At 41.5% G+C, this 116741-nt stretch overlaps 1 protein-coding gene across 1 annotated transcript; it reads right to left on the bottom strand.

Moving 5' to 3' along the window:
• Window positions 1-4212: 4212 nt before the first annotated feature.
• Window positions 4213-93761, bottom strand: TOP1 (DNA topoisomerase I). The gene is made up of 21 exons (XM_036121381.2): window positions 93626-93761; window positions 93273-93297; window positions 62247-62349; window positions 49275-49398; window positions 47793-47848; window positions 44712-44807; window positions 43643-43718; window positions 39916-40028; window positions 33173-33288; window positions 29062-29183; window positions 28040-28162; window positions 26009-26196; window positions 25597-25741; window positions 14123-14266; window positions 13084-13269; window positions 11955-12023; window positions 11309-11423; window positions 9990-10117; window positions 6928-7022; window positions 6553-6702; window positions 4213-5506 (listed from the first exon to the last, which is right to left on the bottom strand). The coding sequence occupies exons 1-21, from the start codon at window positions 93656-93658 to the stop codon at window positions 5404-5406; spliced, it is 2310 nt and encodes a 769-aa protein (XP_035977274.1). The 5' UTR covers window positions 93659-93761; the 3' UTR covers window positions 4213-5403.
• Between the last annotated feature and the right edge of the window lie 22980 nt (window positions 93762-116741).

Genomic DNA, 116741 nt, shown 5'->3' with positions numbered 1-116741 from the left:
GAGATAATGTGTATGCCTGGAGATATGGCAACTCCCAGTATAAGGTGATCACTTGTTTTTGCAATAGGGCACTCCAGATGTTTTGTGGCTTCTTTGCAACTAAAATAGAAACATTTTTAGAGACACATGATTCAAATGGCCAATATAAGTTTATTTAGTTAAACATATTCTAAATCACATATTATTTAGAACAGTATATTAATTTATGAATATTTATTTTTCCCACTTTCACCTTTGCAGTAATAAACTTATGTTCAAACTCTCTATGAATCTTTGATTTCTATGTAGTTGTCACCAGGAGAGCTACTTTGAGTCATCTAATATAATTTCTGAAAGCACATCACCTTCACTGCTAAGTTGTTTCAGAGTACTTTTGAAAAATCTGCTTGATTGAGGAATAACTTACACATAAAAAAAAGTGGACCCCTTTTTAAGTGTAAAGTTTGGTGAGCTTTGACGAATGTATGCCCTCATGTAACCTCCACCCAATCAAGGTACAGGACATTTCCATCACCCTGTAGTTTCTCAGTGCCCCTTTGTAGTCAGTCTCCCCTGTCCTCCCGTCCAGCAATCACTAACATACTTCCCATCACTACAGAGTAGTTTTGCCTATTCTAGAATTTAACATAAATGGAATCAAGGGGTACGTAACCGTGGTCTACGTTCAGCAAGTTTTTGAGACTCATTCATGTTGTTGAAGAGAATACTTTTCAAGTCAGTATGTGATGCCATTACTAGAAATGTTAATCTAAGCATAATTACCTTTTGTGTAACATCAAAACAGCTTTCATTTCTCCCATAGGTATATATTAATGATCTGCCTAATAACTACTTACTGTATTGCACTAAAAATTTTATGGAAAATTTCAAATGTATGTAAGTGTAGACAGTATAGATAGTATAGTGTAGATAGTATAGTGAACTTCCTTGTACCCATCAGCCAGCTTCAATTATGAACTGATGGCCACTTTTTTTTTTTTTAAAGATTTTATTTATTTATTTGACAGAGAGACAGAGAGGGAACACAACTAGGGGTAGTGGGAGAGGGAGAAGCAGGCTTCCCGTGGAGCAGGGAGCCCAATGCAGGGCTCGATCCCAGGACCCTGGGATCATGACCTGAGCCAAAGGCAGATGCTTAACAACTGAGCCACCCAGGTGCCCCTGGCCATTCTTGTTTCATGTCAAACTCCACCCACTAACCCCTTCCATATTATTTTGACACAAATCTTAAGTCTGTAGTAAGTATGTGTTTTGCTGAAACTGTTAAAATACACACACACACATATATATATGTATAGATCTATCATACCATTGCCACGCCTAAAAAAAAATCAATGCTGTCTTGCTGTTAAAGTGACCTTTAAGAGGCTTGTTTATATGTAATACTTGGGATTGTGAGAAATAATTACGAAGTCTGTGGTAAATTTCTTTGCCTCCTTGTTTACTGATTTTGTCAGGGGACTACTTATAATCGTCCAAAACTAGCTTGACTGAGGTCATTTCAGGGTAATGTCTTTTCTCCAAAAAGTGCTTTTTGGTTCAAAACAAGTTGAGAGAGCATCCCATTATATGAGGGATTTTGTAAAGACTGAAATATAAGTAAACTCTTTTCTGAGTAAAAAAAAAAAATTATAAAGCTTTTTGCAGGAGAAATACCTGTATTTGGTGTATATGGCATTTAGGAGGTGATTTCAGAGTTGGTAATTTACTGGATGTGGAGGTAAGAGAAAGAAAGGAGTGAAGGATGGTGGTGGCCCTAGACTCTGGTTGAGGGGCAGAGTGGATGGTGGTGTCTTTCCCTGAGATGTGACACAGCCAAATGGCCGTGGAGTAGTTGGTACTGAGCTCAGCTCCAGAGATTTGAGATTGAGTAGCTTGGGGACCTGTCCTGCAGCTCCAGCATGGGTCTGGAGCTCAGGAAAGGGGTCTAGGCTGGAGATGGGAGGTCTGGGAGTTGTTGCCCTCCTGTGCGAATGAAATCCACTAGCCTCTTTCTTCTGTGCAGAGGAGAGAGCCACAGAGCCAGGACCCGAGAGGGGAGATGACCAAGATGCGGCAGCCTGAGGGAGACAGGAGTAAAACCAGGAGAGGGAAGGGCTCACATGTTGTACCATCCCATTTGTATGTATGTCCACCAGAAAAGACAAATTTATAGAAAGTAGATTAGTGGAGGCTGGAGGTGGGAGTGGGGATTAACTTTAAGTGGGCACGGGATATTACTGGGGAGGATGATATACTAAAACTGGTTTATGGTCATGGCCACAGCCCTCAGTAGTTACTAAAAATACACTTGGAATGGGTGGATTTTATGATACGTAAAATGTTTTCAATAGAGCTATTAAATGGAAGAGTGGTTAAGTGTCCAGTGCCACAAAGAACTTGCAGAGCCCATTTGTTAGTTTGGTCATTCATTCGTTGGTGACTGTGGTCAGAATGGAGGGGGGATTCAGAGTCAAGGTGGGACAGAAGCTGGTTGCAGTGGGTGGAGGAATGACCCGACAGGGCGGATGACTCACTCCAGGCACTTGTATGTGAAATGGGAGACGGAGGGGGTGGTGGCTGGAAACAGCTGGAAGTTATGAGACTTTTTTCATTTTTTAAATATGACATAGGCCCAAGGTGGATTTGACAGAAAATGGACAGGAGCTGCTGAGCAAAAATGCAGGGGGTTAAGGGAAAGAGGAACCAAGCAAGCACCCAGATAACCTGGCACATGGAAACCATCCCACTTTGCCCACAGCTGGACTTGAGCATCACAGAAGAGCCTGTTAGGAGGGAGGTTTTCAGACTACACATCAGGCTTCTGCTTCTGGACAAGGCTGAAGTGGGAGGAGGGAACCAACCTACTGGAGGAATAAGCAAGGGGGTGGGTCTTCTCCCAACTCCGTTCTCAAGCATCTTTCAGGGCCTGTCCTATCTGGCCCTCCCCTACCTGTCCCACCTCTTCCCTCATCCCCACTGGCCAGGTCAGCTTCCTGTGCTCTGGTTTGCTCTCCCAGGCCTGCCACCACCAAGGGTGACCTTCACAATTTTTCTTGACCAGGATCTAGTTGCTGTGCACCTGCCCTCAGAGGACTTATAGGAAGATCCCTGCTGGGAAAGTTAGGCAGGAGTTTCTCATCAAATCTTATGCCTGCAAGGTCTCCTGTCCCTAATTTCTAGTTCTGGACCAAGGTTTGTCACCTGGTTGTGGACAGTCCTGCTCAAGTCCCAAACCTCAGGTCCAAATTCTCATCACCTACCCCCCAGCCATGAAGTGTTTCGATTATTTCAGGAGCCTCTGTGTTGCCATTCTTTATGTTCAATGGTTTAGCTACCTCGACACCACAGAATTTAGAAAACTTGGCTGTAACTGCTCCAAAGCACTGATGGCTACATAACCTCCTTTATTTCTGGTGTGAGTGTTCCCTCCCTCACTGGCCAGTGAAGTGCAGGCTTGCCAAGAAGGACCTTCCAGGGTTCTCTTCTGTGGGCCAACACCAGCCCAGCCCCAGGGAGTTAAGAGACCATCAAGGAGATGGTTCTCCTCCCGAATATACCTGTGCTTGCTAGCAAGCCAGAGGGCCTAGGGCTAAGTGACCTTCCTGCTTTGTTTGGCCAGGATAACTCACCCTTCACCCTGAACCATTTTTGTAGGAACCCTGCCAACATGGGTACAGGAGCCCTGGGGAGTAGTGACCACTCCCTTTTTCAATTAACCAATCAACACAGGGTTGATTCTACATTTGGGCCTCTGGGATCCAGTGAGTGCTGGATTAGAAATTGGCTTAGTACCCTTAATTCCTGCCATCCTGACTGTAAGCTTAGCCACACAAGCAAACCCAAACAAGCTCCCTACTGCTTCTGGCCAGCACACACGGAAAAGTGGAAAATCTGCCTCCCAAATACGTTCACTCCATCTTGCTCAATAAACATTACCTACCCTAGGCTCCAAATAGTTATTGTACCCCACCTGTTCTTACCGATTTTCTATACCCTCTCTCACTTCCTGGGCCTGCTTGTATCCAAGGATGTGGACTTTGGCTCCCCTCTGACCCACATCCACAGCAGCGGGACAGGTACAGCCCCTTCCAGGCCCAGCCTAGCCCCAGCTCCTGGGGAGGGAGCCACCCTTGCTGAGCTGAGCAGTGAGACCACATCCCACACGGGAGTCCCAGCCCTGTAGCCCCAGTCAGGCCAGGGACCCTGGGTAACAAAGAGGCAGACACTAGGTTTCCGTTAAGTTGTAGGAATTTATTTTAAATAACCTACAGTTGATTAAAAGGGAATTCATGATAAAAATAGAAGATACTTGAGGAAAGATGTGGGAAATGGACTCTGCACACACGCTAAACTAACAATGCCTCTAAAACTAATGATTATAGCAAAAAATGTCTTCACATTAAAATTCTGCTTTTTATGTTTTTTTTTTCCATTTTTTACACAATTACAAAAGAAAAAATAAAAGCCCTAAATTCTTGATTATTTTTCCTTTTTTGGACCAAATACTCATTTTCCTCTAAATTATTGACTTGTGGAACTTTTTACACAATAAAATCTTTCAAGTGAAAGACTAGGTTTAAAATGAAAAAGATGGATATCTGAAGGGTACAGAGAATGCTCAGAACAAAGAATGATGGGAAAATGGTTTCAGTCACTGATTATTTCATTATCCTTAGACTCACTCAACCCCTCATCCCTCCCCAACCCCAATCTACACGATCTTTAAGATCAAGAAAAAGGTTTAAATATTTTAAAATAATTAAAAAGAAATAAAAATTCACATTTAAAAAGGAACACTCAAGTCAGGAAATATTTTCCCATCATGCTTTTCTGTGAACAGGTGTCTGAACCAAAACACTGCCGATGTCACGACTGCTTCAAGTTTAATGACAATTGATTCCCATGACAACAGTGACAACTCTCACTAACAGGTGCGCTGGGTTTTTGTTCTACTTAATTTTAAATTCCTGAAATGGGGGAAAGGGGAGGGAGTTTAGGAATTCATTTCTATTAAAATATAGAAGTTATTGCAAAACCCTAACTGTAAAAACGCACCAATATAATCGGACTTCGTATACAGTAGCTAAGAGAATCCAAATGCTTCAGTGAAACAGTGAATTTGCCTGGCAGAACTCTGACAAATTCCCATCCACTTGCTCTCTCGAAAATAAAAACAAAATTCAAAACAAATCATACAGCTAGAATTTTGATATCTGAAATATTTTTAAATAAGTTGTCCATAGGACAACTGGCTCAGCTCTCCCTTATAATATCTCCAGGTTTATCTTTTCTCAAAGATGTTGGTTTGTTAAGACTTGCCGCCTCTCTCCCTCAGGTGTGAGGGTTAGCAAGGCTCACAGTTTATCCATCTTCCCCAAACCACACTGTTCCTTTTCACAGAACCCTGCCCCTCAAGACTGGCTAGAACTCGTAGTCCTCATCAGCCATGTCGATAGCCCAGGCAAACTTCTCCCGCTGGGTTTTGTTGTAAATTTTCTCAATTGGGACCCCCCACTTCTTGCACCTGCACACAAAGGAGAAAGAAGGGGATTAGTGCCTCAGGGAGCAACAGCTCGAACCCAGGGTAGGGTGCTTGAATGTGCCTCCTTCATGTCCATCTGGTGAGAATGAATTTTAAGAGTGTGCAGGACATACTCTAAGAGCATCATGTGTCATTTAAATCATGAGAGTGACCTCTAAAGTAGATGCTAATACAGATGTACTAATGAAAAAGGTACATGTGAAAATAACTTGAGAGAGTTGATTAATTTGCTTACATTCTCATGCAGCTAGAGAGCATGGAGCTGAAAACTGTACCCAAGCTGTCTGGTTTGAGTCCATGCTCTTAACCACTGTGCATACTGCCCCTCAAGCTAACCCAACCTCTAGCACCCAACAGAAAGGGCAGAAAGGGTGCAAGCGCTGAGTGGAACCCCTGACACACAGAGAAGCAGGTGCCAGAGAGATGGATTCTTCCACCTAAGCTTAGAACAACTCAATTAATAAGCATCTTCAAAAAAATAAAAGCTGCTTATTTTGGATGTCATTTAAGGACTGTGTGGGGCAAAAGGGGACACAAATAATAGAGAATTTATCGTCTTTGTTGTAAGCTTTCTCAAACTCTTTCTGTAGGTTGCTGAGATCTATATTCTCATTTTTTTCTGCTTGTTCCTTTCCTCCTTTACTTGTAAAAAAAATTTTTTTAAAGTTTTGTTCAAGCGCAGACAGACCGGCTCTTTTATGTAAGTTTTCCTTTAATAAGGGCTAAGAATTCCCATTCTTGTCCTCAAGTTCCACAGAGGTAGGGGCTGCAACTGCCTTTTAAAAACAGACATAAATACATTCCAAGGCAGTATAACATTATTGACCATTTAGGGCCATTCAGCATTAGTTCTACTGCATTTGTAGTACACATAGTAGAAAGGCAGAGGTTTCCCAAAGGACTTTAAGTGTGAAGTGCAGGAATGGCATGTGAAGGCCAACAGTGCTCTTCAACTCCCTCCCTCCCTCCCCCTCCCCCCTCCCCTTTTCAAGCCAGTAGCAGGAACTCAAGAAGGGCTCAGTGCTTACCAAGCCACTGTGATCCTCGGATCCAGATAATTGAGTTTGGAGGTTCCCAAAGCAATTTGTTTATTCTCTTCTCGGTCTGTGGCCTGAACTTCGAGCTTCATTAACTGCTCCTCCAGTCTCTGCACAGCCTTCTTCTTTGACTCTACCACCCTGGAAGAATGGAAGTCATTCAAGAACCAGGCCTAGCGTCTGGACAAGAACACTGCAATTCCACCCTGCCATGCAGGGGCAGCGAAAACAGGAAAGCCCTAAATACAGAGATTTCCAAAAGACACCACTCAGAAACCCCAGAAAGGCTGGGGCCCCGGGGCCTCTGCTACTGTCCCCACTTTTCTGTCAACCAAGCCCCAGCTTTGCACAACACCAGGTACATACTTCTTGGTCTTTGCATCCTTTAGGACCTTGGCATCAGCCTTAGCACTTTTCAGGTCTCTCCGAGCATCTGCTAACTGTTCCTTCTTGGCATCAATCTAGGTGAGGAAGAACAGTAAGATTTAAGAAAATCAGCCCAGAGAGAAAAAAGACAAGCTCCACCAGAGATGAAACCTCGAAGCTGTCTCCACAGGCAGGCAGGCTGTCAGCGGTGTGCCAGGTAAAACCCCCCAGCAGTGGCTTCTTGAAGGCACAGAGTAGATGGGCTGTGATTGCTGCATTCAACTGCTATTTGGACATTTATGTTCTTCGATGGCCCTTCAAGAAATAAGTGATCCTTCTATAGGCAGTGACCCAGGGCCCCCTTAATGCAGAAGCTCGGGTTAAAAGAACCTGCCAGGACTGGGAATGTGCTAATCTTTCAATCAGAGGACATGTTGGCTTTAGACACCTGGGAGGAGGGCCACAAATGAAAACTGTTTGTCACATGGATCCTGTGCCAGGGTGTAGCTTCATTCTAAGAATACTACAGGAGAGAACTCTTTGTGAAGCTGAGACAGGATCCTTGCATCTACTGAACCCAGCTCATTCCTCAGATTCTGCCAGTATTCTGGGAAGGAGCTGCCAGCTTCTCAAGAAAAAAGTATGCGCTGAAGAGAGTACCTAAGGGACTTAAAAATGGCAACTAAAATACCCAGGAAGCAAACAGCTCAGCCAGTCTGTTTCAAACCTATGCATGGCTTGGCTTTGGCATTCTGTTTTTAAAAGAGAGAGCTGAGATGGCAAGGAAACTGAAGTAGTTATCACTCAAAAACAGAGGTCTGAAAACATTTTTAGCTATGGAACGCTTTCTATAAAGGAAGAAAACAAGGGCAATTCCAGCCTTTCTTGCTTATAGAACCCTTGAAATACCTCCAGAAAACCTAAGTTTTCGTTTCTGCTTAAGGACAGCAGCAGGCAACACCACGAGACCAGAGCCTGAACTGGTCAGCTCATGCTGCTGGGGCAGAACCTCAGGCGTGCTACGGCCTTGCTAACCTGCGAGGTCAAGGGAACCTTGCGGCGTAAATAAATGCTTGCCTGATTCAACACACATGGGGCTGTTACTCTCAGCCTAGAACTGTCTGTTAGGTATACACAGCCCAAGACCAGAAACAGAGGCCACCATTGTGAGAGAATCATTAAATGCATTTTACTATAAATGGCTTACTTCCAACATCTATGTTGTCCAAAGTCAAGCTGAAGGAACGGATTCTATACACAAAAGTATCACAGACACCACTAGCCAGATTCTTCTCAGGCTAGAAATGTAACAAACCACAATCTTTTAACCATTTCTGTGGATGCTAAATTGGCAGGCTGTTTCAAATTCTCTCAAAGCATCAAAGACTCCATTGATTCACTTGGCAAACAGGGGCATGTGTTTGCTTTGTGGGCATACAGGAGTGGGTTCCTGGGCTTGGAGGGCTCGTCTGGCAGGCAGCCTGGGCTGCCCAAACAGTGGTTCCAGAGTAAGATCAACAAAATAACTCCTCATGCTCCAGGGAGGGGTAGCCTGAATTGGGTAAACAGCACCTGAATATTCAAGCTTTCAATTTCTGGCTTGGAATAATGACATGGGGAGAGTAAATGATACCAGAAGACCATTTAACAGAGTGGCAGCAAATGGGAGCTGCTAGGAAGGGTGGTCTGTAGGGTTCTTTGCCTGCCAACCATATGGTCTAAGGATCTGAGAGGCCTAGGGATGTATATTCATTTACTATGCACATGTGCATCCCTTCAGGAAAACCAGGTGGCTCCTGTAGCATGAACTGTAGGTTGTGGATATTTTTTGACTGAGATGTACTACTACTGGGTATTTATCTTAAAGAAATTTCAATAGAAGGAAAACATGGTGGACCTGGAAATGTATGTAGCCTTACTGTATAGTAGCCATTTTTAACTCCATATGTCCTAGTACAGAATTCTGTGAATGTGGATAGAAAAGAATTGCATCTGTAAGTTCACTACCCTCTATTTGAAATTCACCATTTCTTCTTCAATTATGACTGTGGGCAACAAACCATAGTAACACCTGTACTACCTAGGACTTCACCACCAATATAGGTACAGATATTTCCATACCACTGTAATTGTGGTAGAAACCTTGAAGTATCATTTACATATCCATTACTATGCTTGAGATTTACAGTCATTATCAGACCCATCTTAAGATCTTACTTAATAAGGAAGCACATCACAGACTTTAAAATTTATTTGATAAGTATATTTCAAGATAATTGGTCCTTTGTGACCCTGTGTGTCTGCTCTAAAGTGAAATATTGCAAATTCTATTTCGAGTTAGTGCACTGGAATAGGTGATGTAGCCATTACTAACACAGAAATGCCAGCCACCCAATGTTTCGTGCCTTGTGGCTTACAAGCGCAGTACCAGGCAGAGTCACAGGAGGAGAGGCACATGGAGGAGGAACAGCGTCTACTTGTTTGCATGTCAGTCTCTCCCTCTAGGGCAGCAACTCTGGCACAAAGCCAGTATTCAACAGATGTTTGATGATGAGCTACATAAAAATATGATTCATGTGGAATGTGTAAAAATAAAAATAGTTGTGCTAGGATAAGGGGGCAATTAAAGATCATTGTTTCACCATCTTTTCAATTTGAAACAATCTAATTTGGAAATCGTTGTATTTCTGGGCTATGGCAAGGAATTGTAAAGACTCTCTTTATAGCCATTATCCTCATTTATAATAAGGACAATAGTTAGCAATATTTCAAAGAAGGTACATCAACTTAGTTTTTCAAAACAGGAAGTGGCCAGTGCAGGACTTCTGTTCACAGAATGGAGACTTTCTAAACAATGGGTACCTGATACTCAGTATCTTGATCAGGGATAACTCCTGGTATATTTCCATTTGTTTATCTTTAGCATGGACCTGTCTTCCAGAACAGACCTAGAACTGGCCTCCTCATATCACAGCCCAGAACGCCTCTTGTTTGCAGATTATCTATCCACAGTATATGGGGTTCCCTGAATTTTGCTACCCCTCCATCCAGACCCACAATACCTTAGACTGCAAGTTCATCATGGACTTCTCAAAGGTTTTGGGTGGTGCCCTCTGATGGTTACAAAGAATTGCAACAGCTCGGTTGGCACGGTTGTAAGATAGGATCTTTGCTGGGATGTTCTCATCGGCTGTGAAGAAAGAAACAAGAGGGTAAAACAGTCAGTATGTATCCATGAGGAGAATATGCAACATGCTTCCCCAGCTCTTCTTCCTCATGACTTTGCCAGGCCTCATCTCACTCTGTTGATCAAGTTCTCCCAAGACACAAGGTCAAAACCTAAGAGTCAAGAGTCACCTTCTGCTTGTCTCAAAGGCTGCCTCCCCTACCTAGCCACCCAATGTAGCCTGAAGAAAACGTGGAATTGGGACAGAAAAGGTCTGCAGAGGAGGGTAAGACAAAAGGATCACAAGCTTTACCTTTTAAGACCACAAGGCAGTTATCTGTTTTACAAAGAAAACTTCAACTCATGTGGCCCTTTATCCCACCCTAAAATACCAGCCCTCAAAATATCCTCTTTGGATTTTCCAGCTCATATTCTAAGGCCATTTGACACACTTACAGAGGACAGGGGGAATTTAGCAGTGACTGGGCTCTAGGAAAAAAAGCTTGTGGATCTTGATTTTACTTCTGCACCTAGTTTTTAGGAGAATATTACCTACTACCTTAAGGGAGAAAAAATGACAGAAACCTCAGGGGAAGGATGTGCTATTTTTTTTTTTTTTTTTTTTGTGCTCCTATTTTTAAAAATTAACCATGACAACCTTATTCTTTCGAATTTAACCGAACATCATAGCACTATGTCTTCACCCTGTGAGTTTTCAAATAACATACATATAAAACATCAATTGTAGGCATTTTCAGAGCAGATAGAAAGCTCCTGTCAGCATTCCATGAAAATTAATCTTTTTTTTTTTTTTTTAAAGATTTTTTATTTATTTATTTGACAGAGACACAGCGAGAGAGGGAACACAAGCAGGGGGAGTGGGAGAGGGAGAAGCAGGCTTCCCGCCGAGCAGGGAGCCCGATGCGGGGCTCGATCCCAGGACCCTGGGATCATGACCTGAGCCGAAGGCAGACACTTAACGACTGAGCCACCCAGGCGCCCCCATGAAAATTAATCTTGAAGTTGGGATAGGAAGGGGGAAACTGCACTGATTTTATGTTTATACACCTAAGCCTTGGCTCTCTATTAGAGCTATAGAAGAAAAAGTTTCTAGTCATAAAGTTAAGGAGAAAAAGCAGAATGGATCTAGGACTTAGCTGAGTAAGGACAATGTACACACCAGGAAGGGTACAGGCACATCTGACCAGTACTTACGGGCTGTGAGTTCTTTTAGCTGTTGCTGTAGCGTGATGGAGGCATTGTATGTACGGAATACCTTGGCCGTCAAGCCCTCCATGAGATCCTGAAGATGCTTATTTAGAATACCAGTCTGGAGGAGACAAAGCACAGAGAAGATACTGGGATTTAGGCAAAAGCCATACCACTCTGCCCCTTCTGGCAAGCTCTAGGACATTTATGCCAGTGTAATCTCAATTTTGCCAAGTTTATGGTCCTGCCAGTGGGGAGTTAAAAAAAAAAAAGAGAGAGAGAGAGTGAAAAGAATTCCAAAACATAGGTTTGCATAATACCTCCCTATGAAGTACTTTAATCTTAAGCAGGCCAATAAAGCAAAGTTGTCCTTCCCTATTAAGATCTTCCCTGATAAGATATCAGGGAAAGGCCTTCAGTCTCCAGCAGAGGTGGCTGGGCATCCAGCCAAGAGAAGACTCTGCAAGAGCCAGAAGAGAATAAAAGGCAGGGTCTGTCCACCTGTCTCAGGGCTTTGGGCATGGATTCACTGTGTGCCTACAGGAGGAAGCGTGTGTAGTCCAAGTCACCCCCGGCAAACCTCTCCTTTAGGAGCTTGTGAGGAGGCTCTGGCTGGGCCCCTCCTTCAACACAGTGCACTCTGTCCACTCACATTGAGTCTATCAAAAAGATCATCCTCAGGCTGTTTGTTCTCCATAAATAGCTGTAAGTTCTTAAAAACCTAAAAGAAGTAAGTAGAACCTATTATTTAAAAAGCCTTTACTTTGGAAATAATTGCAAGCTTACAAAAACTTGGAAAATAAAAAAGCCCAAGGCATACTCACATCCTTTACCAGATTCACCAACCATTAACATTTTATACATCATTCACCATTTGCACAGTACATGTCTGCCTCATTTCTCTCTACATACATGTGTGTATACACCTATTTGTGTCCTGAACCATTTATGTGTACTTGTATCATATATAGCCCCCAAATATCTCCGTGTATTTCCTAAGAATTTCTAAGGATAGAGATACTCCCTTAACATATGCACAGTACTTACCAGCTTCATAAATTTACATGCATATATATTTCAATCTACTGTTCATATTCCAATTTGGGCAGCTGACCTAATGATGTCCTGTACCTCCCCAGGATGGAACCCAATCTAAGGTATTACATTATCATGTCTCTTTAGCTTTGTTTAGTATGGATCACTGCCAGAGCCAGCAAAGCCTTAATAACTGATTAAACATCAGACCGTTAAAGGGCTGGATTATGGAGGCCCGGCACCCTGTAGGTCTCTGGTTCAAGCCCAACACTTGGGGGAAAACATGGAGTTGCAGTGCTCTCTTTGGCATGGACTCAGAGATTTGGGGACTAAAGGGCTACTGTTCTGCTCAGTCAAGAGTTGGGGAGAAGTTGAAGCAAAGCTACAAACTTGACAGATGTGCAACATGACCGGGGGTACTGAAACGTGGTTGAATCATTACAATAAGGTGAGTTAAATCTTATATTGAAGTTTGCCATGAGGGCCAACTCTCTACAGCATGCTCTGTTGAATATTACTATAGGACATATCCCCCCATCCCCAGGAAGGTGTAGCATGGGGTGAGGGGTGAGCGAGAGGGACTAAAAAGAGGTACCACAAGACACCCAACAACACCTCTCCCCTCTCTTTCAAACCATTTTCCTAATGTCCAGCGAAGTGAAGAGCATACAAAAAGCACTCGATAAATGCTTGCTGAATGAATGAAAGGAAAAAAAGGCCAGAGAGCACAGGCCACAGTAACTTACTCGTTTCTCAACAGGGACTTTGTTATAGTATCTGATTGAGTCCTTCCCAAGGAAGTCAAACTCTACTACGTATTCCTGACCATCCAACTCTGGGTGCAGATTGATATGCTCCACACGAAGCGAGCAGCAACCCACGGTGTCCGCTGTTTCTCCTTCCTCCTTCTCATTGCCTGCTCTCAGAGCAAGCTGTCCAGGAAGAGAGGGAAAAATGAGAACAAATGAAAAAACTTGAATCTCACAGGATCTCTAAGGAAACCCAAATCAGAAGTCTCCCAACTCTCTTTGGAGACAGAGCATCAGTCTGCAAGGCTTGGGAATTCTGGATTCTACACCGTTGCTTCTAAATGAAGTATGGGGAATCATAGTGATATTATCCTTTCTCAGAAAACCAACCCTCTCTTTACTCTGTTCTCTCAAATGGGGATGGAGGAAAGGAATAATTTTTTTTTTTTTTAATAAAGTAGCAAATGAAGGAGTATTCCTATTCTGGGTAATCAAACTCAGTAGTCTCTTAATTTTGCTCCATTTTTGAGACAATTCAGAATTTGTGCTAGGCAGAGTAAAACTGGGGGGAAAAAACCAGAATCTTCAAAAAGGTACTGACAAACTGATCTCTAGAGCATGGTCCTTCAAACTGTAGTTGTGATACATTAATGGACTATTTAACCATATTTTAAGGGTTATAACCATCCTTTATAAAAAAACAAGAAACAAATTAAAATGTCAGAATTCACCGCTCATAGAAAGGTTAAACATTGTTGTGTGCAACTTTTGTTTCAGCTACACACAAATACAAATATATTTATGTGTGTTGGGTTGTGATGTAAAATAAAATTTTTTTGGTGGCTTATAGTCAAAAAGAGTTTGAAAATGTCACGGTATTTCCCGCAGATTCAGATTCAGAGAGCAGTACACTCTGAACGCCTCTGGACCAGAGATCGGTACTTCTCCAGTTCTAACACAAGGCCTGGAGGAGTAAACAATACCCACATCTGGGATAAGCTGAACACACTAGGTAATGTGACAGGAAGATGCTCACCTTGTCTATGAAGTACAGAGCTACAGCTCTCTGCCGGACTTTCATCTCTTTGGACTTCCAGTCTTCTCGATACTGGTTCCGGATCTTGTCCACACACTTCTTCAGTCGCCGAGCAGTCTCATATTTCTGCCAGTCTTTCTCACCCTGCAAAGACCCGGCCCCAAATGTGGATTGCTTAGGGATGGTAGAGGAAAAATAGACTTTGAATATCCAAGTTCAGAGCTCTGAACCAAAGAGAAGGAACCTGAGCTTAAGCAAGGCAGAAAAAGAGTACTGAAGAGAAGTTTTAGAGCATCTAACCTGACGAGAACTCATGCTGTCCCGTTTCATTGTCAAGCCCAACTGGCTCCTCATTGCTAAGAAAGCCTCTGGCTTTCAGTCTGTAAAAAAAGCCCACATGGCATGTACCAAAAACTGACTTCTGTCAATACAAAGGGTTTAAATATCCCCAATTCCCACATTAGCATCACCACTCTGCTGCAGAGTCTGTGACCCAACAGCAGTTTTCTGCTAGGACTGAATTTCATTAAATCCAAGACAACCATTCAGTTTGACGGACTATCAAGGAAAGCAGAACCAAAGATGACAACACATAATTACTAAGGAACACAAAGACTTCCAGGAACAGTGGTAATTATTCACCATTTTCTAACTTCTGCATTTAAAAGTATTCTTGATTAGATCGAGGGAAACAATGTTACTGGGAAGACTTTTTTTTTAATCATTAGAGTTTTCGGTACAAGTTTTAAAAATTGATTCTAATGCCAATGAAATGTTTTTAGAAGGGTGTGAAAAGACTGAATCTAATCAACAGTGACAGAAGATTATTTCTGCTACCATGTTGAATGGAAACAGATTCACAAGCAAGGACTGATACTAATGTCAAGTGTGAAAGGTAAGAAAGGAAAAAACAAAAACAAAAAAAAACCCCATGAAATCCCAAGGGGGGCAGGGAGTATTCTAAGGCCTAAAACAGATTATATGACATCAATAGAGGGATGGAATTCAAGAACCCAAGAATCTCGGCTCTTAATTCCCCCAACCACAACAAGAGAAAGGGGTAGTGATTAATACTGACATATGCCTACTTCCCACCTGACATGGGACGTGTGGTCCTCGAAGCATAAGAACTGTGGTCAAGGTAACTAGCCTTCTGAGCATGCAGGAAAGTGGGCTATGTGAAAGCAAGAAATATCTTCTACATCTAGCACTAACAATGCTCAGAAATGCAAGCTTACCCGGGTATGCTAAGGATTCATCAGCACTCTCCCACAACTGTGTGTGGCCAAGTTGTATATACTTGTTTGGCTACAAAAAAAGAGGTTCAGTAACTACTTGTTGTGGGTGGGTGATTTAGCAGTTGGTGATACAATATCTAAGAAGAAATATCTAAGTTCTATTTCCTAACAATGGGAAGCTGAAAATTTCTCACTGATTTTTCTAAGTACATATTGACATTTAAGAGGGTGAAGAAAAAGGTGTGATACCAGCTGTCCCCATACAAGTCAATAATAAATTTCCATGACAATCATGTCTCTCTGTCTCTCTGTCTCTCTCTCACACACACACACACACACACACACACAACTACACAAGAAAGACTAATCTTCAATAGTACGTCTCCAGGTCAGGAGCGGGCTCTTGGCCATCACTTTAAAGCACACAGGCCTACCAAAGCCTGACTCCAAGTCTTCAAAGTCCCGTAGATTTACATTTGGGCAATTCCTTACTCATGCCACTGAAACAAAGTTTAGAAAAACCCAACAAATAAATCATTCACAGAGGATACCACAAGACCAACTTTTCTTCACAGGTTGGCTGGGCTCTTGACACAAGGATCCAGGATTCTCTCAAATAAGGACATAGAGATGGGGGCAGGGGCAGAAGCCACCTTGTCTAGGTCTAGGGGAAGGCTGGCCTCCAGGAAGTATGCTTATCCCTCCTGCCTTCAGTTTCTCTAAACAGAATCCAGACAGTTAAATGCACTTGAACAAGCTTTCTCAGACTACTAGAAGGTAAAATACCCATTTCAGTCTTCCAGACAAGGTTTTCATCAAAACCATCTCAGTAAAACAAGGTGACTACTATAGGGGGACTGCCTTATTTAAGCCTTTCCCATCTTCCCCTACCCATTCAAACCTCTGTTTGGATAAGAATCTAATTTGATTTAGTTATACAGGACATTCTTTGGGTGATTTTTTTTTCTTTTAACTAGTGGGCTTACCATATTTTGTTTCTAATATAATTGCTTACTCATTAAGCAGAGTGGGTAAATGGGGTTAGGATCTGGATTCAGGATACAAAGTGGGAGATGAGCTAAATCCTATTCTCTAATCCTCTCTCAGAGATTTGTCTTGGGGAATGATGACATTTGCCAATATTCTTAAGTAGCTCTTATTTCTTTAAGATTTTTTTTTTTTTTTAAAGATTTTATTTATTTGACAGAGAGAGACACAGCGAGAGAGGGAACACAAGCAGGGGGAGTGGGAGAGGGAGAAGCAGGCCTCCCGCCAAGCAGGGAACCCAACGCGGGGCTCGATCCTAGGACCCCGGGATCATGACCTGAGCCGAAGGCAGACGCCTAACAACTGAGCCACCCAGGTGCCCCCCCCCTTTTTAAAGTAATCTCTACACCCAATGCTGGGCTCGAACTTATAACCCTGAGATCAAGAGTCACATGCTCCACTGACTGAGTCAGTGCCCCTTAAGTGGTTCTTTTCACATAGTTGGTGATCCCGATGTGAGTTTGCCATTGTGTAGAACACGAAAGAAGGGGCAACTGGCATTCTGAACTCCAAACATCTACCACTTAAACAAAAGATACAACAAACTGGCCCTATATATTAATACCATGTTTAAAGAGAAAATCCAACTAGCTTTTCATACATGCCCACTTTTAAAAAGTTTGTCTTTCTATTGCTGATATATAGAGGTCTTTATCTATTTAAATTCTTTTCCAGATATAAGTAGTGCATTTTATTCCACTACTTCCTATTCATCTTCCATTCTGAATACATCTTTTGTCATACAGATTTAAACTGTAAACTGTCATACAGATATAAAGTGACAATTTATAACCCATGTAACCCACACCCCATAAAGACAGAGAATATTCTCTATCATTCGAGAAAGTTCCCTCATGCCCCTTCCCGGTTAATCACCATCTAAACAACCACCATTCCTTTAATCTGATTTCTATCATCATAGATTGATTTTGCCTAATTTAGAGTATTATATAAGTGGAATCATACAGCATAGACTCATGTGTCTGGGCTTCTCAACATGTTTTTAAGATTCATGTTGGGGTGCCTGGGTGGCTCAATTGGTTGAGCGTCCAACTCTTGATTTAGGCTCAGGTCATGATCTCAGGGTTGTGAGATCAAGCCCTGTGTCAGGCTCCACACTCAGCGCAGAGTCTGCTTGAGATTCTTGCTCTCCCTCTGCCCCTCCCCCAGCACTCTCTCTCTCAAAGAAAATCTTAAAAAAAAAAAAAAATTCATCCATGTTGCTGCATTTATCAGTCGTTCACTCCTTTCAACTGCTGGTATTTTTGGTGTAATCTAGAACTATCCCTAATGTCTCTGACGAGACCATGTGTTTATTCTGTTCATGTACCCCTACAACGTTTCCAGTTTGAGACTTGCACAAATATAGTGCTGCTATAAGCATTCTTGTACATGTTTTTTTGTGGACATTAAGTTTTCAATTTGATTTGGGGCAAAAATACCTAGAACCGGAATTAGTATCTCATTGTGGTTTAAATCTGCATTCCACTGATAATTAGTGATGTTGAGAACTCTTTCACATGCTTGTTTATTGGCCATTCCTCTATCTTGTAAACATCTGTTCGAGTCTTTCACTTTTTTATGGGGGACGTTTGTCTTTTATTATTGAGTTATAGAATCCTTTGGATATTCTGGATACAAGTTTTCTGTCAGATAAACATGCTGCCAATATTCTCTGCCAGCCTGTATTTAACAGTGTCCTCCCTGTTGAACCTAAGTTTTTAATTTTAATGAAGTCCACTTTGTCAATTTTTTTTAATCATTAGTGTTTGTGTCCTGGGAAATCTACACTAAGGTCATGAAAATGTTCTACCACGATATCATCTAGACATTCTAGTGTTTTATTTCTTATACTTCAGAATTTTGCAAAAGTCAGGCTCAGGATTTTTTATTTTTTGTTTTTTTTTTATTTTTATTTTTTTTAAGATTTTATTTATTTATTTGAGAGAGAGAGAATGAGAGAGAGCGAGTACATGAGAGGGGGGAGGGTCAGAGGGAGAAGCAGACTCCCTGCCGAGCAGGGAGCCCAATGCGGGACTCGATCCAGGGACTCCAGGATCATGACCTGAGCCGAAGGCAGTCGCTTAACCAACTGAGCCACCCAGGCGCCCAGGCTCAGGATTTTTTAAAACTAAGCATATGTCTTATTTTCTCTTTCTAATAAAGCACCAAAATCAAGAGCTTCCTAAGCATATAAAGTTTTATTAAGGATATTTTCCTTCAATCCAGCCCTTCAACACACAGATGGTTACATTTAAAAGGTCTGAAACCTCACAGAATTATAAGCTCTAAAGAGAGAAAAGGCTGAAATGGGTATTTCACCCTAAGAATATTTTAATAGGATTGAATGCAATGTAATATCAACAACTGATTCTGAAGTTTGCTGTACTTCATTTAAAGAAAAAATGACAAATTTTGTTCATAAAGTTAAGACTGGTTGAAGAACCTCACTTTTACTAAGGGTTACACTTTACAGGTTATGAGACTAGATAATGTTTCCAACCTTGGCAGTGGGCTGGACTTAGCAGTGAGTACCTTTAACAAGCAGTCCTTCTGTAACCTCTGGATCTATGGTTTATCTGGAATCAGAGAGCTTCACTGGAACTACTGGTTCCAGAAGGCTGGCTGCCATTGTCCTGCTATTTCAGATTCTGTGGGCACAAGTACAGAGTGGAAGAGGAAGGGAATGGAAACACGTGCAAGATGTCTGAATAAAGCAGAACAAACCAGGATGACCACAGAAAAATGTGAATGAGCTCAGGATAGTCTTTACCTGGAGCACATGTTCCTGTGGCTCTCAAAAGTCCTGATCCTTTCAATAACCTGTGAGGCTATTTATACTATAACCCTGGCTCTGACTGCAAGTAGACCAATCCAAGTTTCAGAAAGGGGGACATTAAAGGGACACACTTCAGCTGTGCTCTTTTTAACTACCCAATTTTTTTTAAGTTGTCAAAAATCTCTAAATCACATCATACTTGAGCTAAATTTCTCAATGGGGGTACAATGGTACAATAATATTACATGGGGCAAGTGAGTAAGTAAAATATAGACAGAAAAGCAAGCAAAGAATCTTAGGATAGGAGAAATCTCTGGAGGCTGAGCAGAAAGGTACATAGAAAGAAGCCCCATGATGGTAGTCTCCCATGTTCTGGATCTAAAGTCCACCAGGAAGTAAAACTACCAATTACCACCCTTCACTCTGTACTACAAAAAACTTTTTTTTTTTTTTTAAAGATTCTATTTATTTATTTGAGAGAGAGAGACACAGCGAGAGAGGGAACACAAGCAGGGGGAATGGGAGCGGGAGAAGCAGGCTTCCCGCCGAGCAGGGAGCCCGATGCAGGGCTCGATCCCAGGACCCTGGGACCATGATCTGAGTCGAAGGCAGATGCTTAACAACTGAGCCACCCAGGCGCCCCTATAAAACTTTATCTTTATAGACTTTTGGGTCAGATCAGTGAGTGAAATCATGCTTTAATCCTTACACTGTTCCAAACATATAGCAATGAAAGTGCTCCAAACAAAATGGGGAGAGCTAAAGCCAGTGTGCCTGTGTTAGCGTGGGCTGAACTGGGCTAGAAGACTCCTAGGAGGAAGGAACAGAGAAGTAGAGAGCAAAGAGCAAAAGAGAATGATACATGGACAAAAACTACCTCCCAGGGCGCCTGGGTGGCTCAGATGGTTAAGTGTCTGCCTTCGGCTCAGGTCATGATTCCAGGGTCCTGGGATCGAGTCCCGCATCAGGCTCCCTGCTCCTTGGGAGCCTGCTTCTCCCTCTGCCTCTCTCTCTCTCTCTCTCTCTCTGTCTCTCATGAATAAATAAAAATAAAAAAAACAAAAACAAAAAAAAATACCTCCCAGTCAAAAGTTTACAGGTTAAAATACATTAGTTGTCTCACTCATAGTCTAAGTATCTATACAAATATATCCACACTGAGATACAGAATAATAAAGATACACTCTTTATTGGAGAAAAGATACATTATAAGGATGAAAATGAAATTTTCAGTGAAGAATTTGCCACCTATAGATCCTCACTAAACAAACAGTGAATGGGTGTGTTTCAACAAGAGAAGTAAACCTAGAGGGAAGGTATTGAGTACAGAAATTAATCAAATATCTCATTCTGACAACTGCTAACTGGAGAGAGGATTAGGGTTTTATGGGATGATTGTGGGTTCTTTTAAAATAAAAAGGAAAACTTTAAGCAAAAGATGTATGAGGTAGGGACGCCTGGGTGGCTCAGTTGGTTGAGCATCCAATTCCTGTGTCAGGCTCTTCGCTCAGCGAGAGGAGTCTCCTTGAGATTTTTCTCTCTCCCTCTCCCTCTGCCCCTCCCCCCACCTATCTCCCTCCCTCCCTCTCTTAAAAAAAAGAAGTATGCGGTGTAAAAGTGGAAATGATTTATAGGTAATTTACTTGTCTACACAGAAAATCCAAAAGACACAGACATTTCTAGAGTAAGAGTTCAGCAATGTTGTCAGATACAAAATCAGTATTAAAAAATCAATAGCATTACCACTCTAGTAGTAACAGAAATGTAGTGGGGAAAAAAAAGTCACATTCAATATAAGCCTAAAAACTATAAGGGTTCTAAGAAAAAAATGTTTTAAGAATATGTAAAACTATGGAGAAAATTATAAAGCAATACTAGAGGGTGTACTCAAAGACATAAATTAATAGAGAGGTAGAACACGTTCATAGACTGGAAGACTCAATAATGTCAATTTTTCCCCTATTAACCTATAAATTCAATACAATAAAAATCTCAATAGTTTTCATTAGACCATGACAAATTTATCTCAAAATGAATGCAAAATAGCAGAAAGCCAAGAATAGCCAAGACAATTTTGAAGAATGAGGTGAAGGAAACCTGTCCTAGTCAGTAAAGCTCAACAGTTAGGACAGTATGCTAATTAATGAAGAAATAGACAGACAAACAGGACAGACAGCCCATAAACAGACTGACATATATGCAGAGATTTGATATATAAACAGAGAGGTGATATAACTAAATAGTTCTGGGACAACTGGTTATTCATTTGAAAAAATATATTAGAGCTCAACCTCCTACTATACACAAAAATACATTCTAATAGATCAAAGATCCAAATGCAAAAAGCAAAACTTTAGAAACGTTGGCAAGGATATGGAAGACAGAAATGTGCACATGGTTGGGGGAATGGTGGTGATGTAAACTGGTTAGGCACTTTAGAGAAAAATTTAAAAATATCTAATGAAGAATCCTTAAGGCAAATTTTCATCCATATATACAAGGAAGATGTATTGATCCAGCACTGTTTGTAACAGCAAAATACTATGAACAACCTTAAATGTCTCTTGACAAGAGAGTAATTTTTTTTATAAAACAGAACACCATCTAGCAAATAAAATGGATAAATTAGAAGTATACGTCAAGATAAAAATATCAAAACCAAAGCCGAGTGAAATAAATAAGTTGCAGAACGATCTCAATAACATACCTAAAATTATACCTTGTAAAAACAATGCTACATTATTGTTTATTCACAGAGAAACATATTGTAAAAATACAAAAATATATACGAGAATGAAAACATTAAGTTCATTATAGTAACCTCTAGGGAAGGAGGTGAATAGTACACAGGGGCTTCAGCTTTGTTTATCAGAATATTCTTACAAAATGAGTAATTGAACAAACAGGACATGATGTTAAAGTTTGACACAGCCAGATGGTGGGCATGAGCTTTCACCATATTGTTATCTATTCTTGTATATCTGAAATATTTCATAAAAAATAAAACCCCTAATGCTTGTAACTCCCTATTTTTATCGGGAGAATGCTTCTCCTGCTGGCAGTGCATTTAAAGACTATTCAAAGCGCTGTCAAATCCGGACCTCTGAAGTTCTTACTGCTCTGCTGAGTGAGAAACAGCCAACAAGTACCGGCAAAAGCTAAAGAAATCACATTTCTTTTTCTCTTAACAGGAAGTATGACTTCCCAAGCCTTTAACCATCTTCATGACTCTTAGGATCCCAACCCAGCTGAGTAGATTCTCTGTCTTGGGTATAAAATTCTAGGCAGGGCCTACATGTGGGTGACTTCTAGGTTCACTACCATAACCATCATTCAGAAACCTGCACAAATCCCTACAGTATATGGGGGTTATCTGGATATTGTCAGGAATAAATTGGTGACTCTCAGCCCTGGAGGTCCTCCACCTGCCCTATCAACAACAAAGAGGTCAACCCTTGGAGGCTCTCCTAGAATCAGCTAGAATCCCAGGTGTAAGAGAATGCAGTATACATGTATTTGGGAATCCGTTCACCTCTCTTCACCCACACCGGCATCATGTTGTCCAAGCCATCACCATTCATTGCCTGGAATATTACAACAACATCCTATTGGTAACCCTACTTCTGGTGTGTGTCCGATCCAATCTCCACAGAATTTAGCACTCAGAATGATGAGTTACGTCAAGTTTCTAAAACACAAACCTGGTACTGTTCCCCTTGTTAGAACCCAGTACCTTCCTATTGGATTTAGAATAATATAAACAATTTTAGGAAGAGTCTGAAGATCTGGGCTGCATCCCCCTCTAAACTCTTCCTCATGCCCCTTTCTTACTCACTGTACCTCAACTAGGCTGCCCTTCATTCAGTCAAGACCACCAAACTCTTTCTCACCTCAGGGATTTCAAAAGGTTATCTTCTTTGGAACACCCATTCCCCTCTCTTTTCCATGGATAAATCCTATTCATCTTGTAAGTCTTATCTTAAATGTTATTTCCTCAGAAAGGCCTTCCCTGAACCCAAGGCCAAATCAGATGCCCTGGTATACTCTCAAATGGTACCCTGCACTTTTCCCTTTGCATCATTTACAAGAGTTTATGTTTACTGGTATGACTGCATATAAAGCCTGTGAATCTTGCGGAAGTGGGGTTATGTTCAAGACACTCCTCTGTTCAAAGCCCTTCAAAGGTTCTCCACCAGATGCAGAATATGGGCCAGTCTTTTTAGCAAGACGCTTAAGGCTGGCCACAATTTAGCAGTAGGGTATAACACGAAAGCAACAGGAGGCTAAAGATCTAAGTCAGAGTTACTAACTATTGGATTGTAGGCAAGTTTTCTGGCTTCCCAGAGACCAAATTTATCTAATAAAACAGTGGTATTAGTACATCTGGTATGGTTGCTAAGATAATTGAATGTCAACATATGTGAAAACACTTCTAAGTAACCTAATATCCATTATTTTGTTTTTTGTGTGTGTAAAATACATGTAAAATTTACCATTAGTGACATTTATAGCACATTCACAATGTTGTGCAAACATCACCATTTACTAATTCTTTTTGTTACTCCTTCTTACACTTCTCCCTCTCAGCCCATGACACAGTGCTGTTTGGAATACCTCTCTAAGACCTAAATGTAATCTAATTTCCTTCATAAATTTATTCCTGATCTGTAAGTGCTGGGAATAACTGCTGTATTTATCTAAAAACACTTAAGGCTTACCTTTCTTCTAATACAGTTGAATTCTTACCCAATTGGCCCACTAGCCTAGGAGTTCTTTGAGAACTAAAACCATTATTCATCCACCTTTGTTTATTTCTGAAGAAGAATGTTTCTTTAGATGACTTCTGCTCATAAGGGTTTTCTTTCTGATTCTATACTTAAACTAGAAAAAGTGATTTTTTTTTTAAGATTTTATTTATTTATTTGATAGAGAAAGAGACAGCGAGAGAGGGAACACAAGCAGGGGGAGTGGGAGAGGGAGAAGCAGGCTTCCCGCTGAGCAGAGAGCCTGACGTGGGGTTTGATCCTGGACCCTGGGATCATGACCTGAGCCTAAGGCAGACGCTTAACGACTGAGCCACCCAGGCGCCCCGAAAAAGTGACATTTCTAACTGAATGACAGAAAATATAGAGATGGTCTTTTTCATATTAGAACAACAAACTCTAAGTTAAGAGGGTGTGTAGTTAGTGTCGACAAGACACAGCCTTTTGAGGTGCAGCTTTCATGTCTTAACAGATGTTTAAAAACCTAGAAACCAAGATTAAGGTCTTTAAGTCCCAGTCCCCTGCATGTTAACAGTCATAGTCTACAAAGAACTAATTCCTTTGCTGTTTTCTTTCGAGCTCATTTCTCTTTTAGGTTGCTATGCACATTTCCATAGTACATCTGAGGTAGGAAGTTCATGGGACTCTCCCAAGCAGGCTATGCCTAGCAGGCTACTAAGAACTTGACTGCCCTTCCAAGACAGCTTTCCCCTTTCAGTAATAGGATTAACAAATAACAACACATGGGTATACAACAGTTTACAATGTGCTTTCACATACATCATCCCATTTAGTCCTCCTGGTAGAACCTACCCATATAAACCCTAGGAAGCCAGAAGTATGTAAGACTCTAGATTTTACAACTTTCTGGATTCAGAGCAATCATGTTCCTTTCCTCAGGGCCAAGAAAGGTGAGGAAGAAAGCTATAGAAGTAAATTTACATTTATTGCATTCTTAAAAAAAAAAAAAAAAAAAGGGCGCCTGGATGGCTCTGTCGGTTAAGCGGCTGCCTTCGGCTCAGGTCATGATCCTGGAGTCCTGGGATCGAGTCCTCCTGCATCGGGAGTCTGCTTCTCCTTCTGACCCCCCCCCATGCTCTGTCTCATTCTTTCTCTCTCAAATAAATAAAATCTTTAAAAAAAAAAAAAAAAAAAATGGGGGGGAGATCCCAAGCAGATTCCGCACTGAGCGCAGAGCTGGACACGGTGCTTGATCCCAGGACCCCAAGACCATGAACCAAGCCGAAACCAAGAGTTGGACACTCAACTGACTGTGCCACCCAGGTGCCCCACATTTATTGTATTCTTTATCACATTCCAACCACCAGACAGTAAGCACCATGAAGGAAGGGACTGCATCTGTTTTGTTTACCAACACAATTCCTAACATCATGCATACACACTGTGCCAGGCACATACTGGAATTTCAGTAAATATTTGTGAATTAATAAATGAATCAGATTATAATGTGATGCAGAAAATGGGTATTTCTTAGGAAGGTCACCAAATAATGCTAAGCATGAGGATATTTGCCTTATTTTGTGGAGAGTTTGTCATTTGTCACAGTGATTCTAGAGACCAAGAACACTACATTTCAACAAAAGAGATCAGCCCCACTAACCGGTATAGCTCTTAGCTACCCCTTACCTTGATTCGTGAACTGGGGTTCAGCATGATGTATTTAATGGAACCTTGGATATTCTCTGTCCAGGAGACCAGCCAAGTAACCTTGTTATCATGCCGGACCTCTTTCCATTTGTGTCCTGTAGGAGGAGAAGGAACCTTGGCATCTCTGTGGAAATAACAAAGCAGGAGGGCAGTGAAATGAGAAGCGAGGGACAGTTTCACCTTTCATGACCTAAAGTGGATAAATCTGCTGAGCATGTATTTCCATGTTTCCTCCTCATCACCAGTCAGTAATTGGAAAGTACTTGGAGATACCATGTTGTTCCCAACAGTTCTGCGTAGCCTGGGAAAAGATCCCAGCAACAGTACTCCCAAGAACAAAGGGACCCCCCTGCCCCCTTGATTTCTGGCCCAAACAAAGAACTGCACTCACTTGCTACAGTTGATGATGATATCCTCAGGCATGATCCGTCTCTTCAGCATGCCCATCTTGGGGTGGTTACCACGGCCACGGAAAAGCCCAGGAGGTTCTATCTTGAAGTTGGCAATCCTCTCTCTGTGGTTATCCATAATACAGAAGCCATATTCTTTCAGTAATTTTTCATTCTCCTCTTTGATTTTCTGGAACACAGCAAGGAAGTACTCAAAATGGGCTCAAATTGCTGTTCCCTATTCATATTTTCTCTCTTATTCAAGAACAGCTCAAGGTACAGAAAAGTCTAAAAATCGCTAACAAATAAATGCAAATGTGGGTGCCTGGCTGGCTCAGTTGGAAGAGCATATACGACTTTTCATCCCAGGGTCATGAGTTTGAGCCCCACATTGGGTGCAGAGATTACTTAAATAAATACGACTTTTTAAAAAACTTTTTTAAAAAGAGAGGAATGCAAATAGGGATAACCTCTCATAGAGTTGTCAAACTTTAAGTACAATAAAATTCCCCAAAATATCTACCTTTGAGGACTGACTCCAACTACAGATTCAAAACTGATTTTCTTAAAGGATTTATGTGTGAGAACATGTTACCTAGATATTTTTAAATTTAACTTTAAAAATTAACATCATTTTGTTGAGTAGTGTCAAAATGGCAGATGGGGAAGAGTCTATGATGAGCCTCATAAAGAACATCTCCACGTTTTCTAGTAGATTCCAGATACATTTAGTTGAACAGCATTTCAGATGGTTTTTCAAGCTCACTACCTGTCACAGATTCCGTCCTAGGTATATGGATACATACATTGTATACTTTGCAATCCTTGCTCCAAAAAAGGAGTGGGAGTGGAACATGGAGCCTCCTTACCCTCTGCTGACTCTATCTTCATATTATACTTAGAAATTCAACTTAACTAAGTCCCCTTGCCTTGTGGGTGGGAACAGATTCAGAACTTGCTGGCAAGAGGTGTCCTTGGCCAGGGCTCTGACAAGGTGATACTTGTGAAACCTCCCTATCTTTGGATCGCTATTTACAAGAACAAAGTGGTTTTTAAGTTTTAAAACACCCCTGAAGTAAAGAATAAACCAGGTTTCACTAATTTGGAATATTGAGAAGACTCAACTGAGACTGAAAAGTCTGACGCAATTATCATTCTTATAGTAACTCATAATTTTTAAACTACAGGTCAAATAGGCACCATCAAACAATGAATTACATAATAAATTCAAAGGCCTAAATTGTATAAACATGCAAGTCCCTTAAAATACTGAAACTATAGAGTTTTGAAATTCCTTAAAATTCGTAACTACTGGACCTCCAGCTTGGAGAAAAAAAAAAAAGACAGACAAGACAAACTCTAGCCTGGATTTCTCTAGATCAAGGGCTGGCAAACCTTTTCTAAATAGAAAATATTTTAGGCTTGAGGACTACAGTCTCTGTTGGAACTACTCAACTCTGCCACTGTCACATGAAAGCAGCCATAGATGATATGTAAACAAGTAGATGTGATTGTGTTCCAATAAAACTTTTTAATAAAAATAAGCAGCCTATAGTTTGCCTACGGGTACTCCAGAAGAAAACGACATCCCCCTGGATACTGGAAAGATCCTTCTGGAGTGGAGATGGAGATCGATGAGCATGGCTAGATTCCAGGGTAAAATAGATCAAGAACAAGGAGGTATACAGAGGCAGTATTACTGTAGCTGTCTTAAAACCCTAAAATCCAGGAGCCACTGTGCAGGTCTGCCCATCCTCAAATACTCTATTACTGGAGTTACTGACTGGATTTTACGTCACAAGAGAACCAGGTTCTTACATTGAGCCATTAAATAAAGTGCTTATTATTCACAATATTCAGTCTATGTAAAACCCTTAAGAAAATTTAAACTTTACTAGGCCAAGAATCCTAAATCTTTAGTATAGAGCCATGTGAAATTACTAAAGTCAAATCTGTATTTTAAGAACCAAGAAAATTAGATGAACTAAACACTATTCCAAAGTTCTCCAGAGGTTTATGAAATTCTGTAGTACCAGTTTCTCTTCCTTGCTCATCTGTTTCCGAGCTTCTGACTGCGCTTTGAAATACTGGCTCATCTGGGTAAAATCACATTTGCTTAGGTTGGTGATAATATTCTTCTCTTCATTAGTCATCTCCTAGTCAAAAAAAAAAAAGGCGGGGGGAACAGAAGAAGGTAAATACACTATTTACCCCATAGGTTTCTTTGTGATTACAGCAAAGCACCATTTTTTTCAACTAAAGGTGTCTAGAGAGGTAGTCTAAATTCATGAGTTTTGAAAAAAAAGAAACATAACTTTATTACTTTGTTCTATTATAAGATATTTAATAGAAAAATGCTTTACATGATTTTTCCTTGAAAAAGGTTATGGAACTCTTATGTAATTTCTTGGGCTCCTTACACCCTGCCACATCCGCAAGCATATGTATCCCACAGTTGGAGAAACATGAATATATATCATTTGCTTTAGTAATGAGAGAAATATTTCCATACTCATTCTCTCTTAGAAACATTATCCCTGCTCTACTCACTTATTAAATGTTATTTCCAGAGCTATTCAGAAAGTAAGCTTCAGCTCAGCCTCTGTCCACATAATCCAAATTGAGAATGAGATTGTTTAAAATCACCTAGACAGATGTAGGAAATGTGATTTCAAGAGCAGAAAAGTACCAAAAGCAAGTAAGACAGAATCAGAATGGAACATCACATTAACATCTCTCTTTGCAATAGCAGATAGAGAACAGGCAGTCCTGCAGAGAGAAACTTTCCTCTGCTTAGCTAAAGCTGAGGTTTTTTTGTGTGGCCTAATAAACTCCCTCCTGCAACCATATGAGAGTGTGAGAGGAAAGAAATATAAGTATTGTTGGAAAGAAACCCTATATAATATAGTGAATAGAGAAAAAAGAAAAACTTTTAAAAATTCATAAAGCTCAAATTTTACACCACAGAATTTTTTGTAAAGTTACAGTTTATTAATTTAGTCCTTGATTAATATTTCTGCAAGGTGCTAGGATATTAATACATAGGCTACAATACCTTTCTCCAGTCTTTAAAGAAATTTTTCCTAAATATTTCCTTAGTAGTATATTCATGGTCGAGCATTTTTGCAAAGAAGGTAGCTACTTCTTCTGCTTTGGGGCTCAGCTTCATGACTTTACCTAGAGGAAAAAGCGGTTCCAAAAATTGAGGTGTATAATTCATGTTTTGAGTATAAATACTAAGCTCTGGAGAAGTCTTCTAACGGATGGTTTACCTTCCCAAGGTATACAAAGGTCTGATGACACATGGTAACAACAACAACAAAGACAATACAGTGATTTATATCTAGTTGTATAAATTCTCCTTCTCTTTAGCAGATATTTACCTGGGTCATTCTCTGGAGACTATGCCAGTAAACTGTTCCCAGGTGCCTGCTCAGGACAGGGATGAGCTGGGGGAGGCCCAGCCACTCTTCCTTTTCCTTTCAGCAAGCAGGGTCCTTTACACCTCTTCAATGGTTTTTAAAAATCAAATCCTCAGAGGGACTCCTGCCACTGCTAAGCTAAGCAGCCTCTGTTCAAGAAGGGGAGGAAGGGATAGGGCAGGGAGTGGAAGAAAGGAATTGTGGGGAAAAGAAATAGGCATCTTTCTTCTTTAAAGTTAGGTGGGTGGAATATGAATAAAATAATATATATCCATAGCAGGCAAGCCCAGATATCCCACATGAAAAATCTAAATAAGACCTTCCTCTAGAACTTTTGTACTCAAAGTGTGGTTCACAGACCAGCAGCATTGGCATCACGTGGGAGTTCTGTTAGAAATGCAGAATCTCTGGGGCACCTGAGTGGCGCAGTCGACTGGGCATCTGACTCTCGGTTTCGGCTCAGGTCGTGATCTCAGGGTCTTGAGATCAGGCCCTGCCTTGGGCTCCATGTTCAGTGGGAAGTCTGCTTAAGACTCTGCTGCTGCCTCTCACCACCCATGCTCTCAATCTCTCAAATCAATCAATCAATCTTAAAAAAAAAAAAAAATGCAGAATCTCAGGCCCCACCCCAGATCTACAGGTTCAGCAAGTGCATTTTAAGAGACCTTCAGCTGGCACGTGTGCATAGTAGAGTTTGAGATGACTGTTCCGGAACACAGGCACTTTGAGGTTGCCTCTTTCAAGGAAATAAGACTTCCAGAGCACAAGGGATGACTGGGGTTCTTGGTAGTGTGGACATGTTAGTAAAAGCTGTTCTAAAGGAATCCTGATGTTACACAATGAAAACTGCTAACTTGTAAAGTAAATCTGAATGAGGCCCAGGGGTTTTGTGTATACCTAATTAGTAATAAAGGGAAGTACTTGGGAGTTTAATCTACTTTTCAAATAGAGTATTTTTAACAGTACTCTTAGGGCCAATTTCCACTTTTTCTTGACTATCCAACTTTACAACACCATCTGGAACTAATCCATGGCATAATAATTTGAATATACCTAAAATGAGGTTAAACACCATTCCACTGCCTTACTGTTACACAGGTACTAGTAATTCACCAAGGATTTTCACTTTCATTATAGAAAACTAAAACTTAACCAGAAACCCATTCATTTCAAAACTCAGAAGACATCTCATTTCATGATGGTTGGAAGTTATCATCCCTAATTGCAGGGATGAAGGGAATTGTGGCACAAAACTGAAATTGCCAGGGTAGACAGGAAGAACCCGCTTGAAATCCGTAACTCAAATGGCCAACAGGTGGCGCCACTTTCCCCTTTCAACCCCCCCCTTAACTGCCTTTGCAAGAAGACACTTTGGGGAGGATAGGGTTATTAGCTTTCAAGGGTTTCCTGTACTTCTTTGGATCTCCCCAACTCAGGTCTGAACTAGAGTTGCCAGTAAAGTTGTAACATGCTTCTAATACAAAGGAAAACATTTAAGTCATTAAAAATGAATGAAATAAAAGGCAAGAAAGAATTTAACTGTTCTTGGGTCTGTTTGGCATAAACTGGTATCAAAAAATATTTGAAAAACAAAAAAATGGAGACTCTTTGGTCAATTTTACTGAATTCTGTACCAATAGAGGAAGCAATTTTGATGCCTCCTGTTTTAGATGAGCCATAAAAAGAGGAAATGACAGCTCCCCCAGCAGTAGAGTGGTGGGAGGATGACTTGAAGGTTCCTGGCAATGGGAGCACTTTGTGGAAAAGGCTGAGCTCCAGGAAGAACAAACTGCTGAGTCAGAGCTGAAAAGGGGAGGTTCTCAGCAGAGGCAAGTCACTGCTTCAGCCAGCCTGTGCCCCACCTCCCTGGCAGGTCCAAAGGACTCTGGAGAACTCTCTTCCCTAGAGAGTAGGCAGGACTTACAGTATCAATTTGGACTTCAAATACACCATCCTGACTTACTACAGAGTGGGAGTTTACACAATCAAAGGGAAGAAATCCCAGCAAGAAACAACTGAGAAAATGATACAGCTGGAATTCCTATAATGGAGGACTGGGTAAGAATGGAGGAAGGGACCATAGTGACCAGTGATGCCTGGCTCAGGCCTTGGCTTCTCATCTTGAAAAGAGAAACCCAGGGGCGCCTGGGTGGCTCAGCTGGTTAGTGTCCAACTCTTGGTTTCCGCCCAGGTCGTGGTCTCAGAGTCATGAGATTTGAGCCTTGTGTCAGGCTCTGCGCTCAGTGTGGAGTTTGCTAGGGACTCTCTCTCCCACTCTCCTTTTGCCCCTCCCCCTCCTCTCCCTCACTGTAAAATAAAAATCTTTAAAAATAAATAAATAAATAAATGAGAGAGAGAGAGAACCCAGAGACTAGAGAACCTAGCTTTCCTTTAAATCATTTTGAACCTCAAAGTGGGGCTTTCCTAGTTGAGCTTTCTAAAGCTCTTGGTAAGCCCAGACTTGAGCTACAGAATACATGGACTTCCAGGATTGTCTTCTTCAAGGTTCTAGGCTCTTTTTCCTCATTGGAGTTTGGCTTTGGAGTCATATCTGAGCATCTCCAGGAATGACCAACTATGTGTGCTCTGGTCAACACTAGTCAGAATGTTTATCTGATGCAAGCATTTGTCATTGAGGACATGCATGCAATCAGGGTATTGTCCACTGCTGGGTCTTGATGTTTAACACAGGTACACTGAATAAACAGTGTTTTAAAAAATGAATTCCAGCTGGCCAAGTTTAACATGTCCATTTGCAAGACCCAGCCTTTCAGTATAAACTATTACCCTTTATCTGTAAGTATCTGTGGCCCTAAGGTCACTGCTGGTGGACAAAGAGATGCACCAGAACTCACCACTGATGCCTTTCAGCAGTTTTCCTGCCCAGTATTTCTCAAAGTTTGGTGAGCAGACCACTTGGTTTAAAAGCACCCAATACTATTATTCTACCTCTATTAAATGAGCCCAGATCTACCCAGTGAATCTTAAGCACATAGGGTTTGAGGGAAAATGCTCTAGCCCTTTCTGGGTAGAACTCTTGGAATGAGCGAGGTCATCTGAGCGTTCCCATCTGCATAGTGCTACACTGCAAACAGGAAGAGTGTCAAAGACAGACTCTTAAATTCTTCTACTCAAGGACAGAAATACCAATGGTAGTTAATGGACAATTCTGAGTGTTCTAAGAGAACCAGGCAGGGCACTTCTTCACGGCAGCTCCTAAAATCTGACTGCACATACAGGTATAGTGTTGTGCTACAATATATACTTAGTGATAGACACTTACCAGCCCTACCTAGAGGTTGATGGTTAATTAATCTTCAACCAAATACTAGTACTATTTCTCATCATGAACAGCTTGTCAGCTTACACTGTATCGCTAAAGTAAAATACTACCATTTAAGTAAGGCTTTTCTAATAAATCTTACAAAGAGTAGCTCCTCAGAAATGAAGTTCAGATAAAAACATTTAACTTGGGGACCAATGCTGTGACCTACGTAGATGGACATTTTTGGGACCATGTAGTTAAGACATTAACAGCCTCCTTCTCAAGGCACTTCATCACCAAATGGGCCTTTAAGAGTTAAGTAAACACCTGATGACCCTTCCCCCAAACCACACAAGGACAAAACAAAATGAAATAAACAAAAAGGATTATATAGCACAAGATCCTTCCTCATTTTCTATTCCTAAATAGAAGCAGACTCTTTTCTTGGCCAAGAATTAGACAGCCTTGGAACAACTCACCATCATAGTAAAACTTGACACTCTCTGGAAGAGGCTCATATGGTGGAGCAAATACAGGGCCTTTATGTTCTAGGAATTTCCACTTGATGCCTTCAGGATAGCGCTCTTCTTCCCACCTTTAAAAGACAAAGTATAACCTCATTTAGTGATCACCTAATACAGAAATTAGCACCTAGTAAGTGCCCAAATAATTAATCTGCTCAATTGACTGGTGCTCTAGAATAACTCTGGGCCCCACATTCAAAGCCTGGATCAAAATAGCCATTATTCTTCACTTTGAAAAAGCCAACACTCATAACAAATAGAATGGAATACTCAGGTGAACACAGGAAAATACAGTTGAACAGTTCAGTTCTAAGACTGGATACAAGGGATCCCCACTCAAGGAGCTTGGCAACAACTGGGGGATATGGAAATGGAAACAGTTGTTTTACTGCCATGGTATACAAGGCAGAGGTATTACTTAGCTGTTGATACACAGAAAAAGGCCTCCTGGGAATGGAGATGGCAGGTGAAGGTAGAGGGGAAAACAACCCTACAAGAAAGTACATAATACAACAGAAGACTGGGAAATAATAGTTTGGTTGGGGTATACTGATTTTAAGGTACTTATGGGTTAGCTAGAGCTATCTAATAGCAGACCCTGATAAGTGACTGTAAAGTTTAGTGGAAACAGCTTTTAAAAAACCTTTTTACTTTGGGTGGGGGGATCGGTTAGCCCGGTGATGGGTATTAAGGAGGGCAGGTGCTGCATGGAGCACTGGGTGTTGTACAGAAAACAATGGATCGTGGATCACTGCATCGAAAACTGGTGATGTATTGTATGGTGATTAACATAATAAAATAAAATTTAAAAAACAACAACAAAAAAACGTTTTTACTTTAAAAATTAGACATACAGAAAAACAAAGACAAATAAAAGGAACACCATATACCCATCACTTACATTCAACAACTATTATTATTACGCTAAGTTTCCTATCTTTTGCTGAACCATTTCAGCAATGCACCCTGCAGATATGATACCTCACCTCTAAACAGTTCAGGAAATATCTCTATAAAAATAAGGATATTCGGTCACATAACTACAATACTATCACATCTAATAAAATTAGTACTCTAATACCTAGACCATACTAAAAACTTCCCAATTATATTCAAAATATGTTTTATAGGCCAGGATCCAATTAAGGATCATGCACTGCCATTGGCTGATACGTCTTTCTTTTTCTGGAATTAGACCTTCTCACCATCGCCACCATTTTGCTTTTTTGAGTCCGTCAGTTGTCTTACAGACGGAATATTTTAAAACTTCACAGATTTTAATCTTCACTATTTCTACTTTAAAAGTCATAAAGTTCTACAGAATCCTTCTAAAGCCTAACTATGCATATTCTATTACTTCCTATCATCTTCTAACTCCAATATTTTTCTAACTCCAACATTTTAAACAAAGTTCAGAAACATTAAATAAAAATTATACATATCAGACTGCTATAATAAGAGCATCGCTATAAAACCAAAGTCAACATAGATGGTCAAATGATTTTTGACAAGGGCGCCAAGACCATTCAATGGAGCAAGGAATCTCTTCAACAAATGGTGTTGGGAAAACTAGATATTCACATGCAGAAGAATGAAGATGGGCCCTTACCTTATACTATATAGAAAAATAAACTCAAAATGGATCAGAGACCCAAACATAAAGGCTAAAACTATAAAACTCTTAAAAGAAAAGACAGGGCAAAAGCTTCATGACTTTGCATTTAGCCATGATTTCTTAGATAAGACACCCAAAGCACAGGAAACAAAAGAAAAAGATCAACTGGACTACAAAGTTAAAAATTGTACATCAAAGGACACAAGAGTGATGAGGCAACCCACGAATGAGAGAAAAGATTTGCAAAGCATATATCTGATAAAGGACTAACATCTAGAATAAAGAACTACAACTCAACCACAAAAGACCAACCAACCCAATTTTAAAAACCAGCGAAGGACTCAAATACACATTTCTCCAAAGATACACAAGTGGCCAGTTAGCATCTGAAAAAAATGTTCAACATCACCAATCATTAAGAAATATAAAGTCAAAGCTATGAGATACTGCTCACACCTATTAGGATGACTATTATAAAAGCAAAAACAAACCAGGAAATAACAAGTGTTGACAACCATGTGGAGAATTAGAACCCTTATGCACCGTTGGTGAGAATGTAAACTGTGCAGCCACTGTGGAAATCAGTACAGTGAACAATTGCTTGAAAATGCAACACAGAAGTACCACATGATCCAGCAATTTCACTCCTAGGAATATAACCAAAACAACTGAAAGCAGGTATTAAACAAATACCTGTTCTCCAATGTTCACAGCAGCACTCTTCACAATTGCTAAAAGGTTGAAACAACCTAAGTATCCATCAACAGATGAATGGATAAACAAAATGTGGTCTCTCCATACAATGAAATATTATTCAGCCTTAGAAAAGGAGGAAATTCTGACACATGCCACAACATGAATGAACCTGTAGGACATTTTCTTAAGTGAAATAAGCCAGTCACAGAAGGCCACATATTGCATATTTCCACTTACATGAGGTATGTAAAGTAATCAAATTCATAGAGACAAAACGCAGAAGGGTAGTTACCAGGGTCCAGGGGAAAGGGGGAATGAGGGAGAGTTGCTGTTTAACAGTTTGTTTTGTAAGATGAAGAGAGGTCTGGAGATGGATGGTAGTGGTAAGGGTTACACAACAATGCAAATGCACTTAATACACTTAATTGCACGCTTAAAGATGGTTAATATAGTAAATTTTATGTTATTATGTTTTACAACAATTAAAAATAATTAAAAAAAAAAACCCTCCAAGTCAAGATTTAACAAAATCCTAAACCTAGAAGGAGCATTATCCTCAGTAACCAACCTACCACTCTCCATATGAAACTGGCAGGATCTCCCAACTAGACACTGGCACAGAAAGGCCTGGATGCAGGTACCCATCCAAATCCCAGAATCTATTACTCTCTAAATCAGAGAAAATTCACATGTATGTATGTATGTATGTATGTACGATGTGTGCAGGCACGTATGTACTACAAGAAGCCTGCATAAAACAGTCACAGAGTAACTGAGCAGATGCAGAGCACCCTGTTTTCCCTTGGTTCCATTCTTCTCATCAACTCCAGTGGTTTTTTAATTAAGACTCCAAGCTGTTTTTATCATTCTTCCTATTCCAACATGTTCATCCTGAGGACTCACAGTAACTTACCATTTAAGCAAAATAAGAGATTCAATCACTCAACACTAAACCTCAGTTTAAACCGAAAGAGAAAGTATCCTTCAAGAGGCTGATATCATTGTATCGACAACTATTACTGTACCAATAAAAACAGCAGTGTCGCCCTTCTAGGCCTGCATCAGTGGCTCACCAACAAAATTAAGAAGAACACATACTTAGACACCGAAATGACTTCTCTATGGCAGGCTTATGAATTCAAGGCACTTATCAATTTGACAGTAAAATATGCTTGAAAAGGGGAAGGTGGAAAAGTGCTAGAAACGTGTTTAAGACAGGAAGGTAAACATCCATAAGCTGTTTGAAATCAAGTTCCTTTGCAGTTAACAAGCACCTCACAGTACACTGTAAAATGCATATTTAATTTTTAAAATTCAGAAATAAAGCTCACATACTATAGCTTTCCTGAAGCTAATCTCTAGAATCAAGGACAGTTTCTCTGGTTTGAGAAGAGTATCAATCCATATCCCATAAATTTCTTATCACTATTACTGACTGTATTTGTGAGTCCTGGTATAACCCCAACTCCTTATAGCATTTTGCCTTTGCTAAAAGAGATTGAAACCTCCATTTAAAAGTCACCTAACACCAGCAACGAATTCCCCAGTTTCTAGGTCTTTTTGTGAAGAATAAACATGGGACTTCTGTTCCAACAGGTCAGGCCTGACACAAGTGTATTTAACTCAAGGCAGACCTGAAACCCCACACACCTACAATGGGTAACCCTTAAAAACAGGGGGATCCCGGTTAATTAAGTTTTCCCAAGCCTGAGCATACCAACACCACTTATAACATTGTTTCTATAGGGAAAATGTGATACAATAAAGAAACCCGGAGGGGATCTGAACCATTTTCCCTTCTCCACAATTACCAAAGGAGTCTCAAGATCGAAGCTTTGCTGGTTTCTTTTTGGCAACATTAACAATCTGCAGACTTTGGGGGGAAGCAAACGGTCTGCACCCTTGCCAAACTGATTAAGTTATGTCTCTTTTAGTGGGAGAGCAAGAGGAATAATAAAAAAAAAAAAAGAGAATATCTGCCACTTAACTCCCTGACTAGGCTGTCAGTGGAAGTCACTGAGAACTGGACCACTGACTTCAGAATATAGCAGGCAGCCTACCACGACAGGAAGAAAGGGCAAGCTATCAGCCAAGAGGTCCATCATTCTTGTTCTCTACTTATAAAAACTTAGAGCGTGCCATCAAGCAACGTGCTTAAGAAAGCACAAAATTTAACAATCACACTTGAGGACAGCATGCATTGGAGGCTATAGAAAAGACTGCTGACCCCCAAACCAATCATCTTCAGTTAAAGACTAACCAATCCTACTTAAACCAAAATAAGAATAAAAATCAAAGGTTACGGTCTCTCAGAATTAATACGTGGCAACACTGATAAGGATTTCAACCACAGAAGCAAAATTAGGTTATTAGACCCTTCCAGGGTATCTAATTCCACACAAGGCTGGACCAGGATAAGAGTATATCTGCTTCAGGGTCCAACAACAGCCAAGGCTACAAAGGAAGGGGGAAGACAGCAGGGAGCTAGTGATAAGGAAATGATCTTTGTTCATTCAACAAACACTTACTGAGCACCCACCATAGAACCCTGACAGACATAAAAGACTGATGAATTACTAACCCACCATTCTCAGGACTCCTAATAACCCCTAATTTACATAATCATTTCATTTTATTTTGGGGTGCCTGCGTGGCTCAGTTAAGCATTTGATTTTTGGCTCAAGGTCATGATCTCAGGGTCATGAGATGGAACCCCACGACAGGCTCCTTGCTGGGCATGGAACCTGCTTAAGATTCTCTCTCTCTAAAAAAAAAAAAAAAAAGGCATTTCATTTTATCTTCAAAAATTGTTTTAGGGGTGCCTGGGTGGCTCAGTTGGTTGAGCGTCCGACTCTTGATTTCAGCTCAGGCTATGACCTCGGGGTCACGAGATGGAGCCTTCTGTCAGGCTCTGCACTCAGTGGGGAGCCTGCTTCAGATTCTCTTTCTCCCTCCTCTCTCTCTAAAAATAAATAAAACTCTAAAAAATTGTTTTATTAAAGGTGAATATTCTATCTCTGAAAAACTTTGATTAGTTCCAAAGAAAACAATGGAAAAAAAAAAAGAGAGAAGAAAATAAAAACACGTATCCTTTTGTTTCCTGATTCTGACTTTGGAAAGGCCCAGAATTCCTTTGCTCTGTGATTTTCCTTTTCCACACTTTCATTTTAACCCCATATGTGTTCACACCAACAATACCAATTACATAGCTGTGTTGAGCATTTCTGCCATTGCAGCTCTGCTCCTCTCAGACACCTCCCTGGTCACTGATCTCTCCCTTTTCCTGAGGCATGCTGTGCTGGGGAGATTACTGTTCTAAATTATAAGAGCCACAGAGTAACTACATACAAATGGGTCTGGAACTCTACATAACCAAACTATGAACAGTGGTTACCTCAAAGCTGTAGTAGTCTAACAATACACCTCTGGATCATTGGACTCTTTTCAACACAAGTACAAATCACGTATAATTTAAATCATACAAAGTTTCAAGAAGTACCAGTATTAAAAATACTTAATTTCAAAATTCCAAACACCAAAATTCATTAAATAAAAAATAAAATTTCCCACCTAAACACACACATCTCAAAAGTAACCTGCTATTGCTATTCTCCTCCATAAAGATTGAATCTTCACTCCCAGTGAGGACACCTGTTTTCTCAGTCACAACCCTAGATATCCTGATATTCATTAATGTTTTCCTAATCTGAGAGACATTACACAAAAAGATTTATTATTCATTATTTTCTTAGCATTTTTCTTTGCCCATATTTTGTTTACTGATCACTTTTCTAAGACTGTTCATTTTTAAAAGACCTTTTTTCACATTAAGAATCTTAGCCCTTTGTAGTGCAAAAATTTCCCCCTTTTTTTTTAATGGCATGAATTTGTTTGCCATACAACATTTTAATTTTGATATATCAACTTTGTAAATATTTTCCTATGGCTCTGGTCATATGTCCTGCCTCAAAAGGTCTTCATTATTCTACAATTTTAAAATATTCATCCAGATTTCCTTGTGGAGGTTATTTTTTTAAACAAACAGGCAGTTTCCTGAACATGATTTATGAAATAATCCATCTTTTCCCTACCATTTTAAATGCAACTTTCTTCATATGCCAAATTCCTACACACACACAGAGTCCACTTCCATAGTTTATTCTGTTCAACAGGGTGGGACCTAGTTTTTAGATCCAATGGGCTTAGAGCTAGTTAGCCTTCTCACTAGCACCTGGAAAACTTATTTCAGAATGTTGTTATTGGAGAGATTTTTTAAAGTACTTCCCTCCTCCTCTAAAGATCAGGCTATTAAATTTTAATAACACTCTTGCTTAATTAGGCTGTGGAATCCGAGAGCTGACATTGTAACCCAGTGCTGCGATGTTACCATTTCCACTTCTGCTCCTCTTCTTTCTTCGGCTTCTTTTTCTTGCTATCTGGCTCAGGAACTTTTTTATCTTTATCTTTCTCTTTATTCTTGGGTTTTTTCAATTTACCGTCCTACAAAGAAACATGGTGAGAAAGCACTTAAGTACTGACCACATTTAAGAAGTAGTTTTGAGGGGCCATTAGGAATAAAAACTGGAATCACAGAATATTAAAACGGGAGAGGTTCTTAAAATCTAATGCTCTCAAATTTGATAGATGAGTGAAAATTTACTGGTCTTTTTCTCTAGGGCCGTATTTCCCAAAACTCCCTGACAAATGGTTACCTGAGAAAGTAGTTAAAAACACTCATTCTGCATGGCAAGAGCCTGAGAAATTATATATATTTTTTAGACTGAGAGGAATGTTTGGGAAAGCACTGCTACAGCAAGTAATCCCAGTGTGTTATCCTCACTTGTTTTTAAATCTACTCATCTTTAAACCTCTTCGAACACCATCAAATAATGGGAATAGGAGACCCTGTATTTAGATAATATAGAATTTGAAAGGAAATTCCTGATTGAATCTGAGAGGGGCTGTGGGGGAATACTTCCTATCACTGTTGCTTGCATACACAAAGTCAGGAAGCAGTAAACAAGTGTTGAGGAGGTCCTAAAATAATTCCCCATTCCTATGATAGTATTTCTTAATGGCTCTTCTTTGAACTATGACCCCACATGAGCTGTCATTGTGGCACAAATATAAATAAATATAATTCAGTAACACAGGAGATAAATCTCAAAACACAAACATCCAGACAAAAATGTGCTATTCAACAAGTGGAGGTCCTGCTCCACAGGATCTAAACTCTTTTAAAGAATATTTTCCGGGGCACCTGGGTGGCTCAGTTGTTAAGCGTCTGCCTTCGGGTCCTGGGATCGAACCCCACACTGGGCTCCCTGCTCAGTGGGAAGCCTGCTTCTCCCTCTACCACTCACCCTGCTTGTGTTCCCTCTCTCACTGTGTCTGTGTCAAATAAATAAATAAAATCTTAAAAAAAATATATATATTTTCCTTTGTCTAACTATCCAAGATCATTTTTTATTCAACAAGTTTTATAAGCCATGAAAAGTGGTTTTGAGTAATCCTAAAATCAATTACAGAATGACAGAGCTTGAAAGGCCTTTATAATTTATAGACAGTTTGATTTGACATATCCAGTTATAATTAAGGAAAACTCAACACCTGTTCAAGGTCATATAGTTCAAGGTCATATAGTTGCTACTGACCATGATGAGAGCCCAAGTTTACCAGAAAAATCATAGTGTGATTCATGGGAATGACTGGAATATAAAACATTCTAGGACTATATGATAGGATAACAATCAAGATAAACTGAGGATTTTAAAGCAAATGATCTTTGGGGTAGAAGGAAGGGAAAGACTACAATACCAGACATATTTTAAAATAGGAATGGAGAATACCAATATATAAGTATTTTGGGGAGAAGTACTAGAGGATCATATTAATTCAGATGATGTTTACTATTTTGCCTGAAACACACCACAGGAAAGGGAAATGTTTTTCAGTGAAGACATTCTCTGAACAGCTTCTGAACAGGCATACAGATGGTTCCATCAGGAAACTACTGGCTACATTGTATGTTTTCAAGCCTCAAAATGGGATAATCAGTCACTGAGAAACTTCAGAACAATTCCCAGAAATGAAAAAAACCATAGCCAGTGAGTGAGGTTTCAGGACTGCTCCTGCCATCTGGGGTCCCAGCCATTAAGAAGACTGTGTATTAATTCTAAGTCTTTCAGACTGCATTTTTTTTTCCCCCTGCAGGGAGAGGGCTGCTGAAAAGAACAATAAAAAAAGAAAAAGTCAAGTGTTCTTTTTTCCAAATGGTTTAAAATAGTTATTACTAACTCCTTCCAAACTCAGAGATAGGTTATTATTTTCCATTAATGCAACGAAGGCCTAAAGGCAATATAGAAAAGCATGGAAAGCTACAGTTTCACACTTCTTTACCTACTGGTCTGTATTGATCATCTACATAAAAGTGGAGTGACTACCACAATCACTCAACATTTTACCCTTAACTCCTTGAGTTGGTGCTCATAAACTTGAACTGCCAAGAACAGACTAGTTGTCAGAAAAAACAGTTCTCTAAATCTAGGACCTGATCATCTATGGCTCACTTACTCATTAATATATTTTTTTGAAGATTTTATTTATTTATTTGAGAGTGAGAGAGCACAAGCAGGGGGAACAGCAGAGGAGAGGGAGAAGCAGGCTCCCCGCTGAGCAGGTAGGCTGATATGGGGCTCGATCCCAGGACCCTGGGATCACGACCCTAGCTGAAGGCAGACACTCAACTGACCGAGCCACTCAGGCACCCCCTTCCTTAATATTCTTAATGTGATTTCATTAAAGACCCTTCTCCCTTCCTGTGGAGTTAAAGGATCAGCAAAGTCACACAGGAGACAGAATAACATGGTAGCTAGTGCACTGGTTCCGGAATCAGACTGCATGGGATCAAATCCTGACTTTACTACTTAGGAGTTGTGTGACTTCAGGCAAATGATCTCAGCCTCTCTATACCTCAGTTTCTGCATCTGTAAAATGCAGAGAATAGATAGTAGCAATGTTTACCTCTTAATGGCTGTTGTAAAGATTAAATGAAATGATTCATATAAAGCATTAATAGTGTTTGGCACACGGTAAGCATCTATTACATTTAATTTTAATTGTCATCATTCTTATTACTACTACAATAGATTACACTCTTAAAACTCACTGCTCCCTATCACTATCTTTACGGCTCATACTTCGACGAGCTACTGACTTAATACTTGTGAATCCATTTTGCCCATGACCGTGGCTAACCACAAATGCAGCGTAAGAGCTAAGAACTCACTCAACCCCTTCTCTTAGGAGAGTGCAAGATTAAGACTCCTGTGAATTTCTGACATCCTTCTCTTGAATTACTTGCTAACAACTCTTTAGTACAAGAAATACCAAGTGTCTAAAGGAACCATATTATTGTATTTTTAAATCTACCACAACCATAAGTACTTGAGTTGAGCTGAGATTTTAAGGAAGGTGATAAGCCAGGAGAAGAAGGGAGGAAGAGCATGTGTGTTCCAGACAGAGGGAACAGCATGTGCTACATAAAGCTCTGAAGCACAAAAGAATCCAGTGTGGAAAAGAAACAAAGGAGGCCAGTGTGGCTGGAACAAGTTCAATTAGAGAAGAGGCACAAGATGAAGGAAGGTACCAGATGCAGGGGTCAGACTGGGAGGAGTTGTGGTAAAGAGCTTGGCTTTCTTCATATGTCCAAGGGGCACCCAATTAAAGGCCTTTAAACACACAGAGTTACCCAAAGTGAGTGATGAGCAAGCTTTGTTAAATATGAGAGTGCTAAAAAACAATCTTAGGGGAAACTTTTCCAGGTTGAAAGCCTGGAAGTTCTTGTTAACACTGCCTCTGCATGTATGAAGATGGTGCAGTTTCTCCAAAAACATCAGCTGGCAGCAGCGCTATGGGTAGACACCCTGGAAGGCTAAGAGAGATCTTAAAACTCACAGTGCCATGGCCACCGCTACACATCTACGAGTTTTTCTCAGCGTTTCCTCTACCACAGACCGATACATTCCCTAAAACTCATCTGCCTTCAAAAGTTGTTTATGGAAAACTCCCTACTCCAAACCCAAGCCTCCAAGGGCCACAGTCTCTTTACTAACCTCTTCTTCCTCCAGTTTTCGTTTCTTCTCTTTCTTGATATCTTCTGTTTTAATTTTCTTAGGTTTATAATCAGCACTACAAAGGGGAACATGAATATGCAATTAACACAACTTTGACACAGTAGTTCTCACCAACAGGATCAGGACCTCCAAACTCCTCTTGGAGGCTTCGAATGCAGGTATGACTATTCTTAGCTGGACATTCTACAGTCAGAACAGGAATGGAGAAAGAAGGCCTGACCAAGGACCAACAGTTACAGTCCTACACAGAACAAAACAAACAATTTATACTACACACAGGCCTGGAAGAGAAGGGGAGTGGAGGGCTATCTGGAAACAGACACCACTAGAAGATGAAAGTCTGGGAACCGAATGCCCAGCGCAACAATGGCTACCACAAGGTAACATCTGGCTGGAAAGGGGAGGAAAGAAATACTGTATGCATTCTAAATGAGTACAAATGAGTTCACCAAGTAGTTCTCTCCTCCCTTCCCATCCACTTTCTACCACAAATCCTCTGTAGATTCCTGAAGCATAATAAGCTATACAAGACTGAACATAAGGAATAGAACTTAACCTCACGGAATCTCAGAAAGAGGTACACATAAGCCTCAAATAACTATTTTAAGAGCAATTTTATTATCTCTATATACAGAAACATCACTTAGAATTCACTGACAGGCACAGATCCTAGGAAAAATTGCTTTAACAGTGAAAAATTATCTGTGGTAGGTGATAAATTAAAAGCAACTTAAATAATTTAAATATTCTTTATGAATTCTGTATTATTGGAAATTCCTATAATAAACAGGCATTACCTTTTAAATATGAAAAAATAATAAAAATATATATTCTCCAGCTAAGCCTATGATACACTAAGCACTTATTTGCTTAGCAAACCCTGCATCTCATAATTCAAAGATAAATAAGTTGCCCAGTCCATTAATCACAAATTCCAGATGACTAAAGTCAATTAATGCAGTTTTTCTGTGTAGTGGAGAGACCTATATCCCATTTATTCTTTAAACAAATCCTTTTTGTTTTCAAAAATCAAATAAAAAATACTCACTCATCCTCTTCTCGAGGCCTCTTTAACGGCTTTATATCCTCTTTAGGAGGAGCAAAATAGCCATCATCTTCAGGTTCATCTTTAATTCGTGGTGGACTAAAGAGGGAAAAAAACTAATGAGTTTGGGAATGTCTACATTATGTTAAATAATCTAAAGTAGGAATAAATCATCTCACTGAGAAGTAGCTAAGATAAGGATTAACAACATGCATTTGTACTTATTGTAAAAGTTTTCTGTAAGCACTTCCTTTCACTTAGTATCTCACTACAACCCTGTGAAGTAGATAGTACTGTCCTCACTTTACAGATGAACAGGCAATATCAAGATCGGGGATCAGGATTCCTTAATCTAAGTCAGTATTCTTTTCTACTGCATCTTAGCTGCCTTTGCCAGCATGACCCAAACCACAACAGGAACAAACTTAATTGTTCCCTCACCTTGCAGGAGAGATAGATCTACTATATATCTAAATCCTCGAATGATCCAAACTGATTATTCTAGTACCCCAAAAGCTAAATATAATTTTACAAGGAAGGGAATAAAAATATATTTCCCAAGAACCTTAAAATTCTAATGGAAACTAACCTTAGTTACACGGGAAAATAACTAAGCTGACATTACAACAAAAGAAGGGAATGTGCTAAATGAGAGAAGAGGCCATGAACAAACTGAAGCCATTCCAAACCAAATCCAGTCATTGTTCAACTTCCTCCCTTGGTTTACTTAGGTTATACACAGAAGAGTGCCTTGCCCTATTTTTAAGACTTTTTGCCTTCTGAATATATAAAAAGATGATTCTGTTAGACAACTATTTTGAACCAGAAAGAGGAAGGAACAAGTGGGGGGGAACCCACGGGACCAGCAATCACCACAGCCTTGGGATGTTCCCTGGCCTGACACATCTAGGCAGAACCTCACTGTTCATGGCCAGAAGCACCTATGAAGCTAAGCTAAGTAACTCAGTACAGAGAATGCCTCCCAACATGAAATCATCCATCTCTAAAGGGTCCAAGGGATAAGCATCCAGATTCAGCTGCCAAGGACAGTCAAGATATTCGTGGGGTTTCAATGCTACCACACCCCAAACTCTCCAAGCATACTGGATCCCTTTGCTTGACACAGAATCTGAATGTTTAAAGAGATTAGCTTTTCTTCCTTATTTCTGCACATTCTTCAAATGCCAATCTCTATATCTGCTTCCCCTCACCATGGAAATCACTAACATAGCATCAAGAGTCCAGTATCTCCAAACGCTTTGCACCAAAAGGAAAAAACATTGCCACTGACCCAACTAGTTAAGTAAATGCTAGATCCTAGTACTGTCATGGGTGAAGTTAACAACATGTGGGAAGGGTTACTAGGGCTGAAGGAAGAACTTCTGAAACAATTTATCAGAAAACTGTGTTCCACCCAGGAAAGCATTTGGATTGTCTACAAAGACAAACATGTAAGCTAGCAAGAAGCCCAGCAAGGTGAATATAGAGACCTGCCTAGAAGACTGTGTTCCTAATCTTCTAACACAGAAAGTCTGAAACTGAATCCTGGGCTACACACCAAGTCCAGAGAGTCTATTTATACCTTAGTGTTAGTTTATAAAAGTCCTAGGTGGTCTCTTGGCAGGAAATAGCCACCCAGTACTCACTTTATCTAAGAAATCAGAACACCTAGGGTAGTTTTCAGCTCTAATGCTTCTTGAATTATTATTCCACATTCCTATAACAGTTACAAAATATGCCTGAAGAGGGCACCTACTTCTCCTAGTCAAGGGACTCAGAGAACATGGCAGAATTTTCAAAAATGTTCCCAAATGAAACTGAAAGTTCAGAGTTTCAAGGAAGCAAAACTCCCCAACACTTTGTTCTAGTCAATATGCAAACCGTTCCAACAACTCCTAGGAAATCCATTCTGTCATTCAATGCAGCAAGTGAGAATATATGATCATAAACTTATTTTTTGAAACTGGAGGGTTTTTTTAGGGAGCTGAGGCAGATGAGGAAAACAATCAAAATGGCAAAAATAGTACAGAAAAACTGACCTCTAGATTGTATGCATTTTCCTCTTCTTGAAAAGAGATAATGCATTTCTACTCAACTCTACACTTATCCTTAAAATGTAGACCAACTAAGCTTCTATAGCTATAGATGAGCCTCAGAATACAGTAGTCCACCTTTTTCCAGAGGGCATATATTCCAAGACCTCCAGTGAATGCCTGAAACTATGGGAAGTACTGAACCCTGTATGTACACCACAATTACTCCTATACATACATACTTATGGTAAAGTTTAATGTATAAATCAGGCACAGCAAGAGATTAATAGTAATAAAAACAGAGCAATTATAATACACTGTAGTAAAATTTATGAGAACATGGTCTCTTTCTCACTCAAAATACCTTATTGTGCTGTCCTCACCCTTCTTGTGGTGTGTGATGAATGCCTACGTGATGAGATGAGGTGAGGTCAATGACACAGGCGCTGTGGCAGAGCATTAGGCTACTACTGACCTGACAACGTCAGAAGGAGTATCACCTACTTCCTGACCGTGGTTGACCACGGCTAAATGAAACCACAGAAAGCAAAACTGTGGATTAAGTTGGGGGGGGCGCAAATGGGGGGAAGACTACTGTATTACTAAGGAGGAATTCAGAGTAGGGTTTTCTGGTAAACTCCATCATTACTACTGACTGAGTATGATGTTTCTTTTGGGGGAGATGAAAATGTTCTGAAATTAAGATAGTGGGGTAGGGGAGGTTGTACAACCTTGTGAATTCACTAAAAACCAATAAACTATACACTTTTAAAGGGTGAAATTTCTGGTATGTAAATTGTATCTGAATTTTTAGAAATTTCTTCCTGTTACTCTTCTCCACTCAAAATAGCCTTCTGGAAAATGTACTGGTCAGTTTCACTAAATGACACTTTAGAGATGCTCAAATTAGCTTAGACCAAGTCCTCTCACTGCCAAGCTCCCTGGAAACCTAGCGGGGGCCTGGTCAGGACATTTTGGGTAAGTTCAGGTGACACCACCACATGCACAGCTGGCCAAGAGGAAGAGCAGCCCGGCAGCAGAAGAGTCTCACCTAGAGAAGCCATTTTCCTTCTCCTTTTTTATTTTTGCATCCCCAGAGGCTCTAACCTGAAAAGAATAGTAACTGATTAGTACCTTGAAGGGACTACATTTCAAAAAGCCTTTCTCTTATTTGAGAACATTTGGCTTCAATTCTTGGGAGCATCTTGATCGCAGACTCACTCTTACTATTAGCAAAACTGAACAGGGGAAGCAAAGGTCTTGACATTTTCCTAAGACTTGTTTCTTACAGTTCTTCAGGGTGAATTATCCAATTTACTGAGAAATGCTTCCCCTCAAAATGGCAGCTTTTTACCTTTAAATGACGGCAGGTCCCCCTCCCTCAATAAATATACTCTCTCTCAAGTATTTGCCCTTGGCAGTGCAGAGAAAATAAAAAACAAAATGGAATAGTCTGTTTCCTGCCTTCTCTGATTTAGGCAAAGTATATTCACATTCCCCCTCCTTTCCCAGACACACATGGTCTTTCAAAACTCTTCAGACATACAAAAGGATACATACACATATATATGCACATGCACTCACACACGTGCACACACAAATATGGTATCTCTGGAATAACACAAAAAAATAGTGGATATAGTGGCTGCCTCCAGAAAGAGAAAGATAAAGGGCAATGAGCAAGGGGTGAAAGGAAGGTGTAATTTTCTTTTCTTTTTTAACTCCTGACCCTGAGATCAAGACCCGAGCTGAGATCAAGAGTCAGATGCTTAACTGACTGAGCCACCCAGGCACCCCAAAATGATTTTTTTTTTAAAGTCTATACACCATACCCCTCATTTGTAGCCAGATGAACCTAGAGATTTTGAGAAGGCTTATACTAGTGATGCTGGAACCAAAAGCCACAAAAGCACCAGCATCACTGAGTTTTCACTCAGGAAGGACCTCATTCAACAGAAGGCCAACATGGCCCTAGGCCTTCTCCCAAAACCAGAATTTTCCCCATGAAAGAACACTGGCATTTCCAGAAACCCTACATTCTTAATTTACCTATTTGCCATTTAAAGTAAGATAATGGGGGCGCCTGGGTGGCTCAGTTGGTTAAGCGACTGCCTTCGGCTCAGGTCATGATCCTGGAGTCCCTGGATCGAGTCCCGCATCGGGCTCCCTGCTCGGCAGGGAGTCTGCTTCTCCCTCTGACCCTCCCTCCTCTCATGTACTCGCTCTCTCTCATTCTCTCTCTCTCAAATAAATAAATAAAAAAAAAATCTTTAAAAAAAATAAAATAAAATAAAAAATAAAGTAAGATAATGATATGGATAGATCTGGTCCTGTGAAATTCAGTGGTAAAGGGCTTTGGTTTTCATAGTTTAAGACTGTGACTGATGCTTAAGTCTCCTGACAGAGACCTTTTTCACTCAAAGGCCAAGGGATCTTACTGTGCAGTGAGGGTACTTTCATTACCTGCTTTTAAAGATAAAGAAAATGAAAAGTACAACCCACAGCCCTTCCTTCCCAATGGAAAGTTCTGTACCTTTTCCTCCTTTCGTTTTTCCTTGTCTCTGTCTTTGTGTTTGTCTTTATGCTTTTCTGAACTTCCATCTTTGTGTTTGGTTTTCTCCTTCTCTTTGTGTTTCTTTTCAGAATCTTTATGTTCACTGTAAAAAAAAAAAAAAAGAAAACAAAAGAAAAAAAGACACAGAGTTAGCCCAGATGTAAGGACCACAAGGGTTTACTTCACAAGATCAACTCACAAGATAGCTTAAGATAACATGAAACCATGGAAACTTACAATGCTTTAAATAAACAGTCCTGACAGAAGGTTCAAGCGGAGACTCTTGGCAACTGGACTTTATCTTGTTTGATGTTTTTATTTTTTCGAAGGAGCAAAGGAACCAAATAGAGAAACGTGGTCATTCTAAACATACCAGGACTTTTTTTTTTAAGTGACTACGAATATACAGCAAGCCCACTGTTTCTACAACATTCTACCAGCAAAAACTATGACGATGAAAGCTCCAAACTGAGCATTCAAATCTGATGTGAAAAGGTAAAAACAATTCACACAAAAAAATGCATTTGGTGGCTCTGTGCAGTGAACAGCCCAACAATACAGTAGATGTTTCCTGCTAGCTTTAACTAGGAAAAGCTAGTCACTTCTAGATAGGGCTTATAAACCCTGCTTGGTCCTTCCTTCACAATAAGAAAAGACCTAGCTAAAAAGCAAAGACATGTCCTGCGCTAAACATTTAAAAGCCTTGCTTTTAAAGGGGTTTGTGGACATACTGGTAAGCACTGTAAAGGCACTGCTCCTCTGGAAAACTAAATATGACATTAGAAAGCAAGAGCCATTAAAAAGGCTCATACCCTAGTATCTAGCTCCTGGAAATCTCTCTTTGGAAAATAACACTACAAATGATGTTCACTTTGATGTTTTCCGTAACAAAAAACAAGAACAAACAAAAACCACCAAGAAAGGAGATACAACCTTAGTAAGGAACAAAAGGGGGAACCTGTGATGTATCAAATTACACAGCTCTTATGCTATAGTTTGTGAGCCCTATGAATATATATATATGGACAATGTTTATGGCCATGCATGGAGAAAAAGGAATATATAAAGGGACTGCAACTATATAAAAACATGCCTGTGGACAAAGACTAAAGAGGCAATAAGCAAAAATCACAAGCTATAGTTTAGGGTGGCACAACACTGGAGGACTGTTTTCTTCAGTGCACTGGGCAGGCAGTTTAGGAACCTTGTTCACTGCACCAACCGATAAATTCCACAGGTTAACAAAAGGGACTTGAATGCAAGTGCTGTGAACTGGGGAGCCCCCCCAAGCCCCAGACGCAGGAGAGCTGGCAGCAACCCCAGCTCACAGACACAGGCCCAGAGTCAGCATCGGTTCCTGCCCTTCCCACCACCACAGACTGCATCTCCCATCTGTCGTCACATTTAGCCCTCAGGCCAGAAGAAGTAGATTTTACTAACAATGAGCTCCTAAGGTTATATCTAACCCATGGAGTTTGTTCTAAAGAGATTTCACCAGCACACCTGGGTACATCAACAGCCAAAAAGGGAGAAACAAATGATGGCAACCAGTTAGGTGAGAGCTATAGAACCTAGATCAGAAAAGCATCTGCTGTCACACACATCTCTGAGCACGAAAAGAGCCTCAACTCAAGATAGGCATTTGGGTAATAATAAGCAGAAGCAGGAGGACAAGGGGACTAGAAGAAACAGGACTACAGGTTTAGGAAGATCCAGGAACTGTCAGACTGAAAGAAAACAATGCCTACTTTCTCTTGTTTATATACTCCTCCCTCTATGTTGCTCTCATTGGGTTTTTATTTAGATGTGCCACACAATGAAGCAACAACTTTCTCCATGAGCAAACTTTTCCTTTTAACTCATGAGGGCTGCACCTAGTTCCAGCGTACGTGGAGGCACATGGTCACCAAGTTTCCTACCAGGCTTCTTGTTCTCAGCACGATTATGATGTCACTCTCCACCCTGTGTGTTCTCGGAATCTGTTTTTACCAAAATGCAATGTTTTACCAAAAAATTATCCTGTACTTTGTATAAAAATGACTCCCAACCTCGTGAGCACGCTTACTCCCAATTCTCATTAAGCTCTCCAGCTTTAGAATGACTGGTGAAACAGCAAAGTTGCCAGACTGCAACAGATTCTTCAGGAGTTTAGACATATGAGATCATAGCTTACACATATGAAATCCTATCACCAGCAAAGTGTATGAGCTTACTATTCCATTTTACAAGCATTGTAGTTTTAGTGTTTTGAAACATTAATTGTTAAGAGGAATTAATGGTCATCTACACAATTTGGAACAATTACATTCACAATACTGATGGATAAATACCTCCCCACACAGTAAGAAAAACTTCCCACTTTATAAGAAAGCATTGTGCTTGCATTTTCACATACATTATTCCATTCAATCCTCACAATACTCCTGTGAGGAAGATTTTATTGTCCCCTTAGACTGATTTAGAAACAGTGATTCAAAGTCTAATTCAAAGTTACAATGTTAGAAAGAAGGGAAGCTGGGATTTGGATTTAACTCAGTATTTCCATCTCCAAGTTCAGGGCACTTTCTGCTAAATCAGTACCATCACATGTCCATGAAATTGATATCTACCATTTGAAGTAGACTGGTGTTAGAGACAAATGCATGGCCAGTCTGAGATTTGATATACATAAGGTCAAAACTTTATTTTTACCATCAAGTAGAAACTCTCTAGAACAGAGATCTTGGATATCTGAAATGATAAAACCTTTGGGATAGCTGCTCCTTATTTTGTCTTCCCATGAAACTATACACGGTTGATTCAGGAATCTAAGTTTAGGAACGCTCGATCTTTCACTATGTTCTACCTTCCCCTGTTCTCTTTCTCAATGAAAGCCATTCCTAGAAAGAACATTAGTCCGCTTCACTAGCAACTGGCTTTCTGGGGCACCTACCTGTAAGTGTATACACAGCCCTCCAGTTTTCAGCTTTGCTATTCGTTATCATACTGAACAGAGATCAGGGAAGAAGTCAGCAAACGACAAAGCAATGAGACAGTACCCAGGCCACCCCCAGAAAAGTGAAAAAAGTCAATTATTTCCTCTGCCTACTAACCAGAGAGAAATCTATTCAGGAAATTCAAAGTTCCTGCTAGAGTAGTAACCCTGTCATAGGTCATAATTAATCAAAGACCAGAATGAGATGGAACTATCAATGTGCCCTTCCAAAGGAAATCACTCTCCTCTATTCCCAACGGTTTAGATAGAAGAGAGCAGGGATGGGTTTTTATATACTAAGTGAGCTCAGATGATTCAGGACTGAGGACATCTTGTGGTACAAGGCATCCCACTGTAGACTTAAAAATTTTTGTTTATGGAGTCCTGAACACAATACTAACAAGTCAACTTGTCAAATGCGTTCCTGTCCCTGACTCCAGAAATAGAGCACAGAGTACTGGGAGTCCTACCCCCTCATTCGGCAGGAGGGCTGGCAAAGAGCAAGACCCAGTGTCAGTCTTTCCTAGGAAATCTACCTGAAGTTAAGTAGCAAATGCATTTGGGGGACAAAGTCCTGTGATAGAGAAGCCTGTCTGAGGCTGTGCGCCACGGAAGGTTAGAGGCAGGATTTGGCCAGTGGTAGAAAACAGAGTCAATCTGGGATCAGTTAGACTGACTCATCATCATTCAGGATTTCCTAACATGTACCTCTTTTTCCAAAAGGTTTAAAACTAGTTTGACTTTCATGGTGGCTTAAAGAGCAGCATCTTTTCCACTGATAATGAGCTGACAGAAAGTCTGACCAATGTAGAAGATGAGTTCGTATGCTGACTGTTTTAAGAGATGTTACCCTCTTCTTTACACTGATCCTGCCACTTTTCCATACATAATAGACACAATATGTCAAAGGCACAAAAAAAGCTTCAGGAGAACTGAAGGCTACAATAATGGCCAGCTCAGAAGCAGTGCACAGATGACAGAAGCACTAGAAAAGCTTCAGTGGGGCTACAGAGGAACAACAAACCAGAAGAAAGGCTTACTACTGGCCACAGCAAGAAACCCAAATATCTGAAGGAAAAATATACTTTGGGGCACCTGGGTGGCTCAGCCAGTTAAGCATCTGCCTTCAGCTCAGGTATGATCCCAGGGTCCCGGGATCAAGCCCTGCATCAGGCTCCCTGCTCAGCGGGGAGTCAGCTTCTCCCTCTCCCCCCCCCCCCACTCGTGCTCTCTCTGTCTCTCTCACTCTCTCTCAAATAAATAAAATCTTAGAAGAAAAAGAAAAGAAATACATTTTAAGAATGAGTGTAGTCTGGGATACACTGAAGGCCAAAATACAGATAATAGCTAGCATTCCTAGAACCTCTGTAATGGTCACATTTTTGGATGAAATATGTTCATTGTTAGAACTCTGGGAGAGAAAATACCAATTATTGGCCAGCTTCAGAAGCTGACTCCTTGGCTCAGGGCTCGTGTCTGTCTGGGAATAAGATCCACCAAACTAGCAGAGCCTGGACAAGCAAAAGTCAATGCCAAAGAGAACAAATGGAAAGATTCAAAGCCACATCTCCGGAGTGTTCATGCCTGTCTTATGCTTCAATCAGCTAAATTCCACTAAGGAAAAAGGTAACCTACACTATTTTTAAAGTGATAGTGAAAGTCTATGACTTCTGCTGAGGCTGAGCAAAGAAGGCTGACCAGGGTTCCTGTAAGACACTGAGGCAGAAGTGTAGAAGTAGGGAAATGGCAGTAGGAAGCTAGGAGGAAAAAATATTTTTCTTTTGGCCCAGGAAGGCACTTGCTACCCCTTTAAGTGGAAAAACAACAACAACAAACCTGTGTCTGATATTCTGGGAAGCTAGGATACTGGCTGTGGGAAACCATTTAAATCTATTAAAGAAAACAAAAACAGTCTGTCCTCTATCACCAAGAAAAATATTTAACAGATATTTGAATAGCATTAACTGCCACGCACTCTTCTTAACAGTTTAAATCCTCATAACAAAACTCTGAGGTAAGTATTCGTATCTCCATTTTACAGATGTGGAAACTGAGACACAGAAAGGTTAAGTAACTCATCCAAGGAAACACCTCTAACGAGAGGTAACAAGGATTTAAACTCAGGCAACCTAGCTCCAGAATCATGCACTAGACCATTCTGTTACATAACTTCTCAACAAAACAAAAAAGAAACACTGCCAGAGAGAGAAGGAGGCTTTCTATCTTCTGAGAATAAGACTTAGCTACTAATGGCTAAGAGAATAAACTCATCCTGCTACCAGCCCGCTCCTCAGGGCAGCAGAGCCCAGCAGCATGCAAACCAATGGAATCACAGGGGATTCCTATGCAAGAGCCTTGAAGAGCTGCCAAGCTGTGGAGGAAGGAGAGACTCATGGCCCCTTCAAGGAAAGCAGGCAATTATGGCTTAAATAACATTTGCTAAATTAAAAATTCTAAGCAAATTCAAAGGTTGTCTCCGGGAAAAGAATGCAGCAGTCAGTTCCTCAAAGATTCTAAAAAATGAAGATTTCCTAATGCACATCACCATTACAGGTTACTAAATAAAATCACAAGAATTATGAAAACTTGTAGTGGAGTGGAATTTTAGAAATTATTTATAGACCCCTCATGCAGTTGGTGGCTAAGTCCTCTATCTCCCTTTCTCAATTATTTTCAATGACTTCTTGCTCCCTTCAGATTCAAGTCCCAACTTTGTGAAATAACATTTAATAGTTTTGCCTCTTGGGCCCCATTTTCTATCCCACCTTCTGTTAACCCAGGGTCCACCTAACTGGATTCTTCCCAGAGCAAAGTACATCACAGAGTGTCCATGTTTTTATAATGCTTTTCTCACTGTCTGGAAATGCCATCTTTCTAGCCATCACCTTCCCTTGTCATGATCTTAACCATCTTTCAGTGGCTAGCTTAAATACCCTTTCTACCATGAACTCTTAAAAAAAAAAATTATAGTTCATTATAATGCAGCTAGATGTAATTGAAAACTAGGGCTCCAAACTGGATGTTATCGAAAAATACTAAATTAGATTCAAAGATTACCAAAATCGACAGCTCTAATTTATCTGAATGATACTCTACCAGGATTTATGCTAATCACCACCACCATCATTTCAATTATTTAGTATGTTACCGTTTCCAAAGAGCTTTCATCTGCAGAACTCCACTGAACTCTCCCCAACAAACTTAAAAGCTTGACCAGACCAATACTGCTATCAACACTTGACCAAAATGGAAAACAAGACCCCAAAGTTAATAAGACACACAACTAGTAAGATGTAGGACACAGTAAATGATAGAACCTGGCCTCTCGACTTCTTTGTGTGCTTTTCACTATATCACAGAGTCCCACGTGAATGGTGATGGTACTTCAGTTTCCTCCTTTCTAAACTACCCAACTTCTCTACCTGCTCAGGTTAAATGTCCATTTCTCCCCCCAGACATGGTAAAATATGGGGATGTGCAGATAAATGAAGGGCTTTGGCAAATAGTTCACAAATAAGGGAGGAAAAATGTCTTTTAAATTTGATTCTGTTAAGAAAAACTTCCCCTGAGAACTGGTTGCTTAACTCCAGTGCATTTTCCTAGGATCCTACATTCTCTCAATTCTAATTCAGGTAGAATTTGGAACTGAAGGGAAAGCAGGAACCAAAAGCGTCCTTATCCTCAGATGTTTCTCTCACTGACTGTACAGATCAGCACTGCCGACATGGCTGGAAAAGCACTTCCCTTACTATTTCACAGCAATGCTTTTCTGTCTTCCCTGGCTTTCCACACATTTGTCACTCCAGCCTGAGTGCCAGGCTTACAACTGGCAAGAGACACACAGTCAAAAACTAGCAGGAGGGGGGAAAAAAAAACCTACCAGGAAGAATCTTGTTTTTCACATACCAAGTCCTTTATTTCTAAAGATTCTTTTTTTTAAATTTATTTTTTGACAGAGAGAGAGACAGCGAGAGAGGGAACACAAGCAGGGGGAGTAGGAGAGGGAGAAGCAGGTTTCCCGCGGAGCACAGAGCCCGACGTGGGGCTCGATCCCAACACCCCAGGACCATGACCTGACCCGAAGGCAGATGCCCAACTGAGCCACCCAGGCGCCCCATGAAGTCCTTTATTTCTAAAACCAACCCCCACCACAATTGCTTTTAATAGTGTTGTTTATATAAGTTCTAGTATTGAAGATAATTTATAGCGAAGAATGCAACTTTTCAAGGAAAGTATCTGGTGAGATCCTACAACCCCAGCCCAGTGATTCCTTAGCATCTAGAAAGAATATTCCTTTGGTTTCTTTTGGGAGGATTTATTTTTACAAAGACTTGAAGTACTAAATATTAATGCTAACAGAAAGAAGCAATGTCAGAGACAAATAACAGAAGAAATTATTTTTATTTGACTTTGGTATAAACTCTTCCTGCAATATTATAAGGCCAAAAAGGCAATATTCGGAGATGGGGTTTTCACAGGGTCAGAATTTAATGAGATTAGTACTTCTACTGCCAAAACCTTCCAGACTCGGGGCCCAAAGAGAAAGAGGCAGTGCCTGAAAGAATCTGGCATTTTATAATCTGAGCTGCTAACTGCATGCATATGAGAAGGAGATGCTTGCATTTACACAGTTTAGCTCCACAACTAACCTTCCTTAGGGCAGATTTTTTTCTTTTTAGTAAAAGGAATAATGCAGTGGAGAAAAACAACGATTCAGAAACCCTGGTCTCTCATCCTTGCTCTGCTAACACACCATCATGTGACTTTGGGTATGTCACCTCAGACTCCTGACCACACAAAGAGATAAGACAGAATGATCTTTTAATACGCTCTCCTTATTTTGTACCTTAAGTAAGAATACAGGAGAAAGTATATGACTAAGATGGGATCTCCTGAGGGATGGGTCCATATCCCATTCTGTCTCGGCAGAAAGGCTGGTGTCCCATTCTCTGACATTCCAAGTATGCAGCACATGTTACTATGTGGGAGAAAGAAGCCTCCTGGATTTGGGTCCTAAGTGTAGCCTAATGAGAAATGATTGATGCTTTTATCTAGCAGAGGAGGAAAGACATAGAAACACATTAGTATAAAACCTGTTTTCTTATAATAGCAACAAAATCATGCCAAATTGATTAGCAAATACTACAATAAAACGAAGCATTTTTAAAAAAAGATTTTATTTATTTGAGTGAGAGAGAGAGAAAGAGTATGAGTGGGGGGAGGAGCAGAGGTAGACTTCTCCACCCCCCCCCCCACCAGCAGGGAACCTGACACAGTGCTTGACACCTGTTACTCCAGGATCACGCCCTGAATCAATGGCAGATGCTTAACCGACTGAGCCACCCAGGTGCCCCTAAAATTAAGCATTTTTGAAGAGAACATGTTAAACCTTAAATATACTGGGCTCCTCAGAGATGACTTAACAATCTTCAAAGTTTCTTTAATCTGCTACAGAAGGAAAAAAAAAGAAGCCCAGAACTACTAGAAAGATCAGAAGTCACTTAAAAAGGAACATATTGTATAGGACTGTACTGAAATACAGATATATAACCAATACACTTGCTTTGTTGCAAAGAGGTACTGTGTCAACAGAGGTCAAAACAGAAGTATTAAAAAGTCTGTTTACGACACATAATCTGGTTAAACTGTCTTAAACTTACTCATGTGAATTAGAGATTCAGGGCTAGACTTAGTCATGTGTAAACAGCAACCCAGGCCAGGTTTTTCCAATGCCTCTTGGCAAACAGGCTATTATTTCTTGAGTATTTTGATTAGAAATGAAGAAAATATTAAAAGGCACAAAATTGTGTTAGAACAAATTCCTGAATTTGCCTATGCTATAATCTTGGAAAAGTATGCTTGACAGAGGTACAAAATACCACCTCCTCATATTTATGAAACAGTTCACAGTTAAAGAGCTCTTATACTTATTGACTCCCCTAAGTCCCCTATGAAGCGTGTATTAATATGCAGGAACTGAAAAGAGGAGTTGAGAAAGGTTAGGCAAACTAACCAAAGTCATGTGGAACCTAAGCCGATGAACCAGGATGAGGCTTTCTTCTAGACAAAGGCCATTAAGCTACAATGGACTTTCCAAGAAAAATGACACCAAAACATATCGTTTATTTTTAAAAAGGAGATTTTGGTAAAACACAGCAGGGTCAAAATGATGTCCCAAAGCCTTTTACACCACTTCTACCTAATCTTTTCTCCCACAATTTTGGTTGGTGAAATCAGATGTGCCAGAGAAAAAGGGGTCTTTAAAGTTTGTTTTAAATATTAACCTTTATTTTTTTTTAAGTTTTTTTGGACAGATTCATGATAACATAGAAATTAGCATTTCTTTTTTTTTTACATAAAATTTGCATACCATAAAGTTCTTTGGTTGCCTTTTTAAAAATTTTTTTGTTATGTTAATCACTATACATTACATAATTAGTTTTTGATGTAGTGTTCCAAGAAATTAGCATTTCTTTATAAGCATTTTCCTCAGGTGATGAAGTCCTTCATGGTCAAAGATTACCTCATTTTTTTGGTACTTCACATCAACCAGCACAGGATAAACATGGCAGGCGGAATAAAAATACTTGTTTGACATGATCCAGCAATTCTACTCCTAAGTATTTACCCAAAGAATTGAAAGCAGGGACTCAAACAAATACTTGTATACCTATGTTCACAGCAGTGTTATTCATGACAGCCAAAAGATGGAAACAACCCACGCATCTGTCAACATGGGAAGAGATTTTTTAAATGTGGTGTAGACACACAATGGGAGTATCATTCAGCCATAAAAGAGGAATGGAATCCTTATATGGGACAACATGGATAAACCTTGAAAACACTAGATTAAGAGAAATAAGCCAGACACAAAAGGGATGAGTATTTTGTGATTCCACTTATATGAGGTAGTAGGATAGGTAAATTCATAGAGACAGAAAGTAGACTGAAGGTGCGAAGGGTGGGGAGTGGAAGGAGAATGGGAAGGTATTGTTTAATGGGTTCGGAGACTATTTGGGATGATGAAAAATTTCTTGAGATGGACAGTGGTGATGGCTGTACAATACTGTGAATACACTTAATGCCACTTCAAAACGGCAAAACAAAACAAACAAAACAACAAAAACCCCGGCAAAACACGTTATGTATTATTTTTACCAAAAAACACAGTAAAAACTTGTTTGAAAAATGGGATGGCCAGGGGTAACAATCCTGTAGAAGATTAAGACTATGTGAAAAGAAGAGAGATGGTAATTGGTGTGCCCATAGGTCATCCAGTCACTGATTTAATATATATAGATTAGTTAAGTGCCAGCTATCTGCCAGATACTACACTAAGCCTTGAGAATGTAAAACGAATGAAACAGACTTCAACTCTGCTCTCAGAGACCTTAAGAGTCTAATGGGGACTACAGAAAGTAAAGAGACAATCACAACACCAATGCACCTTGGTAATTACTATGATAATATATTCAAGGTGCCAGAGAACACACAGGAGTGGCACTCAATATGAGGGGGTGGGCAGAAAGGATACCTGAAAGAAGTAAAGTCTAAGCTGCAACAAAAAGGATGATATTAAGAGGGCAACAGAGTCTTCCAGAACCAGTAACAGCATGTTTAAAGCCCTAGGGGTATATTAGAAAACATGTTGTGTTTGAGGAACTGAGAGGTTCCACAAGACTGGATATGGAATATGAGAGAAGGGTATATGGCAAGAGAGGTAGCAGAAAGAGAGAGCCAAAGGCCGAGAACTGCTATGCGCACTGGAAGAAGATGAGAAAGGTGGCCAGACAGGTGGAAAAGGACAGAGGCATGAAAGGCAAGGGAAGTGGTTTTAAGAAGGAGGGCTGGGCCCAGAATGTGGAGTTATCTCGGCAAATGCTCCATGTGCCAAAAATCTGTATTCCGCTGTTGTTGAGTGGAATATTCTATAAATTTCAAACAAATCAAGTTAGTTGGTGATGTTCAAGTCTTCTAACATTGTAATGATTCTCTGCTTATACTATCAATTGAGAAAGAGGCAGTAAAATGTGACTATAAATATAAATTGTCTATTTCTCTTTGTAGTTCTATCAGTTTTTATTTCATGTATTTTAAGGCTCTGATATTAGTATATAACCATTTATAATTGTTAAGGCCTCCTAACTGGTTCCTTTTTATCTTTATGAAATGAACTTCTTTATTCTTGGCAATATTCTTTGCTCTCAAATCCACTTTGGTAGATATTAATATGGGCTGAACAACTATAAACTGGAGAAGAAAAGATACATGTGAACTGAGGCCGGATTCAACTACTAGCATTAAATTCACCAGAGTAATGAAAATGAGAACTACATGATCAAGTGGTAAGAAACGAGTGAGTGGTGAAGGAAAAAAGACCATAGGAGTGGTAGATGATACATAAAGTAATGTCCCCACTAGAGAAAATCTGGTTATTTTAATGATTCATAAAGACTTATTCATAAAAAGAATTCATTAGAAGTATCTTAAAATTTTTAATGGTTCATAAAAAGAACAGATTAGAAAGCAATTCTCACTTCTAACTTGTCTGTAGACAATAAGCCAAGCTAATGAAGCAGTTCTAAGAGACTGTAGGCTGAAGGCACTTGTTCCAATGCACGACTGATCTTTACATTCCCCTTTAACAAAACTTAGGCCACTGTGGGAATATCAGATAGCATTCTCCCCAACAACTGCCTTTAACTCAAAACGGAAGCATAAGTCCTTATTTTCAACAAGGGGTCCCATATCCAAAGATACCCTAAGTCTTTGGGTTTAACCACTTGCTTCATACACCAAAAAAAAGAAAACATCTTTCTGAGGCTTGAATCAGAGGGCAGCACTACTGAGTTTCATTTATACTGGTGGTCACTGGCTTCTGTGAGAGCTGAATGCTTCTGATAATCTGATGAAACTAAGAATGCTCTCTCCAGGAAAATCTCATATAACCAACCTTTTGCATATGATTTTAGGGGGTTCACAGACCACAGAAGCCTAAGTTAAGAAGTTTTAATTTATACCCATTAAAGTACAGAAAGAATAAAAATATATATACATATACCCAGGTGCCAATCCAGTCACCTTTTTTTAGGCAAGTTCTCTGGATATCAATGTGTTACAATCAATCCATAGCTGACTTAGTTAAAAATTATATATATGGGGGCGCCTGGGTGGCTCGTCGTTAAGCGTCTGCCTTTGGCTCAGGTCATGATCCTGGGGTCCTAGGATCGAGCCCCACATCAGGCTCCCTGCTCTGAGGGAAGCCTGCTTCTCCCTCTCCCCCTCCCCCTGCTTGTGTTCCCTCTCTCTCTGTCAAATAAATAAATGTTTTTTTTTTTTTAATTATATGTATGTATTTTTTGTGAGGGGCAGGGGCAGAGAGAGAATCTTAAGCGGGCTCCATGCCCAGTGCAGAGCCCAACTTGGGGCTCGATCTCACAATCCTGAGATCATGACCTGAGTCGAAATCAAATGTCAGACTCTCAACCAACTGAGCCACCCAGGTGCCCCCCCAACAAATTTTATCTTTTTTAACAATTTTATTTATTTGAGAGAGCGAGCGAGTGAGCAAGCACAAGTGGGGAGAGGAGTAGAGGGAGAGGGAAAAGCAGACTCCCTGCTGAGGAGGGAGCCCGACGTGGGTCTCCATCCCAAGACCCCGAGATCATGATCTGAGCCAAAGGTAGAAGCTTAACCACCTGAGACACCCAGGTGCCTCCCGGCCCAATTTTATTTTTAATGAGCTACATATTGAAAGAAAATCATACTTGCTTTGTACATCTTGATCTGAACAATAGCATCCCCAGTAAGGCCTGAATTGATCAAGGTTACTCTTAGCAACTCTGGAATCAAATACAGTCTCTCTTTACTCTGCTATCCATGCTATTTACCTGTGGCTCAAGTTAAGGTGTATTCCAGGTGGGCAAGCCAGTCAACCCACTGCCAAATGATGAGGGACTTGCTGGTTTAACCCTTACCTGTTGCTATGTTTAGACTTTTCTCGGTCCTTCTCCTTGTCTTTCTTGTGCTCTTTGTGCCGGTGTTCTCGATCTTTGTGTTTATCTTTGTGTTTATGAGAATCTGCAACCATAAAAGATGAGTCAGTTAAGAGGAGTCATAAGCTATCTCCTGCCCACCTACCTTGACAAGCTGGTCAAGAAGCACAATGACAGGATTCAAATGGCAAGATAGCCATAACAGCACACTCCATTGGAAGGAAAGATTTCACAAAGCCACTCAGACAAGGCATCCCATTACCCTGCCTCTAAAACCAAGACAAGTGTTGCAAACACCAAGAGGAAAGGGGAATTCTACTGTAAAAGGAAGCAACAGTTTGGCATTCTTCTCCCTAGATCTGGTACTATTGATACTAAATGATAAATGACACAAAAGGATAAATCTTGAACACTGACTCTCAAGATCAAATGGTCATCTCTGTAAGTTTTGGAAAAATCCAAACCTCGAGATATTTTTTCAAGAGATATGTTTTTAAATCAACTATAATAAAGTATAATTTCTATGCAGTAAAATATATACATTTCAAAGATACATCATCCAAGAAAGTTTCCCTTATGCCCCTCCCCAGTCAATCCCAATCTTGCACCCCCACCCAAAGCAACCAATAATTTGCTAGCACTACGGATTAGATTATGTCTAAAGTTTTACATAAATGAAATCACACAGGATTTACTCTTCTGACTTCTTAGCAGGTTATTTTTGACATTCATCCATGCTGCTGGATGTAACAGTAGTTGGTTAAGATTTTGCAGCTGAGTGGAATCCCACAGTTATGGATATACTGCAGTTTACTTACCCATTCACTTGTTGACATACATTTGAGTCGTTTCTAGGCATTGCTTATTATGCATAAATCTGCTATGAACATTCATATACAAGTCTTTGTGTAGTACATGTTTTCATTTCTTTTGGGTACATACTTAGTAATGAAATCACTGGGTCATGTGGTAAGTATAACTTAAACTTTATACAAAATTGCCAAACTCTTTTCCAAAGTGGTTGTACTATTATACATTCCCACCAAAATGCATTAGAGTTGCAACTGTTATAAAGTCTCTTACATCTAGTTATTATCGATCTTTAATTTCAGCCATTCTAGCAAGTATATAGTGGTATCTCACTGTTGTTTTAATCCAGTTTCCTAATTAAGTAATGGGCATCTTTTCATTTGCTTATTGGCCACTCATGTATCTTCTTTGGTCACGTATCTCTTCGAATCTTTTGCTCATTTTAAAAATATTTGTCTTCTTATTACTGAGTTTTGTAAGAGTTCTTTATACACTGTAGATTACAATTTTTTTGTTAGATATATGTATTGTGAATTTTTTTCACAAAAAATATTGTGAGTTTTACAGAAGTAAAGGATAGGGTACATTTTTTAATTTATAAGGATGTCCAGTTGTAGTACCATTTTTTGAAAAGATGGCCCTTTCCCACATTGAATTGCTTTGGCCTATTTATTGAAAATGAAGTGGCCATATAATCGCAAGTCTATTTCTGGACTCTATTCTATCCTTACACAAACACACACTATTTTGATTACTGTAGCTTCACGGTAATTTTTTTTAACAGTAAGTTTTGAAATCAGGTTATAAAAGTACTTTAGTCTTGTTCTTTTTCAAAACTGTTTTGGCTATTCTATGTCTTCTGCATCAGTTTGCCAATTTCCAAAAAGAAGAAGAAAAGCCAGCTGGCAAGATTGTGTTCATAGGACAATTTGGAGAAAAATGACATCAAAACATTGCTGTGTCTTTTGATCCATGAACATGGTATCTCTCCCCATGCATTTGTTAGTGACTCTCAAATTTTATTGTGTTACCAGAATTATTCCAAGAGCCTATTAAAAACGTGGCTCACTGAAGTCAGGTCACCCCAATGTTGAATATGAATCAACTGGAAGTTTATGTACCCAACACATGTGTGATGGTTTTAAAATTTGTCGGTCCAACAGATTCTTTGATATTCCTCTGTTCAAGGGGTATGGCCTAATTTTCTTGAGTACAGGCTAGACTTAGAAATTCATTCCTAAAAAATAGGGCAAGATGGAAATGTCAGTATGTGACTTCTGCCACCAGGTCATAAAAGGCACTGGATCTTTCTCCTTGGTCTGGGGGAAGCCAGGTGCCATACTGTTAGGTGCCACACTCAAGCAGCCCTAATGGAGAGGCCCATGTGGTGAGAAATTGCCATGTGAGTAAACCATCTTGGAAGTAGGTCCTCCAGTTTCAGGTAAGTCTTCAGACAAATGCAATCTCATGACAGAAAGACAGACCCTGAGCCAAAACCACCCAGCGAAGCTTCTCTGTTTATAGGTCAGATTTACCAAATAAGAATAAGAATAAGATACCTGGCTCACAGAAACTATATTAGAAAACAAGTGTTTGTTGTTTTAAGCTATAAACATTGAGGTAACATGCTTTGTGTAACAACAGATAACTAATAAAAATGTATAGGCAGTGTATGTACTCATCCCATTCCTGGCTCACAGCAAAAAAAAGTCACATTTGACATAATCCACTAAGCATCTATTCTGTGCCAGACCCTAAGGAAACAAAAATTTGATGAGATGTCCCTAGCTATAAGAAATTCTCATCCCACAGAGATGGGAAAAATAAAATCATATGGTGTCAAAAAAAAAAAAAAAAAAAAGCAGGACTTAAACCCAATCTTCCATGTAGCATACAGAATTGTAAAATGCCGAGTCAATCCAATACACAAAGGTGGTGACCCCTGTTCACGTGACAGTAATACTCATATGACATCTGCCCCAAACTAAGGACTTAACCATAATAATAACAAAACATGCCACCAGCTCTACAACCTGGAATGAAATCTGTGTTATTTGAATTTGTTTATAGGTCAGATTTACCAAATAAGAAACAGAACATCAGGATCTGCTATTATGGCCCAAGAGTATGGCAAGGATATAATATTTTTTTTAAAAATTGCTCTGTGCATAATTCAACAAACACATACAACAATATGAAAAAACTAGAAGACAGACACCCAAACGTTAAAAGTAGTTATCTGTGGGTGGTAAATTTATGAGCAACCTGAGATTTTGTGTGTATACTTTGCCTTGTTTTCCAACTTCCCCCCCATGATCATGAATCACTTTTACAATAAAAAATAAGTTATTTTTAAAAAATTACCATGATTTATCAAAGATTTGACAAATACACGTGTATATAAGGAAAAGGTAGTTTAAGTCACTAAAAAAGAACTAAATTTAAAGAAAAAGGAAATTAAGTAAAAGATGAACTGAAAGTAATTCCAGGTAGGTTTCAGATAACTAGTCTGACAATGACAATAACATTATCTTTTATTTTTTAAACATCTTTTTTTTTTAATTTTTTTTTTTTTTTTAAACATCTTTTTAAGGGCACAAAACTTCAAAACTGATTTTAAAGCCAGGTCCCCAAGTCTTTTAAAGCAATTGTTAATCTAAAAACTCAAAACCAAGATGTCTGGTAAGAAACTGTAAGGCTGTAGTGGAATAATTCCAGTGATACAAATAAGACCTAGGTCAAAGATCTGAATCCCAAGTGCCCTTAATTTCAAAAGAAGTTAGTACATGTCTGTCATATGCTCAAACTGTGCTATGTGTAGTGTGACAGGTACCAAAAAGTTTAATATATAACAACTTCAAATATCTGAATGGCCATCGTATAGCTCCACATGTCAGACTGGGTCCTTCTAAGAAGAAAGGACAAGTAAAACAAAATGGGGCGCCTACAGAACACCAATTGTGTATAAACAAATAAAATTACCAACTGACAGAGAAATGTAGAGATGATCTACACTAGGGTAAACTGATAGAGAAATAACCTCTACAGATGCACACAGAAGTACTTCCTGGTGAATGGTGTCTGGAATTTGCTTTAAAATATCCTCAGGCTAAATAAATAAATAAATAAATAAAAATAAATCTGGGGGATATGGGAAGAGATAAAACAAGATTGGCAAAAAGTTGAAAGTTACAGAAGTGGGGTATAAGACACACGGGGAGTTCATTATACTACTCTCTACTGCTGTTCATGTTTGAGACTTTTAATAACAAAAGCTAAACACTATCTTCCAGCTTCTTCCCTTCTAATCCCTATTTTTTCTTATTACATAAGGATACAACAAGGAAAAGACTAGCTTAGTCCAAGAGGGGATTTGTGTTAAGGAGCAGTAAGAGAAAGATAAAGTTTGATAGATAACACTAACCCAAGAGCAAGGCTGTCCTACTCTAAGGACGACAGGGAGCCACCTCAAGCAGAAAAGGAACAAAATAAAAGCCATACTTAAGGAAGATTAGTTGAAGGGCAGTGTGGGTAGAAAGGTAAAAGCAAAGTAACTAGCTAGCAGTTTTTTAAGCAGTCTTCCAGAACTCCATAAACTGGCTGTGTATAATAAATAAATTCAGAGGAAGAATCAAAGACTCAAAGTCTTTGGGTCCAAGTGATTAGCGGAACAAGGTGCTTTCGCAGACACAGGAAAGCTGTACAAAGATGGGCGGGAGGAGGAGAAGACCGGAGAAATGATGAAGCTGACTGAAGTCATACACCGTACTTCAGTTAGCTTCATCATTTCTCCGGTCTTCTCCGTACTTAAGGCCACATTAGAACATCTGACTAAAGATGTTGGTCAGAAGAGAAGCCAGTAAGTGAGAAAGTGAAGCCAATAAGAACAAACTGATCTATATCCCTCATGGTAAAAATATTTATAGACAGTAGACTAATGGCCTTAAAGATTACTTCAAGTATGTACCCTTTCCCCTTAACTGGAATTCATCTACGAATAGACTGTTAAAATGTTTTGGAGAAAGGATCCTGCCACTTCAAGCATCTGTTAATGCAAAAAGAACTGTGTTGAACTTGACCATAGATTAGAAGCATATAAAACCACCAGAAAACCTCATTCTTTGTGATTTCAGGCCACCTAATAACCTGACAACACCTGTTCCAAATGCATGCGTTAAAAATTTTGAGATGAAGACACGGGAGAACACCCCTGAAATAAGGCAGCCCTGAGAAAACAGAAGACATGTAACAACTAATTCCTTTCACTCTAACTTAATTGAAGTTACTCCATAAGGATAGGTAGGTAAATGAATAGCTTGAATAGGAATCAACATCTTTTGTTATTATTATCTAAGGTGTTCCTTGAGGTTAATAAAGATTTTAAGTAAAGAGACTTCCAAATGACAAGAAAGGAAAGTATCTGTGTTATCTCAGGACACATTCTCAGGAAGAATTGCTGGCTAGCATAACATAAGCACTTGACAGTTAATGTGCAAAAGAAAAGGAAATCTTTTACTACTGGATTCAGAATTATATTCTTAGGGTTAATTCAGTTTATAAGTATTTCTAATATCTTCTTAAATCCAAAGTGCCCTGATAAAGACTCATCAGACGTGAACTCAACCCTCACAGAGCTGACAATCCAGTAAGGTAATTAAGATATGAAACCAAAGAGCCATGGCCCAAGGCACTCAAGAGAAAAGGGGCACTAATTTATGTGCTAGAACCATGCTAGAGTACTTAGAAACGCTACTTAGAAATGCTGTTTTATTCAATTTTCTTACCACTCTTACAATAAGGAAATATTGCCATTTCACAAAAGACAATAGTAATAGCTATCTCCTACTAAATGCATACTCTGTGTGAGGTAGTATGCCTCCTGGGCCATCTCTGGTTTCCACAACTCTGGGTGGTGCCAATTTTCAAATCTGAGACACATTTCTGCCTTTTAACATCTTGAAAAAGTTCATATAGTTCATATAACTCCTGTGGAAAGGGAATTTAGCAGTGTCTAACAAAGGTAACAAACACAATCTCTTTTGATGACCCAGCAATCCATATGTAAGAATTCACCCTGAAGACACACTTCCAAGGCAGAAAATTTATGCTGTTCTACGCATACAAGAAGGCAGAGAAAAATTAAGTCAACAGAGAAGAAACCTTTCTAAATTTGAGACTTGCTGAAATGTATTAAAATTCCTTTCCTAACCCCAAAATCTCAAATGTCAAATGATTAACATTAAAGTAATGGTTTTCATTGCATCACGATGCTCTGATATTGCTCCGATATTCAGAAACTACACACATTTTTTTTTTTTTTTTTTTTAAAGATTTTATTTATTTATTTGAGAGAGAGAATGAGAGAGCGAGAGAGAGCACATGAGAGGGGGGAGGGTCAGAGGGAGAAGCAGACTCCCTGCTGAGCAGGGAGCCCGATGCGGGACTCGATCCGGAGACTCCAGGATCATGACCTGAGCCGAAGGCAGTCGCTTAACCAACTGAGCCACCCAGGCGCCCACACATTTTTTATAAAGGTAACAGACATTCCTCCGAATGTCTTCACATGAAACATACAGGTGTCAGGACCTCCATTTCTTACACAAGGGCAGAATGTTCTTCTTTTCTGCCCTCCTGCTATTTTTCCGAAAGGATAGTAAAACAGCAGAATTACTTAATTTATGGACATTTTGAAAAGTCTTAAGAGTAAAAATAATTGAATCTAAGTTTAATGCCTCTTTTGTAAAGTAAAAAGTAAAACGATGAGGGGAAACAGCCTTATTCCACCAGAGAACAAGAAGAAATAAAGAGCCTGGGTCCAAGAGGGCAGTGAAGAGTGAACATAGGCTCCCTGAAGGAGGTAGTGTTTAAGCTAAGTCTTACCAAAGGACAGAAGGAGTTAGCAAAGTAGGAGAGGGCATTCTTGGCAGATGAGCAATTAAAGTCAACTGTCAATTACTACTTGTTTTATTTTTTTGCTGAAAAATTCATCTTCTCATGATTGAGGAAAATTAAGTGAGATACACTTTCTGCCAGCTAGGAAATGGTAGACTTGATTCTTGCAAGGGACAAATTAAAAAATAAGATCCCGGGGCACTGGGTGGCTCAGTTGTCTGCCTTCGGCTCAGATCATGATCTCGGGGTCCTGACATCAAGCCCCGTGTCAGCGGCTCCCTCTCTCTCTGCCTTCTCCTGTTGTTCCCCCTGCTTGTGCTCTCTCTGTCAAATGAATAAATCTAAGAGGAAGAAAAAAAAAAAAAAAAAATCCCAGCATTACATTTTGCCTCTCTAAAGCCATGTGTCCCAAAAGCAGTTTCTTAAAAAAAAAAAAAAAAAAAAGATACAGATGCACTCCTACTTCTTGTAGCTTTAGAGTCCTAATCCTCAACTTAGATAGAAGGGAAACAAAACACCTAGGAGTAAGAAACTTCAGTATCAAATAAATCCAGCAAAACTGAATCCAACTATTATAAAGTCCCTGAAGCTGGCCTAATCCCAGGCTCACAATGAAGCTGCAGGTTTGGAAACCAGGTACAGAGTCAGCTCCAAGTAGCCAAATCAGTGTCAAACCAGGCATAAGATGAAGAGTTCACTCCCCACTAGGGAAACCAGACACATACACACATTATATGAAAAAAGAAACCAAAACACTTTGTTAAATATGTTCAAGAATGGGGGCACCTGGGTGGCTCAGTTGGTTAAGCAGATGCTTTCAGCTCAGGTTGTGACCCTGGGGTCCTGGGATCAAGCCCTGCATCGGGCTCCCTGCTCAACGGGGAGTCTGCTTCTCCCTCTCCCTCTGCCCCTCTCCCCTGCTCATGCTCACTCACATGGTGCTCTCTCTCTCAAATAAATAAAATCTTTAAAAAATAAAAATATGTTCAAGAATGATGCAGTTAGCAAAAAAGATCATGCTATACCCTAATGCCAATTATGGACATTACAGAATAGCAGAGAATGCTGGAAAAGACTTCTGAAGGAAGATGGAGGAAGCTTCACTCTGGTTCAACAGAGTGAAAAATACCTGATTCAAATCCTTGTTCACTTACTGTATGACCCTGGGTAAAAGTCACTTTAACTACTGGGTCTGTAAGAAGGCAGCAAAGGTCAGTGATTTAGAGCTTCAAATCTCTGTTCATCAGCTTAGATACCTGTGACCTCAGGAAACTCACCTCTCCTACAGATGAAGAAACCTGGGCTCAGATTTAAGTGACCTTAAGGAATTTTCTTTCAAAAGGCAGTCAAAATCCTTGTGTATGGTTGTAATGGAATTCCTGGCTAATTTCCACAAAATTACAAACTGTCAATAAAGTACAACTATTACTGAACCCTCTTCATGATTAATTTACATAGAACTAAATCAAGTCTACCCAATCATTCCAAATAACTCAAGAGTTCAGATTCTATACATGCATTTAAGGCAGCAACCATGCCAATTCACCTTGCCCAACAAGCCAATGACAAAAGGCTATCTGATTTTCTTACCTGTCTACAGATACAGGAAAGAAAAGCACTTACGAATAAGTGAAACTGGCTTGCTCTAACAATCCTATACCCAGAAGCGTAAAAAACCTATTTACAAGTTTTAAGGGATGCACTGATAACACCAGTTAACACCATCCCCATAGAAACATTTGCATTAGTTTAGCTGCAATCAAGGTGGCTAACAGTATTGCCAAGCCTCCTCTACTCAGGGTCTCTAATGCAATTGCTATTCAACCCCAGCATAAACATTTACACTTTGAGAATAGGCTATGGGATTGGCAAAGATTACTGATCATTTTATTAACTATTCCATGATCTTAAAGCATTGTGCCACTCCACCATTCTCCTAAACTATTAGAGTAATCAGATCAGGGCAGAAGAGAAGAATCCTCTGCTTACTTGTAAACAAAAGCAGAGATTTTTCTGGTATAAAAGAGCTTTGTGCCATGATTTGAGCCAGACCTCATTTACAGTGATGACAAGTTTTGAGACTTAAAACAGCTGTATAAGATGATAGGCTCCTCCTCCAAAGATAGTCCCCAAGTGTATGAAGGATAGGGGTGAGGAACAGTTATCCACCAAAAGCTGCCTGCCTTCCCCAAGGAGGCAACTTTGTCAAAGTTAACCTCTGCTCGGGGCGCCTGGGTGGCTCAGTCGTTAAGCGTCTGCCTTCGGCTCAGGTCATGATTCCAGGGTCCTGGGATCGAGCCCCGCATCAGGCTCCCTGCTCTGCGGGAAGCCTGCTTCTCCCTCTCCCACTCCCCCTGCTTGTGTTCCCTCTCTCGCTGTCTCTCTCTCTCTCTCTGTCAAATAAATAAATAAAAATCTTAAAAAAAAATCTATTAAAAAAAAAGATAACCTCTGCTCATCTCTGACGCATAAATATACAACCACTGCATTAGGAAGGTGGGCACGGGAACCATTTGGGTGAAAGCGCTGGGTGAAGAAATTAATTTTCTAAAGAAGATATTCATCACCTGCTGCTCATTTATTAAATCAAGTTTACTGGGATAAATCCTTGCATCTTCTCCTTGCTCCGACTTTCAATCCCATGGATACCACATCCCCAGAAGCTAGAGTTTGAACAAAATCAACTCTTCTACTTAACCCTCTATACCCAGTTTGTTCTAACATTTTAAAGACTTTTTGTCTAGGACAGATAACAAGCTGGTTTTGGTGATAAAGACTGGCATCCGGGAGTGTGGTCAGTATCAGGGGTGTGTGAATCTCCCCAGGAACTCAGTGCCAAACTAAAAGCAGTTAGGAAGCCTGAAAGCCCATCACTGGAAGGGAAACTGATTGAGGGGTGCAAGAATTCTACCCTTCCCTCTCCCCGACCACAGCTGTCTAAATTTGGACTGTATCAATTGTGATCGGTTTCAATCTAGGAAACTGTGATCCATCCTAATGGCGGCCGATTTCAATCTGTAGCCCACAGAAAAGTCCTTATCACTATTTTACAACGATTCTCAATAAGCACACTTCCAAAATTCCAGGTCATAGTTAATAGCCTTTCAAAGTAAGCAGGACAGATGGTGTTCTGGCTAAAAACTCAAAGAGCTCTACAATTTAAAAGAAAAATGTTGGGAGGATTCAGCTCTAAAGAAAATCAAGAATAAGGGAAGAGACTAGTAACATTTCCAATTTTTAAAGTCAAAATTATCATTTGTTCTCCCCCAAATGTGTACTATGTATAAACAAGACCTATTGTCACAGGGGCGCCTGGGTGGCTCAGTCGTTAAGCGTCTGCCTTCGGCTCAGGTCATGATCCCGGGGTCCTGGGATCGAGCCCTGCATCGGGCTCCCTGCTCCGCGGGAAGCCTGCTTCTCCCTCTCCCACTCCCCCTGCTTGTGATCCCTCTCTCGCTGTGTCTCTGTCAAATAAATAAATAAAATCTTAAAAAAAAAAAGACCTCTTGTCACAGACTCATTTATTATTATTATTATTTTTAAAGATTTTATTTATTTATTTGAGAGAGAGAATGAGAGACAGCACGAGAGGGAAGAGGGTCAGAGGGAGAAGCAGACCCCCCGCTGAGCAGGGAGCCCGATGCGGGACTCGATCCCGGGACTCCAGGATCATGACCTGAGCCGAAGGCAGTCGCTTAACCAACTGAGCCACCCAGGCGCCCCAGACTCATTTATTATTGAAACTAATGGGGTTCCCCCATTCGGGACCTTGTACTCTCAAGCTGATAAAACAAAAACCAACTCCAGCTGAGAAGACGGGCTTCCTTAAGGAAGTTGGGGTTCACAATATTCATTCACTTGAATATTTATTGAGTGTCAACTCTGTGTCAGGCATTGTTCTAGGTGTGGGAATATAGCAGCGAACAATACCAAGTCTCTGCCCTCATAAAGTTCCATAAAGGGCATAACAAACACCCTAACCCTTCCCAACAGCAGCAGCTGTTAAATGAGTAACTGTGGAAAGGGAGGCAAAAGGGTGTCCCTAACAGCCCAAGTTTCCCTGGACTTGGCTCTGTGAAGTTCCAGAATCAGACTTGAATGTCGCAGCTGGAGAAGACCTTCATAATAGGTGGTTGAGGCCAAATAAAAGAAAGGGTCAAACTTAATCAAATGAAACTTGCCAATTATTTTGCAAATTGCTTGAGTCTCTCCCCTCAATTCAGTAAGTGGTAAAAACTTCATCATCAAAAACTTAGAAGTCCACTGCATTAGAAAAACATAGAGTTGCTCAAAGACAGAAACCCAGTATTTTCAATTTTTTTAAATCAGCTCTGCAACACAACTTCAAATTTCTAAAAACTGTCACACTTTCCAAAGTGTCTACATGTTCAGAAGAAATGCTACAAATTGACTTAAAAACCCTGAAGAGAACCTACCTTGGTTCTTAAACATCAGCAACTCTGTGAGAGTAGTGACCAGACATTGTCTCTAAGGACCTTGTCATGAAAAGACAAAAATGAAGCAGCCAACTGGTTTGTTTTAGGTCTCAGTCCCACACACAAAAAAAGGGTTAAATAGTCAGAGGATGTTTTCTCTTCCAGTCGTCTACTTCCGCATTTAAATTTCTTGGACTTCTTTTATGCTTTTACAACACTACAATTACCTTAATCTGTCCTTTCAGCCTCTTCCTGTCTATGCACCCTATTTTAACTTACTTTACAACCTTCTCTCCCATCCCACTCCTTCCATTATGCTCCTTAAATTCAAGTTCATCTTTCTCTCTTCCTCTGGTTCTCATTCCCAGGAACTAATTAATTACATTAAAATTTTTAAAGAGAACTCAGATTTCAGTGATGGGACCACCAAATTGTCTTCAAAAAAATGTATGTTACCTAATTAAATATAAGGTCTTCTGAGCTGTAGTTTGTAGACACAATTAGGGTCCAGAACAGGCTGCTCACTGTTATATTATTATGCCAGAACTGAACGACATATTTTTTTTTTAAGATTTTTTTTTTTTTTAATTTGACAGAGAGAGACACAGTGAGAGAGGGAACACAAGCAGGGGGAGTGGAAGAGGGAGAAGCAGGCTTCCCGCTGAGCCAGGAGCCTGATGCGAGGCTCGATCCCAGGATCCTGGGATCATGACCTGAGCCGAAGGCAGACACTTAACTCCTTAGAGCGATTCTGAGCCTTTTATGCAGTGTCCTGATGGGGTCCTTAATTAATATATTTCTCTGCTCTGGTTTGTTTTCCAATCTGTAAAATGACCTCTATTGACACCTACACTTCTAGTCAAAAGAATCCTAAGACCTTTAAAAATTGTTTTATTCAGGGGCGCCTGAGTGGCTCAGCTGGTTAAGCATCTGGCTCTTGGTTTCAGCTCCGGTCAAGATCTCGACATCATGAGACTGAGCCCTACATCAGGCTCCACCCTCAGCACGGAGTCAGCTTCGGCTTCTCTTTCCCTCTCCTTCCCCCTCTGCCCCTCCCCCTGCTCACGATCTCACTTTCATTCTTACAAAAAAAATAAATAAATAAAATCTTTTTAAAATTTTTGTTTTAGGGATGCCTGGGTGGCTCAGTAGGTTATCAACTCTTTGATTTCGGCTAGGGTCGTGATCTTGGGGGTCCTGAGATTGAGCCCTGTGTTGAGCCCTGCCTCAGGTTCTGGGCTCAGTGGGGAGTCTGCTTGAGGACTCTCCTCCTCTCCCTCTGCCCCCCCACAAATAAATAAAATCTTTAGGAAAAAAACTTGTTTTAATTCAAAGTTAAAACAGATTACAGTAAAAAGAAAAAATTTAAATGCTTAAGACCAGTGGTTCTTAACTTTCCTGACACCTGGGACTTAGATCATCCCCATTTTTTTTTTTGATTACATGAAACTTTTTAATGCCTTTATGATAATAAACCGCCAGAAATAAGGGTGAAAGACTAGAGATTAGAAGAAAAATGTGGAACAAATTTAACAAAGAGTTACTGTCTGTGCCAAAGAAACAGCTCCTACAAATCAATAAGGAAAAGATAAACAACTCGACAGAAAAATGGGCTCAGGACAGGAGTAGGCAATTTACAGAAAAATACATACAAATGGCCAAACGGCCAAGAAGCCAGTCATGAGGGATGTGCAAACCAACAGGTGTCATAATTTTTAAACAAACCGATTTAAGAAACATGGAATCTGGTCATTGCCAGCACTGGCGAGGGCACGGGAAAGCACATACTTTCACAGATGCCTGGCAGGGTATACACCAGTGAGGCCTCTTTGGAGGAATGTGTCAGAATATTTTAACACAAACTCTCCAGGTGACCATAATCTACATTGTCCAGAATCATATTTTGAAAAACTCTGCCTTGTTGTTTCTTGGTCCTCTGGGCAATAATTAATACCAAATACCAGCCACCTGCAATAATGGACATGCTACTGATTTTATTACCAGTTTCTATTTCAGTTGGGTCTCCGTTCCTTTAAAAGGCAGGCACAAGGTGCTGAGTCAGCCCCTAGGGACTTTATTTTGTACAGCTGAGAATCTTGACTCTTTACAATTGAGGAAGAAGAGAGGTTGTTTTCACCTGCTACTCTCACAGCCCCTGTTTGAGAGGAAGAAGGAAGAACTACATAAGGGGTAACACAGCTTAGGCAAGGAGTAGCGAGGTCAAGTTCTTTAGAATATAAATTTTCTTTGTTGCTGTTTGGACATCAGTGGGCAGAGCCATATTTTAGAGACAGGTAACTTGAGTCCAGCCAGTAGGACTCTGTTGGGAAGATAAGTAAGAAAAAAAATGGATTAAGACTCAATGAAACTACAAGCTCACAGTAAACTTTTGACATTTGGCTCATACATATTCCTCTGAGAGCTACAGGCTACCAAGTAATATGAAGAGTCTTGTGAGCTTCCTGTGACACATACAAGCACCACTCAGGTAAGCAACCGGCACTACTCACCAATCCAAGGGTCAGCAACATTCTTCTGTAAAGGGACAGGTAGTAAGTAGTTTAGGCTTTACAGCCCATTTGCATTTCTGCAGCAAGTACTCAACGGCCACTGAGCACAAAAGCAGCCACAGATCATATGTAAAGGAACAAGCATGGCTACACTGCAATAAAAATTTAGTTATGGACACTGAAATTTGAATATCATGTAATTTTCCTGTGTCATGAAATAACCGCTTTTTAAAACTGAGATATAATTGACATATAACATTAGTTTCTGGTGTATTTAATAACATTCTTTTTGAAACTAACAATGTACCCTGTGAAGACAGGTGCCTTTCTCAAGCTCAGTGTGTAAATGAAGAATATCCCCCCTGCTTTACCTTTACCTATGGCTCCTCTCTAACTCCAAAGCTTTCTCCTAAACGATATTCACACTAAGCCCAGCTCCCACCATGCTCCTTCCATCAAAGAGCCCATGAATGGTCATTAATCAACATAATTTATAAGTAGTTAAAATCTACTCCTACTCTGCTTAACTAAAGTAAATCGCATGAATGATAACTGTGAAGGGGAGGCCAATGCTGAGCCCACTGCTATTTCTGCTTCTTAAGCAGCAAGCTAGTTAAATTTGTTATTTATCCCCCTTGAGGTGGGAACAACAACGTACTTGTTCACATACTGCTAACCAACTCTGATGAAATTCCTTTGTAAATAAGTAGACTTCAGAGATCCTTCTAAAACAAGGGGGTGGGAGGGTCTAGTTAATCCCTGGTTAACAAGAAGATCCTTTTTCTTGAGTACTCAGATAAAAGGAGGTTTTAATGATTTCTGGAATAACTGGCTCCAAGTACAAGCTGAACTGCTAAAAAATAAATTACTCTGGGGTCTTTTTTACACAGGCAGGCAGACTTTCCTTAATAGGGAAAGGATTACACATTAGTTTAAATTTCAGCAGAGGGACACCTGGGTGGCTCAGTCGGTTAAGCATCTGCCTTCAGCTCAGGTCATGATCACAGGGTCCTGGGATCGAGTCCTGCATCAGGCTCGGGGAGCCGCTTCTCCCTCTGCCTGCCACTCCCCCCTTGTTTGCACTCTCTCGCTCTCTCTGACAAATAAATAAAATCTTAAAAAATAAATAAATAGGGATGCCTGGGTGGCTCAGTCGTTAAACACCTGCCTTCGGCTCAGGTCATGATCTCAGGGTCCTGGAATCGAGGCCCGCATCGGGCTCCCTGCTCAGCCGGGAGCCTGCTTCTCCCTCTCCCACTCCCCTCTGCTTCTGCTTGTGTTCCCTCTCTCACTGTGTCTGTCAAATATATAAATAAAATCTTCAAATAAATAAATAAATAAATTTCAGCAGAGCCTACTAGTCAAAGATACTTGTTTGGTAAAGATGGACTGTAAATGAAGATGAGTGCTCTAAGAGCCTTTAGTCTGGTACTACATGGGTAGCTCCGCTATAGCCCAGAATTCCCAGGAAGCAATTGAGTCACCCAGGGTTCCCTTTACTTTGTTTTGTGTCACCTTTAAGAACTCAGGATGTGGCATCAGATAGGCCTAGATTAGTCTTCCAGCTCTGTGGTCTTCACACAAACTACACAGCCTTGAGTCTCAGTTTCTTCAAAAGTAAAGTGGAAATAGTAAATGTTCAAATATCTTCTATTTATTTCATCCCTAGTCCACTTCCTCTTCCCACCTCTAAAATAAATGACCATAATTTGAAGCTAAAGCTGGAGGAAAATGGATCTGTTCCTGGTGTTTAAGCAATTCACACAAGTTGTTTCCTAAGACTTCAAATGTCCACTATGTCAGTGGTCCTCATAGTAGCCAAGGCTACAGTCCCATTTTGGGCCATGAGACTAATACTGTCTGGCTAACAGTGGACCAGAATACTTACAAGTGAGACGCAGTCAACATTCACTATGAGCATGCAAATGAGAGGAAGACCCCAGGTAAGTTGTAGAAACTGAGTTCTGATCTGCTTTTACTGTAAGCCAATACTTTGGGTGAGTTAGCCTCTTGGATGCTGTTTGTTTGCGTATACAATTTTTTTTTTTTAAGGTTTTATTTATTTGACAGAGAGAGAGACACCGAGAGAGGGAACACAAGCAGGGGGAGTGGGAGAGGGAGAAGCAGGCTTCCCGCTGAGCAGGGAGCCCAATGCGGGGCTGGATCCCAGGACCCTGGGATCATGACCTGAGCCAAACGCAGACGCTTAACGACTGAGCCACCCAGGCACCCCAAATCTCAATCATTTTAAAGGATAATGATCCATAAAGGTATATATGAATGTAAATTAATCTGTTTTGTCAACTACAAAATAGACATGATTTATCTCATAGAGCTGCTGAGATAAAATGAGAATTTATTCAATCCAAAGGACCTTAAATGTTCACCATCATGCAATACTGAAGGGGTCAAGTAAAATGGAGAACTGTCTAAACTTACACCTGCTCTTAAAAACACAACTGTGCATACCAGTCTTAAATCCTCTTAGCAGGTCATCCAGGATAAGGCAATGCAGATATAAAGAAGGAAGACTGTTACTCAGACTCACCAAATTCATACCTCTTTTAGATTTTTAAGTTCCAAGTGCCTCAACCACCCATACTCCAAGCAAAATCTAAACCTAAATCTCTCTGCTCTTATCTAAATTTTATCTAGAGCTGTGCTGTCCAATCATAGTAGCCACTAGCCACATGTAGCTACTTTTAAGTAAAATAAAAATTTTAAGTCCTTTGGTCACACTAGAAGGGTTCAACAGTCTTACGTGGCTAGCTAGCAGCTACCACATAGGACAGCAGAGATACAAAACATTTCCATCATGAGAGAAGGTTCTATCAGGACAGCACTGACTGAAAAGCTTGGATGCAGGTCAACATCTTCCTTTCAATGGTGGGGACAGCATGAGGTACCATGTTGTATGATTCACTCTGGTCACAACTGGCAAAGCCAGGAGTAAGACTTCCCTTGTCCTGACTCTCCACCCCACCACCAACTCCCTTGCTGGAGGCCATTCAAGGACCTTTTCCCTACATGGCAAGGCACTACGCTGTGTAATTCCTTAAGGCCGGCCAAAAGTTTCCTGGCTAAAATGGCCATCTCAAAAGCAGGCCACTTCTGCACAGAGTCCCTGGAGAATCAGAGCCTCAATGAGTGCTTCCCAGAGAACACTGCAACTAAGGTATTAGTCCACTGAGGTATAAGTCAAACCTAGATAGAGCAATTATTTTAAGCATCAGAAGTATGGCAAACAAATCCCATTTAACGAACTCACCTTTGTTCTCTAAATATAAGACAAAGTTAGAATGTTTTACTCCTGCCTTTGAGAGTAATTAACCAGTTACAAAACCCTTAAAATGGGCATTTATATTTCATATACTCTTCTGCAAGTGAGTCATGTTTTCACAAGGACACCCCTGACTGAAAATGCTTCTTCTTTCCCAGGAGGCAGAATTTAAAAGGGAAAAGGACTTGTCTAACCTGAAAATGTACCTTCTCAGGCCAGCTCAATTAGGACAGGCCCATTCCTGCAGGCTTCTCCTCCTTTGCTTCTATTAAGTGAGCCCTTAATGCCTGGGAATAGTGAAAGTGACTATGAACCTCCTGTCTATGCTACATAGAAATCCAAAGCTCAGCCTAAGCGGCCCTTGTTTTCAACAAGAGCATGGGCCTCAAAATGCCCCCAAGTCTACACCTTGTCTGGCCATATAGGAGTCAAGGATGTTGATGCACTGTTTCACACATCCTATTACCAATTCAACTAAGGGGACTTCTTTGTCTAGAGTTATCACTACTGATGGTGCTTGAAATGCACAGGCCATTCTCTGAGCAAGTAGCTGGAGAGAGTAAGCCTGAACACACATATGTTCTTCAGAAACCTTTCTAGTACTACTCATTTAACAGGCTCCTTTTTATGCTCCAGTTATGAATTATTCCAACTTCAAAACTGTAAGGAAGAATAAGTAATTGAACAAGTACTGAGGCCTAGTCATGGGCCTTGTAAAAAAACAAAAACAAAAACACAACAAAACAAGGAATACTGCTTAAGAGACTGAATTACTACAAAACTAGTTCTAGGTTTCATATGAATGTCAGGACTAAAGTACCGACCAGAAGCTTATTTTGATCAGTCTATTTATCTTATTCTTGTCAATTATTTGACCTTGCGGATACAGTAGTACCAAATACTATTAGGTGCTCTTTTATATGACTCTGAGATAGCTATTATCCCTCTACTTTTTCAGATGAGAAACTAGGATCAGGGTATGACTTGCTTAGGGCCACCCAGCTAACCAAGTTTATCTAGCTCTAAAGTCTATATTGCAATGGTAAGCAAGTGGACTTTTTGTCCACGGTCTTTCATTCCTACTAAAAATGTGAGGCTCAAAAGAAAATTAAAATTAAAAAATAAAATAAAAATGTGAGGCTCAACAGGAAAAGATGAACTTCAAATCTTACTTTATTCCACTGGTTCTGAAACTTTAGTGTGCATCACATCACCTGGTTGACTTGTTAAAACCTAGCCGACTAAGCCCCCACACTCCAGAGTTTGGGCCAATAGGTATGGATGAGCCCAAGAATTTGCATTTCCAACAAGTTCTCAGACAATGCTGATCAGGAAAACACACTTTAAGAACCACTGCTCCGGGGCGCCTGGGTGGCTCAGTCGTTAAGCGTCTGCCTTCGGCTCAGGTCATGATCCCAGGGTCCTGGGATGGAGCCCCACGTCTGGCTCCCTGCTCTGCGGGAAGCCTGCTTCTCCCTCCCCCACTCCCCCTGCTTGTGTTCCTTCTCTCGCTGTGTCTCTCTGTCAAATAAATAAATAAAATCTTAAAAAAAAAAAAAAAAAAGAACCACTGCTCCATTCAAATCCTCCCATGTCAATCAGTGCCATCAGTAGCTAAAGACCCCTAAATTTAATCTAAAGGTAGTGAATGGCATAGATAGTAAGATCTTCAGCATGCCACTGAGCTGTGCCATACCTCCACTTCCCTTCTAATGCTCTGCCTTAACCATTCTAGGGATATCAGTATGAGAAAACCTCTTGCTCTTTGTGCTCTGCTTAGTCACCCAATCCTAAAAGATGACATCAGGATCAAATAATGGCTTGTTAAACACGAAGGAGAAAGGATTAGGATTCTGATGAGATACATAATAAAAGAGCTGCAAAAGCAGTTAACTATCTCTAGTATTTAGGTAAATGCTCATTGAAAGATAGAAGATATTGAGGATAAATATCAAGCTTCTATAAACATATACTGAAAAACACTGTTCTGGTCCTTCAAAAACAAAACCAACCATAAATTTAATAATTTAACCAATGGAGTACCTTAACCAAACGAAGCAAAACACACATCTTAGTCAAGTAAGATAGTAAAGTCCAGATGGATCAATTTCTCCAAAGATAATTTGTGGTCAGCTGTACTAATCTGAATCATCCAGGATTGTTAAATAAATATTTAAAAATGCAGATTTCTGGGGCAGCTGGGTGGCTCGGTCGGTTGAGTGTCCGACTCTTGATTTTGGCTCAGGTCATGATATCAGATCTTTCTTAAAAAGAAAGAAAGAGAGGGAGAAAGAAAGAAAAAAAGGAAGAAAGAAAACTTAGTATAAAGCTCTCACTTTTTCTCACTTGATTTTCAACCAGCTAATGAGCTAGAGGAGAGAAGGGTTCCCATTTCACAATTTAAACATTTGTTGAAAGCATCTGTACTATCCATACAGGATGAGATAGTGTTCTTTTACACTTCCTAGTAAATAAGCAAAACATGTAAATTTCTCCAGTCCAGAATGAAAAATTAGAAGAAGAGGACAAGAAAAGCTCAAAGCCAGAGAAAAGTGGTTGCTTCTGACTTGGGATTAAGTGGTGATCACAGACAGACTTCAGGAAAATGGAAGAGGGATATCCATAACTATGCCTTCAACATGGAAATAGGCTCTGAGATGTTGCTAATCCTAAAGGAGTTTACAATACTTCGTGCCTTCCTAAATAGGTAGAAAAATGGAGAAGTACCAGGCATACTTATCCAAACTGTACCAAATTCTAAAGACTAAGAGTATTCCAGAGTAAAAAGGAATACTTGAACATAACAAAACAGGACTATAGACTTGTAGGAGAAGAATACACACTGAACTTTATTTCTGGGAAACAGAGTTGCTGCAGAAGGACCTTTTTTTTATTTTTAATCAAGTTTTCAATAAGCTTACTTCACAAAACTATCTTCTCTTTTGTACAATAGCACCTACTGGCATGCATATTTACGTATGTGCCATCAGTATGGATTCTGCTTAATATTCTGGTAGTCTTGTACCAACATTTCCACTGTTTTCAGTCACTTATGGACCCAAATGAATCATATTGTACTGTAACTTTAAGCTATTGCCCTAAAAACTTGAGCTCAATACAAACACTATCTGACACCTATATTCCACAGATTAGCTCCAGTCCTAAAGAAGTTCTATAGTATTTTCAGGGCTATAAGAGGAAAAATTTTGGCTTGTTTTCCCAACTAGAATCCGATTTTCTACAGAGCAAACAAGCATATTTCTGCTAATAGACAACTTTCCTGACATTCTGAGATTAGGAAGGTGTTAACATTTGTAAAGGACTATAAAGTTCTGCTGAAGTGCCTATTTTTCTATCACACTGCATTCAAGGGAGAAAGGTGATCTGATTTTTTAGGGGAAAAAAAGTAGTAATTATGGTCAAACCACCACCAGCTGAACATGCACAAAGGGCACTAACCCGGAGACCTCTCAGAGCTGAGGGGGAAGGGTGTCTGGCCTGGAAGTGTAACAAGCCAGCAGTTACAAAGACTAGACAACTTATGTTCCTCCTCCCTGCTGTTGTTTTCTTTCCTGGCTAACTGGAACCAGGAAAAATTAAGACGTAGATCCTGACAGGGCGCCTGGGTGGCTCAGTCAGTTAAGCGTCTGCCTTCGGCTCAGGTCATGATCTCAGGGTCCTGGGATCGAGCCCCACATCGGGCTCCCTGCTCAGCAGGGAGCCTGCTTCTCCCTCTCCCTCTGCCTGCCGCTCTGCCTACTTGTGATTCCACTCTCTCTCTGTGTCAAATAAATAAATAAAATCTTTAAAAAAAAAAAAGTAGATCCTGAGGTATGATCAATTCCCTGACAGACTCTTGTTTCTTCATTTCTGATGTTAAACAGCAAGAACTAGTGACATTGCATTCATTCTTGTGAAAATGCACTGATTATAAGAATAAGGCATGTTCAGTCTAGTATTAGTCTCGATTACTTTTCCATATTCAAATCACTATAAGTAATACCACTACATACTCTGAAGCTTTCTCTGAGAAGTTTAACAGCTTTCATATCAAGACACTTCATGGATTGGAAGCAGTAACAACAGTAGCATATTTAAACTGCTCCACAAAATTAGTTTCCCAGGATTTTAAGTACTGAGCCTAATCTCTAAGATTTTAGTTCTTCAAATTTATGAAGATGGTGATTTTACACTCTTTATTTCAGGCAATTCAGTTCAAGGATTTAAACCATTTCAAGCAAATACTTGAATTAGCTACTGTCACATGATTTCTCGGACAGAATGTGAACATTTCTAGTGACTGACAAATCTACCTGTTCAGGAACACCTGAAAACTACTTTTCTAAACCTCATGTAATACTGCTGTCTGATACAGAAAGATAATGGGAAATACACAGAACTTTAAACTTCTATTCCAGGTGAAATGATTTAATGAGCTTACAGGTATCCTAAAAAAATTTTTTTTCTAGAACAATTAGAATTTGGACATCTTTGGAACTGAAATAAGGTACTAGGTTTCCAATTTTTGCAAGGAGAAAAAAAAAAAACCCTTTTAGATTGGGAATAAATGGAGATGTCACTCTTCCACTGATAGTAAAGTATTAACTGCCAGAATGTACCTTCCATCCCTATTCAACCTGGTATATCAGGAGCCTCTGTACTGAGGCCCCATGAAAAATACGGAATCTCAACAGAGGAAGTAAGTGTACAGACCTACAAGTACTAACTTCAAAATGTTCATTGTGGAAACCATATGGATTTGTCTGGTTCATCTGTATTTAGTCGTTACTGGTATTTACTTTCTCAATGTTTGAATGAATAAATATGGCAGCTTAAAATTTTCCATTTACAATTAAACATGAAATTTTTAGTTTCCTGAGTAGATCTACAAATATTGCACCATCCCAAGCGCAAAGGGGGAAGTCTTACCTGTCCTGAGCCTAGCCTGTCCCGATCCACAGCAACAGTATCATATTCAAGGCTCCCTAGTGACCCTCTCCCTTGGGTAAAATCTCACAATATCCAAATTCAAAAATTAAAGTTGTTCCCTTTGTACAAAAGACTAAAAAAGCTGGGCACCTGGATGGCTCAGTCAGTTAAGCATCTGCCTTCAACTCAGGTCATGATCCCAGGGTCCTGGGATAGAGCCCATATCGGGTTCCCTGCTGAGCGGGGAGCCTGCTTCTCCCTCTCCCTCTGCTCCCCCTGCGTGTGCTGTCAAATAAATTAAAAAAAAAAAAAGACTAAAAAAGCAATCTCTGGAAAAGGTTTGGGTTTGTTTTTTTGTTTTTTTTTTTAAGTATTGGCAAGGAACTAAAAATTCTGTACTAAGCTTCACCTTTCCTACAGTGATCCTCACATGCTCTTTAATCCTCAATCTTGTGAGTTAAGTATTAGACCTAGTTTACAGGTAAAGAACTAAGGCTTGGAGATTAACTTCTTGCTGTTGACCAGAAGCACAAGAACTCAAATTCAAATCCCCTTGACTCAATCTCTGTCCTTTCCACTCTACCATGGTTGATCTGGCCGGGACACACACAAACACACAGACACACACACAGGACCATTCACATTCTGAATCAGAGAAAAAAGAGAAGAAAGAGGCCCAAACCTTGAAGACTTTAAATTCAATTTTGGACATTCTCACACACTGAGGGCAATATAGCCATGCAGTATTAATAAATATTCACTTTCCCACAAGATATTTTTCTCCATATACTTTATGAACCATATGTTCCTGAGATGTTTATCTTTTGAAAGCTTTATCTTTGAAAACTCATCCACCTGGTTTAATCTAATGGACATTAGTAAATATAACCCGCAACTGATTTTGGTTTAAGTAGCACTCAGCATTAGCTAGACTTACGAGCCATTGAAATTTCTGCTTACTAGATAAATTTTTTCATGAAATCTCCCAAATGCCTATACTCATGCATAACTGTTAAAATGGAGTTTCCGACTTAAATTCTCATTCCTAAGCTTTATTATTTAAAGCATTCTTTTTTTTTTTTTTTTTTTAAGATTTTATTTATTTATTTGACAGCTCTCTGTCAAAGCCAGAGAGGAAACACAAGCAGGGGGAGTGGGAGAGGGAGAAGCAGGCTTCCTGCTGAGCAGGGAGCCTGATGCGGGGCTTGATCTCAGGACCCTGGGATCATGACCTGAGCCGAAGGCAGAACCAGTATTCTGCTCACAAACCTTTATAAATCTGGGCATTCATTAAATAGATGCCTATTTAAGGCATTCTTGTTGCCAAGAATTACTATTTCACAGAATACAAGTTGATCCCTTTAAGCAATATATGACTAAATGAAAAATTAAGGTAACTCTCAGATGCTTTGAGTCTTCTCAGTTTAAAAATGTTTTGGAGGGAAAAAATAAAAATAAAAATGTCTTAGGGGGAGAAGTAAAATAGTGGCCTTTGAAAAAACATGCTGACACAAGACATACTGAGTTCTGTCATTTAAAAAAAAAACCACGAATAATGATTTCAGCATTTCACTTACTAACTGCATCTAATAAAGATAAAGCTCTGGGTAACTTTTTTTAAACTGAGATATAATTGACATGTAAGTTCTGGGTATCTTTAAGAGAAAATCCATAGTTCTATTAAAGGGCTGAGAAATTAGCCACAGCAATATAGTTTCTTCATTTCTAAGCCCATCCCCTCTGAAAAAGAAGTTTTCAGCAATGACAATCTTGCCTTATTCTTATTCTTAGAAAAGGAGGAACCAGATACACATTTGGCTCCTACTTAGCCCAAACCGAGATACACCACCTTTCATTTTATAGTGGTTGCTTAATAATCAGAAGAGATCAGTGTAGGCTGTGAAGTTCAGTGAGGTAAAGACTCAACCAACTCTAGTTATATGCTACTGTTCACTGTGTAAATGTCAGAAGATTTAAAAGGTTATCAGGGAATACCAGTGAAGGAAGGAGTCACCAACATCAGTATCTGAAACCTAACATTCAAAATAAAGATCCATTGCAGAATAGAAGCTGTATGACCAAAGTTTAAATTTTAAAATGTGAGCGAAGAGGCTCTCTATATACTTATTTAAATCTCAATAGTTTGTGAAACATAGAAATATCATCCCTATCTATATATGACAAAACAAGGTTTGGCAGCCAGGGTTAAGTTTCATACTAAGAATAGGGACTTATTTAGATTTCTCTACTCGAATTTTCTACTTTACCCCAGCTGCTCAAGAACGTTATCTCCCCACAGCCTCCCTCTTCATCACTTATAACCTTTATTATCAATCTGGTTCCAGCCTTAACACCAAAGCATCTCTTTAATACCTAGCTCTCCAGATGCAAGGGGTCTAAACTATCTTTACCAGCACATAATTAAGGGCAGGCTGTGACATCTCTTACTAGAAGCTTACCAATTACAGTCTGGGATTTCTGGAATCTAGACCAGGCAGTATGCTACCAAAAAGGGAAGTTGAGAAGGTGTAAAAGGCCAAGTTTTCCTTTCTTGGTCGCAGGTTCTCCCATAAACCTATGCAATCTGTACTATTCCCATTAAATTCAGATTTAATGAATACAAAAATGTGATGTCTACTAAGCTCTCAAAATTTGTTCCTTTCCTCCTACTTCCCCTTCTACTCCATAGCAAGAGCTCAGATAAAAGACTACAAATGAAGAGGCTACCTTATAGGAGTTGGGTAAAGTAAGAGGTCTTAGCCAATGAGATCCCCTACTTTACTGATCCTGAAACCTGCTAGGTTTAAGTCTTCTGTCCAACCAGTATTCTGCTCACAAACCTTTATAAATCTGGGCATTCATATATGGCAACAAAATTAAAATCTGGGCTTTTACGAAGTGGCAAAGGGTGCATTTCTCGTGTACTCTATGTAGGACTAACCTTAAACTTAAAACATTTTGGGGGGGTGGGTAAACTCCAAACAGCCAAGGATATCTCCTTCAAGAAAGATCCCAGGCATCTATCTTTGCTAGGCTGTGCTAAGAAAAATACAAAGAAATATTGAGTCCAAGAGTTGGCAGATTTTTGTTCTTAAAACATAGGAAGATGTCAGAATACCCAGGGATCTATGAAACTTTTTCTCAACAACAAAGACAAGAGAATTAAAGTCCCCAATAATGCTGATTGCTTTAACACCTTTTATTGGAGCCTATCTAGGTGTACCTCAGGAATGCTAATGAATGGAGTTCTTTGGGTCCTTAAATCCACAGAAACAAAGTTAACTTCAAAGGCTCAGTGAGGAATTAACAGCCTGGTAGAGATGCACCTCTACCCTAAATCTAATGGAGAGAGCATGAGGGATATGTAAATAAAAATATCTACTATAAATTTCAGAAAAGTTCTCAAGAACAATACACAAAGGTAAAGGTGGCAGGGAGACAACTGAATGGATATAAAAACTTAAGCCAACAAATTGAAAATGAGTACTGTCCAAAAAAGAAATTTAAAACTTAAGTTGCCTCTCTCCCTTAGTTTCTTTCTCTACTAAAATTTAGAGACATAAATGACAGATAAAGGGTTCTAGCTTGATGGTATTACAAACTATAATACCCTAAAATATACTTGAGATAATCAGTAAAATCACTTCTCTCCCAGTATGAAAAATACTTAAGACTCTTTCTTGGACATACAGAATAAAAATTTTGTTAAACAGTATCTATTTGCTGTTATGTCAGCATACTGTCATTTCCTATAGCCCTACCAAAAATACCATTTATATCTAACATATTTTATAAGCTTTTTCCCACTTAATAGTAAAGCCTAGGCTACCAAGACGCCCGCCCTCCCTCCCCCCAATCTTTATCCCCCTCCACAGTCCCCAGGCACTGGTGCTATCAACACAGAGCATAAGACACACACCTAGATAGGCAGGTTGTGGGGGAAGGGCAGGGGCTGGTAAAACGTTAATTATTCCTTGCCTCGTTAGATTTCCTACATCAGTGACTGGCCTGCAGCCACAGGGATGGAAAGCTGCATCTCAAACTTCATTTACAAGGCATGGAAATACAGAGAAAAGACTTGTTCCAAGTATTACTACTCAAAGTTTAAACACAATCTGAAAGCTTCCTTTAAACACAATACCTCATTCACTTCTTAAAGGCCAGTTAGGAACTTCCCCCATCCCAACCTTTTTACCTTAAGAAGCCATATTCTCAACAGTTTGCCCAAACACCCTTATTATGCAAAGTTATTGGTTCAAAATAATTAAGGAGCAGATTATCTAAACCACAGGACACAGAAAAGTCACTCAACTGACTCTCCCACAAAGAAATGCAATGAATTAACTATATTTTACCATTCTTTCAAGGTTTTTTTTTTTTTAAACCTCAGGGTCCCAAATCAAATATTCATTTAAAGCCTCATTCAAAAGTAAACAATTACATTTGAATTCATTTTTCCAAATAAAGCTAGAACTTTACTGGAGTTCAACATAGTTTCATACGGGAAGAATGAATTCCCTCACAAAAACACACTTCTGGGGAAAGAACTTTGGGTTTGAAGAAAATTAGTTTTATTCTGCACTGCAAGTACGGCAAATGTTGTTAAAGATCCATAACATACATATGCATTCATACCCAAATAATATGAAATAACACACAATCTCATAATCTGAAGGCTCCTAAAATGAAATCTATCCATAAAATACAATAGAATCATTTCCCATACCCTCAGCAGTAGAGGATAATTGTTACTATAATTAATATATCACACAAAGCTTTCTCAAACATATTTACATATTTAAAAGGCTGACAGTTTTTGCACCCCCCCATGCTGAAAACAAACAAAAAATCCCAATGGCCTAATTTTGGAATGTAATTTTTAAGACATGTTAAGAATCCCTGGCTCTTGTATATTGTATAAATGGACACCAATTCACTAAGACCCAGAACAAATTAATGAATCACTCTTTCAAACTCTCACAATTCCTCATTTTTATGCTGTTAAAGAAAAAAGCCAATTTTTTTTTTTTTTTTGCTGCTATTGATTAAAATGAGATTTGGGGACTGATTCTGGATTTCTACTTTCCATTTTATCTACTTACCAAAGAACAGTATGAGTTGGAGACCTCAATATTACCTAGTTTTCACCTTTCAAACTATGAGGTATTTTGGATTCCTTTAATAACTCCTGGATATTCTAGTTTTACCAGAAACATCAGAATCTAAAATTTGTTTGGGAGTTCTGATATGCTAGTAATCTAAAAAGCACATGTTGACAAACAACTTTGTTTCATGTCTAAGTGTAGTATAAAGATTCCACAGCAGTCACTAATTCTGAAAAGGTGCTCCAAGGAGTTTGGTTGTAGAAGGAAAGAAAACACCAGAGCCCGATGCTTAAGTGTTTCTGGATTGAGCAGGAAGATGTGCCAGATTTCATCTGAAGGTGCCATCAGTGTGCAGTTTTAAAAATGTGATGGGAATTTCCAGATAGCCACATCATCAATCTTTCCACCCCCACCTTAATCTGCAACTAACACACAGAAATACAACTATCTGTTAGCATCAGAGACTATTTATATTTAATTCCTCCATACAATCTGAATCCATTAAGCTAAGCAGAATCAACACCAAACATGACGTCAAACTATGATCCCATAACATTACTTAGACTAACTAATCACTAATTGAATCAAGCCTTATACTTTGCTCATCGCAGGGAGGGAGGAACCCCACATCCAGAGTAGACAGGCAAAAACTCCAAGTCCTTGAAACAGCAGAAGGAAGGATCACTAAACCCCAATGTGACATTACCTTTATCAACTCTACAGATAGCTCGGCCGTCTGCACAGTACTGTAATAATGACTTAGCCCCACTACAGTTAGTGCTACCAACACTTAGAAAGAAAAGAGGTAGGTAAAAGATTATGGTTTCTGCTCCTGAAATGCCCAGCTCACCGTCAGTATTTTAAATATAAACGCACTTCACAAATAACAGATTTTCTCAGCAGTTGAGTATGGGCCAGAACGTTGTAAATTCCAAACGAAGAGCAACAGTTTTAACTACTGTAAAGAATAAGCTCCAAAGGACAAAAAGTCTTTTAGATCTTAAGGGATGAGGGCAGGTAGAATGAGGAATGTTTGTATATATGAACTTGCATAGTTAATCTGTAAGTTGGGTTAAGTCCACTTAAGATCATGCTTAAGCAAACTCTTCTTAATACAAAGATCAATAATGACATGTCTGAGTATAATTTAACACTGATTTTTATTTTTTAAAAACTGTCTTTCATAGTTACATAAATCAATCACTAGTTAACAGGGTATTACTTAAGAGAGCAAGCACACAGTTACTAACACTACATCTTTCTTCTAGACAGTATTTACAAAGATAATTACTCCAGTGTCAGACACTTAGGATGGTGGGGAGGCAGTTAAAGTGCTTTTTCTCTTGAAGGAGCAGGTTTAGTTAAAAAGTAAGCAAATGACAAACTATCAAATCCTTCCCTCCCACATTTATCAGCTCTGTAAGAAAGTAGAGATGTGCAGCTTTTAATTTTGTCATACTGCAATCATATATATAGCATACTGGCTAAGCTTGGGAGCTCTGGAATGCCAGACTCACCTGCCCACAAGCAAGCTAGTAAACATACCTAAGTCTCAGTCTCCTCATCTATAAAATAGAGATAATAGTACTTAACTCACAGGGTCCTTCCAAGGATTAAATCAAATTAGATGATCCATGGAAAGACCGGAGATTTGTGCCAGGCAGACACTAAGCATTCAATAAATATTAACAATTACAAGTGATCACGTTCTAAAAGTCAATATACTCAGTTTACTTTGGTTTCTATAAAAATGGCATTAAAGATCAATAATTTACCCAGCCAACAATCATCACATACTCAATAATTCCTTTGCATAATTTAAGTGAGAACCATGGAGATTAACTTTCTGAAGAGAAAGGACTAAACTTTGTTTCACTACTAAATACACCATATACTAAGCCCAATCTTAAAGTCAAAAGAACACTTTTCCTGTTAAGCTCCTACCTTCCTCCAAGAGAGGTCAAAAGGACTCTACATCCTCATCTGCCACATCCTTTCTTTGCTCCCACATCCCCAAGAAACATCTGTACTTGGGGCACCTGGGTGGCTCAGTCATTAGGCGTCTGCCTTCGGCTCGGGTCATGGTCCCAGGGTCCTGGGATTGAGCCCCGCGTTGGGCTCCCTGCTCAGTGTGAGGCCTGCTTCTCCCTCTCCCACTCCCCCTGCTTGTGTTCCCTATCTCCCTGTGTCTCTGTCAAATAAATAAATAAAATCTTAAAAAAAAAAAAAAGAAACATCTATACTCTTTGCAGCTTTCTCAACTTCAGGGGATTCATCACCCTTTTAAAATCCTGATAGGTTAGCTAAACATAGTTAAGAAATACTCCAACTCCTGACACTCAGCACCTAGTCTTGCACAACACTCGGCTCAGAAGTCACCTCCTTTGAGAAATTTCCCCACCCGCAGATAAAATTAAGTCCCCTAATTTCTCAAAGCATTTTGGGTATACATACACCTCATCACCTACCTTATAATTAACTAATTATGTCTCTCCCAAGGACTAGACTAAGGGCAAGAAGCATTGTGACCAAAGGTTCAGCTCTAGCACGACGCAATGTTTGGCACTTATTAGGTGCTCAAGAAGTGCTACACTTTAATTTAACCACAATCCTTCCTTGCAGAGAGTCACATCTCTTGTTAGATGCCCACTACAACTCTGAACATAAGGCTGCTCTCAGTAGAGCAGGCTAACACGATGGACTGCTGATTACAACATCAGAAAACCTACTCATCAGCTTCTCCCATTGGAGAGGTTCCCGGAACCCGACCTCAACTGAGCAGGATTATGTACCATCAGAATCAGTGGGAATTCCCAGCACGCTACAGAGGGTACCTTCTCCTTCAATAAGACTGTTGAAAAGCCCACAGGGTGAGCTTTTTATTGGGGGACTCTTCATTGAATGACTGAAGTGGAAATACTCAAAGAATAAATGCCTTGATTTGGCTGATAAGGGGTCAAAAACATAAAGATCTGGGAAAAGCAACCTAGCTCTTGATTCCTGAAGAACAGCGGCTTCTGAAAAAGAACAGGAAACAGGGGTGGGTGCTGGCTACTCTTTGTTTCAATAAATAAAATCTTTTTTTTCTTCCCCACAGCCCAAAAGCAAAGGCCAATATACCAGGGTCCAGATGAGATGCTCAACAACCTTTCCTCCTGACAAGTACACTAAACTGCGGTTCTAAAAAAACAAAAACACTGCATTAGGAACCTCAGCCACCATGAAAAGTTCTAGTCAGGAATACTTTAATTTTTTTAAAAAAATCTATATGCCCGAATCCAACATTTACATTGGATGGCCCATAGAGGACTTGCAAACTTTCTGAAGGGAGGTACTGCTACTACCTTTGCAAAGAACACAACTTGGGAAAAACAACCTCAAAATATGATGAACTCCACAAAGGGTGGCTTTAGTTTTAAAACCATAATTCCCATCATAAACATCTTACACCCCCACCCCCACCCCAAATCAACAGTTGCCGAAGGGTATCTTTCATTCTGGAAACAGAAAAGGAAACAAGCAAGAAGCAGAAAGGGAATAACCCCCAAAATAAAGTTCTCCTTTGAAAAAATAGTAACAGTTCAGTCTCCCACCCTTCCCTCTCTGGTGAGGTCTGTGATTTATACGGCTTTGCTCTGCAGAAAGCTCTTTCTGGGCTGCTCAAGGAAAGAGCCGAGGGAGGGAGAGAGACACAGGCACAGAAAGGAGAGGAGAGAGAAAAAGAAAATGGCGCAGAGACTAAGTCCCGACTGTCGACAAGGCGACTTTCCCGGGAGGAATCCGGGCCAGGAAAGGCTGCCCGAAGCCCCACGGCGGGCGACGCCGGGTCTCCGTTGCCCCCTCTTGGGAGGGCCGCGATCTGGGGGGGCTGGGGTCCCCGGAAAGGGGCTCCAGAGGCGGCCCGATGGGAACAATGGGGCCGGTGAGCGAGGAGCCGGGACTTAGTCTCTGGGACGCCATGTCTGTCCTCTGCCCGGCTCCGGCCGGGCGCGGGGTAGGCGGCCGGCAGCTGGGGGACCCGGGGTCGGGGCGGGGGGCACACTCACCATTCAATCGAAAATCCGCTTCAATCTGGAGAGAGAAAAGGAGGGAATATGAACAAACAGGCTCCTTTCACCCCGCGGGAGGCGAGCGCGCGGGGCCGGGGGCCTAGCCCACCCTGCGCCCCCGGGATAAGGGGGCCCCGGGAACAGCCATAAGGGGCAACCATCCCCCCAATCTGTAACTTCGAGGCATTCGCCGGAGGCCTAGCGCGCCCAGCTCCGCCGCCCGGTCGCCCCTGGCCGGGGGCTCCGGCCTGTCAAAGCGGCCGGGCTGGGGCCGGGGCCGGGGCCGGGGCCTGCGCCGGGGGTCGCGGAGGGCCGGGGCGGGGCGCCGGGAGGACCCGGCCGAGCCGTACCTGGGAATCGTTGTGGAGATGGTCCCCACTCATGTCGGCCGGAGCGGCGAGTGCGGCTGGCGGCGAGGGGCGCCGAGGAGACGCAGACGGTCGGGACCGGCCTGTGCGGGCGGACGGGGGCTCCGGGAGGCTCCCGGAGGCGCGGGTATGCGGCGGCGGCTGCGGGCCTGAGACTCCCGGAGCGGCTGAGACGGCGACAGCGGCGGCGACGCTGACTGACTGCCGGGCGGGCGGCGAGAGCGGACCCCAGCAGTTGTGTAACAGCCTAAGTTCGCATTTCGGCTCACTGCGCCTGCGCGGCCGCTTTTAAACGAGACGTCGCCGACGTCAGAGACTCGCGGAAAGAGGCTGAGGGTTGCGGGGCCCGCCCCCCTCGCGATTTCAAAGGCGGGCCCCACTTTGCATCGCAAGCCCCGCCCCCTAGCCCAAGCGCGCCGCTGTGATTTGCATAAGGAGCCGACTCCTCCCATGGCCGCCCACCCAGGACAACCTTTCCTTCCTCTCCCGGCGCCTCTTCTCGGAACCCCGTACTCCGCTGCGAAGCAGTGCGCAGGCGCAGCCCAGACACCGCCCCCGGACCCCGGCCGGCAGCGCGGCCACGTGGTGGGCCTTTAAAGGCCGCGGCGGGACCGCGGCAGCCCCGGGCGGAGTTGCTGTCCTGCTTCTCTATCTCTTTGCAGCTGAACATACCTTGGCCACACGGGCCCCAGACCTTTCACCAGCTCCTCTTCGCTCGCTAACCGGTCGCCGAGGCCGCCTGGAGGCAGGAGGTCCCTCCCTAGTCTTTGTCCAGGCCTTCCAACATTCTGCATTATTTCACTCCACTTCTTAAATTTTATTTTAATTTTTTAACCAACCAAAAGTCTGGTTTAGCTCCAGTTTTCAGCCGGGTAAATATAGTCCTGGGTCTCAAGAGCCCTAATTTCATTGGTTCATTCCACAAACATTGAGCATCTACTGTGAGTCAGGAATCGTGCTGAAAAAGGGGGTGATGCAAAGGGCCAAAGGGAATGGGACCTCTGGGTAAACAGGACCTGGCTCTGTCCATTGCTGTATCCCTAGCACACTATGGGGCAGAAGTGAGATGAATAGGACAAAGACCTGCCGTTTATGGAGCACCTACTGTGTTCTCTACTCTGAATCCACAGGATAGCTCTGCGGGGCTATTTTATTAAACTGTGTCAGGGATAAGTGACCTACAACCTCCTGTCTGACATCTACATTTGGATACCTCACAAGCTTCTCCAGGGCTGAACTCGCCATCTTCTTCCACCTAGCTAGAAGAGCTCCACCCTGGACATCTTCCTCCTTCCTTTCTCATTAGTCCAGCTGATTGCATCTCTTAAACCCATCTACCTCTTCTGCCCACGCATCTGTCAAAATCTGCGTTATCTCTTGCTTGGATTATCATAATACACTCCTAACAAGGGTCCCTCCTTCCACTCTGGCCTTCTCACAAGCTGCTAGCCAACAGTAGCCAAAGTGAACTTTTCAAAGTGCAGATCTAACTTACCCCTTCCCACAATACTTCCCATCACTGTGGTATAAAGCTCAGAATTCTTCAAGTAGCCGCCAGGGCCCTGCTACATAACCTGCTTCATTCAAGTGTGACCTTTGTGAATTTTGCCATATCTATTAACCACTTCCACTATTTTACTTAATATTTTAATTGATCCCTTCTTTACTTAGCTTCCTCCTAAGTAATAATATCTATGAAATAATAATGTCTATGATATCATTTACAGATAAATACGAAAAGTGCCCATCCATGGACCCTTGAAATCATCTCTTATCACATCTAGTGGTGAGCACTTTGGGGTTCATTCTTGTGAATGCTTCAAAGTTCAACCTTAATATCACTTTTTCAAGTGATCCCCCCTCCCACATTCTCTGACTCCCTCTTTCCTCACCCAGATCAAGTGCCCCTCATAGAGTGTCTTTTCCTTTGTAATACTTATCAAAATTGTTATTAAGTTACTAAAGGGGGTAATGAATGATTTTATATCTATCTCCCCTGTTGAACCCAAGGTTTCTCTTGGTTGATGCTTCATCCCCAGCACCCAGCAACAGATCCTACAGAAGAGGCATGCAATCAATCATGAATGAAAGCAGGGTAATAGGGGCACCTGGGTGGCTCAGTTGGTTAAGCGACTGCCTTCAGCTCAGGTCATGGTCCCAGGGTCCTGGGATCGAGCCCTGCATCGGGCTCCCTGCTCGGCGGGAAGCCTGCTTCTCCCTCTCCTACTCCCCCTGCTTGTGTTCCCTCTCTCGCGCGTGCTCTCTCTCAATTAAATTAATAAATAAAATCTTTAAAAAAAAAAGAAAGCAGGGTAATACAGCGGTCAGGAGCACACACATGGAAGTCAAACCAATCTAGGTGTGAATTCTGCTCTGCTGTTTATAAGCTGTGTAACCTCAGGCAGGTTGATTAACTTCTCTGAGCCCCAGTTTCCTTCTCTGGACAATGATGATAATGGTGGAATTTTATTTGACTATAAAAAAATTTCTTGAGAACACACAGCTGGTAGGTGCTGAATTTTGGATTTAAACTCAGGTCTCCCTGACTCCAAAGCTTTGTTCTTTCTCTCAAGCAATCTGCCAGAACCAGTTTCACCTTGCTAGTGGTGTCTTTCAATAGACTTCCCATCTCAGAATCAATCCTAGGCTACCAGGTGAGGCATTTCGATCCTATCTGTTTGTTGCAGTTAGGCCAAGAGAATTCAAGGACTGCCTTAGGGAATAACAGGGCCTCCTAGCACTACTTCACTGCCAGCCCCCAAAGCCCAGGGAGAATCTGCATTTAATTTCCAGGTCGCTCCAAGGGAGATCTGGTTAGGCATAAAAACAGATTACAGACTCCAAAATGGCATAGCAGGTGTGGTCCCCTGCACAAACACGCAGCTGTGCAGGCATCTTAACACAGGCTGAATCTCTCTGCCATCATGTGTGGCTGGCAGAGCTCCGAGGTTGATTGGCTTACCCAAGCCCACATGGCCACTCTGACTCTTAACACCCCAAACCAGTGTCCCTGCAATATGGTCCATCTACCCCTAGTACTTGAGAAAATTCTAGGTAGTGCATGGACAAACACTTTTACTTTAATTGTTATGTATGTATTTCCATGTGTATGAGAAAAAAAAAATTTAACCACCACATCAAATCCATGATTTTAAGGATATAACTGTTTAAGATGAGGCTTTTAAAAAGTTGGTTGATTGGGATGCCTGGGTGGCTCAGTTGGTTAAGCGTCTGCCTTTGGGTCAGGTCATGGTCCCAGGGGGTCCTGGGATCGAGTCCCTCGTCGGGCTCCTTGCTCAGCGGGGAGCCTACTTCTCCCTCTGCCTCTGCCTGCTGCTACCCCTGCTTTGCATGCACGCTCTCTCTCTCTGACAAATAAATAAATAAAATCTTAAAAGAAAAGTTGGTTGATTGAGGGACACCTGGGTGGCTCACTCAGTTAAGCATCTGCCTTCGGCTCAGGTCATGGTCCCGGAGTCCCTGGGATCAAGCCCCACATCAGGCTCCCTGCTCAGCGGGGAGTCTGCTTCTCCCTCTGCCCCTGACCTCATTCGTGCTCTCTCTCTCTCTCTCTTGTTCTCTCTCAAATAAAAAATAAATAAAATCTCTTTAAAAACTTCAAAAAATAAAAAGTTGGTTGATTGATTTAAATAAAAATATCAAATAATAGCACAGAGGGGACGTATAAGACAAACCCCAAGAAGGTCATAGACAAATAAATGAGGCTTGGGAAACACTCCTTTAAATCAAGACTGCTCACTCATGGACCATCCCAGCCCCTATAAAAACAACTGGCAGATGACAGCTGATTTTGTAGGCCGGTTTCCAAAGTATGCACTGTGAAAGGTGGATGATTTATAGATATTCCAGTAAAAGAAGGGCTCCATACACACATACATTGTTGTGATTTAAGGCGAAACAGGTCTTTTCCCATAGGACTTCTCAGATTTGTCAACATTCTAATACATATGCAAATCTTAAAGAGAAGGACATGGCATGCAACATCTCCAAAATGTATGTATGCTCAGAAACCCTTTTTTCCACACTACCTTTTGAGATGGGGCTCTTTGGAATGACCAGAACTCAGGCCACCTGGTCTAGGTTGTCACCCAAGATCCAGCCTGCTTTCGTTTGCTTCTGAGTCTCTTGGGATTGTTCTTATCACCTTGGCCCAACACTTGGCTTCCAGAACTGAACACCCATAAGGTTGTCTGAACAACCTCTGCTTTTCAGGGAACTGTCCTTCTGCACCTTGTACACATATGTATAAATATGCAGCTGTCCCTCTGGCTACAGTTGTTTGGCCCAGGTTGATTCAAGATGAGTCACTCGGATCAGCTTCCTTGAGACTTTGGAACTGGGAAGGAGAGAGTGTTTTGGTTTCTGTTCCTGTGGATGGATCTATATATAGTAGGTACACTGGGGAGCTGCCCTGGTGGTATTTTCTGTCAAGAGGGCCAGAGAAAACTGGGGAAAGGGGAGAGAAGGAGGAGGAGAGAGAAGGCCCTGATAGAGTTCAGGGCTCTGGTTCCTACTATCTCCTCAGGCCTCATTTCACTCCTGTTCCTATACCTTTAAATAAATCCCACCTTTTACTCGATTAAGCACCAATGGGTCACTTAAGACCAAGAGCTCTGAGTAATACTCAGTCCTAATCTACACTTGACTCCTGGGCACTCTTCAAGGCCTGTCACCATTTGGCCCCAGCTCTGGACCCCTGATGTTATGCCCCCTGGACGCCCTTCCCAGCATTTTGACCCAGGATGCTGGCACAGTCTCCACCCCGCCAATTCTTGGGCAGCGGTATCTTCTGGAAGTCCTACTTGCCTGTGGCACCTTGTCTAAGGACCTGCTGCCTTTTGAGATTTGGACACCCCAGGAAGGAGACTCAGATTAACGATCCCAGTACCAACCGGAAACACCCTCTGCCTGCTGGTAATTAAACAGCTCAGCAAAGGTTGACATTTGTGGAATAAAAAGAAAAGAACTAACAGGAAAACTGACAACCCTTGAGTCATGGAATGATAGAACAGCAACAAGGATGTAGGAGCCTGGCCATGTGACTCAGGGCGAGGAGGAGAGTCCATTTTCATGTACTTCCTTTTATCTTCCTGCCAGAAGACATCCGTTCTGTGATGAGGACATTTATGCATTCAACCAATATTCCATGAGGAATGAAGGAATGGTGACTAGGTAGTAGATAGGAACTCACTACACCCTGGGAGTATAGATATTAATAAGACCTAATCCTCATTTTGGAGGAGTTCCTAGTCTGGTAACGAGACAGACATATTCCCCAACCATTACCATAAGGTACAAGGAAGAACAGGGAAGAGGGGGGCCGGCTACCAGTTGCTGTGGGAATGCTGGGGTGGGGAAAGCACATCCTCCTCACCAGTGGTGGTAGTAGGGGCAATATTAGGAAAGGCTTCCCGTTGGGTGCCATTCCTGAAAGATGAGGAGGGACTGGCCTGTGGAATAGAAGGGAAGGTATTATAGCAAGAAGAACAAGCTATGCAGAGGTAGAGAGTCATGGGCATGAGAGTAGCTGTGGTCAGAAGGAAGCAAAGGGTACAGGTGACATACAGCAGGGGAGGAGGCTGGGAAGGTGGAGAGGTCTCTCCCAGGGACTGCGGAGCCATTTCAGGGTGAGCAGGTGTGAGAATGACCAGGGGCAGCAGAGTGGGGACGTTCCCTCTCACAGGGCATGATTGCTGGGATGGCCTGTGGCTGCTCAGGTCCCGCTGCCTCCAACCCGAGAACAGCAGATGTGGGGAGGCAAAGAGGCAGAAACTGGGGCTCCAGGAGATACTGGAAAATTCTCAGAGTGAGAGAAACCACAAGCTGACCCAGCATGACTCTCTAAGAAAATGGAACAAGATTAGCAGCCTTGCTTAATAACCAGCAGGTGACAACTTAGCCCAAATAAAAAAAAATTTTTTTAAAGACTTACTTGTGTATGAGAGAGAGAGAGCGCGTGCGCACACATGGCGGGGAGGGGCAGAGGGAGAGGTGGAGAAAGAGAATCTCAAGCAGATTCCCCACTGAGCGCAGAGTCCAATGTGGGACTCCATCTCAGTACTCTGAGATCATGACCTGAGCTGAAATCAAGAGTGGGACGCTTAACCGACTGAGCCACCCAGGTGCCCCCCAAATCAAGTTTGAAGGCCTTTCTGTCTTATTTCCCATCCCTTAAACACTGTTGATCTGACTTCCATTCTAATCAGAGACTTCCTACTTTTCAAATAGTATAGCCTTATTCTCCTCTACCTCCTCACAGCACGCAGTGATGTGGATGGGCACATTCTCTGGGCCCATTCCATTTGGTTCCAATGACCACGAATTCTCTTGGCTTTCCTCCTACCCCTGCAAATGCCATTTTCTGCCCTCTTCCTCATCTCCCAGCACTTTGTAAATATATCCCCAAGGCTTCTGCCATCAACCTTCTCTTCTCTCTCTACCCTCCTCCTGGAAACTTTACAGATTCCATATTGACTTCTGTAGATAGCCTCTCAAATGGGTGTCTCTAGTCTTGACTTTTTTTTGGAGCTATAGAAAAATCTACCCATCTGCCTATTGTATATGTCTGCTTGATGGCCCCCACAGTCCCCTGCCTCTGAGTTCAACTTTTCCCTGAACCTACCCTTCCCTTCTATGGTCAATGCTTGGTGAAATAGCTGACCGGCTTCCAATTGTACAGGCTCAAAGCCTGGGAGCCTCTTGAATTGATCCTGTCCTCCACATCTATTAATGGCTACAACCTCTGAGAGTTGGCCAAGACCTGTAATTATTTGTCTTTCATTCCCTAGGATTCTCATGGCATCTGCCCCTTCACTGCATCTCTCTTTTTCTCTCTCTCTTTTTCTCTCTCTCTCTCTCTCTCTCACAGACACACCCACATATACTCCAACTACAAGCCAGGTATTATGCCTAGTGCTAGGGATTTAGCCATGAACTAGACAGATGTGGTCCCTGCCCTCAAGGACCTGGTAAGTGAGACAGACAAGAGGACAAGTAATTGCCATCTACTATGATAAGTGCTTTGGGGTTAAAGTACAGTATGTTTGCTGTAGGAGCCCTTTAGCAGAGCTGTCATCCCAGAATTAAGGAGACAAGCAAGGCTTCTCAGTGGAAACGACATTTAAACTGAAGCCTGAAGGTGGGAACAGAAGTTGGCCAGGTGAAGGTTAGGGAGGATAAAGAAGGCAAGCGGAGATGAGCACTGGAGGTCGAGGAACAGATGGGCAAAGACTTGGAAATTGGGCAGAGTATGGTTCACTGGCGGAGCTTTTGGCAATTCAGGATGGCTGAGGCGCAGAGTATGGCATTGTGGTGAGAGATTAGCTGGAGGGATAAGCAAGGCCTAACTCATGCAGGGTGTTTTGTGTTGGTTAAGGAGTTTGGAATTTATCCTGAGAGCGATGGGGAACCACTGATGAGTTTTAAGCAACAGAGAGACATAGTCAATATGTATTTAGGAAATGTTACCTACAATATAAAAAAATGGATTTGAAGTAGTCAAGATTGGAGGCTTGTTAAACCACAGGTAAGAAGGTTGATATTGTCATCTGGGCAAAAATGATGGTAATTATGGTTCTGATCCAAAAAACCATGAGGACAAAGAGAAGTGTATGCATTTGAGGGATATTCATGACAGAGGGTTGATGTATCAACAATTGACTATACATGTAAGAGAAAGGGAGAAGGGCAGATCAAGGATATGGATGGAGATGTCATTCACAAAGGCAGGGAACACTTGGGGGTGACCTGGTGTGGGGGAAAGATGATGAGTTCAGCTCTTTACATTAACTCTGAGGTTATCCAAGTCAAGGTGTCTAGTAGGCAGTTAGATATATGGGTTTGGAGTTCAGGAGAGTGTGTGCGTAAAGGTGATACCTGAGGTCATTAGACTAGATGAGATCATCTGGGAGGGTCTAGAAGGAAAGCCTTATTTTAGGGACGGGACTGCGTTAGGAAGTGAATAGGAGGTGAGGAAGTAGAGCATAGCAAGTTTAGACAAGTTGTTCTAGAGGGCTTAGCTATAAACAGGAAGAGGAACATAATGCAGTAATTAGAATAACCTGGGGTTAAGAGGGTTTTTGTTTGTTTTTTGTTTGTTTGTTTGTTTGAGAGAGAGAGCACAGGGGGAAGAGCAGGGGGGAAGGAACGGGAGAAAGAATCTCAAGCTGACTCCGCACTAACACGGGGCTCAGTCTCAGGACCCTGATATCATGACCTGAGCCAAAACCAAGAGTTGGACGCTTAACTGACTGAGCCACCTAGGTGCTCCTGTTTGTCTGTTTTATGATGGGCAAGACATACTCATATTTAATAAAAGTGTCTGTTGATTTCTAGTTCAGGGTCTTTTGAATCATCCCAACCCCTTTGATAAAGTACTAGCACAATTGAACTGATATGCTTCCTTATCTTTCTGGGTGAGATAAGGAGGCAGGTCCCTTTGGAGGAGACACCTCTTTTTGCCTCTCAGAAGCCACAAGCTGCTTCAAACCTCACCTCCAATATTCTGGAGCCTTTCCCTCCAGAACTCACTTGAGGATTGACTCAGAGAACTTGTTTCTCAGGATGGCTCATCCAGGCCCCTGGGGATAGTCTCCTCCCAAAGGGCAGAGTCCAGTCGTGCATGATCTGTCTCTCCCTTTCTAGGATTCCATTGCAGGTGCTAAGGAAGTGGTCTGCCAGATACCAGCTCTGGTGACAGAGCTGAAGATAGCCGCAGCTCAGGGGATAGACGTTCCTCCTCGGATTCTGTGATGATGATGTTAAGCTCTACTAACATTTTCTGATGCCTATTTGGTGCTGGGCCCTGGTAGTGCTGTGATGGACTGGAAGAACTACAGTCCAGAAGAAGAGATGAATAAGTAAAGCATCAGTCACAAGACAGTGTTCTGAGAGCTTTATGAGATGGCCCTTGGGGCTGGGAAGCCAGGCAGACTCTTGCGTGGGAACCTGGCCTCAAAGGTTTGATGGCAGAAAGTGGAAAACTCTAAATGCCTCTACCAACCCTGAGCCTGGCTCTCCTATTATTTTGGGAGAAATGACAACACAATCTATTTCAAATTGATTTTTTTTTTCCTCTGCAGACTTTTTCATTTCTGGTGAGTGTGTGTATTCAGAGCTGCGAGACAGAACATTGGGAAAATATTTGCACAAAACCTTACAGAATGTCCAAGTCTAGCCTTGGAACCCCCACATTAAAAGCAGGTGAGGCCACCCTTGCTGGATGTTGGAAGGTCCCTGAGCTCAATCCTCCCACCTCTTCATTCCCTTCATTCACTACTTCACCCATTCCTGTGGCTTTAAATAGCAATTATGTATGGAGAAGTCCTAAGTTCGTACGTGTAATCGGGACCTTGCCCCCCCGCCACCCCTGCCTTGGACTTGTATGTATGGAGAAGTCCTAAGTTCGTACGTGTAATCGGGACCTTGCCCCCCCGCCACCCCTGCCTTGGACTTGTATGTATGGAGAAGTCCTAAGTTCGTACGTGTAATCGGGACCTTGCCCCCCCGCCACCCCTGCCTTGGACTTGTATGTCCAGCAGCACACCCAGAATCACTGTTTGGATTTCCAATGGGCTTCGTAAACACACACCTCAAACCAAACTTTTATCTTTCTTCCCAAACCTGCCCCTCCCTAGGTCTCTCCCGTCACGATTAATGGTTCAGGCCAAGCCTTCGGAGTCATCCTCGACTTTCTCTTGCCCGCCTACCCCCATCTCTGATCTGTCAGCAAATCGAGTGGACACCCACTTCAAATATCCAGATGCTACACATCTCTCCCCATTCCCTCTGCTTGCACTTTAGCCGAGCCTTCATCATCTCCTCCGGTTTAGGGCAGGAGCCTCCTAACTGGTATCCCTGCTTCCGTGTTATCTTTCCATGGAACATCCTCAGCACTAGTGATCCTCTTAAAATGTGAGAGCCTGTCACCGCACAGCTCAAACCTCTCCAGTGGCTCCCATCTTACTCTAGGTAGAAGCCAAAAACACTTATGTTGGCCCCCAAGGCCCCACCTCCATGCCCCTCTCCCTGGCCCCCTGATGTCATCTGGTAGTGCCCTTTGCCTTGACCACCCCTCTCCAGCCACACCGGCCTGCTTGCAATGCGTATCACATACCGCTCACCCTCACACCTCAGTACCTTTGCATTTGAAGATCTGTTTGCCACATCCTTCCCCCAGACATCTCTTTCAGATCCTCACTAAAATATCTCCTTTCCAGTGAGACTTTTTCCGTCTACTGTTTAAAATCACAACCCCCTCCCCTCATCACTTCCCCACCTTTAATCTCTACTTTATTTGTCACCAAGACACTTGTCACCATTTAACCTACTAAATATTTTACTTATTTGCTTATTGTTTATTTTCTTCCTCCCAGAATATAATCTTGACGAAGGCAGGGATTTTTGCTTGCTTAGTTTAGTGCTGAATTTCTACCATCTAGAGCAGTGCCTGTCTCACATAGGGTACTCAATTAATATTCGTTGAATAAATTAATTAATCCTGGGGTGCAATGAGCTCCTGGTGTGTGTCAAACAGTGGCCTGGAACGTGCCACAAAATTCCTCGTAGTGAGCAACACCATTGTCATTTTGCAGATAAGGAGACAGAAGCTTGGAGAAGTATGAGTGTCCTTCCTCTCTGTTCCCATAGCAACCTGTGCATGTCCCCAGTACCTATCCTTCTGCATTGTCATGGGCCATTTCCCCAGGCAGATGTAAGACTTTTGAGGTCAAGGACCATCTCTTAATCATTTTTGCATCTCCAGCACCTAGTAGAGCGCTGGGCACATAGTAGATGCTCAAGAAATATTTGTTACATGAATGAATGAATGGATGAATGAATGAAATCAGAACGCAAACCCCCAACTGTTAGAGGTCTCTGTTCACCCTGACTCTACCCTGGGGTGTCCCTAAGACAACTACAGAACAGCTAAGTTCCCTTCCTGTGGCAGAGTGCCTGTCTTGCACATCCTTAACCACAGAACCAGAAGTATTTCAGGTGGAGAACACTGTACAGTGGCTGACAGTTTTTCCCCATCACACCAGGCAAATGGAAAGTATTTCTCCACTCAATCCCTCTGCAGTTCCCCAGACACACAGTCAAGGTCTCTTTGTTCTACCTCCTACCCACGCCCCCACATCTGCAGTCTGCCCCACTATTTTCCACAACTTCAGTTGCTGGGTTGGGCTGCCTGCCCATCCATCCACTCAGCTGGCCTTCAGCCAATAGCCTCTGCAAATCTTCTCCAGGCCATGCAGATAACCGAGTCAACCGCCTACCCCACTCCTACTCCACTGTGAGTTCAGTAGGTTCTCAGAGTCTCTCCTTTGCCTCTTCTTTCTAGACTCTCCTCCATCCCCCAAACCCATGTCTTAACTTCATGGAGATGGGTTGTCCATCCATGGAGAATTGTGGGTCTCTCGTCCCACCTGCTTGCCCTTCTCTAGATCAGTAATTCTTAAACAACTGTGGGGGAGGGGTCATAGACCCCTTTAAGAAACTGATGTGGGCTATGGGCCCTCTCCCTCCAAAAAACACATATACTCCTAAATGCAGCCATTTTGTGTAGGTGTTTAAGTGCACCCAAATTAATAACTCCTCCTCTAGATGGCCTCTCTACTCCTTCTCCCCTTTGCTCTAGATTTCTGATTGTCATTGCTTCCGAATCAATCTATCTAGTCTCCTTTCAGAAGCAGAAACTTCTCCCTACCATATTATTACCAATGCTGTTATTGTTATTAACAGCAGCTACAAGATTTGAACATTTTTCACGCATCACCTAATTTCACCCTCTCAACAACCCGAAGAGGAAGGAACTATTATTGTCCCATCTTTACAGATGAGAGAACTGCTTGGTCACGTGGTTTGCCAACCCCACAGAGCTCTAAGTCCATGGTTTCTTTCCTCTGCCCCATGGTGTGTTGTCTATTTGCTATAAACTGCGGTTTGCTTTGACCCTCCCCGTCTCTACCATGTGAAGCCTGCCCCCACCCCCCACCCCATGGTGCATTGCATGTTATTGTTAATTGCTGTGAGGTTTTATTTTTATTTTTTTACCTCCCCAACTTTACCACCTGAAATATACCTTTTTTTATCACCTCCCCCAGTCCTCTGAAGCTCCCTCTCTCTCTCCCCCATCCACAGCTTCAACTGACCACAGGTGGCTTCTTTGCAGTTGCTTGAGCACATGCGAGCCATGAAAAAGGTTTCATTTCCCCCTCCCGCTCTCAGCCCAGCTGTGCCAGCCTCTGTGATCCTTGCTGGCCCTCAATGGCAGAAGGCCTTAGCACTTCTGGGACTGCCACACCTGAAATCCAGGTAAGAGGAAGGGAGAGGACATGGAGCTGATCACCTACTTTGTACCAGGCCTGTGCTTGGCATGGGGACACAGAACTTATAACGGCCCTAGCTTCCAGGTGCTTCCAGGTATCTTACTGATGGACACCTGGAGGCTCTAAGATGATTGGTCTGAATCCATCTGCTGCCTGCCTATGGATGGTTAAGGGTCTCTCTCCGGCATGGCGAGCATCCAGCTGCCAGCTGAGCCAGCAAAAATGCCACTCAGACCCTACCCGAGAAACACCTGGCTGTTGATTAACATCTTCCTCCTCAGCTCAAATCTCAGACCAGCCGGATAATTTTAGTTGTGTTAATCATAGTCACACTTTTGTTCTTAGTGTGATAAAGTAGTATATCATCACAAAAGCAATTTCTAAAACTGTTTATCAAAGGGCAATATACATACAGAAAAGTGCACCTATCAAAACTATGCAGCTTGTTGAATTTCCACGGACGGAACCTCTGTGTAACCTGCACCTAATCAAGAAACCGAATTTGCCAGCACCCCACACCCCCCCTAGTGCTTCCTTCTTGCCATTACCCCAAGGTAACCACTATCCTGATGACTTCTACAGTACACATTGGTCTTGCCTGGTTTTGTCCACAGAAGGAATTGTATTTTTTTTTTTTTTAGATTTTATTTATTTATTTGAGAGTGAGAGTGTGCATGAGTTGGGGGTGGGTGGGCAGAGGGAGAAGGAGAGAATCTCAAACAGACTTTGCACTGAGCCAGACATGGGGCTCGATCTCACGACCCTGAGATCATGACCTGAGCCGGAATCAAGAGTCGGATGCTTAACCGACTGAGCCACCCAGGTGCCCCACACAAAAGCACTTTTAAAAGAAGTGGACCATCCTCTTGTCCACCCTCCAGGCACACATTTTGATTGATTGAGGACTGATGGATTCAGTTAGTGATTGAACAGATGTTGACTGTATACAAAATGGATCAAGAATCTTCTGAATTGAGGGGCACCTGGGTGGCTCAGTTGGTTAAACATCCGACTGTTGATTCCAGCTTAGGTCATGATCTCAGGGTCGTGAGATGGAGCCCTGCATTGGACTCCACCCTCTGTGGGGAGTCTGCTTGGCATTCTCCCTCTCCCTCTGCCCCTCCCCCCTAAATAAGTAAATAAATAAATCTTAATTAAAAAAAAGAGAATCTTCTGAATTGAACCAAGGGCCTGTAGCCTCTAAGGGGCTTTAGCTGTAAACTGACCCTCTACTGGGGCTCCAGAATCTCAAAGTATTTTTTTTTTTAAAGATTTTTATTTATTTACTTGAGAGAGACAGAGCATGAGCCGGGGGGAGGGGCAGAGGGAAAGGGAGAAGCAGACTTCCTACCGAGCAGGGAGCCCAACGTGGGGCTCCATCCCAGGACCCTGAGATCATGATCTGAGTTGAAGGTGGACGCTTAACCGACTGAGCCACCCAGGTGCCCCTCAAAGTGTTTTCTTAACAAAGGGCTCAGCACATGTCTGATAGTACATCTGATCACTTCCTCTACAGTTCAAGTTCTCATGCCCACTGATGCTCTTTTTCTTTTTTTTCTGTTTAGTTCTGAAGGAGGGCAATTAGAGACTCTAGAAAACACTCTGTCCTCCAGAACTCCATCCTTGATCACTCCTAGTGGTGGAGGAATCATGAACTCATAAGACTACCTATTGCATTTTTCGGGCAGATCAGACAAGTTAGTTTCAAACTGTTTAAACACACACACACACACACACCACCTGGAAAACTTTCTTGTTTGAGCTCAAATATGCTGCAATTTTTGCTCATGGATTCTAGCCCTGCCTTCTGTAGCCTCTCAGAATTAGTCAATTCAGTAATCAGGTTTTGGGTGCTTTCTCTGTGCCAGGCTCAGAGGCACAGGAGGTGGGCTCCCAACACCCCAAGTTCTTTCTGTGGGGATCCTGGAATTTACTGAGTCAGGGATGTGGCTAAATTAGCATTTACCAAAGAACATTCTAGTGGATGCTAATCCCCAGAAATACTTTATGAAAATAGAGCTCTGAGCTCAAATGAGGTGGGTAAATGCTACATGCTCTCTGGTTTGTTTCTAGTATCACGTCTTACTTTAGCTCAGATAAGACTCTGGGAGGTCCTGAAGCATAGAAAGCCTGTTTCACTTTGTCAGTGTCCTCAAGACTTATTTGACTTAGAATCCTTTTCCTATAGAATGCCTATGAATATTTCTGAGGATTAGTGTCCTCCAGAATAGGACACAGGCCAGGTAGCTTTGAACATCCTCCAAAACTGCACTGTCCAACCTTGCAGCCACCAGCACATGGGGATATCGAGCACTTGAAATGTGGCTAGTCCAAACTGAGATGTGCTGGGAGTGTAAAATATACACCAGATTTCAAAGTCCTAGTACAAAAAGAAAATAAAATATCAATAACTTTATATTGATTATATGGGGGAATAAGACTGTTTTTGAAATATCAGGTTGAAATGTATCATTAAAATTAATTTCATCTGTTTCTTTTTCTTTTTGAAAATGTGACTATTGGAAAATGTATCATTATCCATGCAGCATGCATTATATTTCCGCTGGGGAGTGCTGCCCCAGCCTTCTCTGCGGGTCATGAAGCCTTACTGGGCCTACACAGGAGCACATGTGGGGGAGGGGCTGGTAGCGTCATGGAGGAAGTACAGGGGAACTGTGGGAATTCATTGAAGGGGCAGCTCATGAAACTTAGGGGGGGTGGTCAGGAAGTGGTGACTAAGCCGAGACCTGAAAGATGAGAAGGAGTTAGCCCGGGGAAGGCAGCAAAAATAGCATGTGCCAAGACCTTGAAATGAAAGAGGAACTGTGGGTATTCCAGGACGTCTGAGGCATGGGGGCAGAGGGTAGGGAGTGACCCAAGATTTGGGGGGCCTGGGAAGCTGTAGTAAGGGGTTTCTCTTGAGGACATTGAGAAGCCACTGAAGGGTTTTTGGTTGGGTGAGACTGGGCAGATTTGCATTTTAGAAACATCCCCCTGGTGTTAGGGTGGGACATAAATGGGTGTGGGGACAGACTGGAGGCAGAATGGCTGATTCTGAAGCTATTGGAGTTATCTAGGAGGGAGATGAGAAAGGTCTGGATTATGCTGCAAACCCTGGAATTACAGAAACCCAGTGTCTGGGAGATAGGGTCAGAGTTGGGACCGCTGGTCCAGGTTGCCGTCTGATGGGACCAGGGGAGAGGGTGTAGTCAAGGTTGATATCCTAGTTTCTGAGTAGTGAGGCCTGGATGGGAACACAGAAGTCTGTGGGAAGGGAGGATGGTGAGTTTAGGTTTGTTCCAGTTGATTTTGGGAAGCGTGTGGGGGTATATAGATGGGGATGCCCAAGGCAAAGTGGATATCCAGGTCTGAGCTCAGAAGAGAGTTCCATGCTGAAGGAGGGTTGACAGGAAACATCTCCTCTGTGAGACTCAGGTTCCTCATCTGCAAAGTGGGGATGTGACCCACTTCCCAGAGAGGATGTAGTGTGTTGAATGTGCCGGGCACTGCACATTCCTGGCTCACAGGAAGTGCTCAGAGAGTGCTGATTCTTTGTTTCAGAGCGTCTATCAGCCCCATTTCCTGCAGGATCAAGCCCACCAAGATCTTTGCAGCTCCCATTTTGTCCTCCAGTCCCCATAGGCCTGCACCTGTGTTTTTGAAGTTTCCCATGCAGCAATGGAGAGATATTGCTGGAAAAACTGGGGGCAGAGAGGTGAAGGTGACTCGCCCTCCCTGGGTGGCCCTACAGTTGGAAGGGAGTGAGCAGTAAGTAGTGTGAAATGAAGACTCTGAGCTGGCTCCCGGCCCCCACCCTGCCCCCCAAACCAATCAACCTTGCTCTGTGCTAAGCCTCAGTCTCTTCACAGGTTCAAGGAGAGGCCTGTCGGCTGGACCCTCCCTTGGTTCTGTCCCTGCCTTCTTGGTCCCAGAAAGCCTCTTTCTTTCTCTTGACCCACAGAAGACATCACTTCCTTGAAGACTTGGCTCACTGTGGGCCTCCTGGCGGCTCCTTCCTGGGGCAAAGGGCCAAAATCCTGACAAGATTAAGAAGAGGCTTTGGGACTGGGCCAGGCTGGGAAAACAGGAAGGATGACGAACTAAACCCCCCTCCTTCTCCTTCTGGGGCTTGTTTATTCCAGTTTTTCCTCAGCTGAGTTTTCTGGACACACAGTAACCCTTGACTTTTCATCCAGTGTCCAGCCTCTGGCCGCACAGCACCTAATGCACCCGTTGGTCATGGAGCTCACGGGATGGGCTTGTTCCCGTGTCTGCTTGGCCAACTTCACCGAACTCCTAGAAAGCAGGAAGAACACAGATTTATCTTAACTGAGTGCCTACCACATTCCACAGGAGGAACTGTCCTCTCACACAAGCCTCTCCAGCTCCCTGGGGTAAGCAATGTTCTTCCCGTTTCCAGCTGTGGAAACTGAGGCTCAGGGAGGTGACCCAAGTCACCCAGTGTGTTGGCGTTGGATCCAGAAATGGGGAAAGGTGGAAGGAAGAAAGGCCATCCTAGCAATTAAGAGTGTATCTTTTGGGGCACCTTGCTGGCTCAGTCAGGGGAGGATGGTTTCTTGATCTCGGGGTCATGAGTTCGAACCCCACATTGGCTGTAGAGATTACATAAATAAATAAATAAACTTTAAAAAATCAAAAAAGAGAGCATATCTTTAGGGGGCTGACTGAACCTTGATTGGTTTGGATTCTGACTCTGCCACTTCCTGCCTGTGGAATTTGGGCAGGTTCCTAGTGAGAGGCCATGTGGGGTAGTGTCATAGCACAGGCTCTGGAATCAAATGTCAGTTCCACCATCTGCTTGTTATATGACCTTGGGCGAGTTCCTTCGCCTCTTTGCACTTTACTTTCCACAGCTGTAAAACAGGTTAATAATAGCTCCTACCACATTGACTTGTTGCGCGGATTAAACGTGCTAATCCATGAGGAACACTTAGCACAGTGCCTGGCCCCTGGGCCAACTCCATGGCATCTATGGTAGGCATGGCCCCAGAGCTCCTGACTCCGCTGTCACCTGTTCCCCAGCCTGTCACCAGTCACCCTGGGGGCTCACTCAGCCCTCCACGTGTGGTAGGCGCCCAGTGGCGTGCCGACAGGAGGAGTGATTGGGAATTGACTCAGCGTTTCTGAAAACAGGCTTCTGACAACGTGTGGGATTAGGATTCTGAAGGAAGATGGTTTTTAGGAGTTTCCCAACCAACCAGCAAGTGATGACTTTTTGCACGCTAGTGTGAACTTAAAATATTTCCAGATTCTTTTTCTTTTCTCTCTTGATTGCAGAAGAAACTTATTTTCACTGTGACCTGTTCAAACGTTGCATAAAGATATAAGGCAGAAGAGTTGAAAGTCCTAAGGAATCCCGCTTCAAAAGAGGTGCCTACTGTTTATCTGACCCATGTCCTTCCAGACTTTTCCTTTGCCTGTACCTAGTTTTTGAGCTCCACTGCAGGGCCCCCACAGAATGGAGATGACTGTCTCTACCTTAGGGGCGGGCACAGTTGGGGAGGGACACAGAATTTCACGGAACACTTAATCAGCAATTAAAGCCACCATTGTACCGATGACTCATTCTCTCAGCACGCATTTAACATTCGGGGCTTTGGGACCCGGAAATGATGAATCAAGGTCCTCCCTGGCTTCAGAGAGAGAACTGAGATTGAATCAGCAAGACCTTCTGGTGTATTTGCCCCCCGATTATGTGCCTGTCAAGCAAGACTCAGCGAGAGGGCAGAATGGGTAATAGGACCGCCCCCCCACCCCACCCCGAGAATAGCACACTCCCTCTGTATGGGGAACTGAGCCTAAGGAGCCAGCCAGGCTGGGCTTACCACAGGTGGTTTCTGTGACCTTGGGCAAATCACTTCTCTTCTCTGAGCCTCAGGTTCCTCACTGAGTAAGGAGAATCTTCCTGCCTTGAAAGGTACGTTTCTTCATTCATTCATTCATTCAATCGTTCATTCATGTATACACACTCTTATTTTCTAAGAGTGTGAGGGGATTACTCAGTAAACATGGCCATCTAGGGGGAAAAAGAGTTGGGTCCTGTGTAGATTGTGTTATTGTTCAGCAAATATTTACTTCCTCCAGCCCTCCTCAGTGTGGAAAGAATATACTTCCGCACTCTGTTGATATTGGACTTAGCCATTTGACTTATTTTGGCTAAAGGAGTATGTGTGGAAGAGGCCAGCCCCAAGACACTGAGTATTTCCATTCACCCATCTTGAGCAACTGTTGTTGGCTATGAGAAACATGAGCCCCAGGCAGTGGGGGCTTCTCCAGCCCGGACCCAGAGTGAGAAGACACATGAAGGAGCCTGGAGCCCAGCCCGGCTCAGCCGGGAGAGCCCCGATGAACCCCAGCTGACCCGCAGACCCCTGGGTGGGAAGTGAATGTTTCTCAGAAAGCACTGAGTTTCTGGAAGTTGTTTTTTATGGAGCACTGTTGCAGCAAAACCTGGCTGATGTGGATCCGTAGCTCACTCTTTACTCCAACTTTAGCTTGGCTCTGAGGCACGATTCTCTGATTAGGTGATAATGGACATGAGATGGGGATGTTAAGAAGGAGCTAGGTATAGAGCATCTCAGGGGAAGTGTTCCAGGCAGAGGGAACAGCAACACCATGGTCCTGAGGCTGGAGGAAACTTGGCCTCTTCAGGAATAGAATTAAGGCCAGTGGGCTGGATTATTTGGTAAGGGAGAGGAAAGAGGTCTGAGCTCTAGACCCATATGTTCAATGGGGCACTTCCCATTTCTACTTGGACATCTAGCAGACACTTGGAACTCAAAACATCAGCTCCAAAGCTGAGCTTGTGGTCTTCTCCCGAACCTGCCCTTCTTTTTTCATTTCCCTATCTCTGTGAGTGACACCACCCCCTTCCTACCCAGTCACCCAAGTTGGAAGGCTGGACCTCATCCCTAACTCCTCCCTCTCCCTAAACCCCCTCATCCAATCCGTCCTCAAGTCTTGCCAGTTCTACCCTTCTCGCTCTCTCAGATCTGTCTACTTCTCTCCATTTCCACGGAGATTATGCCAGTTGAAGCCACTACCATCTCTTGCTTGGATGACAACATTAAGCATTTCCCCAGCTTCCCTGCCCCCCATTCTTAGTCCTCCGCGTGGCAGCCAGTGGTCTTATTTAAAAACAAATCATTGGGGCACCTGGGTGGTTCAGTCGGTTAAGCAGCTGCCTTCGGCTCAGGTCATGATCCTGGGGTCCTGGGATCGAGCCCCACGTCAGGCTCCCTGCTCAGTGGGGAGCCTGCTTCTCCCTCTCCCTCTGCCTGCCACTCTGCCTACTTGTGCTCTCTATCTCTCTGTCAAGTAAATAAATAAAATCTTTAAAAAAAATAAAAAATAAAAACAAATCATCTCTCAGGGCGCCTGGGTTGCTCAGTTGGTTAAGCGTCTGCCTTCAGCTTGGGGTTGTGATCCCAGGGTCCTGGGATCGAGTCCCGCATCGGGCTCCTTGCTCAGCAGGGAGCCTGCATTTTCCTCTGCCTGCCGCTCCCCCTGCTCATGTGCTCTTTCTCTCTCTCTGGCATATAAATAAATAAATTCTTAAAAAAAAAAAAAACAAACAAATCATCTCTCAATAAGTGAATGGATAAACAAACTGTGGCGCAGCCATACGATGAAATATTACTTAGCAATAAAAAGGAGTGAGTTATGGGGCGCTTGGGTGGCTCTGTCAGTTAAGTGTCTGACTCTTGATCTCAGCTCAGGTCTTGATGTCATAACTTAGGTCCTGAGTTTCGAACTCCACATTGGAACCTACTTAAAAAAAAGAAGAGTGAGTTAAGTTCTGGAAATAGATGGTGGTGGGGGCACCTGGGTGGCTCGGTCAGTTAAGCGTCTGCCTTTGGCTCAGGTCATGCTCTCAGGGTCCTGGGATCAAGCCCAGCCCAGTGGGGAGTCTGCTTCTCCCTCTGCCTCTGCCCCTCCCCTCTGCCCCTGCTCTCTCTCTTGCTCACACGCACACTCTCTCTCAAATAAATAAATAAAATCTTAAAAAAAAAAAAGACATAGATGGTGGTGATGGTTGCACAACAATGTGAATATACTTAATTCCCCTGAATTGTACACTTAGAAAAGGTTAAAATGGCAAACTTTTTGTTATGTATATAACATATAACCCCCCCACAAAAGAATAAGATACCAAACCATGAAAAAACATGGGAGAACCTTAAGTGCATATTACTAAGAGAAAGAAACTAGTCTGAAGAGGTTACGTACTATCTGATTCTAATTATACGACATTCTGGAAAAGGCGAGACTATGCGGACAGCGAAGAGATCAGTTGGGAGGGGGAGGAGAGGGATGAATAGATCAAGCACAGGGTAGTCTTAGGGCAGTAAAACTGTTCTGTATGATACTGTAATGCTGAACTTGTGTCGTTATGCATTTGTCAAAACTCAATGAGCTATACAATGCAAAGAGTGAACCTGAATTACGCCACGGACTTGAGTCAATCAAAAACCCCACAAAAACCAACACATCGAGTTTCATGACTCCTCTGTTTAGACTTTCCGATGCTTGCTCGTCCAATCTGGCCTAGGTTTGTCCCTCCGTCCCCCTGGCTTATTCCCAGTTATTCCTTAGAGCTCAGTTTAACTGCCACTTCTGAGAAGCTTTCCTTCAACCCCCAAAGTAGAGCAGTCCCCCTCATTGTACCAGCCCCGTAGATTCTGATATTCAACTCTGCAGCATTTGCACATTTTTTGTGAGATAGTTAACTGTATTTATTTGAGGAATGGCTGTCTCGTAAGCCCCCTGAAGGCAGAGATCTCATCTGTCTTCATCACCCTCTTATCTCTAGTACTTGGCTAGTACCTGGCCCGTAATAGAGCTCAGCAAACTGTGTGGCTGGACACAGTTCCAAATAAAAAGATCATATATGATTCCCTTTCTATGAAATATCCAGAATAGGGAAATCCACAGAGACAAAAAGCAGACAGGCTATTGCCAGTGGCTGGGGGAAAGGAGGAAATGAGGGACTACCTAAATGAGTATGGGGTGTCCTTTTGGGGGGATGAAAATGTTTTGGAAATTGACGGAGATGGTGGTTGTACAACATTGTGAATATACTAAATGCTGCTGAACTGTATTTATATACATATATATATATTTAAGATTTTATTTATTTATTTAGAGAGTGTGCCAGCGGCAGGAGGGGCAGAGGAAAAGAGAGAATCTCAAGCAGACTTCCTGCTGAGTTCGGGAGCTGGATGCAGGGTTTGATCTCACTACCCTGAGATGGCGACCTGAGCCGAAATCAAGAGTCGGATGCTTAACCAATGAGCCACCCAGGTGCCCCTGAGCCATATATTTTTAAAGGTTCATTTTATCTTGGGTGAACTCCACCTCAATTTAAAAAATAGTTTGTGGGGGCGCCTGGGTGGCTCAGTCGTTGAGCGTCTGCCTTCGGCTCAGGTCATGATCCCAGGGTCCTGGGATCGAGCCCTGCATTGGGCTCCCTGCTCCGTGGAAAGTCTGCTTCTCCCTCTCCCACTCCCCTGCTTGTGTTCCCTATCTCGCTGTGTCTCTCTCTGTCAAATAAATAAATAAATAAATCTTTAAAAAAAATATATTAAAAAAAATAGTTTGTAGTATTAACCAGTGTCTTTCTTTCTTTCTTTCTTTCTTTTTTTTAAATAAAGTCTCTTATTCCTTTACCTTTTTCAGGTTCAGACTAGTACCTTTGGCTTGGAGGTAGTTTTGACAGAAGAAATGCAGAAAGAATAAAAATAAATTAATGTTACTTTTTTTTCCTTAAAATTTTTTATTTTAGGGGTGTCTAGGTGGCTCAGTCAGTTGAGTGTCTGCCTTCAGCTCAGGTTATGATCCTGGGATCCTGGAATTGAGCCCTGTGGGAGGCTCCCTGCTGAGCAGGGAGGCAGCTTGTCCCTCTGCCACTCCCCCTGCTTGTACTCTCTCTCTCTCTCTCAAATAAATAAATAAATAACTTTTTATTATAGAAAATTTTAAGTATATACAACAGTAGGAAAAAGAATATAATGAACCTCCAGGTACGCATCACCCAGCTTCAAAAGTTAACAACCCAGGAATAAACTTATTATATGCTCATCTACCCCTCTCCTTTCTTGGGTTATTTGGATGCAAGTATCAGACATCATATCATTTCATCTGTAAACATTTCCTTATGCCTCTCTAAAAGAGAAGAACTTTAAACATGTAAGCACAAAACCATTATCACCTAAAAAATGAACAACAAATTCTTAATATTATCAAGCATCCAGTCAGTGTCGAAATATACCCAACTGTTGCCTAAGTTTAAAACATATGAAACATTGCAACATACATTGCATTGCTTGATATCTCTTAAGTCTCTTTTCAATCTATAGGTTTTCCCTCCCTCTCTCTCTTTTTAAAATGGAATGTGTGGGAGTGAAATAGACAGGCCTCGGAGAGATTCTCCCTTTGTCTTCAATTTACTTATTGAAGAAATGAGGTATTTGTCCTGTGGCGTTTCCCACGTTCTGGATTTTGCTAATTGCATCCCTGTGGTATCACTTAATAGACTCCCTAACCCCTTTATTTCACATGACCAACCTCTGGACAGGGCCAGGTCAAATGTTTCTTTTAGCAAAAATACTTCACAGGTGACGTTGTATACCTCTGTCAGGAGACACATTGCATATTTGTCTTTCTTTCTGTGAAATTTCTAGTGATTGATGAGCATGGCCCAAGTCCATTGTTTTGCTAAATGTTGT

This window comes from Halichoerus grypus, chromosome 10 (assembly GCF_964656455.1).
Source record: "Halichoerus grypus chromosome 10, mHalGry1.hap1.1, whole genome shotgun sequence".
Taxonomy (NCBI): Eukaryota; Metazoa; Chordata; class Mammalia; order Carnivora; family Phocidae; genus Halichoerus; species Halichoerus grypus.
This window is presented reverse-complemented; position numbering and strand designations above follow the sequence as displayed.

Bases quoted from the DNA above. Each gene is read 5' to 3' on its own strand.
- TOP1 (XM_036121381.2), bottom strand. From the start codon at position 93,658: ATGAGTGGGGACCATCTCCACAACGATTCCCAG. The intron at 93,298-93,625 runs GTACGGCTCGGC...TTCTCTCTCCAG, and splicing joins ATCTCCACAACGATTCCCAG to ATTGAAGCGGATTTTCGATT. The intron at 13,270-14,122 runs GTGAGCATCTTC...CTTCCTGGACAG, and splicing joins CTCTGTACTTCATAGACAAG to CTTGCTCTGAGAGCAGGCAA.